General features: G+C 43.3%; 1 protein-coding gene across 1 annotated transcript; it reads left to right on the top strand.

Annotated features, from left to right (window-relative positions):
• The first annotated feature begins 70,605 nt into the window (after positions 1 to 70,605).
• Cep120 (centrosomal protein 120) lies at positions 70,606 to 134,219 on the top strand. Its single transcript, XM_028871837.2, has 21 exons — positions 70,606 to 70,785; positions 70,940 to 71,008; positions 75,240 to 75,396; positions 76,762 to 76,876; positions 80,361 to 80,502; positions 83,599 to 83,747; positions 85,230 to 85,427; positions 87,914 to 88,141; positions 89,048 to 89,264; positions 90,458 to 90,635; positions 93,182 to 93,331; positions 93,929 to 94,111; positions 97,537 to 97,633; positions 97,715 to 97,867; positions 98,629 to 98,718; positions 103,393 to 103,485; positions 104,819 to 104,980; positions 107,921 to 108,043; positions 114,275 to 114,373; positions 127,832 to 127,977; positions 132,449 to 134,219. The coding sequence occupies exons 2-21, from the start codon at positions 70,960 to 70,962 to the stop codon at positions 132,681 to 132,683; spliced, it is 2,964 nt and encodes a 987-aa protein (XP_028727670.1). The 5' UTR covers positions 70,606 to 70,785; positions 70,940 to 70,959; the 3' UTR covers positions 132,684 to 134,219.
• Positions 134,220 to 144,179: the final 9,960 nt, after the last annotated feature.

Here is a 144,179-nt window from a genome sequence, read left to right as displayed (position 1 = left end):
GTTCATCTTTTATTGGTATTAAGTACCACTGAATGAGGCAATTCCTGTAGTTGGTTGTTTTTGCTCTTTGGGGGGAGGGCTACCACCCAGCTCCCAAATAAATCACACATGGTGGCTTATTCTTAATTATAAATGCCTGGCCTTAGCTTGGCTTGTTTCTAGCCAGCTTTTCTTAACTTAAATTATCCCATCTACCTTTGGCCTCTGAGCTCTTATCTTTCTCTGTTTTTTGTATACTTTTCTTTTCTTTCCTTTTTTTTTTTTTTTTTTTTTTTGTTTTTCGAGACAGGGTTTCTCTGTGTAGCTTTGCGCCTTTCCTGGAACTCACTTTGGAGACCAGGCTGCCTCGAACTCACAGAGATTCGCTGCTCTGCTCCCAAGTGCTGGATTAAGGCGTGCACCACACTGCTGCTCTTTGTATACCTTTTCTTTCCTTCTTACTCTGTGTCTGGCTGTGTAGCTGGGTGGTTGGCCCCTTGCGCCCTCCTCCTTCTCTCGCTCCTTTATCTCTCTTCTTTTTCTCTTCCCAGATTTCTCCTATTTATTCTCTCTGCCTGCCAGCCCCACCTATCCTTTCTCCTGCCTCACTATTGGCCATTCAGTTCTCTATTAGATCATCGGGTGTTTTAGACAGGCACAGTAACACAGCTTCACAGAGTTAAACAAATGTAACATAAAAGAATGCAACACATCTTTACATCCTTAAACAAATGTTTTAGAGCATAAACAAATGTAACACATCTTAAAGTAATACAATAATAATTCCACCCTAGGTTTTCCTGCCATTCTAGAAAACACCATCCTATCCAGTAAATGCTTACCAATTGGGAACCCAAGTTGCCCAATACATCATCAAGAATGAGCCAACACAAAGACCTATATGACTGCTAATACATCAGCAAGTGAAGAAGGAATGGAACTTTCTGGAAACAGACTTTTAGAGTAATGTCAGAAAAAAATTAAGCTATTGTTAAAGTCAGCTACTTTGACAACATAGCAATTCAAACTGAAGTCAGTTACCATCTCTGGTTACCCACAATGAATACTGACTGAAGAAAGGACTTTGGGCAGCCCATGGTTAATGCCACTAAAGACCAGAGTTTCCTGATGTTTCTTATCCCAGCATAATTTTCACAAGTACCCTCTCAGGTACTCTAGTATTCTGGTGTGGACAATAGATCTCAGGAAGGGAAGAGCAAGAAAACCAAGGTGCAGTATTGCTTCATTTGTGTTAGATATCTTGAACATAGCAAATAAAAACTGACTTGCTTTAAAACAAGAAAACAAATCCAGAACATTTTATCACTTAAGTAACTCAGCCAAAACGACCGAAAACAAAACCAAGAACTTGGTGCAGTGGGGTGATAAATAACATCAGTTGAATCCTTAGCTGTCTGGGGTCTCCCGGGAGAGACGGAGCCATAATTTAGAAAGGATGACTCTGTAATAACTGAGACAGGGGTATTTGTAAGGGTTGGATCTGAAGACATTTCTTTCCCTATCACTAAGGTTGTTTCCCTTCCTTGAAGATCTTGTAGTGACCCAAGAAAGATATCAAACAGGGCAACTGAATCCATATGAAGACCCTACCGGTACTGATTGTCTTCAGGACTCTGGATAGAGTACCCAGAGAACCTACAACAAATATCCTATTTCATTAACAGAACAGCAGCCCTCTGACTCAGAGAGCCTGCCTCGAGTGCAGTCAGAGCTCGTCCTTCGCCTAACTCAGATTGCGTCTATACAGACATTCACAGAACACTGAGATGTGGCTCGATGTACGTGGGTCACTCCTGCAATAACAAGTGTGCCCTGCAGTTTGCTTTAGAAAGCTCCACAGAAGAAGCTTAATTATTCACCAGAGTTACTGTGCCATGGGGAATGTGAAACCCCCAGGCTGTTCAGAGATTACTCAGTTTGGCCTATGGCTACTCTATCTAGGAGGTGAAGATGGATTGTTGGTATGGTTCAATGGTTAGAACACAGACTTAAAGAGATCAGTCAGTGAATAGGCTTGCCCCCAACCGAGGCTCAGGAGCATTCCTAAATCCATATAATGGTATTTTCTTTGTTTTCTAATGTAGTGTTACTGTAGATAGCACCAACAAATGTTCAAATTTCCACACGTTTTTGCTTACCCTTGAAGTAAGTTACCATTTCTCTGCATAATTATTGAGAAGTACAACGACCCTCACTTCATAACAAGAGCACCTTTCTTTCACAATAAAAGCACTAGGGACAGCATCGTGAAATTTAGGCCATTTATCTTGTGAACTTGCAAGTTCCGGTGTCAGCCTAGAATGGTGGAGCACTGATTGGGAACAGTTTATAAATGGGGAACACGCGAGCCTCCCTGCTTTTTCTGAATAATCAGGAAGGTACAGTCTTATAGGTTATCTAGGTAGTCAAGGTCATATCTTTCCCTTTGTAGTTTGCATCTGTCTTTTTCTCAACAAGAACTATGAATGGTCCATGGTTTCATCTATACATTTTACATCCTACTTCTTTTAAAACTTACCAGGCACATGACCTTGCAGACAAGCTTAACTGTTAGTCACTTTCCACTCTGAACTTCTCATTTGGGGGTGGGTGCTTATCCTGGCAGAATTTGGTGGGGATGGGAGAATAACAAGAGTAGCAGTTGTTATGGGGAATCTAGTGTTTTTTGTTCACCTGTGCAGCTGGACCCCAGCTGCACACAGGCACCTTTGAAAATGACCTATCAGGTTTTATTCCTAACAATTCTTACTGGTATTCCTTTTTCCTGTATAAAAAAAAAATTAGCCTGGTGTGATGGTGCATGACTTTAATCTCTATACTCAAAAGGCAGTGGTAGGTGGATCTCCGTGAGAACTGAGGCCAACTTGGTCTTTCCAGAGAGTTTCCAGGACACCATGGACTACAAAGAATGACCGTCTCCAACAAATATAATAATCTTGGTTTTAATGATAAACCATATGCTCATCACACTTATTAAGGTAGAAAGGACAAAGAGAAAAATCTTTGACCGCCTCCTCTGTGTAGATCAGTAAAAGGAGAGCTGTAGCATATGCTACAATTTGAATAGAAAATGCTCCTTATCATGGGCTTATAGACACTTGGTCTCCTGGTAGTGGTTGCTAGAGGAGGTTGTGTATTATTAGGAAAGTGGAGCTTGTGGAAGCAGGTGAATTAGGGTGGGCCTTGAACTTTGTATGAAGGTGCTGCCTGTGGTGTCCAGTTCTTTCTACGCCTGATTCACTGGCATGCCAGCTTCTCTGGCATCTCCTTCCTGCTGCTTTAGGCAGAGCTTCTCCATTGTCGTGCTGTTCCTACAAGGATGGACTGAAATTCCTCCAAGATCATGGGCCCAGATAAACCTTTCTTCGCTGAAGTTGTTTGTGTAGTGGGTGGCCATTCCAGCTTTGACAGTTTGTGTAGGGGGTGGGAAGTGCCACCCCCATTGGGGCTTCAGTAACTGTCACGCCTAAAAGGCGGAGCCAGAGAGAACCCTGAAGACCCGAGATCCAGATGTGCAGGCTCACTTGGTTCCTGGATCCTGGACGCTGGAGGCAGACCGAGCAGAGTTCTCCAGAGAACACCGCTGGACTGTGCCACACCTTTCCCAGACCCTGTTAACTATCCCTTCACTTGTAAGTTACCCCACAAAATAGACCTCCCTTTTAACTACGTGGAGTGGCCTTAATATTTAAACCAATATGTTTGTATCTGGCATTTTGTCACAGCACAGCAGAGAGGAAAGAGTATGTCATGTACTGAGGAGGGACCAAGAAGTAAGGAACCGAGGCAAAGGTGATGCCACCGTGCGAGACTAAAGGGTACAGAAGAAACTTGTTTAACTAGTGTGGATTTCACTAAATGCTTGGAAAATGCTCCATTGACATTCCTGTCGAGTTGGCTATAACAAAGTTCTGTTCCCAAATCATCATGGCCAATCCAGATCAACTTTCTTTATTGGAGCAGGTAGGAACAATTTGGAGTTTATATTTCTCTGACCTGGCAAATGTTGCGCACGCGCGCGCGCACACACACACACACACTCACACACACACACACACACACACACACACACACACACTTCATTTTTTTTTTTTAAATAGGAAGCAGTCCCCTTGCACTTGGCAGGAACATCAATATAGATATTTCTCATGATTACAAAGCTTACATTCTGACCACAACTTAGTCCATAGGGTACTTAATTGTCTCACTATTCTATAGAGATTTCTGCTAGTCAACTACATTATTTGACCAAGCTGGTAATATCCAGAAACAGAAACTAGCAGTGACTTTATATGGGCTTTGTGTCTGTCTGAAGCAGATTAACTTCTTAATATGAAGGGCAGGCCTCTGTACCTTGCATACAAAATCATTAAAGAAAGATTCACAGTGCTTGATATACCTCTTTGGATTTTGAAATCAACAGATGATATGTATACTTCTTTGATTTCTTTCCAAGGTGACATGAATGGTCTCGAGCTTTGAATGGTGCCTAAGATTTAAAAAAACAAAAACGAAAACAAAAATTGGCCATGTTTGCTTGCTTTCTGTTGCTGACCAACACCAACTTAAGGGGAAAGGAGTTTAATTGGCTTATGGCTTATAGTCCATCATCCAGGAAAGCCAGGGCAGGAACTCAAGGCAGAAATCTAGAGATAGGAAGTGAAGCAGAGACCATGGAAGAATGCTGCTTACTAGCTTGCTCCCTCTCACATGAAGCTGCCTTTCTTATATAGGCCAGGCTCACTTACTAAGGGATGGTACCACCAATTGGGTTGAGCTCTCCTACATCAATCAGAAATCAAGAAAATGCTGGTACAGACATGCCCGCAGGCCAATCTGATGAAAGCCACTCTTCAGGTTCCCTCTTCTTAGTGTGTCAAATTATAAATAAGATTAGCTATCACAGTAATATAGCCTTTCCTGCAGGCAGCTTCTGCTACTTGGTGTACAATAGGACCCAACATTTCTGCAGCCTGTTGGAATGTACTCTAAACCCTGTGAAAATTCCAATACAGGAATCACAGCAGAAGCCACCAGGGTATTCGAGCATAAGCATATCCTCTTTGCCAAGTAATAATTTTTCTGACAACTAGATTTTAGTTGCTATTGGCTCCTGGTAAAGAATGAGTGAGAGAGATCTGCACTGAAACAAAATATTCTTGGAAACACTCTTGTGCTTGCTCGATAAGCTCGTGAAAATAATGACCGCACTGAGATAAATATAGCTGTGCAGGGTCTCCAAATGTGGATATTTCCTGACTAAAGCTGGCCCAGTAATGCCATTGATGAGTATCTAATTGAACATCTGCAATAATTAGACCTGAGGTTCCAATGTGGTACCCAATATGAGTGGAAACAAGAGGTACATAGGATTACTGTGATTACCAGCCATTATGCATAGGCAGTTTTTGTCTTTATTGGAACAGACATTTCATTTAAATTTGAATTTACTTGTCTTACTATATAGTGGCAAGCATCACCATCTGTGGACTTAATGAACATTTTATTCACTGGAGATCTCTTTAAAATATCTTTTGATCCATTTTCTTTTTAGTAAAATTAGGCAGCATGTTAATGTTCATGAAACCACAGACATCACACTCTCTCATCACTTGAAAGTTAGCTGCCTTCAAGAAATGGTAGAATACTAACTGAATGTTATGTTACTTTTCCTGGGAAGATATGAACAAACATCTGTGAGGACAGACAGAGCACTGAAAGAGCAAAGAAACAATTCTACCCACATGTAGTTAGGGAACCATTTCCTTTTCTTGCTGGGGTTACTTGCTTACAAGATTATGGATGACTCAAAGGCAGCTATGTCAAAAGCCTGTCCCAGGGTAAGCAATGATCCACAAAACTGCATCCCTGGAACTCCTTACACAGCCTGCAGATAGCCAGGCAGGTTAGAGAGTCTCCTTTCCAAAGCAACTGTTACTGCTTCTTGGAGAAGGGCCTTGTGAATTATGTAAGTTTTAGAAACTTTCTTAGACTTGTGAAGGTTGTTTACACAAGGAGCTTCCCTAACAGAGGAAATGTTTTATTTTGAAAGAAATTGCTATATTCAGTACTATAGCTTAAGAAATATCTGGACCATTTGGGGTGCTATTTTATAAATGTAGTCTTGGCAATCTAGGATGCAATTCTATAGATGCAGTATTTGTTTCTAAATTCTTCTTCTTCTTCTTCTTCTTCTTCTTCTTCTTCTTCTTCTTCTTCTTCTTCTTCTTCTTCTTCTTTTTCTTCTCCTTCTCCTTCTCCTTCTCCTTCTTCTCCTTCTCCTTCTTCTTCTTTTTGGCTTTTCGAGACAGGGTTTCTCCGTGTAGCTTTGCTCCTTTCCTGGGACTCACTTGGTAGCCCAGGCTGGCCTCGAACTCACAGTGATCCACCTGGCTCTGCCTCCCGAGTGCTGGGATTAAAGGCGTGCACCACCATTCGGCTAAATTATTCTTGCCACTGTAGCAAAATGCCTGAGACAAGCTAACCTCGTAAAGAAAAGAAGTTTATTAAGATCAAAATTCTAGACATTTAAGGTGAAAGCAACCAGAATTAGCTTGACTCTGTTGAGGAGAGGATCTCATTACTGACTCATTACAACGGTAGGTCTCAGGTAGGAGAAGAAATCATATTACAAAACATAAAACCATAGCAAGGAGAGAGTCAAGCAATGACTCTACCCCTCTGTGTCCTCCCTCCCCAAAATTTCACAGCAAGGACAAACTTTCACTCAGACCATAGCCAAAAATCATGTCACTGTACCCACAAGTGTAGCTAGAGTTTTCCTGCCTTGCCCACAGTCAGGACAAATCTCTGTCACCCACCAGTCCCACAGCCGCTCAGACCCAACCAAGTAAACACAGAGACTTATATTGCTTACAAACTGTATGGCCGTGGCAGGCTTCTTGCTAACTGTTCTTATAGCTTAAATTAATCCATTTCATAAATCTATACCTTGCCACGTGGCTCGTGGCTTATTGGCATCTTCACATGCTGCTTGTCATGGCAGCAGCTGGCAGTGTTTCCTCCTACCTTCCTGTTCTCTCAATTCTCCTCTCTGTTAGTCCCGCCTATACTTCCTGCCTGGCTACTGACCAATCAGTGTTTTATTTATTGACCAATCAGAGCATTTGACATACAGACTATCCCACAGCACACAAGTTCCAAAGTTCATGCATACCTCACAATGAAAAAAAAAAACTTATCTCTGGTAGTTCTGATTTGTTTCAATGTCTCTCAAAAGTTCAAGTTGAAGGTCTCCTCTGATCTGAATAAGAACTCTTTCAGCTACTAGTCCCTGTAAAATAAAAACATAACAAGTTACATGATATCAAGACAGAATGGGGTACGCGTAGGATAAAATTCTGTTTCAAAAGGGAGAAATCAGGAAGTAGATTGGAGAGGGCAGTACAAAGCCAAAACAAAACCCAGGAGAGATAATAAATTCTTATTTCATCAGCTTCCTGTTGCTGTCACAGGATGCCTGGGATAATTAACTTACACAGAGGAAGGATTTATTTTGGCTGACAGCTTCGCAGGTTCTAGTCTATGATCAGTTGGTGCTGTTAGTTTAAGCCTGTGCTGAGGCAGCCCATCATGGCATAAGCATTGTGGCGAAGAAAAACCCCTCACCTCTTGATCAGGGAGAAAATAGAAAGAGTAAGGGGCCAGGGTTCCACATGCCTTCCAGGGCTGTCTTAGTTTCTTTTCCTGTTGGTGTGACCAAAGACCATGGCATGAACAGCTTAAAGGAGAAAGCGGTTATCTGACTGAGTCTCAGGGGGAACATCCATCATCATCCTAGGAACTTGAAGCAGCAGTCACAGGACACCCACAGTTGGAAAATAACGAACTAATTAATGTGTGCTTGCTAGTGCTCGGGTTTGCTCTCTCCACTCTTAGGCAGCCCAGAACTCCCTGGCATGAAATAATGCCACAGGTTGGGAGTGAGGGAATCTTTGCCTCAGTTGACATAATCAAGATAACCCTTCACAGACATTTCCAGAAGCCCCTTTCCAGGTGATGCTAGATGTGCCAAGGTGATAACACGGTCACAGGGCCATGTCCCCAGTGAACCAATGGCTCCCACCGGGCTCTGGTCCTTATTGGTCTTACTAACACAGTGAAGAACCAGATTAAATACCTAATCTCTGGGATACAAACTTAATTATAACCAAAGATCCTGGCAGCTTTGAACCAGAAACAAATATTTTTTGTCCTTCCACCCACCTTCGTTGAGACAACTATGTAACAAAATAACTTAGAATGGTTACTCATAAACAACCCAAATTGTTTTTATTTCTCTCCCAGTTTTGGAAGCTGGAGCAGTCCAAGGTCAAGGTGCCAGCAGATTTAGTGCCCAATGGTGCCATCTTTCTATGTCCTCACAGAGGACAGTGTTTCCTTTCAGTGTCCCTTTGAGGAGTGTCCAGTAAGTCCCCAAGGGCCCCATCTCTTAATACCATTATTCTGGGGGCTAGGTTTGAACACGTGGATTTGGGAGAGACACAACACTGAGACCCTTTAATATGGAGTCTAAGGGCCAAATGTTTAGAATTGAATGTAGCACTTCTTCCTATTAGCCCTAATGACCCAGCTGTGTGATGGTGGATGTCTGCACGTTCACCATGTGGGAGTCAGATGTAAGATCTCTGCAAGTTCAAGGATAACCATGTCTACATAAGTGTGTTCCAAGCCAGTTAAGGCTACACAGTGAGAGCCTGTGTTTAAAGAAAGAAAGAGCAGGGAAGGAGGAAGGGAGGGAGGGAGGGAGGAAGAGAAAATAAGCCTAATAATCTTCTTGTCCCTTTTTCTAAAGATTTTAAAAATTATACTTTGTGTATGTGTATGTGAGAGAGAGAGAGAGAGAGAGAGAGAGAGAGAGAGAGAGAGAGAGAGAGAGAGGAGAGAGAGAGAGAGCATACGTTCCCACACAGAGGTCAGAGGACAAACTAGTTCTCTCCTTCCACCACGGGGATTCCAGAGATTGAACTCAGGACATCAGGCTCGGCAGCCAAATGCCTTTACTCACTGAGCCATCAAAGGCCTCGCTTGTCCATCTTGATGCTCTGCAGCATTAGAATTCCTGATGCTCTAAGATGTTCTCCACCCAACAGAACAACTGTGGCTCCACTGAATTGGAAGCAGCAACCTCGAGGTAGCAGTTCCTTGTCCAGGCCTTTGGAAGGCAGGCTACGAAGAGGACTCTGTTCTTCTCTGGCACAATAAGATAATGCTGCTTACTTTAGGAACTCTTACGTCAAGATACTGTGGTGAATTTCTTATCTTAAGGCAGAGACGCGTCTTGTGATTGGCATATTGCAGCAATTTTTCTGACAGATCCCTGAAAAGATTCTTGAGTAGCATCATCCATTTCTGGTTGACATGAAGACATAGACCAAAAGAATCCGTGGCTGTGCAAGGGCTATGCACAGGCAGGCAGTGACGGATGTAGGTGTAACACTAGGATGCCTCCTTGTCACATGAATCTGTGGAGATGCTGGATGTCTTCTTCCATAGCATGCACCCTTACAGTCTCCCTCACAGCATTCTGGGATACAATTCTCCAGACAGTCTAGAGCAGTGGTTCTCAACCTTCCTAATGCTGTGTGACCCTTTAATACAGTTCCTCATGCTGCGGTGACCCCCAACCAGACAATTATTTTTGTTGCTTTCATAACTAGAATTTTGCTACTGTTAAGAATCATAATGTGAGGCTGGAGAGATGGCTCAGAGGTTAAGAGCACTAACTGTTCTTCCAGAGGTCCTAAGTTCAATTCCCAGCACCCACATGGTGGCTTACAACCATCTGTAATGAGATCTGGTACCTTCTTCTGTGTACATAGCAAATAAATAAATCTTTAAAAAAAAGAATCATAATGTAAATATCTATATTTTCTGATGGTCTTAGACTTCTATGAAAGGATCATTAGACCCCCAAAGGGGTCTTGAACCACAAGTTTGAGAACTGCTGGTCCAACGGATGACACTTGGAAGGAATTTTCTTCCTCTTTGAAGCTAAATTTCTAAATTAAAGTGCCATGAACGATTCTTTAGTGTCTCAGTTTCTTAGAGACAATTCTGATGAATGAAGAGTTGATCACACATCTGAGTGAGAGTGTCTATGAGTGTGAAGGTGGGACATTCAGCCCCCGTGGCTTCTGCTAGAGCATAGATTATACAACTGAGAGTACTACTCCACCCGCTGACTGATGTACTGGAAGTCTTCTTCCACCTACAGCACAGCAATGCAAAGCAAAACAAAATAAAAATAAACAACAACAACAACAACTAAGATATCAATTCTCTAATGTCAGTAAAACTAGCATGTGGTCTGGTTCATAAACTGTACACGTATAAAATGTGAAATGAAAAGACTTTTTTTTTTTGGTTTTTTGAGACAGGGTTTCTCTGTGTAGCTTTGCACCTTTCCTGGAACTCGCTTTGTAGACCAGGCTGGCCTCGAACCCACAGAGATCCGCCTGCCTCTGCCTCCCGAGTGCTGGGATTAAAGGCGTGCGCCACCAATGCCCGGCTGAAAAAGAATAATCTTTTAAAAATATGTATGACCCATGGAAGTTGTGTGTACTTAAAGCAACCTTGTTCCAACACAACAGAATTACAGCATTATGAAGATATTTGACATACTCTCACAGTTTATTAAAATGTGAATTAGCTTGCCTGCCTTCCCCCTTCTCTTTCCTCCCCTCTCCTCTCCTTCCCTCCCCTCCCCTCCCCTTCTCTTCTTTTCTCTTCTCTTTGAGACAGGTTCTCATCTAGCCCAGGCAGGCCTTAAACTCACTTTGCAGTCCAACATGACACTGAACTTCCCGCCTCTGCTTCCTGAGTGTTGGGATTACAGGTGTGCATTACTGTAGTCTTATTTTTCAAAAGCAACTTGGAAAGGGGGTTTATTTTGTCCTTCAGGTCCAGATGCATACAGTCCTTCATGGCAGGGGAGACAGGGCATCAGGCAGAGAAGGCATCGTGGCAGGAAACCAGTGCATGAACAGGAAGTCGGGGTCTGGCTATTAAAGCCTCAGTGTCTGCCCCCAGTGCCCTACTTCCTCCACAAGGCTTTGCTTCCTAGATGGTCCACTACCTTCCTACACAACATCATCTGCTGTGGACCACACGTTAAATACATGAACTCGTGGGGGACATATCACACCAAAGCACAGCATGCCTGGTTTTGGGTGTTGAGGATCAAACTCAGATCCTCATGTTTACAGCAAGGGCTTTGCGGATCATAGCATCCCCAGTATTGCTGATGACTACTAATTCTATAACTTCCTAGGTAGGTTCGTTCTTTTCTAAACAACCCCCTTATTCCCTTGTCTGGATTCCCTCCAAGAATGAGATGCCCTGCAAGATGTTCCTGTGGAATATTGGGAAGTCCCATGACCAAAGGATGAGCATCCGTTATGATGGGAAAGGGACACCAAAAGCTAAGAACAAGCCGTGAATGATGTCGTGTACTCGGGAAGTGGGATTAAATAAGTAAGTGCACGTTCTGGAGAGAAGCTTTTGAGCATGGAATCTAGAAAGGATGCCAACATGCAACAGTCTACAAAAATGATGAGAGCATACAGGGGCAGGAAATAAAAAAGGTCAGAAGTCTTCCGGATTGAAGAGGGAAGGCTGAGTTACAGTCATCAGCTTGGAAGGTTAAAGCCTTTGTGTTGAAGGGTTAAAAGCTTTGCAGTGACAAGTCTAATCATCTGTAAGTCAGTTCTGCTTTGCCTTTGTCTATTTGCATAGTACTGTTCATGGGAAGCAGAGCTCTGGGGCTGGAGGAGGCCTCCCATGCCCCTTTCTGGGTCACTGGGCTACTTTTGCCTGTGAGAAAGAAAGGTGATTCCCTCCGTCTCTTCAGGTTACCTGTGTACTCTCCACACCTCTTCCACTTTCATTTACAGGTAGAACTTGGCTCCTTTGGTTTAAAGTCCCCCGCATCTCAGCGTACACCCCAACCAGTCTGCTCTCTTCTCTGTTTGGGAAATTGGAAGTCATTCAATGACACACGGAGAATTGGTACCACTGGTTTATGTGGTTCAAAGGTCTTTCTCTTGGGGATTCTCAGGGGGAAAGATGGATGGCATTCCTGTGAGGAATGCTGTTTATACCAGTACAAACTTCCAACATACCAAGAGAGAAGAGGAAGGGTCAAAGTAGGTGCTAGGAAGATACACGGTATGGAATACATGAGTACTATTACCTGGATGCTTCAGAACTGTGGTGCCTTGAATGAGAATGCCCCTCCCCCACCGAGGCTCATATTTTTGACGATTGGTTCCCAGTCCAAGGACTGTCTAGGAATGACTAGGAGGTGTGGTCTTGTTGGAGGAAGTATGTCACTAGGGGTGGCCTTTGAGGCTTCCAAAGCCCATGCTGGTCTTTGCCCTCTCTGGCTCTATCTTGCAGATACGATGCAAGCTGTCAGCGACTGCTCCAGCACCAGCCCTGCCTGTCTGCCGCCATGCTTCCTGTCATGTTGATCATGGACTAACCCTCTGAAACTGTAAGCCAGCCCCTAACTAAATGCCTTTTTCTATAAGTTGCCTTGGTCATGATGTCTCAACACAGTAATAGAACAGCAACTAAGACACGAACATAATACTCTAAACAAAAGTCAAGAATCATGTTATGTAAATGCTGTCATAACAATGCCAAAATTATTTCCAATAAGGTGATTTTGAAAAAAAAAATTTATTATTGTGTGTATATGAGTGTGAGTGTGGATGCATCTGTGTTATAGCACATGAGAGAAAGCAAGAGGACAACTTCATGGAGTAAATTCTGTCCTTCAAGCTTTTCATGGGTTCTGGGTAATGAACTTGCATCATTTAGGCTTGAACAACAGGCACTTTTACCCTCCAATCCATCTCACCTACCCAGATCACATTTTTCTACCAATACATAAAGTCATTTAATTCCCAATCAATTATTCCTGGTAGATTCCAAATCATTGGGTTTCACTCAATATTTCTATGATCTGATTTCATCTTCAAAAAAAAAAAAAAAAAAACAACCTCATTTCATTATTGCTTTCAGAGAGTACTCTCATTTGAAAAATCTAACCTTGAACTCCGGAGCCCCTGCCTTCCAGCTGCTAGGAATATGGGCAAGTACCACCATACCAGGTTTTCATTATCATTTTTAAATTTACATATTCATACATTCATTTTCATATAGCTCATGCACATAATTGGGGGCGGAGAGGAAACAGTGGAAAAGGCCTCAGACCCACACCTTTATAACTCCAGAGTGGCTACTCCTACCAGAGTTCTGTGCATCTGGACACATATTCAATGCATGGGTATTTAACTGTGTTTTACACAAATGATAACATGCTATACACCGTATTCTGCACCTTACTCTTCGGAGGATTTTTCTAACTCAGCTTCATTCATGTTAGTAGAAGTACGTTTAATGACTATGTGTCAGCCAGCAGCTTACTTAACTACTTCACTCTTATGCTAGTAAGGATGGGCTAGACTATATCACGGAGATAACTCCACGAACCTTAGCTGTTTACTTCTTGCTTTGCATTTCTTGCAAAATATCAGTCAAAGTTCTGGGCATCTCTCCAGGGCAAATGCCTTCCATGTGTCTGCTTGGTGACCATTTGTTAGCAGTTCAGTCATCCTCCAGATGTGCCATCTGGAGCAAGGGGCCTCCTTAGTTGATGCGCAGAAGAGAGAGCTTTGACAGAGAAATAAAGAACATCACTTCAGCCTCAAAGAGGTGCATATGTGCTTTTTCTTGCAATCCACTCATCAGAACTAGCCCCATAGGCTCTTCTAACTGCAGGGATCATAGAAAAGTAAAGTTCTATTATGTGTGTGAAGGTGGGGGAGAGTTTAAAATTTTTTCAGAATTCATTATCTGAGGGGATGGTGAGATTCATTGGGTAAGGTCTATGCTGTGCAGGCATGAAAACCTGAGTTCAGATCACACATCACAAGATCTATATCTATACTATATCTAAATGTAGATATGGATAAAGAGAGAAAAAGAGATAGAGATAGATAGATAGATAGATAGATAGATAGATAGATAGATAGATAGATAGATAGCCTAGAGCAATTGCACATTTGTATTACTATATTACTAGCTCTGGAGAAACAGAAACAGATAGATCCCTGGAATTCACACCAGGGTTAGTGAGAGAGACTATCTCAAAAATAGGGCAGAGAGTGACTGAGGCAGATGCTTATCCTGGCTAGTTTTATGTCAACAAGCCAAAATCATCTGAGAGGAGGGAACCTCAATTTAAAAAAAAAAAAAAAAATGCCTCCATAAGTTTGAGCTGTAAGCAAGCCAGCAAAGCATTCTCTTAATTAGTGATTGATGGATGAGGGCCCAGCCTGTTATGGTGGTTCTGGGTTCTATAGAAAGCAGGTTGAGCAAGCTAGTAAGCAGCACCCCTCCATGGCCTCTGCATCAGCTCTTGTTTCCAGGTTCCAACCCTGTTTAAGTTTCTGTCCGGACTTTCTTTGATGTGGAAGCGTAAGCCAAGTAAACTCTTTCCTCACTAACTTGCATTTGGTTATTGTGTTTCAACATAGCAATAATAACCCTAACTAAGACAATGCTTAATGCCAACTTCTGGTCTCAACCTGTACACACAAGTACATGTACACGTACACACACACACACACACACACACACACACACAAACACACACACACACACTATATTTGAAAGCCATATTTAGTCTGAATCTTCTTTAGGTACTACATCACACATCTTTGGGAATTCAATGAAATCAGGCTAGCTAGCCAGCTATAATAGAATACTTATACCTATGGGAAGTATACTCAATCAGCGAACATTACTTTATAACTATAACTTAGTTGAAAAGCACCTCTGGGGCTAGGGGTATAGTTCCCTTGCTAGAGTCTATCTATCATGCACAAAAACTTGGGTTCAATTCCCAGAAGTACATTAAACGTGTTTTGGGGTACATGCCTATAATCCAATGTCAAGGAGGTGGACACAGAAAAATCTGAAACTCAAGGTTATCCACTGAGTCCTCAAAGGACTACCTGGCATACATGAGACCCGGGATCAAAAAAATAAAGTAAAATAAAGGTAAATTAGTACATCTAGGTTCATAGCAGCATTGTCCACAGTAACCAAAAGGGAAAACACCCTGTGACAATCTGTGGCAATTTGAATGAGAATGGCTCCCATAGACTCCTATATATGAACACTTGATACCCTGTTGGTGGAACTGTTTGGGAAAGATTAGGAGGCATGGTCTTGTTGGAGGGGGTGTGTCACCGGGTCAGGCTTTAAGGCTTCAAAAGCCTCCCATTATTGCCAACATGATCCCTCCCTCTTATTTGTGGATCAAGATGTGAGCTCTCAGCTGGTCCTGCTGCCACACCTTAGCTCTGCCATCATGGACTCTGACTATCTGAAACTGTCAGATCAATTAAGTGCTTTCTTTTCTTTTTCCTTTTTCTTTTCTTTCTTTCTTCCTTTCTTTTCTTTTCTTTTTTTTCTTTTTTTCTTTTTTTTTTTGATTGTTTTTTGAGACAGGGTTTCTCTGGGTAGCTTTGGTGTCTTTCCTGGATCTCACTCTGTAGCCCAGGCTGGCCTCGAACTCACAGAGATCCGCCTGGCTCTGCCTCCTGAGTGCTGGGATTAAAGGCGTGCACCACCACTGCCAGGCTGCGCTTTCTTTTATAAGTCTCCCCGGCCATGGTGTTTTGTCACAGCAATAGAAAAGTAAGTAAGACACATCCTAAATGTCCATCAAGAGTTCAGAAAATTATATACAAAACAGGACATCTACATGCAGAGGAATATCCTCATTGAGGAATGAAGATCATGGAAATACTAACACACACTACAACATGGATAAACCTTGAGGGCACTGTGCCAAATGAAATAAGTCAGTCGCAAAAGGACAGATATGATGTGGTCCCATCCCACTTACATGAGGTACCAAAAGTATTAAAGTTCACAGAAACAGAAGGGAGAGTGTGGTTGCCATGGGGTGTGGAGAGGGAGGAAACTGAGGTATTGGTTAATGGATATGGCACTTAAGTTTGGGACATGAAGAAAGGTCTGGAGATAGATGATTGCACATTGCAAATACACTCAATGCTACTGAAAAAATGGCACTTTATGTTTTGAAAAGGGGACTGGAGAGATGGTTCGATAAAGAACATTTGTTGTTCTTGCTAAGGACCTGGGTCTAATTCCTAGCACCCACTTACGGTAATTCACATATGCCTGAAACTCCAATTCTGGGGGATCTGATGCCCTCTTCTGGCTTCCAAGGGTATTACATACACATGATAGAGACAACGCGCGCGCACGCACGCACGCGCACACACACACACACACACACACACACACACACAAATAAGATTTTTATTATGATATGAAAATAGTGTTGGGGAAGTCATGGCAGCCGGGATTGAAAGGCAGCTGGGCACACACTTTAGTAGGCAGGAAAATAGTAAATATTGTGTTTGTATATTTTACCACCAAAAAGACAATGAACAAGTGAAAGTCTTCAGTAAAGGACATTTAAAATCACATAAAAGAACTCTGTATTGTTCTGATACCTTAAACTTATGAAGTACTTGACAGGCAAGAAATGAGCTAGCTCTAGAAAGAGACAGGTTGTACTCATAAAAGGTAACCAAGCTAATGATTTGCAGGGCCAAGCAGTTTTTAGATGGTACCAATGTGCAAAATATGATTGCAGGAGCAGATAACTGAGGTGAAGAGAAGAGAAAGCCAATTGAATGTCCACTTGTCAAAGAGCCAAGGGGCTGGAATGCAGGGCGGGACAGACCCCTGCATGTTTAAACCACTGGTGGTCAGAGTTTGCGATGAAGAATACTGAGAAAGGAGTGAAATATTGTGAATGAGTGAAAAAGAAAATTCTACTCTCTTTGGTTAGCATCCCCAGACTAGATTTAGCTTCTGGATATCCAGCATATGCCAGGCAAGCTCAAAAAGAGACAGCTTATATAAATGGAAATGACAGATCGCCAGCTAAGAAAAGAAATGCAGCGATCCCGTGGACTGTCCAAGCTGCAAGTGCAGCACATTCTTTCCCTGTGGGAAATGTGCGTGGGAAAGCACATTACAATCAGAATCTGTTTAGTGAAGAATGTAGAACGGGAGAGAGAGAGAGAGGGAGAGGGTGGTGATGGCTTACAGCGGGAGGGAGAGGGGTAAATACAGTCTTTAAATACCTCATGATACCATCCTATAATAATTGGATGTTTCGACCTCCAAAGTAAGGTCATGCGCTCCAGGGACCCAAAGTGCAGTCTTGGGGTTCAAGCATCTCCCATTCATTTTCCTTTCTCTATCTCTCACATTCTCTCTCTCTCTCTCTCTCTCTCTCTCTCTCTCTCTCTCTCTCTCTCTCTCCCTCTCCCCCTCACTCCCTCCTTCCCGTCCTTCCACTCCCCCCCACTTCCCGGACAGGATGAACTCTCTTAGTAACTCAGGTAGGCCTTGACCTTGAAATGTTCCTGCCTCAGCCTCCCAAGCAGCTGGGATTACAGGTATGTGCTACCGTGCCTGGCTGGTGTCTCTTTCTCAACACTCACGATTCCAATTCCCTTTGAGTTGTCCCATTTATCTCTTTATGAAAAGTGACATGACGTGGCTGTGGGCCTTTATAGCATAACTAAGGGGCTTTGTAAACTATGCTGTCATTTGCTATGGAGTAAATGTGCCTTGATTCCCTCCTCCCAAATTCCCACTGAAGCTCTAGCTTCCAGAACAATGCCATTCTCAGACGAGGTCTTTGGGAAGCTGTTAGATTCAGATTAAGTCCTGAAAATAGAGCCCCTGAGATGGGATGAATGTCCTCATGAAAAGAAGAAATAGAAGATCTCTCTGAAGACACATGTCAAGAAAACTCTCTGAGGACGTAATCAAGAAGATACACACCCCTCTCCAAGAACCTGACTCTCTCGGTATCTTGACTTTCAGACTCAGAAACTTGAAAGAGTTCTCCATCGTTTCAACTCCCCAGTCTGCAGCATGTATTATAGCAGCCCACACTAAGACAGTATTTTTAGCTTGCTTTTGTTAACACAGGGTCTCCGGTAACCCAGGACAGCTTCTGGGTTTCTGGTCTCCACCTCTGAAAATCCAGCTTTTTCTTTTTCCTGATATTATTCCTTATGTCAAATTTAGTAGCTTGTGAAGAGCTATGCCTTTGGTTTACTCTGGGACAACTGTCACTTTCCTTTTCCAACTGTTTTTGCTATTGTTACTTTATCATATCCACCTTATGAACGTGTCTTTAGGAGTTGCTGTAACAAAATGTCTAAAGAAAATAACTTAGAGAGGAAAGGTGGTGTTGGTTATTTTTCTGCTCTTTTGCTCTTGGGTCTTTGGTCTTTTAGGGGGTCCACCACCCAGCTCCCAAGTAAACCACACACGGAGGATTATTCTTAATTATAAATGCTGAGCTTTAGCTTGGCTTGTTTCTAGCTAGCTTTTCTTAACTTTAAATTATCCCAACTACCTTTTGCCTCTGGGCTTTTCTTTTTCTACTTCATTAATCTTACTTTCACTCTTACACCGTGGTTGGCTGTGTGGCTGTGTGGCTGTGTGGCTGTGTGGCTGGCCCCTAGCATCCTCCTCTCTTGTTCTCTTGCTCTTTCTTTCTTCTTCTTAGATTTCTCCTTCTATTTATTCTCTCTGCCTGCCACCCTGCTTATCCTTTCTCCTGCCTTGCTATTGGCCATTCAGCTCTTTATTAGACCATCAGGTGTTTTAGACAGACAGAGTAACACAGCTTTGCAGAGTTAAACAAATGCAACATAAAAGAATGCAATGCATCTTTGCATCATTAAACCAATATTCCACAGCACAAACAAATATAACACATCTTAAAATAATATTCTATAACAGAAAGGTTTGACTTGGATCCCGGTTTCAGTTCAGGGTCAGTTGGCTCTCTTGGGGCTGTGGTGAGGCAGGTCATCATGGTGGGAGCCCTTGGCTGAGCAAACCTTTCGCTTCGTGCTTACTTGGGAGCTGAATGTTGGAGGGGGCGGGTGGAAGAGAAAGAGAGAGATGGTGTGTATGTGTGTGTGTGTGTGTGTGTGTGTGTGTGTGTGTGTGTGGTTTTTTGAGACAGGGTTTCTCTGTGTTGTTTTGGTTCCTGTCCCGGATCTAGCTCTGTAGACCAGGCTGGCCTTGAGCTCACAGAGATCCACCTGGCTCTGCCTCCTGAGTGCTGGGATTAAAGGCGTGCACCACCACACCACCCAGGGGAGAGATGCTTTTAAGGGATGTCTACAGTTACCTATTTCCTCCAAGTAGATCTTAAGTCCTAAAGTTTCTACCACTTCAAATGATGCCATCAAATTATGACTTCATGAATGTTAGAACCTTTGTGATCCAATCAACTTCCTGAAGCCAAACCTCTGAGCCCTGATGTATTGTGGTGAAGCCCTTAACACATGAGCCTTAGTGGTGGGAGGTGGGGGTGAAGGGTGAGGGTTAGGGTGTAGTATTGTATCCAAATCATAGCAATGTCTGCTGTTCAGGCGTTCATCATCCATTATCTTCTAAGCGAAAGGTGCTTTATTATGTACTGACATCCCAGGAGCTGTAAACTAAGCTGAGTCCATTGTAGAGTCCCTGTATCTTCTCCAGCACTGAGTGTTACTACTCTCTTATCTTTCTGCGAACTCAGACAGACACGGGCAACTTTCAGTTTACACTTTCAAGTGCACGTATTTGCTATTCTGAGAAACAAAGTAAGCCACAGAATGGAGGCGGCAGCTTGCTTGAGTATCCAGGCCTTGGTGAGCCTCCCCTTTGCAGCCTTCCATTGCCCTGTGTATCCTCAGCTTTGTTTCCGGCTTTACTGAACAAGACAGAGTTCATCTCTGAGACTGAACCAGAGCCAGGGCACCAGCCCTTCCATTTCCAAATACAGTGGCATCGACTCACACACACCTAGATTTGAAACCCTGAGTTAAGCCCCAGTTTAGTTTGCTATGTTGGCTTAATCACACAGTATAATCATTTTTTTTCCAAGACAAGGTCTTGTTATATAGCCCTGGTCCCTGGTATTGCGTAGCAACTTCCTCTGAGATGAAACTTACCATTTTAGAGGAAAACTCTTGAAGAAACAGGATGTTCTAAAGCAATAGTTCTCAACCAGTGGGTCACGACCCCAACAGGGGTCACACATCATATCCTACATACCAGATATTTACATTACTATTCATTACAATAGTAAGATTGCAGTTATGAAGTAGCAATGAAATGATTTTTGGTTGGGGGTCACAACAACTTGAGGAACTGTATGAAAAGGTCACAGCATTAGGAAGGTGGAGAAGCAGTACAGGGAGGTGAAACATTCCATCCTTCAGGAAAGTGCCTTAGGGTCAGATTGGAAAGAACTCAAAGTCCTGGATACCTAGTAGGTACTCTACACCCCTCTCTCCCTGAGCATCCACATATAGTAAGGACTACTGGGAGACATTTTCAGATAAGCCGAGCTGCCTTGCAACAGTTCAGACTATCTTTGCTCCATGGAAAAGACAGTCTTCAACCACTTGGGCTGCCTGCAGGCTGTGTAGTGAGTTCCAGGTTCCCAGCTTTTTCCGATCCATCACCCATGCTGGAGTGATCTTTGATGATGCACCTGTCTTCGAATCATCTCTGCTCCTGTAAGTTACCCCTCACTCAGATTCCTGTAAGCAGCCCAGGAAAACTCTTTGGTTCACCCAGCTGGGCTTCCCTTGATCTGTCCTTTGTTCTCTAGAGTGAACAGATGCTTGCTCACACATTTCCCCAAGAATAATGTCATAGAACACTGGGTTGGTTTGGAATTCACCATGTAGACCAGGCTAGCCTCAAATTAATGGGCTATTGTTCTGTCTGTATCCTGAATGCTAGGAGTGCAGGGATTCACCATGCCATCACACTTGGCTTAAAATCTTCTTGTGAAGTGACTCTCTCATCTAGGCTTCTATCAACACAGGACATTGTCGTTAACCCAGTTGCCTGGTTTGTATAGACTACATCCTCCGGTCCCCCACTCAGCCTCTTCCTCAAGGGAAACTCTATGACTTTTGGGTCACTCTTGTGACAGGTCTCAGACTGGTCTAGGGAGGGATCTTCCATCAGCTTTATAACATAACAAATGTGTTCTTCATGCTCTCTCTTTTGTAGTTTATTTATTTATTTTTCTCTTAGTACTTCCACATTAAAGCACCTGGGCCTATTGTAATTATGAATCGATTTTAAATTTTCTTAGGATACACCTTCTCTGGATAGACTGGCAATTTGTTTTGTCCTAGTTTCTAAACTCCTTTAAAAATGGAGAAGAGGACAGAGCATGAGAAGGGGGAGGAGGAGGAGTTGGTGGGAGGACAGGGAGGGGGAAGACAGGGAGGAGGAGGTTGAAATGGGGGGAGGAGGAAAGGGAGAGAGGAAGGTGTATTCTCTATTCTTGTAGAAGCATTGCAGTTCTACCGTGTTCCTAGTGAGAAACTATCACACATTAGAAAGATGTTTTACCCCCTAGGGAAACACATTTCTGCCAATTCATTTGATGTGTTTTGGTTTTGTTTTTTTTTTTCCAGATTCTGAATTGACTATTTCCAAACACAAAAATTCCATTTAAATGAGAAAGAAGTAAACGCCTAGGGTAGAATGAGAGCTTTGCACACAGGATAATCCATCCAGGAAAAGATTGATAATAATGAGCAGCTACCATAGAACTCTGAACAGTAACACGGCACAGACATTGCAATTTGAAAGGCTTAGCCATCATGGTTCTAAGTCAGCATGAACTAGAGGGATGGTTCTCAACCTGTGGGTCATGACCCCCTTAGGGGTCAATGACCTTTTCACAGGGGTTGCATATCAGATATTCTGCATGTCAGATATTTACATTATGATTCATACCAGTAGCAAAGTTACAGTTATGAAGTAGCAATGAAGATAACTATGGTTGGGGGTCACCACAACACAAGGAATTGTGTTAAAGGGTGCAGCATTAGGAAGGTTGTGAACCATTGGACTAGAGTAATAGGAATAGTAGTTAGCAATATAGACTAATTATTATTGCAATCTTCAGGATTGTGTGGCCTCCTCGAGTTTATCATCAAGAATATCATTTACCGCAGATACTTGAAGTCATTAGAGGATAAAATACTAGGTACCATGCCTTCGCCGCATATGCACTCTAGACATAAGGTGCAAATTACAGATTATGTGGCCCTTCATTTTCCAAGGGCTAGTCAGTTATGACTAAAGCCTAGAAAATTCTGCACTTTGCAAACTAGTTTATTTTTAAAGCTTTGAAAGGAATGTCTAAAGCTACATGCATGAGAATACACAACGTATTTGGGATTCCTTGAAGCCAGCCACACTTCAGGCTTTTCATATGCTGAGTCAAAGTGACACTGTGAATCGAGCAAAGTGGAGAGCCCTGCAGGTCATTTGCTCTTCAGAAGGCCAGGGATGAATGAAGGGTGGGCCAAATAGCAAGTGTCTAAGTGGAAAGCAGCCTGACGAAGATTATGGCAAGGGTCCAGCACTGGCAATTAGCTAATGTCAATGATACACTTAAGAAACACTGTGCAAGACAGATAATAAATCACAGCCAGCCATCATTAATAATCCATGACAGAAAGGCAAAGAAGGAGAGAGCAGTCAGTAACAAGATCCACAGTGAAGCAGAAGTGTCCTATAATTAGAATTATTTCTAATACTGTAGGACTTGGGAAAGGCTTTGTAGTGAACAGCATGATAAATGGCTAGGGGGTAAACAGGCACATTGTCCAGTTCTAAGTTTCTCGCCTATTCTACTCCACTCTAATCATATACAGGGATGTTCTTAAAAGTGTATGGTGCTGTACTGGGCAAGTATAATGGGGTTATATATTCCTAAGAACAAAGTAGTTCCAAATAAAAAATGTATTGACAGTCTAGCCCCTGTTGGAAGTTTTTAACTAGACAATTTCCCCCACGACAGTAGGTAATGCCAGCCACCATTTCCAGATTTCTCCACATACAGAGAACTGAACACCCTCCCAATATCCAGCTGATGTTTCTGTCCAGTGTTACTAACCTTATCTTATCGACGGTGCCAAAGTTCGTCATAGTAAGTGCACTGTGCTAATTTTTAAGCATGGATTGGGTCATTAAACTGGCAGTATGATATGGAGTAAAATACGTAAAACATTAGAGAAAGGAAGAGGCGGTGTTGCCAAGGTGACAAGACTTGGAAGGCCAAAGAGAGCTTCCTGCAGGAAATGTCACGTAGGAGACCTACAGGATTTGTAAGAGATACCCAGGCAAAGAGACAGGAAGAGTTAGGATGACTTAAAGGGAGACACACATAAACCCTGAAAGCAGGAAGCAGCATGGCAATGTAGAAAACAAGAAGCAATCGACTCTCTGCTGCGCAGGTTCTGAGGTCTGGACTGTGATACGGGTCTAATTAACCAGAGAGATCTAAGCTGGTGTGCCGAGCCTGGAGCAATAACAGCAATCCAGGTGAGACCTGATACAGAGTCCAGGCAAGAGTCACAGTGGTATTAAATGATGATTATCAATGGTTTTTGAAGGAACTTGGAAAGAAATTGGAGGTAGAATAGCAATATTTAGTGTTGATTACTGAATTATAAATTCCTAATTATTCTTTTATTACCACTCCATGGAACACAGATTATTCAATAAATATTTGATGAATGAATAACGATACAAACCAAAATCAGCCAAATTGGCTTTTCTTTGCAACCTAACTAGGGTGGTGAGTTCTTGCCTCCGTTTTACTATATTGGATTTTAACAATGATGTTTCTAGGATTGTTTTTCATTGCGGTCTATAACATGGGGGAAAGAGAGACTATTTTCCCAAATTTTCATTTAGGAATTCCCAAAAATAAAAAAAAAGAGAATAACCAATCTTTTGAATAATCTCTCTCTCTCTATTTCTCTCTCTCTCTCTCTCTCTCTCTCCTCTCTCTCTCTCTGTGTGTGTGTGTGTGTGTGTGTGTGTGTGTGTGTATGTGTGTGTGTGTGTGTGTGTGTGTATCTGTCTGTCTGCCTGCCTGCTGCTGTCTGCCTGCCTGCCTGTCTGTCTGTCTGTGTCTGGGCTGAACATGGTGGCTCACCTATACTCCCAGCACTGAAGAGGTAGAAAGATCATAATTTTTGTGGCCAGCCTGGGACTAAAAATGTGTTGGAGGCCTGAGTGAGCTATGTGGCCAGATTCTGTCTCAAAACAAAACAAAACAAAACAAAAGCCTCTGCATTCATCATACTGTATTCATAGCTTCTGAGAATATTTGCATTTAGGCTGTGTATTATGACACACTCCTGTAACACCAGAACTCAGGAAGCTGGGGCAGGAGGGCTGTCAAGAGATCAAGGCCAGCCTTGGCCACATAGTGACACTCCACAAAATACCAAATAAAAATTCATATATAACTATAATAGCATTATTGTCCCTAAAAGAATAACAGTCTAGTATGGTTTTGAACTCTTCCAATTAACTCCAAAATATCTTCCCAAGGTTCACAGTTACATTTGGTTGCTTACTATGTAGAAGTCGAGCTTTCTGAATAATGGATAAAAGTAATAGAATGATTGAATCTGGGACAAAGGTGCTGAAGATAATTTAATATTCCGCGGACAATGTTGAGAAAGCCTGCTTGTTTTCTGATTGAACATGCCTGCTTTCTCTTTGGCCAATTAGTTCAGTTGGCAGGGATATTGTAATTTATGAGTCTTAGGTCAAGGGCTCGCTCTCCATATGGGTCCCCTCTCAGTCCTAGGAGGATAATCTCATGGCCTGGGTATTTGATGATAGAAGATTGACCTTTGTTACTGGCAGGAACTGAAAGAGCATATATAAATGGCTATGTAAAATAATAACTATTCATCTGGAGCGATGTCTTCATTATCAAAATGTCCCTACATATAAGCCCATGCTTACGTCATGGTGTGCTTTTTTTCTTGTTGAGATAGGGTCTCACTGTGTAGTCCTGGCTGCTGTTGAACTTGCTATGTAGGTCAGGCTGGCCTCAAACTCACAGACACCTGCCTCCTGAGTACTAGGATTAAAGGTATCATCATGAAAGGCATGGTGTGATTTTTGTGTGATGTTTCCACAGGGATCTGGCTGGCAACAAAGAATAAGCTGAAAGAAATACCAAAGGTGGGTGGACACCAATCACTCCCATTGTACCTGTCAAGCCATCATAGCACAGAAAATATTAAGTGCAAATATCAGGGGCTAATATTTTATCTTTTAAAATATATTTATTATTATTTTTAGTCAGGGTCTTACGTACCTTAATCTGGCCTCAAACTCAGTATGTAACAGAGTCTGGCCTCGAACTCCTGACTTGCCTGCCTCAGGCTCTCAAGTGTTGGGCTCCCAGGAGTGCAGCATACTGGCCTGCTGTCTGCTCTTGCCTCTCTCTTTTCTCCCTCTGTCTTTGTGAATACACAAAGGGTGCGTTTGATTAGGTTTTGTTGCTGTAACAAAATATGAAAGGCTAGGTAGGTACTTATAAAGAAGAGGGCACTGGCAAGAGGCTGTAGGGACAATGGTGCTTGCAGCCAAGCTGCAGGTCCTCCATTTGTTCTCTGGGTCCTACATGGTGGAAGCAAAGAACTGGCTCCCGAAAGCTGCTGTCTACCTTCACATGAGCACTCTGGCACATTCATACCCTCACCACACAGACACACACACACAGACACACACACACACACACACACACACACACACACACACATACATTTATACTCCCCCCCACACACACATACTAAATAAATAAATAAAATGTTAAAACAAACCCCAAGAGGTTTGTGTAGATCTCAGTCTCAGAGGCTGCAAATCCCAACAGTATGATATTAACTCTGGTGAGGACCCATTTAGCTACATCACCCTGTGATAGGAACTTGCTGGGGAAGGTGTGATCACAGGGTGAGGCCAGAAGCCGGAGCAAGAAGGAGGTCATCTTGAAACTTTCCTCAAGGCCCTACCTACCCTTAAAAGGTCCCGGCACCTCCTATATTGTCACACTGGGAACCAACACTTAAATATTTGAGTGATAAAATGCACCCAAACCATAACAACAGTTTCTGCTTTTTTCCCCTTCCTTTCAAAATGTATGTATAACCTACCTTCCTCTACCACACAGCCTACTTTTATGTGAACACAAGTGTCCTGTTTTTTTTTCCATGCAATATATATATTTTTTTTACATAAATGCTTGTCTGGACCAGGATGATTGTGTGCTCACAGTGGTTTTGAGGTTCAGGTATGAACCATAGTCCTCTCGGCCTGTATGTGCCCTTTTGGGGTTCAGAGGCTGCTTCTGTTATGCCATGGAGCCTGATTTTGATGAGGAGGCATTTTCTCTCCCAAGGTCTCCACTCAGCGTTCGTCTTAAGCAGCTACCGCGTTTTGAATTGTTGTATACCAGGCTGTGCCATCTCTCTTCTGACAATGCGTGGTCTTGAGGCTGCTGTCGTGCAAATCTAGGGAATCCCTATTTAAAGTCATCTATCCGTGCTCCCTGCTCATGCAGCAGAATAAATGTATGCATTGTTGAAATGCAGAGATCGAGCATTCCAGAACGGAGCTGTTACCGATGCTTTCAAGCATTTTCCTTGTCTATTAATGCCGACTCAGAGGTCAAACTCCCAATGGGACGTAAGTGGAATCAGATTATGCTTTAGGATATGTTAGTGATGCCAAACATGAATAGTATAGCTGTCCCCTCATTGTAGAAAAGATTAGTGAACGAGAGATTCCCAGTCAGGTAAACTAACAGGATATCTGAAGTAAGATTCACAGATGGCCTTCAGATTATCATGTACGGCCATAGCCAACTGCACTTCTGATGAAGCTGTGGTGATGTAGATATGGAGTGATGGAGGCCTGCTGGCCTGCGTGTATGCTCATCAAGAAAGCCCTGCAGAAAAATGCTTTGCCTGGCCCCTCACCCCAGTATTTGAAAGGTTCTCCAAATAGCCTCATACATATTCATTTCCATTTCTACTTGTCATCGTGTATCTCAAAGAAAATATTGCCTCCTAGGTAATATTAAATCAGTCCGTGGCTCAAGCTGGTATAACTTTGAATTAAGCATTTGATTTTTAAAAGTTAATTTAAAATCTTGTTAATAAGGTGCTATCATGGGGAAAAATATGATGGAAACTGACTTCAAGGAAGTATACACACTTGAAGCTATTTAACAACACTGTACACACTTCAGGCTTTTCCTGCGCTCCCTTAGTGGCATGCCAAAAATATCACAAAAGCATATGGAATTCTTACTTTGTTTAGGATATATATACATGGAAAATAGTACAGGAATGTTCCACAGCCCAAAATGGAACACGACACAGACATTCACCCCACTTCGTGCTCAAATGCGGTTTCAGCATTTCCTGGCATCTCGTGCAGCCAAGAAGGAGGGCATCAGAAGCCGGGCCATCCAAGGTCTCCCCATGAACTTCTGTTCAGGATTTTCCTGAGCACGTTTGCAAGGCATTTTCTCACTGAAGAGCAGGAAGGAGACAGAAAAGACAAGGAAATCTCTGCCTCACACACACCATTGTTGGGGAGGTAGTGCCCCGAGCCTGGTGCTTAAAGACGACCAGGCCATAGCCATGATGTTTAACAGAGAACGCTTTTAATGCGCAATAGCCAGAAGAAGGGAGAAGAGTGTTTCTCTCCTGTTCGCCTGGAAAGGTCTGTGGCTTTGGCGCAGTGAGACTCCTGGAGATCCAATTTTGGAAGCATCTGGATATTGTAGGGCCAGCAGCAGGGGAGTTAAAAGTACCTTGAGGTGCCACAGACCCAAAGTGAGAGAACATGGGGGTTGGATTGTGTAACTCACGGAAACCATAGTTGGAATCCCCGAAACAATCCGCTGCACTTTTAAACAGAGCTAGAATCCCTGCAACAGTCATAGGGGGACCAGCCAGTGTCACTCCGTGACTGTTAGCCCACATGCAATAATATTAAACCGTAAATAGCTTGATGGTCTTACTGTCCTGTGTCATCAGCCCATGACATTTATTTTTTATGAGAAAACTGAGGCAGAGGGGAAGCGAATGCTTTGCCTAAAGCCGTGGAATAAATAAACATAGAGCTTCAAATCCCACTCATCTGGGGTGATTTGAGTCCAGACCCTGCTCCCGACTCCTCTACTGCACTGTCCTGCAGTGTGACACCAATCGACCTGGCTGAGACTTTTCTATTTGACTTTAGTAACATCGTCCAGCCCTCGTAAATCTGGGTGAAAGACTATAGTACCATATATTAATTATCATTGAAAGATTTCTAGATATAGTTTGATTCATAAGATACATAACTTTTTATGTGGTTATATATGTATTTATATTATATGTTTGTGTGGTTATGGGTACATATATAAATAAAATGTGATATATATATACTTCTTATTTATTTGGTGTGTGTGTGTGTGTGTGTACATGCTACAGCATGGCTGTAGAGGTCAGAGGACAGCTTGTAGGAGTCAGCTCTTTCCTTCCACCACGTGAGAGCCAGGCAGCACAATCAGGTCATCAGGCTTGGCAGCAAGTCACTTTATGCACTGGGCCATCTCAGTAGCTCAGAAATGTGGTTTTGCATTGATAGCCGTGATTATCATATAAACGGATTCTATACAAGTTGCAATAGAAGTAATTTCATAATGTATGTTCTTAGGTCTCTTCAGGCTTTTGTTCTCTTTGCTTCTATTCCAGGCAAATGACTTTCTGTTTCTATATTTTATTCTTTCCTAGCTTTAGAGTAACTTGATTTCAGGGAGTGTCGAGTTTCTCTTATTCATTTACTTACTTATTTATTTAGGCACTGAGGACTGAGCCCAGGACCCCATGCATACTAGGCAAGCACTCTCTACCATGGATTTACATGTCTTGTTAAGTTGTCCAGGCTGGCCTTGAACTCACTCTGCAGGCCAGGCAGGCCTTGAACTTTCCATTCTCCTTCCTCAGCTTCACTGCTAGCTGGGATTCCAGGCCTCTGACAGCAAGTATTGATGGACTTCTCATTATTCTTTTTTTTCCCCCTTTGGTTGTTTCGAGACAGGGTTTCTCTGTGTAGCTTTGTGCCTTTCCTGGAACCAGGCTGGCCTCGAACTCATGAAGATCCGCCTGCCTCTGCCTCCCCAGTGCTGGGATTAAAGGTGTGTGCCACCACCATGCCTGGCTAGGACTTGTCATTGTTCTTAAGCCCCTGCCAGTGGATAAAATTAAGGGATACAGAAGAATAAATATCCATTAATAGTCATCAAGGTGACTCTATGAAGAAAATATGAATTTTCAACAAGTGAAAAGTGTAGATTCTTAAATGGAAAAAGTTGTGGATTTTTAATTACTATACCATATGTTCTCAGTTCTGGTTTAAATTTACTTATTTATATTTTATTTATTCATTCGTGTGTGTGTGTGTGTGTGTGTGTGTGTGTGTGTGTGTGTGTGGTTTTCAAACTCAGGTTGTCAGGCTTGGTGGCAAGCTTCTTTCCTGATGAGTCATTTCACTGGATCCTCAGTCCTAGCCAACATGCTTAAAGATATATAAATTCCTTTGGGCTAGTAGAAGCCTTTTTAAGTTAAAATAAAAACTCTTGCTAAATGGTACTCTGGTGACCTTTAAACATTAATAAAAATGGTTCGACATATTCCTGAGGCTAGCTCATTTTTCCAGTGAGGTTCCACCCAGAACACAGATATAAATAGAAACAGGGTTTAGGTCATTCCAGGGGAAATGAGGCCTCTCTGCTCAGCCTGCCAGAGGACGATGCTGAAGAGTGCGGCTTAGTGCAGAGGTGTGCCCCAGAGTCCTGTCTACTCCAGTTAGCTCCGTCATTTAGCCAGTCCAGGTTGAAGCTAGCAGCCACCCTCACCAGAAGCACTGGTCTAGCACAGGTGGTGTGCTACAGTCTTCTGAACAAATTCTAAGACATCATTATGGAAGGAAGCGTAAACCTCAGAGAAAATGTTGTGCTTGAGGAGTTTTTTTGGGGTGTGTGTGTGTGTGTTTGTTTTTTCTTTTTTTGGTTTTTCAAGACAAGGTTTCTCTGTGTAGCTTTGCACCTTTCCTGGAACTCACTTGGTAGCTCAGGCTGGCCTCGAACTCACAGAGATCTGCCTGGCTCTGCCTCCCGAGTGCTGGGATTAAAGGCATGCGCCACTACCGCCCAGCATGTTTGAGCTTTTAATGCTGTTATTGTCTACTGTTTTTCCTGATATGGGACCCCAGAAACCTGGGGATCAGGACTACTTAAGAAATTTAAAATCAATGGAATGGCTAGGGATGTGGCTCAGTTGGTGTGTCAGTTTTTGTTACTGTGATAAACTACCGTGAGCAGGTGTCTATTTTTTTTTCCTGTGGTAGAAAGGTTTATTTGGCTTCCAGTTCCAGGAGTGTCCATTGTGGTAGATGTGGCATGGCAGTAGGTGTCGGTCCAAGAAACTGAGAGAAATCACACCTTCAGCTGCAAGCAAGAGGGAGAGAGAGAACCACAAGTGGGACTGAAAAACCCTAACCCTTCAGGCTTACACCCCCAAGCCCCAGGAAATAAGGAACTAAAAAGAAAACTAGTTCCAAGGGCCACCTGACTCAGCCATTATTCAACCTGCAACAATGTAACAATGTAAAAAGATTTCTGTTAAGAGATGTGCTCTGAGTTGGCTGTTTGAAACCTGGAGCTTATGCAGGGATGCTTGGCTCAGTCTGGGAGGAGGGGACTGGACCTGCCTGGACTGAGTCTACCAGGTTGATCGCAGTCCTGGGGGAGGTTTTGCCCTGGAGGAGGTGGGAATGGGGGGTGGGCTGGGGGTAAGGGTAGGGGGTGGGAGGGGGGAGAACAGGGGAACCCGTGGCTGGTATGTAGAACTGAATGGTATTGTAAAATAAAATAAAAGGAAAAAAAAGAGAGATGTGCTCAACTGTGACTGGGATAGTTGCAAGTGTTCCAGGAAGGACCGCTATGACCTTTGTGTAAACTCCACTCCCACCCTGATACTCCCCTTGAGGTTTCAGGAAGAATGTACATGTGGACGTGACTGTACCCACTCTGTGATCAGACCATGATCTTGTGAAACGAAATTGTATGGTAATTGTAATCTTATGGTTTTTGTGTGTTTTTTTTTTAAAAACTCCCATGTGGCTGCAGTAAGTTGCAGCTCTTGCTCTTAGGAGCAGAGTTTGCCAGTCTGTACAGTCGCTTCAATAAAACCCTCGTGCTGTTGCATCAACTGGACTGGAGTCCGAGCTCTTGGGGCACTCACTCGAGACCCTAAACCTTTGGGGTCCAACAGAACAAGGCTATAAGATCTCAGAGCCCACCAGACAGTGGTGGCACACGCCTTTAATCCCAGCACTTGTGGGAGCCCGTTCTGGGGTTCCTCATGGCTTTACCCAGCAGGTCTGAATAGAGGATGATCAGGACCACGGGCCTGAGTGCAGGTGTCTGAGATGCTCTGCACTTGGCTGTGCTGGGGGAGGAGGTCTTTTGCTCCGCTCCTTGGCGTCTCTATAAAAACCCTGGGCCAGAGACAGTTGGGGCCCGTTGGAATAGGTTCCAGGCCCTCTCGAGGCTATCCTTTATTTTCTATCTGTTTATCTCCGCGATATTCTCCACAATAAATCCTTCTATCTAATATTTCCTGCTGATCGCACTCAAGAAAACTCTGGGGAACTGGTGGTGGGTAATCGCCCCACAGAATGGCACCATAAACAAGGACTAAAGAAAAAAAGAAAAAAAAGGGACTAAAGAAAAAAAGGGGGAATAAAAAGGGGGGACTAAAGACAAATGAACAGGGACTAAAGACAAAGTAATAGGGACTAAAGATAAAGGAAAATAATAGTTTTATTACAGAGTTTTTGATGAAAGTGCTGAGTCAACCCTGCCAGTGGAAAGGCATGCCGGTGTTATGAAAAAAATATATTTTATATATTTTTTGGGAGGCAGGGGTTTTATCCTCGAGAGAAAAGGAAAGCAGACTGGAAGGATGTCTGATACTGCAGCGAAATTCTCTTCTGTCAAAATTTTCTATCTTCTATCCCTTTCTCAATTTCTATCTGTGAAAAATAAGTATAAGGTATAGGGTAGTAATAGTGTAGGAAAAACTTAGAAGTGTAAGATTGTGTAGGAATAAGTAAGGCAACTAGACAGAAAAACTCTTCAATTTTCTAACTTTGGGGGCTATGAAAGCAAACTGGGGAAAAAACTTTCTTTGGGCTTTACGGGAAGTAAAAAAAGCTCTTCTTTGAGCTTATGGGGAAGAAAAAGTTTCCTATGGAAGCTTTTGACCTGGGGACAGCTGAAATGCCAAATCCAAGCAGCAGGAGAAAGTAATTTCTCCCTGAGCCAAAAATGGGGGTGTAAGAAGTCAAAGTTTAAAGTTGGGAAGTTTTAGGGAAAGTTGGTCTTTCTCCTGGGGGTAAAAAAATCTTTCTCTTAAACTATAAAACTTTTCTTGGAAAATTTGGGGGAAAAACTCTCTAAAAAGCCTTAATCTTTCTCAAAAGCTCTTTTAAACTTAAAAACTAAAGCCTTTCAGAACTCTTTCAGAAGGACAAAAATTAGAATCACCTGAAGATATTAGTATGGGGACCACCTGTGATTCTAAGAGAAAAACAAACCTCTTAAGACAGCAAAACTTTTAAGTTCTCTTTTAAGCTTTAAAAATCCTCCTGCATGCAGAGCTGAACAAGTTCCTAAAAACCATTCTATGCTCTGTTCTTCAAGCTAGAGTGTCAAAAGAAAGCTATCTGTACTGTGGCTCTGATACCTCTGCGTAGCTGCCTTTGGAGGTAAGAGGGCTTTATTTTTTTTTCCTCCCCTGAATTTGCCTAAAAAAAACTCTAGCAGCTTTGTCAGGTCATACATTTTCTGGGAGGAATCTGTCCCTCTAGTTTCTTCAGAAGACTTTCTCCCTGACAGTATCCAGTTTGGTCTCTGTTTATATCCCGCTACAAAACAAATCTAAAAGCCCTATCAGAAGACCGTTTCTGACATACAGAACTGGTCTGAGTTTTCAATCCCTGCTACTGCACAGGTAGGGGCTTTTTTAGAAGCTCCTGCTCTTGATTTCTTCCGGGGTGATTGTCTGGATAATTGCGTACAGACAAGCAAAAACAACCACTGGGACGGCCAGGTGAAGGTCTGATTGCAAAGCACTGTCTAATGGATTAGAATGCAAAAACTCCCTTGTTAGATTTTCACTCTGTAGCCCACACAGACCCGAAAACAACAGACAAAAAGCCCCCTTCAGTGCAGGAAAAACTGCCACTGTGTTAGAACTGTTTCTGGTGAGGGATAAACGAGACCTGTACTGTCAGGAGAAAGCTCTAGCAGAGGCAGATTCCTCCCAGAAGTATACCTGACAAAGCTGCTAGAGTCAATTCAGAAAAAAAAAGCTACTCCGCTGCAAGTAAGAGCACAGAGACTGCTCTGCATCTGGAAGAAAACAGAAAAGAAAAAAGACAGTGGAGACTCTCTGAGAGTGAAGTTTCTTTTGCACTGACTGGCTAAAACAAACCAGCCCAAGAAAGTTCTGACTCGGAATGCACAACTGCTAACGACAGGTGCAGTTCTGATTTGGGGCAGTTTCCCAAATGAAGTGAATCCTGTTAAGCACTGAGAGAATAGAAACTTTTCCCAATTTCTTTTTGCAGCTGAAATGGAAATGCTTGTTCAAATCTCCCACTTGCTAGAAAGCAAAAACTGTGTTCAAACCTCCGGAAAGAATTTGTAGCAGTTGGTACAATAGAACCAGTTGACTCTCACCTGATAAGAATATGGGAATAATATAAGGAACTGATATAAGGACTGATATGGACTGATATTATTATGACTGATATCAGGAAATGCATCTGGCAAGGTAGTTTTTCTGCTAAAGATGGTGACATTGCCCTGAAACACTTTTGTCAGCTTGAAAATACGTTCATGGTAAACTTAAAATACAGCTTTAAGAAGGAAAGTCGTCTAAGTTTAGTATCAGTTCCAATGAAAGATTGAAAGAATACGGAACGTTTCTCTGTTGTAAATGCCTATTTACCCTAATAGCGTGCAAATTATACACTGACTGTCTTAGATATGAAAAACTTGTTGAAATTAAAAGTTTTTTGCTTTTCATCAGCTCAAAGTTTGCTGCCAATTTTGGGCTCTCTGTAGCTCTTCACCCACACTCTCCAAGCGTTTCCTCAGGTACTCTGACTCACTGTCTTTTACTAGCTTGAAGAGACAGGAGCTTAGAAGAGGTTTTTAGGAAACTACTAAATCCTGAAACTCAAGTGAAATAGAAAGATCCCTGCTCGGGATTATGGAAGGGTCCCGATCCTGTGTTAATATGGGGTTGAGGACATGTTTGTGTTTTTTCACAAGAGAGAATGAAGCTCGGTGGTTACTGGAGCATTTGGTAAGGAGCGTGGGACTAAGGAAGGTCAGCTCCAATGAGGTTCCTATAAAGGAACAAGAATGAAAGTGGTTCGATTAGTATTTGAGGTTTTGTCACTGGTTTTAATGCAAACAGTGAGGAAATAAGTTCGGAGCTGTGCCGCTTTTGGCTTTACTAGCTCCTTTAGAAAAATACTTTTATCACCTAATAGCTGTGCAGTATTGGCGAAGAGCTTTACAGCAGCTAAATACGGTAAATTCACCCTCAGTGTGAAGTGAAGTTTTTCAGTAGAGCAAACCAAAAGTACTGCTGTGATAGAAACGTTTGTTTGAATTGAAGTTCTTAGGGGAGCTATAATGAATTTGGGTGAAGGGACAGCCTCTAGTTAAAAACCATTTACCGCTGACAGTACATCTCTGCCTGTTCAGAAAGGCCAAGAGAACTCGCAACTTTGGGGTGTGGCTTTGTCCAGAGAATGTTACAACCCCCTAGCAACAAGTATCACAACTCTATAATGACAACATTCACTAAATCCCAGTGCTTTATAACAAAGCTGACTATAAACTCTAAACTTTAGAAATGATGTACGTACTTCCTGTCTAGTTAAGAGAATCTTTCTAATAGAGATGGTGATAATAATTAAGAGTAAGAAGTAGACGAAAATAAGATATGTGAGTTTGTAAAATTGTTTTGTAGAGCCTGTGCAGAATCTCTAGTGTAGCTCGAGGTTAATCAGCCTAGAGTTCTAAATAGTAAGAGTTCCAGAAATAAGCTTGTAAGAAGTATCTAAGGTAGTCTTAAGACATGTAGTAATAAGCTTGTTAGATGCTAGTTGTAAATGTAAGTTTAAATAAGAAATAAGGTGGAATGAATATAAGTATATAAGAATTAATAAGAAATATATTTGCTAAAGTAGTTCTATAGTTTCCTTAAAGTATAAATAAGTAGATGTTAATATGTTATATGTGAGTTTGTAAAAATGTGTAAACGTTGAGTGAATTTATGCTTAAGCACATGTTATGTGGGTTTATAAAGTGTAAATGTTAAGTGTGAGTCTATTCTTAATGTATATGGTGAAAACACCTGAGACACAGGAGATAGTGTCCTAGTAGACTGCAAAGTAGGCAGTCTGAATGGTTTCAAAAGCTCCAGAAGCTGCTAAGAAGCTAAGAATGGCAGACGCCAGAACCAGCACAAGGCATCCGCAGCTGAGATCCGTGGAATATCAACGCAGCACAGAAAAACCTGAGCTAACAGCAAAAACGGTGTGGTTTAGAATATTACTATAACTAAAAAGGTCTGTCTGTGAGAACAAAAGTTGCAGAGATGCTTGTTTGAACAAAAATTATTAACTGCGCCGGGCGTGGTGGCGCACGCCTTTAATCCAGCACTTGGAGGCAGAGACAGGCGGATCTCTGTGAGTTCGAGGCCAGCCTGGCTACCAAGTGAGCTCCAGGAAAGGCGCAAAGCTACACAGAGAAACCCTGTCTCGAAAAAACAAAAAAACAAAAAAACAAAAAAAAAAAAAAAATTATTAACTGCAAAAAGTTTTGGTTGAAAAACGTCTCTTCATATTTGGAAGTGAAAGCCTGATACCAGAATTTATTTCTTGTTTGAACTTTTTGAACTTAAAATGAGATAAAATTACAAAAACATTTTGATTATGGATTTCTTCAAATTTGGAAGGCTAGTACCAATATTTATCATTTGAATTTTGATAGTTAAATGAAATAAACAATAGAGATTTCATTGCAATGGGACAATTTTGAGCTTACTTATAGTAATGACCTAGAAACGGTTTTCTGGAATTGGGTTAAAAATGGAACTGTTTAAATGAAGAAATGTATTTCTACTTAGAATCAAGATGCAATTTTGTGTATGCATATATGCTTTATTAACTGGTGATTTATGAATTGTTTTGTGGAACTGTTTATGTAAAAATGGAATTACTTATGGAACTGGTTTTGTGTTACAAATGGAACTGTTTAAACAGAAAAGTTTGGGTTTTCTAACTAGGCTTGAGATTTTGCTTAAAATTATAAAGAAAAGGGAGAGTTAATATTCCTTAGTCTATTTAATTTAAATTGTTGTTTGAGTGGATTAATGTCATGTTTTGTTAGTAAGAAATGCAAATGGGGTATACTAAGAGACTACTTTTAAAGTGTGTAAGGAGTTTTATTAAGAAACTGCTTTTGGATGTTTTGCTAAAAGTTTTCAAAATGTTAATGGTAAGACTGAAAATATTGCTTTTCAATATGGGTTTGTAGGAATTGTATAAGTTTGGGTTCCTCTAACTAGGTTTGAGACTTTGTTTAAAAAATTATAAAGAAAAGGAGGAGTTATGAAATTGAATTATGTTCACAGAAACCTATTGATATTAATGCACCCTGGTTTTGTGGAGTTAAGGAAATGTTTAAGTTTGATGTGAATACATTGAAGTGTTTCCTATGTTCTGTTAACAAGAAAATTCAAGTGATTGAGTTAAAGTTGTAAGACGGAGAAAATTGTTAACTATATATAGTACCATATATGACAGAACCATATGGTTCTGTTAATAGTTTGCTTTGAGTTGTAAGATTGAGGGAATTGTGACTATGTATAGCAATATTTATGTTAACCTGTTAATGGTAATGATGAAGCTAAGGGATTCTTTAAGTTTGTAGTCGCCTTAAGAGTTTTTGGTTTAGAAAGGGCTTGAGGCAGCTAAGACTGCTGTAGTCACCTTGGACCTAATTCAAAAGAGAAATGCCATCTATATCATCCTCTACTCCCATACTGGGAGGTGTAACAGCTATGGAGATTGTTGTAAGCCATTAATAGTTATTTATTTTTATATATTATAAGAAGGGGGGACCTGTGGGAGCCCGTTCTGGGGTTCCTCGTGGCTTTACCCAGCAGGTCTGAATAGAGGATGATCAGGACCACGGGCCTGAATGCAGGTGTCTGAGATGCTCTGCACTTGGCTGTGCTGGGGGAGGAGGTCTTTTGCTCCACCCCTTGGCGTCTCTATAAAAACCCTGGGCCAGAGACAGTCGGGCCTGTTGGAATAGGTTCCAGGCCCTCTCGAGGTTATCCTTTATTTTCTATCTGTTTATCTCCGTGATATTCTCCACAATAAATCCTTCTATCTAATATTTCCTGCTGATTGCACTCAAGAAAACTCTGGGGAACTGTGGGGGTGGTGGGTAAATGCCCCACAAGCACTCAGAGGCAGGTGGATCTCTGAGTTTGAGGCTAGCCTGGTCTACAGAGCGAGGTCCAGGACAGACTACAAAGCTACAGAGAAACCCTGTCTTGGGAAACACACACACACACACAACCCTCAGAGCCCACCCCTAGTGATGGAATTCCTCCAGCAAGGATCTACCTCCTAAAGGTTCCACACACAGCGTCACCAACTGGGGGACCAAGTGATCAGATATATTCACCTATGGGAGACACGGGCTCATTCGAAGCATCATAGCAGTAGTTGTCAAGTGTTTGCCCAGTGTCCGTGATGGTCTGCGTCTGACTCCCAGTACCACATACAATGGGTGTTGTGATTCACACCTAGAATACTAGCATTCTGGAGGTAGAGGCAGGAGGATCGAGAGTTCAAGGTCGTCATCCAATACACAGTGAGTTTGCTGCCAGGTTGGGCTACAACCTTGAAGAGGGGGCAGGGAAGGAGAGAGAGAGAGAGAGAGAGAGAGAGAGAGAGAGAGAGAGAGAGAGAGAGAGAGAGAGAGAGAAATGGAGAGACAGAGACACAGAGAGAGTGACAGCCAATGAAAAGGGGTGATTCCTAACACATCTTTCTTTTTTTCTTTCTCTCTTTCTCTCTCTCTCTCTTTCTTCCTCCCCCCCCCTCTTTCTTTTTTTTTGGGGGGGGGTTTCAAGACAGGGTTTCTCTGTGTAGCCCTGGCTGTACTGGAACTCACATCATAGACCAGGCTGGCATCGAATTCAGAGATCCGCCTGCCTCTGCCTCCTGAGTGCTGGGATTAAAGGCGTGAGCCACCACCACCGCCACCACCCACCGCCACCACCACCACCACCAGGCTTCACATCTGTCATACTGAAGCTTTGGGCCTCCTCTGTCACCAAATATTTGTGTGGAAGGAGACAAAGCTGTCCATGAGCCAGAATTTCTTCTAGCTATCGAGCCAACACCAACCCCTCAAAATAATGAGCTTCTAAAGAGGCTAAGCAGTTTTTAGATCTACAGTGAGCAGTCTGCCTGGAATAAAATGATAGCTGACTCCAAGAAGCATGTTTCCAGTCTCTACAAATCTAATCTTCACATCAAATCAATCTGCCATAAACAATCACAGTTGCAAAAAAAAGAAATGAAGTTTATACTTTTTCCTTATAGTCTAACCAGATGAGACATGGATTTTTTTTCAATATTTTTAAAATTATAACAATTTTTCTTATTCTGTATAAAATGCCAAGTCTTTTTAAAAAATTAAACACAATAATTATCGTGTCTGCTTCTCATCGACAAAGGGGAACAACACAGTATGTTCCAATTAGCATAAGCAGACAATAGAGATTCCCTTCTCCCACTGCTGTCTTAGATCGCATAGGAGACATTGTGTCTGGTACACTTGATCAAGATAGGATCGGAAGTCTTTTGTAGCACGACATAAACAAAGTTACAGAAAACAGAAGGACAGCAGAAATTGTAACCATTGGAGAGCAAATGAAACATGAAACTCTTTCGCAAGTTCCGAGAGTGAGTCGAGATTGGGAACCGGCTGTGTTGTGGAAATAAAACCAGACTCTAACAGTCCCGAAGAAGAGAAAACAGAAAGCATTATGATCAAAAGATCATTATGAAATTTGACAATGGAAAAAAAAAATAGAACCGTGGGGACGAGCAAGAGTCAGTATTGGTAAGGGTGGAGTCCCAGTGCTAAGCCAGAAGTGAGGAGAAATGGGGGGGGGGGGGGGGGGCTGCACCTGGAGCTCCCAGGGCCGCTGGCTGGTCACGGAGGTGACAGACACTGGAGAGGCCTCAGCCCATAGTCACACAGCGTGGGCAGGGTGGGTACCAATACGATGAACAAGCACATGGCAGAGAGAGATGAGAAACATAAGCAGAACGGTTTGTGCACTATGAACAGAGGTGGAACTGGGGATGCAAAGGCAGAGAGGAACAGCTCAAGGTGAGGTAGCCTACACCGCCACCCGAGGCCGTGGAAATGTCCCTGCCTTGCTGCTGAGGGCCCTGTCTGGGTCTGTGGCCCCACAACAGCAGGGGGCAGAGTCGAAGGTATCGATGGCCCATGTCACCACCAAAGGCCATGCAATATCCCTAGTCTGGGCTGCCACCTAGGGCTATGCTGATGTCTGAGGGATGTGCAGAACTGGACCTCCCCATCACTGGGCTCCTCACTTTGCCTGGGCAAAGCTCAAGAGCTGGCCCCAAAGGAGTGAGTGAGGGTGAGCTGCCCCCCCCCACACCGCCCACCTCCATCCACCTGCAGGACTTGAGAGAGTGGGCTCCACACCTTGCTTGGAGAGCTGGCCCTGGTGACACCGGCATATTAGATTGGGGTTGCCTGACCAACTCAGCCACCACCCAGGCCCGGATCCCAGATCGAGGGCTTTGAGTTGGACCACCCCAACACTTATCTCATCTAAAAACTGCTGGAGAGCATGAAGGCACCAACCCTGCGGAACCAAAGCTGCAGGATCTCCGTGACACAGGACAACAACAGGATATCCCAGGGGAGTCCCAGTGAGGACCCAGTATTGATAGTGTAACAGAAGCCAGAGGCCTCGAACCAGACCAAAGACTCATTGCAAGGGACAGTTACATGCAAAGCTATGTGGGCCAAAAGGTAGACTGGGTGACACACCATGACACACCACAACTTCCACTTGGGAGATTTTTTTCTTTGCTTTTCATTTTAATTTTTATTTGTTATTGTTTTAATTTTTTTGGTTTTCTTTTGGCGGGAGGTTGCAAGGGTGGGAGACAGATGAGGAGAGATGGGACGGTGAGGGGGATTTGGGGTACATGATATGAAATTCACAAAGGTTCATTTGCAAAGGCATGAATTAAAACACATGTGCATATGTACATCCATGATGTATATGTATATACACATTCTTTTTTATGGACTGGATAGGGTCTCATATAGAACAAGCTGGCTTTGAACTCCATATGTAGCTGAGAGTGTCCTTGAACTTCTGATCCTCCTGACTCCAATTTGGGAGTGCTGGGATTACTGGGCTGTACCCTGTGCTTTTTGTAGCAGTAGGAGTGGAACCCAGGATTTAGGATTGGGGCTGTAGCTCAGTGGTAGAGACTTGCCTGGCATGCATGAGGCTCTAGGCTCACTCCCCAGAACTGTCAGGAATGCACAAAACAATAAACCACAGGCCCGGGGCTTCCCGCATGCGAGGCAAGCTCTATACCAACTGAGCTACATCTTCAACTCCTAATTCACACACATGAACAAACCTGACTCTCCCTCAAAGTGCACAAGTCTGGGCAACGGGCTTTTCTGTAGCTCTAATTTATATGCACGAGACCATAAAGGAACGTAATTTCTAGATGCAAGCTTCTAACCCAGTGCTGATTTTATGGCTGAGAGCTGTTGCAACATGCATGAAGCAGAGGCAATACGTCCTCCTTGATCTTTCACGTTTCCACACTTGGTGCTGCTGCTCTTTGGCCTGCACCTTTTGAAGGACATTTGGGGAAACATATGTGGGAAAGGAGAGAAAGGGTCCTCCGGAACAAAGGACAGTTTGGCTTATTGCTTTCGAAGCTACAGTATTAGCCTCTGGAGCGAATAGACAGGCATGCACACGGTACAACCAAGATAGAACCGTTCTCCAGTGCAAAGGGCAGCCATGCTCCCGCTGTCCATTATAAAATACTCTGGCTTGCCCAGTGGTGATGGTGTACCCAAACCAGAGGCCTTGACCCAGACCAATGACTCATTTTGTGGGTGGGGCTGATTGGACAAAAGGGATGTTCTGCTCCTGATGCTGATACCGCTGGGATGAATGAAGAACTAGTGGGAAAATGGAAGAGCAAGGTGCGGGTTTTTTTTTTTTTTTTGCTTGTTTTGTTTTGTTTTTAATTAATTTGGGGGTGCATACTGCAGGGATGAGGGCTGCATATGGAGGGACTGGGATGTGAGCAGGATTAGGGTGCATGATGTAAAATTTCCAAAGAATCCATAAAGAATTACGTTTAAAATTTAAAAAAAAAACAAACACATTCTGGCTTGTCAAGTTCCCGTTCTTCTCCAGTAACAGATCATCAGCCTAATACAGCTGTCTTCTGATGGCGCTTGGGTTGTCCTGGGATAGCCAACGCTGGGAAAGCCAAAGGCAGTACTCCACGCTCTGGCTACGGCCATTGGTGGCGTCCACTCCAAGCCCCGGGGCTGCCTTTCCTTCCAGCATCCGCTGTCATTGTGAAGCACAGTTTGTGAATGAGAAAAGTCTCAGAAGCTCAGAGTTCTTGAGACTAGGGGGAACAACAGTGTGGTCTCTTCTCTGAAGTTCTGGGAAATGATGAAAGACTCCGTACCTCATCTGGAGAGGAGACAGGGTTGCTCTCTTTGACCATGATGATAAACCTGAAGACACACAGGCACTACATCTCCTGGGCCTCAGTGTGGACGCAGCTCGGGGGACTAACCAAACTCATGTGAAACGGGTACAGAGGCCATATGTTCATTGTGTTCATTTACATAAAAAATAACTTCCAAGTCAATGAGAAGAAGTTTGCCTAGAAAGACAGGTAGGCACCATGTCATTTATGCAAAGCCACTAGAACAACTGGAGAGGTGATTATGTGATTAATATCATCAAGTCTGATGCCTGTGCAATGGTTTGAATGTAAAATGGCCCCCTTAGGTGTTTGAACACTTGGTCCCCAGCTGGTGGCACTGTTTGGGAGGGTTGTAGGATTTTTGGGAAGTTGAGCCTCACCGCAGGAAGTGAGTCATTGGGTGTGGGCCTTGAGGTTTATAGTCTGTCCCCATTCCTGCTCACGTGACGCTTCCTCAAAGCAGATCCAAGGTCCGTCTAGTGCCTCCCTCTCCCGCCACCAGGCTTTCTGCCTCCGGTTGCTTTTTGTGTTTCATCACAGCAATAAGAAGGGTGAGTCATCTGAGGTGCATGGCAGACCACGTTCTGGTATATTCCAGGTTCACATCTATTGGTAAAGAAGTTCTTCTGGATAGTGAAGACTAACCACACACTTCACACGGGAGGGATTCTTTTCCAGAATCTCTACAGACGTACACAGAATGCCTTTATTTTCAGACAGGGTGCTGTTTGTCTGATTATGTTTTGCCTGTCTTAGTCATGACTGCTTTCCAGTGATTTAACTTCATTCTAGACATAATCTGGTTTTACCTTGGATAGATTTGGCTCCACCCAGGTCTTTCCTGTTACACATTCAAAGATAATAAAATGATTAGTTTCACCAGCTGCGTTTCTGACTTCAAATGAGTTCAGAGTTATTTTTCCCTTGCATGCTAAATACATGAAAAGAGCCACAGGCCATGTGATTTTCATCTTTTGGTTCTTAAGGCACGTCTCCAGGCCCCATCATTAACATCACTCAGTCACTCCTAAGACTCCAGCTAAGTCCATTAAGTCTAAAATTCAAGGCGTGAAATCTAGTAAGTGTTTTGGACGTGCTCTGCATCCTAAAGATGTTGCATTAGGTGAATCTCATTAGATGAATAAAACAAATTTCAAAGGACCATTAAATTATTAGAAAATTAGACTTGCTTAACTGGGAATAAATCCAGCACCGGCTAATGCCTAAAGCTTGAATACTTTGCTTTATATAAAAATCTATGTTAGTCTTCGTTGATATTGCTAGAAAGCAGAATGGAGCATACAAGGTGTAACTCTGTACTGTCTTTACAACTTCTTGTGAAGCTATAAATATTTCAAGATAAATGTTTTCTTTAAAAACAAACACAAAAACAAAAAACCTTTGGGCATGCCAGTCAACACCTCTGATGAGCATGGAAGTGTGGGACAGCAGCATGAGGATTATAATTTGGGGCCAGACTAAGAACACACAGAATTCCAGGCCAGCCAGGGCTCCACAATGAGACCCTGTCTGCACACACACACACACACACACACACACACACACACCAACCCCCTTACCCAAATCCTACCTTTTTTTTTTTTTTTTTTTTTTTTTTGGTTTTTCGAGACAGGGTTTCTCTGTGTAGCTTTGCGCCTTTCCTGGAACTCACTTGGTAGCCCAGGCTGGCCTCGAACTCAAAGAGATCCACCTGGCTCTGCCTCCCGAGTGCTGGGATTAAAGGCGTGCGCCACCACCGCCCGGCAATCCTACCTTTTTAAATGAGTTTGATTTTTTATAATTAAATGCATTGACTTTTGTATGGAAGACTAATATGTTCTCACGGTACTTAAAGAGAAACCAGAGAGGTTTACTGGGAGCTGGTGTTACACTGAGACGTCTGTAGGGTGTCTGTTCTTCATACCGTGGAGAGGGAAACTGAGCCATCTCTCTTATAAAGAGCCAATGTCCATTTGGGAACGATAATGACAAGACACAAACAATTAAGCCATTATTTCCAAAATGAAAATTTGCACAGGGTATGTGACTACTGCCACAGAAGAGTGTTGCGACTCATGAATATCAGGGTCTCATTCACAAAAGCACAGGTGTAACTCTGTAGATATTCATTGACACAATCACACCCTCAAGGATAAAAATGACTATTCAATAGAAGGTGGGGGGTTGGAGATGAAAATTTTCTACTGCGTCCCGAGGTAAAAGTGGGACTACAACTTTCATGCATCTAATAATTCATGAGCCTGCCACTCATGTTCTGATTATTTCAAGACAGGAAAGGAAAGGAAGGCCATGGGTCTTTCAGTGCTTTAAAAAAATTTTTATTAGCATGTATTAGTTATACATAACAGTGGGTTTCCTTATGGTATTTTCATACTTGTACATAATGCATTTTGATGCTACTCCCTGATCCTGGCTACCCTCTCATGTTCCATAACACTTCTCGTCCTCCTGACAGCTAGCTGAGCTGCCCACTCTCATGTCATCAGCATCGTTGTTGTCTCCTCCTCCTCCTCCTCCTCCTCTCCTCCTCCTCCTCTTCCTCCTCTTCCTCCTTCTCCTCCTCCTCCCTCCTCCTCCCCCTTCTTCTCCTCCTTTCCCTCCTTCTCCTCCCCTTCTCCTCCTCTTCTTCCTCCTCCTCCTCCTCCTCTTCCCCTCCTTTTCCTCCTCCTCTTCCTCCCCCTTCTCCTTTTCCTCCCACTTCACCTCCTCCTCTCCCTTCTCCACCTCCTCTTCCCCCTCCTCCCCCTCCTCCTCTTCCCTCCTTTTCCTCCCCTTTCTCTCCTCTTCCCTCTTCTCCTCCTCCCCCTTCTCCTCCTCCTCTTCCCTCCTTCCCTCCTCTTCTTCTCCTCTTCCCCTTCCCCTCCCCTCTTCCTCCTCCTTTTTCTTCTTCTTTTAACATGGCCCAATGAGTAGGGTTGTTTACAGGCGCATGGGTACCTTTGCCAGTGGCTACACCACTGAAGAAAATGTCTCTTCCTCCTCCATCAACCCTGAACTATCTATAAGTCCTCGAGGAGGTGGGGCCCCATGAGCCGCACTCTTTCCTTTAGCAGGATGCTGACAGGCCCAGTCCTTTGCTGGTCTTGTCTTGGATAGGAAATCACAGCTGCTGCATATAGCAGCTGTTAATAATTGTGTTTGGTTTTAACTGCTGGACTTGGGACTGGAGATACAGCTCAAAGGGTGAGGCCAGAGGACCTGGGTTAGATTCCCAGCACCCACATGATGGCCCATAACTGTTATAGAGGATCCAGCACCCACTTCTGACCTCCCTGTACACCAGGCATGCATTACTGCACAGACATATGTGTAGGCAGAATACCCACATACATATAAAAATAATTTATCAGCTCAAAAGTATAGGATAGCATGGGGGTTTATAGAGAATATGAGCAAAAAATACCAAATTTCCATACATCCCTTGCTTCTGCTCTCTCCTTTCACCTCCTGGAGTTTCTCCTGTTTTAAATGTCTGGCTTAGCCTGGTGTGTTTGATGAGTCAGTTCTAACACATTGTTAGCTAAAAATCAGAGTTTCTGTTCAGAAGTATGATTTGTGTGGCACAGTCTATAGGTTTGACTGCTTCCTAATAACATGTGCCCACCATTGCAGTCTCACATAGTACAGTGAGATTCAATGCCTGAAATATTTGGTGTGCCATTGTGCCCTTCCTCCCTTATCTACCTGTGTTGTGCTTTCTCTTGTTGCCATGACAACATACCCAACCAAAAACAGCTCACAGAGGGATGCTGTCCATCATGACAGGGAAGGCATGACGGCACAAGTGGGAAGCAGATGGTCACATTGGGTCCCCAATCAGGACACAGAGGTCAAGTCTACTGCTCAGCTAGCTTTCTACTTTTTTGGCATCGGGAGTCCCAGCCCTGGTAACATGCAGAGTAAGTCTTTTCATCCTCTTAATCAATCCTTTCTAAAAATATAGGCATACCCAGAGATGTAGTTCCACAGGGATTCTCGATCCAGTGAAGCTGACAACGGAGATCGAACCCTGGTAGCCATTGGTTTTTTTTTTTTACTGTAGTTGTGGTTTGCAGAATCTCATGCAATTGATGTCATCCAGTCTGGAGCCTTCTCAAATGTGCAGTGAAGATACAAATTTAAGTGATAAGATTTAAAGTTCCCTCAAGTGTTTTCAAGCTTGAGATCTCATTTCTTGATCTCACTGGATGGCTATAACATAGTCGGTTTATGTATACACCTGTTGAGTGACCCTTTAGTGCCTCCAAGTTTTAGCAATTCTGAATGAAGCTTCTATCACCATCATATGAAAGGTTTTGTCTGCATGTAAGTTTTCAATGCATCTTTTAAGACCAAGCAGTATGGTAGATTCCAGCACCATGAACTAACTGTATTCAGCTTTGTAAGACAGTGCCAAGGTACCTTCAAAGTGGATACACCACACAAATGACCTTACTTCCTTTATCTCCTTCCTCCCTTCCTTTTTTCCTTCCTTCCTTCCTTCCTTCCTTCCTTCCTTCCTTCCTTCCTTCCTTCTCCCTTCCCTCCCTTCCTTCCTTTCTTTTGAGCTATTCTGACTTTAAAGAGCAAAAATAATAGTTTTGGAAAATCTTATCAACTTGGAGACTCAAATATAATTTTCTCTTCATGCAGAAGAGAATAATAAAATACATAGTGCTGGGTGTGGTGGCACAGACCAATAATCCTAGCACTCAGAAGGTAAAAGCAGGAACTCAAGGTCAGCCTGGGCTACAGGAGACCGGTAGCAAAAAGATAAAATAGGAAGAAACAAGACTGGTTTTTTTGACTCCAGACTCAAAAGAGCCCTAAAATTTTCTTCCACAAAACAAAGCTAAAATCAAAGTCAGAATTTCTGAACAGAATGCTTACAGCTGTTTCCACCTTAACCTCAGATACTAATTAACTTCCTTTGCAAAAGGACACTTTACACTTTGAAACTAGTCTGAGTCATGGCCTGGAATCCCAATGCTTCAGGCACAGTTGTCGGCAGTTTCTAAGGAGGCCACCGAAAATAACAACAGAAGGCGGAGCTAGAGTGTAGGACAGGTATTAATTTTCTTCTCCTGCTTTTCAGCCAGTGAAGATAGGATTTTTAAATCCCTTTCCAGTCCCTTAGAAAACATCTCCAGAAAGAGAAACAGATGGTCCACCCCACCCAGCACACCTGTTCATCTGGTGACTCTCCAGCCAAGCTTCAAACACAAACACTCATGCCAATTTGCTAAAAATACTTCGTAATTATAATACATATGTTTTCTTTAGACTGTCAAGGAGCTCAGGTGTTCCCCAGTCTTTAAAGAGTTCTATTGTCAAGAAGAAAAAGGAGATTTACTTTAACACTGAGGGCTGATCAACAGCCTTCCATCCTTGCTGGAAGACATGCTCATTATCACTCTAAATAAGGAAAAAGAATACTACAAATATTATCTTTAAACTACCCTCCAATTTTACCACAAAGAGACAGTTTTATAAATAACTTGGTAACATACTTCCAGGCATCTCTTAATTCATAGTTTGGAGAATTATAATATTATGTGTGTTTTAGCATAAGCTGTGTTTTAAAACCAGTGTTATATTCTATACACACTTCTACGTCAAATACTAACTTTGAATATAACTTTCAATGGCAGCATAGGATTCTATTGCATGGTTCCATCCTACGCTATTTGTAAATCTTATAATGAGCAGCAATTAGATTATTCTAATTTCTTGGTTTGATGTACAAAGTCTATATATCTATAAAATATTATGGAGAATTTATTCTGCCAATTGTCCTCCAAATGTTTATACGAATCTACACTTCCCTTGGTGTTACGAAACAGTTTGTACTTTGTAGATAAACACAATACCAAACATACTTAGCTTGTGGGGCAGGTAAGTGTCATGCCTAAACTCCAGCATGTGGGTAGCTGAGGAAGGAGGATCACCCTGAGTTCAAGGCCAGTCTAAGCCACATAGTCAGGACCCCCCCACACACACACTCCCACCCCACCCCCCATTTCAAACAAATAAATGTTGGGTGAAAAATAGTAGATGAGCTGTGTGTCTTTATAATTCTATAAGTATGAAACATATTTTCATTGGCTTATTAACCGTTTTGTTCACCTTTCTATTAGACAACACTTTTCTTTCTGTTTTTGTTTGTTTTTGTTTTAATTTTTTTTTTTGTTTTTTTTTTTTTTTGTTTTTTGTTTTTGTTTTTTTCGAGACAGGGTTTCTCTGTGTAGCTTTGTGCCTTTCTTGGAACTCACTTGGTAGACCAGGCTGGCCTCGAACTCACAGAGATCCGCCTGCCTCTGCCTCCCAAGTGCTGGGATTAAAGGCGTGCGCCGCCGCCGCCGCCGCCGCCGCCGCCGCCGCCGCCGCCGCGCCGCGCCGCGCCGCGCGCGCCGCGCCGCCGCCGCGCGCGCCACCACCTGCTCTGTTTTTTGTTTTAATTTTTTTTTTAAGACAGGGTCTCCCTATGCAGCCCTAGGTGATCTGAAATTACCTATGTAGACCTTGATTCCTAAATGTTCTAGAAAGTTACAAAAGTTCTGCTGAGGAAAAAGATGCATATTTCTAGGACAGGATGACCCAAGAGGCTTTGCTTTCTAGTCTCAAAACAAATTCGGGATGAATGTTATAAAAACAGTTCATTTAGTTCTTATTTTATATTTTTTAGATAGGCTCTCACTCTGCAGCCCCGACTGGCCTTGAACTCATCATGTTGACCAGGCTGAGCATGAACTCACAGAGACACCCCACTCCCAATGCCCGGCCGGCCTCTGTCACCTGATGGCACCAGGCCCTGTTTAGTGACAATTTCTAATGGTCACTCTCTGATAGACGTCGTTATTCCTGGTGGTGAGAATGAAAGTCGAGCACCACAGAACTGACTCATATGTGCACACATGTCATGATGGTCCTTGTGAGCTTTTTTCTTCCCACAGTCTTTTCTACTCTAGGATGGTAGAATACAGCTTCTTGTCGTTCGTTCCCCTTACAGAAAAGACCTGAAACTCAGAAGTAAATCAGCACAGCTTTACAGGTCTCCGTGGAGACCACGGAGTCACCTGTATCCCACTTACACCTTAACTGGGTTCTCCCGGTTGTGCTGGGAGAGCCAGCCTCCCTAAAGGAACACTTTTCCATTGTTTCCTGCAGAACTGAATGGATCTAGATGCAGACTCACCTGGGTTTTGCTTTGTCACCCCAGCTCGAAAGTATTTGGCAGACACGCAGAGGAAACTCTACCAATTGTCTCAGAACCTGGAAAACAAGTGGGTTCCTTTCTCCATATTTGGCTGAGAAGAATAAAAACATAGAAGATGAGACTCTGTGACAGATGTAGATTTATCATATATATGTATATATTTTTAGCTAGCTTTTACGTTATTTATTTCCAATACATAGAATTTTTTTAATCCTCCAAAGATGGACTAAATAAATGCTCATGACTTCCTTAAGGCGGGATTTGGGACTGAACCCTTTGGCCTCAGTTGTAAGAAGCAAGTAAGTACTCTACCATCAAGCCACAGCCTCAGCCATAGATGCACAATTCTTGTTAGGAGAAACCATCACTAGAAACCCAGGCTTCCATTCTGAATCACCAAAAGCAGGCCTGAAGCAGACACTCTTGGCCTTTATGAACTCTAAGAAAGAAACAGGCACCATGTTATTTCGTCTGGCTCTCCTCCAACTTCCTTTTTGACTTGGTGTGTTTATTGGTGAGCTAGCATTGTGTTCCTTTGTTTATTTTGCAATACTGGGAACTGAACCCAGGGCCTTGCACATGCTAGGCAAGCGCTCAGCTGCTGAGCTAGAGTCCAAGTAAGTCCTGAAAGGTATGGGATCATTAACCCAGATCAAGCTATCAGAAATGCATAATGAAAAAGAAAATTAAGAATTTCTTATTCTTTTAGCTCTTACAGAAAGATAGGAAGGTGCAAAACCTTTGCATAAGAACAGAATTATAGAAACCAAGGTTGGATAAAGCACAGGGACAAATAGCCAAACGAATGGAAACACATGAACTATGAACCAAAGGCTGAGGGCCCCCAACTGGATCAGGCCCTCTGAATAGGTGAGACAGTTGATTGGCTTGATCTGTTTGGGAGGCATCTAGGCAGTGGTACCGGTTCTGTGCTCATTGCATGAGTTGGCTGTTTGAAACCTGGGGCTTATGCAGGGACACTTGGCTCAGTCTGGGAGGAGGGGACTGGACCTGCCTAAACTGAGTCTACCAGGTCGATCTCAGTCCTCGGGGGAGGCTTTGCCCTGGAGGAGGTGGGAATGGGGGGTGGGCTGGGGGAAGGGAAGGGGGGCAGGAGCGGGGAGAACAAGGGAATCCGTGGCTGATATGTAGAACTGAATGGTATTGTAAAATAAAATAAATAAATAAAAATAAAAAATATAAATAAATAAATAAAATAAAAAAGAACAGAATTATAATGTCATTTTTTTTAGTATATAAAACACTATTCTGCTCATACATTTACTACTTGTTTGTGAAGATGTTTTATTTTCTAATTATAGTCAACTCCTTTGGTCATTTTCTTGTATTCCATCAATGAAGACCTATTGCAAGGCTTCAGATAAATGAGCTAACAATATCTACATGCACGTGACACATTTTGTTAATAAAGCAGATAGTACCTTGAGGAAATTTTACAAACTCTTTTAAATTCTGAAAGACATCACTTAATTGAAAAGAAAGATCCATTTGCTCATTTTCCCAGAACATGGGGGATCCGCAGTCATAGAGTCCCGTTTATATGTACTGGGTGCACATACATGTATATGTGTATCCCCCTCTATGACTGAATAAAACTTTTTACCCTAAACCTGATAAGGAACCGAAACTAGGAGCCACTCATGGGGACATATACCTATAATTCTAGCAACCAGGAGGCTGAGGCAGTAGGATGACAAGTTTGAGGTTAGTTGGGTCACCGAGTTAGAGTTTGCCTCAAAAATGAAAATAAAATAAAAAAATTAAGAAAATGACTCAATTCCTAGGTAATAGCGCATTACTAAGAAAATCTTTATTTCTATAAAATAGCACTTATCATAGAAACACGGTTATTATTACAGATGTACAGAGCTGAACTCATACCTCAGGTTCCATCAGTCCTGCTTTTTAATCACAACCTTGGACGGTGATTAAAAGGCACCTAGGTTTCTCTGCACTTACACGGACACTTGCTTCCAGGTGACAGGTGTCTAAAAGATTTACAACACGGCAGGTATTGTGGCCCACGCCTTTAATCCCAGCACCTGGAAGGCAAAGGCAGATGGAATGCTGTGAGTCTGAGGCCAGCCTGCTCTAGACAGGGAGTTCCAGGTCAGCTAGCGCTATCTAGTGAGAGATCCTGTCTAGAACAACAACAAACTAGATTTACAGCATACACTTTCTTAATATTTTATTTTTATTACTTTAATTTGTGGATATGTGTATATGAATAAAAGTACCACAGCAACCCCAAGGTGTTGAATCTCTGGGTCAGAAGAGGGCATTGGATTCCCTGGATCTGGACTTCCAGGAAGTTGTGAGCCACCATATGGGTGCTGGAACCAAACCCCAGAGCCTCTTTAAAATTAAAAAAAAAAAAAAGAAACTATTTTGTATTTTATATGTATCAGTCTTTTGCCTGCATGCATGTCTTATGCACCAAGTGCATGCCTGGTGTCCATGAAATCCAAAAGAGCACGTTGGATCCCCTGGAATTGGAGTTTCAGGTGGTTGTGAGCTGCCCTGTGAATGCTGGGAATTGAACGCAGCTCCTCTGGAAGAGCAGCCAGTGCTCTTAACCACTGGGCCATCTCTCCAGCCCTTCATCGCTTTTGAGTAAGTTTCCATTGTCTCTTGTGACAAGGGCTCCCACTCCGAGAACACTGTCTATGAGATCTATGGTTTCTTTTCTTTTCTTTTTCTTTCTTTCTTTTTTTTTTCTTTTTGGTTTTTCAAGACAGGGTTTCTCTGTGTAGCTTTGTGCCTTTCCTGCAACTCACTCTGTAGACCAGGCTGGCCTAGAACTCACAGAGATCCGCCTGGCCAAGTGCTGGGATTAAAGGAGTGCACCAACACCGCCCGGCCCTCTATGGTTCCATTTTTAACCTAGAGCTCTTTCTCACTGAGGGGCACACATCACTACATCATTGATACAGAGGACAGACAGCTTGAATCACTGAACCTGAGCACCTGCCTTTAATGTATCCAGTACATGTCTGTTCATACATAATCTCCACTAGGAACCCGACAAATGTCCATCACCATGGAACCACACATGAATTATGTCTGCATGGGCTCTGGATTCCAGTTTCTCTGTAATATTTCAAGAAGCAAGCTAAAGCGATGGGGTGGGGGTGGGGGACGACGACGACAAAAACACAAGTCTTCCGATTTTGTTCCATTCAGGAAATATCTTGGTTTGCCAGAGAGGCTCTAACTGAGCAGTTTAAACAGAAATGTATTTTCTCACAGTTCTCGTGGCTGGAGACCAAGGTGAAACTGTGAACTGGGCTGGCCTGGTTTCTTCTTAGTCTATAGATTGTTTTTGCCTTCCCACAGCTTCGCAGGGACTTCCTTTTCTCTGTGTGTCTGTAGCCTAATTTCAGACACAATCGCACTGAGTTCGGGCTCCTCTTCAAAGTGTCCCTTTCAATAGTTACCATCTCGGCTACGGGAGATCAGGACTGCAGGAGAAGCGATTTGTCTGGGCGTGGTGACTCATGTTTGAAATCACACGGGAAGTGGAGACAGGAAGATCAGGAATTCAAGTTCATCCTCCGCCATGAAAAGACTACGCAAGGCTGTCTCGATGCCCTTTCACCCCTCTGAGAACACAAAACAAAATGAAACAAAGTTTTGAGCTACATGATCCAACCCATAGCAGGGGAGTTCATAAAGCATGCCCTGTCCTACATGGCGCTCAGGTACAGAATGTAAAGCGATGCCTCTGCTCCCCGATACTCTTAAGGCGGGCTTAGGGCCGCACTAGAGGCGACTCTCTTACCAGGACAGCTTCCTCTAGTATACAGTGTTTGCTGGGGAGGGAGGTGGGCCCCTGGGCAGGACATTAGGTGATATAAATAACTTTGACTCACATAGAGAAAGTGATTGAATTTCCTTGCAGTTCTGGGGAAGTCCGTGGACTGATAGTCTGGGTTTGTCAGTAATGGTTTTTACTCCTGTTAATTCCTCCCTACCCAGCTCAAGACCATTCTTTGTCTTTCTTAAAGAAACAGAAATCTGTCTTCAGGCTCAGGAGTCACACAGCATCTAGCTCTGGCTAAAACCTTTTAAAATTTATTTTCATTACTTTATAACTGTTTCACCGGTGTTTATGACCGGGCACCACGTACATGCAGTACTCACAGAGGCCAGAAGAGGGCGTTGGGTCCCTAGAAACTGGAGTTACAGTGGCCTGGTGAGCTGCCTTGTGGGTGCTGGGAGTTGAACCCAGTTCCTCAAAAGAACAGCTGGTGCTCATAACTGCTCAGCCCCAAGTGTGTTTTCTGTTGTGTTCTTACGGTCACTGAAGTCACAGAGTCCCCTTGCATCTCCATTTGTGGCACGCGATACTGCTTTCCGAATGAGACAGTGTAACAAAGGATGATCTTTAAAAATAAAATCCGTAGGGCAATAGGGCAAAACCATGAAGGTGACCTGTGAGGATCTGCAGTCTTGCGAAGCTGCCCTCCTGCGTGGTATTAACAGGCAAACCCATCTCACTTAGCTGAGCTTCTCTCTAAGGGACGCTCCTTAAAGTGATGACACTTGTCCTCGTCGTCGGGGTGGGTGTGGGTGTGGCCCCCGCCTCGCCACCCGGTATTAAGTTCCTCACTCACCTCCAGGGGCCTAGGTCTCCATTAGGGCTATGAGGAGCAGAGTCGGGAGGGGCTGCCTTGTGCTTGAATGCTTCTAAATACTGCCACATGCACTACCTAAGCAAGTAGCAGTTCCTGTGTACCTCCATTTCTGATTTCAGTGTCAACCCTAACATTAGGAAGGCCCTTGTCTAGTAAAGGAGCATTGATCGCAGTCTGATACAACCTCTACGCACAAGCAACATTTTTGTACTTGTACACCCCGCCCCCACCCCGCAAAAACAAAAACAAAAAATCCCCTATCTTGTTCATAATTTTTTTTTTTTACCATGCTTGTTTTCTTTTATTTTACAAGTGGGTGTTTCATTCCTTTCTTCTCTGGATTTCCGATTGGAGGCTGTGTGAAGAGCCCAGGCAGCACCATTAGGATGCTAGGATTTATTTGTGCTGGAGAGTTTGGCTCATCCTTAAAATTGATGAAATGACCTATTTGTGGATCTGTGAAGGTTCTAGCAGGATTATTAGTGCATGGAAAACTGCTCATGGTGATTTTTAAAAAGAAAACATCATTTCTGGAAAGAGCATTAAACTTTAAAAAACATATACCCAGAGTGGATTCCTACATGGTTTGAAAGCCATGCTGCATATATTAAATATTAGTTAACAGAAGCTGTTCAGTGGAAGAATGAGGGATTTAATTTTATATTCTTTTAAAAAGAGTTTTTAAGTGTAAAGCAGTATTAGCACATTTAGTGTATGATTGCATTCTGTTAGATATTTAAATGAACATCACAGTAAACAAAAAAAAAATGTTATGTCCGTGGATGACCTTGAACTCCTGATCATCCTGCCTCCACCTCTCAAGTGCTTGGATTACAGAACTGCACCATCACTCGTAGTTTATGGGGTCTGGAGATTGAACCCATAGCCTCAATGATGCTAGGCAAGCACTCTACTAACAGAGCAGTGTTCCCAGTCACAAATGCATAGTACTACCCAAAATGCACAGTGCTACTCAGTCTGTATTCCTGCTTCTCCCTTCCTGATTATCCCCTCATTCTCCATTCTCAAAGTTTCCATTAAATACAGCACACTATGGTTGGGTCAAGAATGAGGCTTTTAACCATCACAAAATGCCTATGACCTTTAAGCAAATCTCAGTGAGAAGATTTGTGCTTAGCATCTGTTTTACCTGTAATGTCCTTGGCACTAATATCAGTGCTGATAAGAAGTGATTAAAATACATCTCTCGGTGAATAATTCATGTATTGCATCATCAGGTTGAAGAATTACATTGAAGATAAACTGCAGGAGCTCCTCAGAGGGGACCAGAAAAAAAATCCTTCTGCTTCTGAAGGCAGTCTGGTGTCAAACCATTTGTTCTCTTAAATGGACTGAGATAGTTAAACTGACATTAATGCTATTAAAAAACACACACACACATTCAAGCATGGGGATAAAGCTTTGAAATTAAAGATGACACATTGGGCCGCACCCAGTTCTGACTCTCCCCCTACCAAAGAAAGGAAGAAAAACAAAAATGAGTTCCTGTCCTAGTTAGGGTTTCTATTGCTGTGAGGAGACACCATGATCATGACCATTCTTATAAAGGAAAACATTTAATTGGGGAGGCTCACTTGCAGTTTCAGAGGCTCAGTCCATTATTATCACGGCAGGGAGCATGGCAGCGTGCAGGCAGACATGGTGCTGGAGAAGCAGCTGAGAGTCTCACATCTTGCAGGCAACAGGAAGCTGACTAAAACACTAAGAGGGATCCTGAGCACAGGAAACGTCAAAGCCTGCCCCCACGGATGACGCATTTCCTTCAACAAGACCATGTTAATGCCACTCCTATGAGCTTATGGGAGCCAGATACATTCCAACTACCACAGTTCCTTTTAAAGAAGGTGTGAAACTATCCCTCTCTGAGGTGAAATTATTACATTATCTGTTTTGTGTCTAGGAGATCAGTACTTTAAAGGAGGGGAAAGGATTTTTTTTTTTAAGTTACATCTAAACAGCTTAGTATCAAAGTAACCATGGAAAAGCTTAGTGTCAAAATAACCGTGGAACACCTGAGCTATGGTTGTTAGAAAAATCTTGTGACTTTCACACACTCTTATGTGGAGTTCATACTTTTTGTTTTGTTTTGTTTTTGTTTTTGTTTTTGTTTTCAAGACAGGGTTTCTCTGTGTAGCTGTCTACAGAACTGCCTCCATCTGCTTCTGCCTCCCAAGTGCTGGGATTAAAGGCATGCACCACCACCACCTGGTGTACTTGCTTTCCAAAAACAGGGCAGTGTTTATTTTGTACCCTACAAAGCCTTACCACTTGGCCCCCCATCTTCCATCGCTTGTATTTAATTTTCCAGGCTTATCCATCTTTATACAATATGATAGTGTGTAAAAGTATAGGAAAGAGCACATTTAAGCTAGCTGAGTGACAATTGGCAGATTTAAATTGATTTCTATGTTGTTGACACAGAACACAGGAAAAAGAAACAGCTGCACCAAAAAAGAAAGCTCTTGAGTTAAGGAAAATGTCATTAAGTTAACTCCCTTCTTTTAAAGTAGACGTTCACTGAGGTGGGAAGGTAGCCATCTCATCAGGTCTACCCAAACCATATGAGCCGATCCATTGAGAATGAAAATGTGCATTAAAATATCTCCATGAGTGAAATTTTGACTGAGATAAATAATGTATCTGGATGCCATTTTCTTTGAAAATAGCCACGGTTGACTTATTTAGGAATGGGTGGGGAGAGAAACACTGTGCTGAACGTCGTCACCTCATTACCAGGTATCAAATTAAACTGTGCTTGCCTCACATGGCTTTGAAGTTAATGAAAGAACAGACTCCTCGGCAGCTCTACCCTCTCATATCAAAACGATAGCATTAGGGGCCATCCTCCTGAGAAAAGGCTGGGCAGGGCTAGAGTTAATTGATCTGCACAGAAACGCTTCAAGAGAAAGGGCAAGGAAAGAAACCACGTGTGTAAAATGAGCGTCCCCGAAGCTCGACTCCCAGAAGTGGTAAATTATCGGGTGAGGCGATAACAGGGTCTGCTGAGAGGCATTTGTTAAAGCATTTAATACTCTTAAATGGGAGCAGACTGGAGCCCTGAAAAATCTGCTCAGCTTTCCTAAAACTTAGAAGCTTATTTTAATTAAAAACAGAAATTACCAGGGAACACTCCTGGAAATAGATATATGGCAAGTTGATTCAATTCCCTTGTGTTGGCTCAGAGGTTGATTTATCAAGATAGACAACTATGTAGATCTTAGTATCTGAAATTCAAGAAACTATTGGGAACGTTACAGTGCCTGGTGCTTTAGTGAAGATGGAGAAAGTTCGGGAAAAATATCTCCTTTCTAAATTGAAAACATTGAAATGAAAAAGCTAATAATAATAATAATAACGATAACAATAAACCTGCTACTCACCTATAGCAGACTGTTACCATGATCTTCTAGCTTGAAGAAATGAATAGGCTAAGATGTAGTTTATGATTTTGATAACTGTACACTAGAGGATAGCATTCAATATATTGTGTCAGGTTAGATTGGAATCCATTTGTAGTCTCAAGTATATTATTTTTATTTGTTAAATCAATATACTAAACATCTACTGCATTCCAAGAACTTTTCTAGGTCTTGGGTAGAGAGGAAAGCAAACAAGATCACCATATCACAGAACCTATTAATGTTACATTTCATTTTTCACCTGTGCTAGCAGTACAATGACTTGTTAGTTTTCAATAAAAATGCATACGCAAACAGTGTTAAAATGTCTACAGCAAAATAGCAAGCCATAAAATAGCCTCTTGACTTTGGTCCATTGATAAGACCTCATTCTGTTGTGTTCACATTTCTTCATCAAGTTACTAGAAAGCAGCTTGTTACCAAGCACTGCCTATGGTATGGAGAAACGTCTCACACCCAAGATCTTTATTCAAAGCTACTGTTACATAGATATCAGATAAGAGTTCTTAAGGATGGCCGGCAGACATGTGCTTAAAAATGAATTTATAAAATTCTTCTTGTTGTAGCTACAGGTATTAGTTGAAGTTTTATAGATACCTAGATCCGTTTTTTTTTTTTTCTGTCTCTCCTAATGCTTTTTCCTTTTTCTTTTTTTTTTTTTTAATGTAAAACACAGTGCTGAGGATTGAATCTAGGACTTAATATATTCTAGGCAAATGCTGTCCCACTGAGATCTGTATCTCCACTCCTCTTTCCTGATACAAAATACTATTGATGTCTGCAGTTGTTTTTTGAGAATTTCATACAACATATTTTGATCATATTCTTTCCTCTCCCCCAACTCCTCCCGGATCGTCCCCTCTCCCTTCACTCAACTTCATTATTTCTCTTTAAAAAAAAAAAAGAAAAGAAAAGAAAAGAAAAGGACGGACACACACACACACACACACACACACACACACACACACCAACATAAAAGAAAAACTCATGCAGTCCGATTTGTATTGGCCGACTGCTTCTGAGCATCTGGGACCTGTTCTGGAGTGTGGTTGACATGCCCGGTATTATTTCATTGAAAAACAAAACCAAACCAACTGATTTCCCCTTTCGCAGCAGGTATCATTTCCAAATAGCGTCTTGGTTAGAGGTGGGAGTTCCCATCAACTTAATTTGGTCCTGTTTGAACCCATGCACGTCTTGTGCATGCTGTCACGGTCTCTGTTCATGTGTGCATCAGTCCTCTTGTGTCTGGAAGATGCTGTTTCCTTGGAGTCTTCCATCCCCTCTGGCTTTTACGGCCTTCCCCCGCCCCCTCCACACAGATCCCTGAGTCTTGACGGAGGGGTTTGATGGTGACCTCCCATTTAGGACTGAGTGCTCCAAAGCCTCTCACTCTCTGCACACTGTCCCTAATTTAATTACCAATCTAGTCCCTTCCTTTGACTTTTGATTTGAGGTCAGGCTCTTACTATGGTGCCTAGTCTGGCCTTGAATGTGCTCTGTAGCCCAGGCAGGCTTTGAACTCCTGACCCTCCCGCTCTCACCCCCCCAATTGTTAGAATCACTCTGTGTCCCCACTATGTGTTGTTTCAATTCAGGCCTGGGTTTGTTGCTTCTATTCTCGCAGCCTCTCAATGAAGTCATCCTCTTGGTGGTCAGGGTCACGTGACACTAGCATTGATATTAACGTAACTGAAGCTTAGCAGTATCTCTCCTCTTCAGTTTTTCCTTTCTCATCATAAAACAGACATACCATACGGTCCAAAGTCAATCCGTTTGCTCTCATTCTGACATCCCTGCAAAATCATCTCTCTTTTTTTTTTTATTTTGATGTTTTATGAGACAGGGTTTCTCTGTGTAGCCCTGGCTGTCCTGGAACTCACTCTGTAGACCAGGCTGTCCTTGAACTCACAGAGATCCCCCTGCCTCTGTCTCCTGATTTTTGGGATTAAAGGCATTCGTCGTCACCACCCGGCTCCAAATCATCTCTTTATAGTCAGCTTTTGTGGGTTTTTATTTATTGCAACTTCATACACATATATAATGTACTTTGATCATATTCTCCTCATTCTTCTTCCCCTCCCTCCAAGTTTCCTCTTCCCAAAAAGTGCCCCTCTACCTCTCATGTCCCCTTTGTGCATATGTTCTCCTGCATTTAACTAGACTTGCCGCTTGGTGGCCGGTGTTTACTTGAGCAAGGGCAGCTGACTCCTACCTATACCACCGAGACTCCCTTTATCCCAGGGAACGGTAGGTCTCTATCTGTGATGGAATACTGCTTGGCCAGGCCGTGCGCAGGTCTACTGCAGGTGCCCATCACTGCTGTGAGTTCATGGGCGCCATAGCTATGCGCAGAAGACAGCATTTTACAGTGCTCCTCCATCCGCTGGCTCTTCCATTCTTTCTTTCCCCTCTTCTATGTTCTGAGTCCTGAAGGAGTCAGAGTCTGAGTACTCAACCATTATTTAGTCTCAGCATTTGACCGGTTACAAGTCTCCCGGTTAAGGAGGGGAACATCCTCACTGTAAACAGAAGCTTCTCTGACCAAGGCTGTGGGTACCACCAATCAGGAGGTATAAGCATCAGTACTTAGGAGGTAGTGGGACACCATGTCCATGCAGCAAAACAGCAGTGGTAGGCTCCCCCCATGGCCTATGTCTCCACTAGCAATAGGCTTTTCACCAGGTTTTCAGCTGACTCAACTTAACTATTAAGTGTTTTCAGAGCATCATCGCAGGCCATTCTCATCTAGTCCAGTAAATGACTTCTTTTCACGTGATTTAAAAACAATTCTGAAATCAAATAAATTATAGCGTTTTTTTCCTCAATGTATCAGAGATTGGATCGTGATTTTCTCACATGTAGACAATTTTACCTACAATGTTTCTTAGTCCTGTATTCCTTTATATATGTACGGATTATGTAGCTAGCTGCATATGGCAGTGCATATTTGTGATCCTAATACTTGGGAGGCTGAGGCAGGAGGAATGCCTGGAGTCCCCAGCCTGAGCTACATAACAAAAATCCCTGTCTCATTAAAAACCAAGAAAAAAATATGTTTACTTCTGTCCATCACTGGTATAGATATAATTCTAGCATTGTAAGTTTAGCTTTTGAAGACCTTCTGAACAAGACTTTATTGGGTATTCCTTTTCTTCTTTATTCTTTTGGGGTGGGGCTGGGGCAAGGACTTGCTGTGTGCCCAAGCTGGTCTCAAACAGTGACCCTCCTGGATCAACTTCCCGAATGTCCTAATTATAGGTGTGCACCATTATAGTCCGCTTTACTGAGTCTTTAACTACAAATATCCTCAAGGTACTTTTATGCACTAGGTCGACAGTAGTAAGGAAAATGGGCAAATTTATAACCTACTGCAAATCATGGGCATCACTTTTTAGAGTATTATACATTTGCCTAATATTAGAACCAGCAAGTCAGGGTTGACATTAAAGATTCTCAGCCAAAATATTTTTTAAAAACCACTTATTTTTGCCTTATATTTCATTCTTATCTGGAATATTATTTTATGATTGAAAAAGCAATTCTTTTTTCTTTTTTTTTCTTTTCTTTTTTTTTGTTTTTGTTTTTGTTTTTCGAGACAGGGTTTCTCTGTGTAATTTTGGTGCCTGTCCTGGATCTCGCTCTGCAGACCAGGCTGGCCTCAAACTCACAGAGATCTATCCACCTGCCTTTGCCTCCCAAGTGCTGGGATTAAAGGCATGCACCACCACTGCCTGGCTACAAAAGCAATTCTTAACTATAACAATTTAAGACATATACTAACATTTTATTACCACACTCAACAATTATAAGGGGAACTTTCATGTTAATACAATTTGCTAAAATCCCTTCCCTTGGGGCTGGAGTAGCCCACTGGCTAAGAACACTGGCTGCTCTTGAAGAAGACCTGGGTTCAAGTCCCAGTGCTCCCATAGCAGCATACATCAACACCATGTCCTTCCTGGGGAAGATGTAGATAATGTCTACCCCTCTTCCTTCAGACAAGTCAAGGTATTCCTCCAAAGTTCACTCTGAGGAACCAATTAATTTATTGGACTAACTTACAAAGCCATGGGTGAGGCTTATAGTCAGGACTCTGAATGACCTTAAAGTAGCCACCTTGGAAGTCTTCACCCAGCATAAATAATGACTCCCTCGTGGCTGTGTAAGTGGGGCCTCCTACCTTGATTCTTTCTGACCTAGATCCCAGAGACCCTGGGGCCATGTGCAATTAGGGCAAGAACTGCATACTACTGGTTGGGCTGGATGCTCAGGGGAGGGTCCCATGAGCCTTCTTGTCCCTCCTTCCAAGAGGAAGGCAGTCAACAAGCTTGTCTGTGATGATCCTTGGTGAGCAGGCCCGGCTAACTCCTGAAGATGGTGGCAGGTTCGCTTAAATGATAATTTTATGCAACAACATCCAACTTCCACACACCTGAAAAACCTATGATATCCAAGTGAACTCTCCTAAGAACTTCATTTACATCATGCATAAAACAATGACTTCTTTATATAATTAGAACAATAACTTTAATCTTAACCAACCTCATGAGCTTTATGCAGAAGTAGGATATTACTTCCCCTTAGGTATAATCTTTTTCCCTTTTCCTATTGCAAACAGCTTTTAGTGAGATCTTGGCTCTAGGGTGTAGGTGCTGAGCTTTCCAAAGGTCCGTCTACCACGTGGTTAATGTGGACAGGGCTGGAGTAGAATAAAGGCTGAAGATGAGGTCCAAACAAATTATCTTAGCATAGTTTATGTTGCCTTTAAAACCATGTAAATGCTTATTGTATTCACATAGCTTTGCGTTTCTTTGAAGACAGCATTTTGACTTCCTAGCTTTCATGAACTTTCTCTATAGTATGCTGTGCTGGATTTCTACTTCAGCATCTTGACCCAGCTCCATGCTCCTGGGGGCGTGTGTTGACTCCAGACTGAGACTCACTAGGTTAGTTCACAGCAGTGTTCAGAATCCCTGCACTCTGATTGTTACCAGGTGACCCAAGCCACCCACTTTCAGGCTTTCTCATGGGTGCCTCTTCACTGCCTAGGGTGTGGCTGCAAAGACCGGAAGAGGATCAATGTGAGCACTGGGTTTATTCATCTGAACTTGGGTCGGGCACAGACAGGAAATGGCTCCCTTCTTCTTTCCACTCCTGCTTTCAAGTGTGCACTTCTGTTTCTCACTCTCTCATCCCTGAAGGACAGCTGACTAATGCCTGAGCTTTCTGCTCACTGTCTGCTATTCACATGTCAGTTCAGCCCAATACAGGGCAACGCCAAATTCTAACTCATAATTTGGAATATCATCTCCTCCCATCCCCCAGTGCTGGCAAAGCTTCCATCTAAGGGCTCAGATTGGGGGAAGGAATGGAACCCACTTTCTCTTCTCTTCTTTTTCGTAGCCTTTTCTTCCAGATAACTGGATCAGATATGGAGAAAGACTAAGCATCCTTGACTTAGCAGCCTCCGTTGTTTGTTAATATTTCCCTGTTCAAGATCCATTAGTCCCTCGTGCCTTCTGAGAGGCTAAATGCTGTATCCCCCCCCCCCAGGACTCCTGAGTCAGTTACTCAAGGGATGACGTTAGAGAAGGGGCTTCCAAAACTATATATTCTGTCCTGGGAGACCCACCTCACTCACAGCAGACTCCTCCCACTAAACTGCTTCTGAAACTCTACCGGTTCCCATCTTGGGGTTCAGTCCTCAGCATCTTGCTTCTGCTGTCTCCCCGCCCTTGGCCCATCCCCTTGGACACCAAGATGGCTCAGTCGAGGTGGCCAGCCACTGTATTCTCTTGCAGGACTCTCACATGTTTTTTGCCAAAATAAAATGTAGATACAAGCTGTGAATCAATCCACCAGTTTTCTTTCTCCTTTCCCTCCCTCCCTCCCTCCTCCCTCCCTCCTCCCTCCCTCCCTCCCTCCTCCCTCTTCCTTCTCTCCCTCTACACACACACACACACACACACACACACACACACACACATACACACACGCACGCACGCACGCACGCTTATTTTTCTCTCTCCTTTCTACTCAAGTATGCAAGGTGATGGTCACCAAGTCACTGATCTCAATGAGGCAGTCCCTTAAATCTACTCCTTTTGTTTGGTTAAGAGTAAGAAGGGGGAAATTCTTTCATCTTATTGATTTCTTTTCTTTAGAAGGTGGGCCATGGCATTCTTGACATCTTTTGGGTCATAGGTGGCAATACCAGCAAGGCTAGTGATGACGTTTCTACTCAACATGCTGCAGACTCTTAGCACCTGCTAAAATCTGTTTTGGAACTGTACACACTTTTAACAACATTGTGGGAGTCCAGCTCCTACCTGTCAACGGTTCTTGGGTGGGTGGGTAGGGGAATGAGGAAGTATTAGACAGAAAAACAGAAGGAGATGATAGGAAAGACAGAGCCACAGGATAGCTTCAGGAGGGCCCTGGGTTGATACCAAAGGGCTTTCTATACAATGGCAAGGGGCGAGGCAAAAGACCTCCCCCTTTCAAGATCAAAGCACACTGTACAGCCAAGTGTAGACCCTTCCAGACACCTGGTAAATACGCCCACGGCCAAATCATCCATTATGCAGCCCTGCTGGGTAAAGCAAGCTCAGATTCTCTGATCCTAAGTAATTGGGGCCTCCACAATTGTGTGTGTCAAAAGTGTAAGAGACACTGTATGTAGGAGGTGGCTCATTAGCTGTGGCATGCGTCTGGAGGTCAGAGGTCAACTTCCTGTGTTGATTCTCTGCATCCACCTTTATGTGGGTCCTGAGGATGGGGCTCAGGTCATCAGGCTTGTATGACAACTGCCTTTGTGTAATGAGACATCCTAAAGCAGAGGTTCTCAACCTGTGGGTCTTGACCCCCCACAGAGGGTCGTATATCAGATCTTCTGCATATCAGATATTTGTATTATGATTCATAATAGTAGCAAAATTACAGTTATGAAGTAGCAATGAAAATAATTTTATCGTTGGGGGTCACCACAGCATGAAGAACCGTGTTAAAGGGTTGGAGCATTAGGAAGATTGAGAACCACTGGTCTAAAGCAAAACTAAGCAGTATTTTTTTTCTCCATCTTCTCTCTTTCTTTCTTTCTTTCTTTCTTTCTTTCTTTCTTTCTTTCTTTCTTTTTCTTTCTTTCTTTCTTTCTTTCTTTCTTTCTTTCTCTCTTTCTTTTTCTTTCCTTTTTGTTTTCTCTCTCTCCTTTCTCTTTTTCTTTCTTTCTATAAGAGTCTCATACATCTCAGGCTGGCTCAAACTCACTCCATAACCAGATTAGTCTTGAAACTTCCAGTCTTCCTGCCTCTGCCTCCTGAGTGTTGTGATTACAGGTGTTAACCACAGTGCCCATTTTTTTGCATGGCTAAGGATAGAACCTAGAGCTTCTTGTATGCTAGGCAAGTGTCTTAATTAGGGTTTCTATTGCACAGCAACTCATATATAGGAAAACATTTAATTGTGGTGGCTTTCTTACAATTCAGAGGTTGACTCCTTTATCATCATGGTGGGACATGGTGACGTGGAAGCTGACATGGTGTTGGAGAAGTAAGCCCTACATCTTGCAAGCAACAGGAAGTGGTCTGTCTCACTGGGAGTGGCTTGAGCATATGAGACCTCAAAGCCTGCCTCCACAGTGACACACTTCCTCCAACAAGGCCACACCTTCCAATAGTGCCACCCTCTTTGGAGGGCCATTTTCTTTCAAACCACTACAGCAAGGATTCTACCAACCGAGCTGCATCCCTAACCCTGGAGGCTGCACTTTCTACCCCTTTGCCACAATTCCAGAAATTTCCCTAGATCTGCCTTCCTCTGCAGAGTAAGAGACCTTCTCTCACCCTCCACTCTATACCTGCCCTTGAAAGAACCACTCTGACAAACAGGAGTTTTCAGATCCCATTCATGCCTAACATCACCCATAAAGCTGACACCACAAGAACAACATACAAAAAAACCGTTGCTTTTATTTATGCCCCGAGGCTCAATCTAAGCTCCACATAAGCCAAAAGTTGGTCCCTGTCATCACTGGCTCCCTGCCCTGGAAACAGCATATACCACTGATGTGCTGTGTTCTCATCGAGAGCCAAGCACTGGGGAAAACTCGAGCCAGGTTTTGCCTTCATGATCACTAATGAGATGCGAAACGTCGGAACCCACTTGGTTCCTAGAAGTCTAGGGAGTTGGTTGATTCTGTCTCACAGAGGTTTGGGAAACTGAGGCAAAGACAATAAATCTGTGTCTGTCTCCTTTTCTGTTCTGCCCTCGGGGGATCCACCAGGAAGTCGAATGTTAATCTCCACCACGTCCACTCAGCCCTTTTCTTCCCAGTTTTAGGCAAGGATGACACTTTTCTTTGTCCACTGGAGACACTAGTTATAATAAGCCCTTCGGCAAAGTTGGGCTAGCGGTAACGAGCCTGTGTGTAGCACATGTTGTTGTTGTTGTTGCTGCTGCTGTTTTACACTGAAGCTCATCCCTAGCATTTAAAAATTGGATGATTTCACAGCAGAATCTATAATTCTGGCTCCTCGTGAAAACTGGAAGATCTCGGTAAACAACTATGTGCCAACACTCAGCTGGAGGAGAGCCACCTCCCACACAGCTGTGGGTGTCCTGCCTGAGCTCAGGCTCTGCCTGGCCGCCACTCATTTCCAGCTTTGACCTCCCGAGATGTTCTGGCTTTGTAAAAGCCAGAGAGAAAGATTGTTTGGGGGGACATTACCCCGAGAACATAGGGTTAAGCCATCGTGAGAAAATATAAAGAATTGGGTTATCTCTGCAGTAATAGAAAAAAGGATCAATCTGACAATAACACTGTAACAAGTGATCTTTTAATAGTAAAACAAAAGCCTGCCACATTCAGAGATTTTGATTATGTCTGGGCCCCTCCCAGAAGGGATGCTGTCATGTGAGGCTTAGGGAGATGGTGCTGTGTGTGGATAAAGCACTTGCTTCAAGATAAGACTGATGTCAGATCCCCAGAGCACACATAAAAGCCAGGCAAGCTAGACTAGCCAGAATTGGTAAGCTCAGGTTCAGTGAGAGACCCTAACTCAACAAATAAAGTGGCCAGCAATTGAGCAAGATGCCTTTTCCCGGAGCCTGATCACAGTCTAACATAAACCATGCACTTATGCATTGGCACCTGCATACATGTGACTATGCACACACCGGCACACACCACCCACTCATACATAAGCCAAACAGTTAAGAACAGTAAACTTTGCTTTACTGGTAGAAGAGCTGAGCCTCAGAGCAACATTCCTTGGTAGAGTCGCAAAGATAATGTCATGGAACTCGGAGCTCAGTGTGCCTGATTCTTCAATGTTTAGCTGTACAGTCTCAGATGGGTATTAGTGACCCTTTCTCAAGGGACTAAAGACCTTCTAATCAATTATGGCATTTAGTTATAGAGGCTCCTGCTTTAAAGGACCATTTGCCTTGTGCACTAAATGAGATGTGTTTTCGTCCTTCCTCTCCTCCTCTCCCTACTCTTCATCTTCTTGCCTGTCTCCTTTTTTTCTTTTTTCTTTTGGTTTTTCGAGAAAGGGTTTCTCTGTGTAGTTTTGGTGCCCGTCCTGGATCTCGCTCTGTAGACCAGGCTGGCCTCGAACTCACAGAGATCTGCCTGGCTCTGCCTCCCGAGTGCTGGGATTAAAGGCGTGCGCCACCATCTTTTTTTTTTTTATATTTTTTTACTTTATAAATATGTTTGTTGCTGCTACTTTTCTCTACCCTCCCAACATCCTCCAGTATGTTTGCCTCCCTCCCTTCATGCCAGTTGTCTGTCTGTCTATCTGCCGTCTTTTACCTGTAACCACTGAGTTCAGTTAGTGTTGCCTGCCAGAATGCTGGCTAACCTTGTCTCCTTGACCCTGTGCTGGTCTCCTGCAGGTAGCTAGAACTGGGTAGGTTCACAGGTACAATGGCCACACCAGCATGTCACAGCACTGTCCACCTGATTCTCCAGCTCTCTTCTCTTCAGTGACATTCCCTGAGCCTTGGAGAGGCTGTCTTTCTGTTTCCAAGTCAGGGTCTCACTCTGTGGCCCAGGCTGGCCTAGAATTTATAGAAATCCTCCCGCCTCAGCCTCTTGAGTACTAGGATTAAAAAGGTATAGGCCTCCATTCCCCCATCATTCCTTTTAAACGAGGGCTGCTTTTCTAAGCAGTTCTTGAAGGTCAGGTTTTGGTACCATGTTTTTACAAATAGCAGCTATTCAATAAGCATGCTAATTTTAATAGTCCTAGGAGCTTGTTTTAATTTTATTAAATATATATCTGGGCGTGTCGATATACAGGGGAATAGGCTGACAAAGGGAAATAGTAATAAAATTTACAATCTCTTCTTAGGTGGGCCATTGAAATTGTTGAAAATGAAACATAAAAATACTACAAAGTACGGTTTCTCCAAAATGTGAAACAGATATAGAAAAAGAAAGGTTTGATGTGAGCCAAGATGCCCTTTTGCTTGCAGGAATTTATAGAAATCGAAAGCTACATAATATGATTAGCAAACTAATGACTCCAGTACCTGTCAGTTTGAATTTGCATACTTACATGCTCATAGTGTGATGAATCTTCCATTGTCTAATAGATATGATTTACATATGCTATAAACATTTTCTTATATATTTGGAGACAGTAATTGGTGCTTCATAAACATATAATAAAATTTCCTCCCATGAGTTTAAACTAACACGTGACGCTTTATGCTGGAACCGAAGCTGCTGCGGTCTAATAGAGCACAAGAAGGGAATTTGATTATGGAATCATGGGTTTAGATGATGATTAAATTACAGTCCATTTCTAGATGGCAACTTTCATATCATCAATTTTATACAGACTGTGAAAATAAAGGCACCATGCAAATGATACTGATGACTTTTCAGCAACTCCAGTGCGGTGATTTTTACAAATGATAGTGTTGTTCAGGGAAGAAATCCAGATGCAGAGAGCCAAAACCCGGGCAGGGATGTCTCAGTGAGTAAAAGCACCTGCTTGCTTCATGACCCGGGTTTGGTCCCCAGGACCCACATAGTGGAAGAAGAGAACTGACTTTTGTCCTCTGACCTCTAAATATGACCCCACAATACACACACACACACACACACACACACACACACACACACAAAATGTAATAAAATAGCTTTTGAAAACAGAGCTGTATCAAAATTTTTACTGTAAGAAATAAGTTTTAAGTGTGTGTGTGTGTGTGTGTGTGTGTGTGTGTGTGTGTGTGTATTCCACACGTGTTCAGGTGGCTGAGAAGGCACTGGATCCCCATGCTGCTGGAATTACAGATACTGCGAGGTGCCTGCTTGGGTACCAAGAACTGAACTCAGGTCCTCTGAAGAGCAGCAAATACTATTAACTGCTGAGCCATCTGCAGTTGGTTGTTGCTATTCTTTTACTCTTTTGGGTCTTTGCTCTTTTTTTTTGTGTGTGTGTGTGGGTCACCACCCAGCTCCCAAATAAATAGACACAGAGATTTATTATTACTTATAAGTGCCTGGCCTTAGCTTGGCTTGTTTCTAGCCAGCTTTTCTTAACAAATCATCTCATTTATCTTTTCCCTCTGGACTTTTACCTTTTTCTATTTCTGTACATCTTTCTTTCTCTCTTACTCCATTGCTGGCCAGCTGGGTAGCTGGTCCCTGGCGTCCTCCTCTCCTTGTTCTTGTTCCTTCATCCTCCAAGATTTCTCCTATTTATTCTCTCTGCCTGCCAGCCCTGCCTATCCTTTCTCCTGCCTTGCTATTGACTATTCAGCTCTTTATTAGACCAATCAGGTGTTTTAGACAGGCAAAGTAACACAGCTTCACAGTTAAACAAATACAACATAAAAGAATGCAACACATCTTTGCCTCATTAAACAAATGTTCCACAGCTTAAACAAATGTAATACATCTTAGAATAATATTCTACAACAGCCATCTCTCCATCCCCTCATCTTAGTTCATTTGATTAATTTTACAGATTTTTTTTTTTTAGATGAGACTATTCTGGCATGTAGTGATAACCTAATCTGGGTTTTCAGTTTTGTTGGCTGGCCTAAAGGAACATAAGTGTATTTTTAAATAAAAACATATAAATTATAAAAACAGTTTTTATAGCTATTAAGTTATGAGATTATTCATGTAAAAAGATAACAATATAGTGTTTAACATCACACCTTTAATAGAGAAAAACTATCACATGGCCACTATATGATTCTGCCTATTTTTAATACTACGTTTTGAAATCCTCCTCAAAAGAATACAGTGCTCAACAACGCACACGAAATTTAGTTTTATATGAAGACCACATTTCAGCAAAACCTCTCAAGAGTCCTAAAGGGGCTCTAGAGATAATCTAGTCGAGCCTCCCCGTCCTTTTCTTTTGGGGACAAAGTGGAGAAAGACCACAGTGTAGAGGAGAGCAACAGGGCTTTAGAGGTTCTAGCATACTTGTTCTCAGAACGTCTTCTAGGTTTACAGCAAGGAAGCAGCAGGAGCCAGCACACCGAGACCCGCTGCTTCGTGACATCTCCCTCCCTTCAGCTGTTTTCCTCTTTACCCTATCATCTGTTTCGTGTTTTACTTCTGATTTTCCAAGAGAAAGTCTTACAGGTTTTAATGCTGAAAGTGTCCACGAAGGCTCCAACCGATTCAGTTTTCTAGGTTTTAAGTTAGATAATCTTCAAAATACATCTAATCTTTCCTTAAATTTTCTTTTTTAATTGGAAGGGAAAACGTGGGTTCACGACATTTCCACACCTTAACTTTCAGCCTTGATTTTGCTATTTACGAATTTACCGACACCTTTAAATATTCTCGCCCCACGTGACTTTTTTTTTTTTTAAGAGGTATTTCTAAGGTACAGCTATTCTGGGAGAGATTACGTCAGCGCCAGCAGTTACAGTAACTACCGTATGGACACTGCTTGTTTTCACAGGACAAATATTGGAAGCGATGCGCAAGCACTGTTCACACCCAGGTCATTAGTCTTCTGTGACTTAATACATCCCGTTCGGCCGATGCCAGGTGCCTGAGAACTAGCATTAAAAAAAAAACAAAAACAAAAACAACTATCGTTTTATTTCTCAGATGAAAACAGAGCCTAACGCTTAAAATACGCGACCCTCCCACTCCTTAAAGAGCCTACGACGCAGGACCAGGAAGCGTCTAGGGTAGTAGTGCGGCTGCGCAGCCTGCCGGGGAGGGGGGGGGGTTCACATCGCCTGCCTTTCCGCAGGCGACCAGCAGGCGGCGCTGCGGGCTAATGCAGCCGCGTCTCCCTAGGGCTCTGGGAAAGAGCGTCCAAGGGCGGGAGGTGAAGCGGGCTGGTGGACGTTCTATCCCCGACTGCCCTGGTCTCTATCGCCCTCTGTCCTCCAGCCTCCCCCGGGCTCTGGGCCTGCGGGCCTGGTTGCTAGGCGGAAGCGGGGCGCGGCGGCGTCCGCTGCGGCTGCCCGGGCGTTTGAAAAGCAGCTTAGACGGCGGCAAAAGGTGCCGGGGGCTGCGGGTTTGTGGGTCGCGTTCGTCGAGCCGGGGTCGGGTTAGGGCCTGGTCGGCGGCCCCGGGGAGCGGGGCCGGGCGCTGGGGAGCCTTCTAGGCCTGCGGGGGTCCGGCCTGCGAGCTTCTCGGGGTCTCTTCCCTGCAGACCCCGCCGCCGCCGCGACCATGGTCTCCAAGTCCGACCAGCTGCTCATCGTCGTATCCATCCTAGAAGGTGAGCGGCCTCCGTCGTTTCTTTCTTTTCTTTTCTTCTTTTTTTTTTGCAACCGCTGTTTCCCGATCCTCAGCCGAGTAATGTGTGACCGCGGCTTTGTTAACCTTACGAACCCTGTCATCTCTGCTTTTGTGGTCCCCGAAGACTTGTTCAGTTGCGTGGAGCGAGGGCTGTTAGGCAATTGATTTAAACATCTCTCCGGGGAACGTGAGTGCTATTAGGGATAAGTGATATTTAGCGTGACTAGCCGTAGCCCCAGAGAAGGTAGAAAAAAAAACCGATTTCCATCAGAAGCAGCCTGTCGATGGCTTTTATATATGAGCTGAAAGTGCCTGCAGAGCACGTTCTGTGCGGCAATTCCCGCTAATGCCATTTGTAAGAACTTTGCCATTGACTTTGATACACGCTTCGTACCATTTCAGATGTCTTGCCGAGGCTGTTCCCTGTACGTGCCTTGATGGCGTGCGTACCTAGGGGAGTACGGTCGTTAAGGTGTGTTAAATGATCCTTACATGAGCGTTGAGTGAGTGACATTTGTTTATCGGGGACTTCCTGAATGTCAGGTGCTGTGTTGGTAATGCAGGTGGCTCTAGGTCTAGAAGCTGAGAGAGTAAAGTGAGGAGTGTGTCGGAGCTGGCATGACCTCCTCTGGGGAACGTTTCCCTGAGATGACATTTATTTGGTTCCGAAAGCGAGTGAGGAATGGGTCACGTGACAAAAAGCTGGGCAGCTAGCTGGTCTGGTCAAGAGCCTTGAGGTGTGGGGAAAGGCAGCATGCTCTGCTCTCAAACTCTTTCCACAAACGTTTCTTCTAGTCAGTGTAGTTAGCAAAGTGGAGGACCCAGGAGTTGTTTGGTAAATGGGAGCAGGTTATCAGTCTTTCGGAGTCATCTTGAGAGCTTATCCATGGTGGTATTGGTTAGACCCCCGTCCCCCCAGGAGAGAGGTCTGGTATTTGAGAAGAGGGAAGAAAAGCAGGGTAGAAATAGGTTCTGAGTTCTGGAATAAGAAATTGAACAGAAGCTATTAAATAGGAGGGACAGTATTAACTGTTGGTCCCTTTACTGCTTAAAATCACAAGATTGAGCAGGGAGTGGTGGCGCACGCCTATAATCACAGCACTCAGTAGCTGAGGCAGGTGGATCTCTGTGAGGTTGAGGCCAACCTGGCCTACTTGTGAGTTCCTGTCACAAAACTAACCAACCAACCAACAACAACAAACAAAAAAACAAAACCCAAAAAACCTCTCACAAATAAACCCCTCACAAGACTGAAATACTTGTCTAATTGGTTGAAAGAGGCTTTTAAATTTAGAACTGGGCCTTCCTTCCCTATGGAAAAAAAAATGTAGTGATTTCCTGCCTTCCGTGATATAGGGGTCTGTTTATTCGGAATGGACAAATTAGCGTTCGAGACACCATATGTTGGACTGCACTATAATAAAAACCTGATACAGACCGTAAGTATGGTTTTGGCAGTAGAATAAGAGTAGTGATTGATGTGCCTTCCATCCCAAGCTTCAGACAGACAGACATAGAAGAAAGTCATTTCTGGTGACTGGATAAGCCAGGGTAACACGAATGAACATGGTGGGTGGAACAAGGCTGAAAGATGACCGTGGTAGAGAAAGGTGGATATTTAGGAATATTGTACTAGGCCAGAAATAACTAGAAAGAATCGGCGTTCGTTGGAGGACCTTGAAAGCCAAGTTGTTGAGAGTTATTCTAAGAAAAGGGTTAGTGGCTGTAGTCCTAACTAGAAGATGAACTTAACTCATGTTCAGCTTAGGAGTTGTATTCAGGAGAGCGAACCTGGAGTCAGGGATGTCGGTTAGGTTGCTACCACAAACATCCCTAAAACTGGCGTGTGGTCCTCTCCCCAGCTCTGGTGGTGTTTACATTCAAGCCGGGAACCTGGGATTCATCACCCTCCTTGATTCCCTTTCCATCACCATCTTCCAAAGGATCACCAAGAGTTGGTGATTTTATTATAGGTGCTGCATACGCTCAGATGAGTCTCCACTCACCTCACCTGCAATGATGATCTCAGTCTGTTTTCCAAACATTCGATTCCCTTCCAGAATCAACTGCTGTCCTGAGCTGCAGTAATCTTTCTGATCTGTAGATCTTTCAGAGTTCCCATAATGTCTGCACTCTTAGAGCAGCAAACATGGCCCCTTATGGTAAGACTTCTGCCCACCCTTTAGGTTTCATAGGTCCCCAGAACTCCAGTTATATCGAGCTACTTATAATTTGTTAGCTGCGTTTCTAGAAATGCCTCTTATTACAAGGAACTGAATTTCTCCATCAGGCCATATCCTGGTGTGCTCGGTTTCAGGATAAAAAAAACAATACTTCTGTTGTCTGCCTCTTACTGTGAGAAAGACTGGCCAAGGGCATCTGGGAGGTAGGAAAGGCTTATCTCATCTTACTGTTCTAGTCCCAGTTCCCCACTGAGGGAATCAGAGCAGGAACTGAAGCAGAGTCCCTGGAGAAAGATGTTTACTCCCCATGGCTTCTTCAGCCTGCTTTTATACCATCCAGGACCATCTGCCCAGGGGCGGCACAGTCCATGTCACAACTGTCCATTAGTCAAGAAAATGTCCCATGGATTTAGCTATAGGCCAATCTGACAGAGGCATTTTCTCAATTGAGGGTCCCTCTTCCCAGATGACTCCAGTTTCTGTCAGGTTGGCAAAAAACTAGCCAGCACAGAGTTTAAAATAAGTGCCTCTGACTGACTTTTTTTGTTGTTGTTGTTGTTTTGGTTTTGGTTTTGGTTTTTCAGACAGGGTTTCTCTGTGTAGCTTTGCGCCTTTCCTGGAACTCACTTGGTAGACCAGGCTGGGCTCGAACTCACAGAGATCTGCCTGGCTCTGCCTCCCAAGTGCTGGGATTAAAGGCATGAGCCACCACCGCCCGGCTGGCTGACCTTTTTTTAAAGGTCAGTTTCAGATTCTTTATTTACGTTTGTTTCTGTGTGAGTGTGTGTGTGTGCACATGTGCACACCTGTTCGTGCCTCTAGAGACTAGAAGCCAGCTTTGGGTCACCTCCTCAACTACTCTACCTGTTCTCTATGAAGCTGGGAGCCAGCAAGCCTCAATGATCCTGTTGTCTTGGAGCTGATGTTATAGGAGCTGCGATTACAGGATGCTTAGCTTTCCACCCCCAACTCCAGGCCCCATGACTGAGCAGCAAATATATTATCTCTCTGTCCTTCAGCTGACGTTCTTAAGACTGCAGTCAGGTCTTTTTCTTTTTCTTTTTCTAAGCCAGAGCTCTTACTTTGTAACTGACTGTTGAGATTCTCAAGATGACCCGGGTGCTGCAGCAGTTTCCCCTCTTGGTTTGGGTGGTGGTCTTCCAGGAATCCGTCCTTGGGCAATCTTTGAGGCGCCTCGTTGGTGCAGTCAGCCTGGGCACTCCAGTTTTACTTTCTCTCCCGTGGGCAGCCCATGTTGGTCACAGGTTGACTTCTGAAGGCCTTTGGATCACAGAGTGGCACAGTGTGTGTCTTGCTGAAGTGCTGTCCAAACAGTGCAGTTCCTTTTCAGCAGCTGCTGCTGGGGCCAGAGAGCCCCTGGTTTGGGTTTTGGGGTCTCAGGTCATCCAGGCTCTTTGCCTCCACTTCCCAAGTGGTGGGGTTATCTATGTGTGCCACCATCTCATCAAATCCAGGTCTTTCCTGCCCATTTAACTCCTAACCCAGTAGCTTTAATTGGGTGAATAGCTTGGGGAGGGGATTATTTCTTTAGTAGTGGTAGAAATTCCCCTCCCTATGATCCCACTCACCAGACTGAAAAACCAAAATAATTGCCTCAGTGCAAGATTGTTAGGAACACTTATTTGCTGTTTACTTTCTTCCAGTTTTGAAATTTTTCTTTCCACTAGACCCTTGGTTTTCTTTTTAGGCAAGTACCTATTTTATTCTTTTTGAAGGCATTTACTTTACCATTTCTTTTTCTTTTTTAAATGCACTTACTTGTGAGGCTTTCAGGCCCACCTAGACCTACCGAGCCTGATTCTACATTTGCGTAGGGTCCCCAGGTGACTCACGCACATTGCTGTTGGAAAAGCAATAATGCGGAAGTCACAGCTTTCAGGTTCTGAAAGCAGGTGCAGGTGCGTTTGTGAGGCAGTTTATGCAGTGTGCAAACCAGCTTCTCGGACATACACCAGTATTTAAAGTGATCCTGTTGGATTTCCGTATGTACATGTACTCTTTCTTCAGGTCGCCATTTCCCCAAACGTCCAAAGCATATGCTTGTGGTAGAAGCCAAGTTCGATGGAGAGCAGCTGGCTACTGATCCTGTCGACCACACTGACCAGCCTGAGTTTGCTACCGAGTTAGCCTGGGAAATCGACAGGAAAGTGCTTCATCAGCACAGGTGAGGCCGCTCTCCGTTTGTGTCAGCATCTTTGTCCTTTCCTCACGAACTGAGTGTGGTGACGATCACATCTGTGGAGCGTTTAGTGTGGGGGTTTGTGGTTTTGCTTTTGAGACAGGGTCTCTTCGTTTCATTTCTGGTTGCTGTGATAAAGCACCCTGATGAGAGCAACTGAGGGAGAAAGGGTAATTTAGCCCACAGTCCCATGTTACAGATGTCACTGTAGGGCGGTCAGGTGGCAGGAACTCGAAGCAGCTAGTCACGCTACATCAGCAGTTAAGAGCAGCAGTGATCAGTGATGCAGAACAGTGTCAGTGATTGCAGACAGCAGTGCATCAGTGATTGCAGACAGCAGTGCATCAGTGATTGCAGACAGCAGTGCATCAGTGATTGCAGACAGCAGTGCATCAGTGATTGCAGACAGCAGTGCATCAGTGATTACAGACAGCAGTGCATCAATGATCAATGCTGCAGAAGATGATCATGATTACAGACAGAGTGCATCAGTGATTGCAGAACATGCATCAGTGAAAAGCAAGCATCAGTGATTACAGACAGAGGAATGAAAGACAGCAGTGCATCAATGCATCAATGCTTGCAGACAGCAGTGCATCAGTGATTATAGACAGCAGTGCATCAGTGATTGCAGACAGCAGTGCATCAATGCATCAATGCTTGCAGACAGCAGTGCATCAGTGATTACAGACAGCAGTGCATCAGTGATTGCAGACAGCAGTGCATCAGTGATTGCAGACAGCATGCATAGTGAACGTGCATCAGTGATTCAGACACAGTGCATCAGTGATTGCAGACAGCAGTGCTCAGTGATTACAGACAGCAGTGCATCAGTGATTACAGACAGCAGTGCATCAGTGATTGCAGACAGCAGTGCATCAGTGATTGCAGACAGCAGTGCATCAGTGATTGCAGACATCAGTGCATCAGTGATTGCAGCATGCTAGTGATGCAGACAGCATGCACATGCTTGCTGTTGCTCAGCACCTTCACTTAAACAGTTCAGGATAGATGCCCTGTCTGAGGAATGGTGCTACCCGCAGTGGACGAGTCATCCCACCTCAAGTGGACTTCAAGTATAACACTGGGTTTTCTTGTATGAATTTTATGACTAGAAATAGTCAAGAACAGCAGTACTTTTATTTATTAAATGACTGAAATGTATTTCTTTTTTTTAATGAGTTTTTGTTAGTTTTCGTTTGGTTTGGTTTGGTGTGGTCTAGTTTTTCAAGACAGGGTTTCTTTATGCAGCTCTAGCTGTCCTGGAACTAGCTCTGTAGACCAGGCTGGCCTTGACCTTAGCACAGTATAAGAAAGACTCACTTGTTGCTCACGCACATTCCTGTGCAGGTTACAGCGCACACCTATCAAACTCCAGTGCTTCGCCTTGGATCCTCTGTCTTCTGCCAAGGAAACCATAGGCTACATCGTGTTGGACTTAAGAACCGCTCAGGAAACAAAGCAGGTATTGTCCTTTTGTTTTTTTTTTTCATTATTATGATAGATAGTTGATTAAATAAATACCAGCTGAAAGGGAAAAACGGAATACTGGGCCAATTGCAGATCGTGGCCTCAGGATGATACAGAGATGCGAATGCTTTAGTTTTTGAGTTGGATTTGAGAATTCCAGCCTTTCACCTGTTCCTGGGAATTCTTTCTCAAAGAAGCTTGTCCGAAAGTGCAAACCCGTGTGGGAGTGACTGCCCCTGTGGCGGCGGCGTGCTGAGCCTCCTCCGAGGTGTCCTCATCAGGTGCTCAGTTCAGCCAACATTTGTCTCTCTCTGTTCTTTCAAGTTCTGAATCCGGAAGTCTTCTGGACACTTCCTGCTCCCTCCTTCATAGCCATCCAGTCCGGAGGATTTGGTCCCCTTGGGATCTAGTCTGCATTTTCACAGCTGCTGCCCTAATTTAAGCTTCCATTGTTTTGTACCGTGGCCATCAGAACTTCCCACTAGGCCTCCTTGCTCCCTGGTTCTCTACTCTTCGAGTCACATTACTCAGTGTGTCTAGTAAATCCCAGCTCAGGACACTGCTCTCCCTAACCTTCCTCAGGAAACTGGATACTTTCCAGAACTTTCGAGACTCAGGCAGGAGAATTACAAGTTTGAGGTCAGCTGGACTATATACTAAGACCTCACCTTCTCCAAAATAGTCCTAAACTCTGAAGACTAAAAGTTTGGGGCAAGCCAAAGTCAGTGGTTTTTAGAGACCGTTTGAAGTAGCACTACCGTAGGACCACAGTGCTCTCACCGAGGGCACTGAGATGTGCGTGGACTCACACTTAGGACTGCATCCTAACTCCTCCAAACGGCAACAGCAGCCACCTGTAATCCCAGTTCTGGGAGGCAGAGGCAGGCAGATGTCTGAATTTGAGGACAGCCTGGTCTACAGAGTGAGTTACAGGACAGCCAGGGCTACACAGAGAAACCCTGTCTTGAAAAACCAAAAAAAACCCCCAGCAACAACAAAAATTGTACCAAAATAGACATTTTTTGTTGTTGTTCTAATAGAAACATTTACTTATGTCTCACTTGACATTGCTTCCAGCTCTGCCCTAGGTCTCGGGATTGAACCCAGGGTCTCTCTCACGCTAGACATGCATCCTCCCACTGGGCTGTATGATTAGCTCCTCATTTTGAGCCAATCACACCGTTAACTCTGCTGGCCTCAGACTCCTCCTGTAGCTGCAGATCTTGCCTCCCGAGTAGCTGAGACTGCAGGTTATGCCGCTAGGCTTATCTTGTTCTCCTTTTTCCTGACTATCTCTTTCAGGCTTGTGTGCGTCTCCTGTTTCTTCTATTATTATAATAATCATCACAGTACTTTTCAACAATAACTCATTTGAAGACAGGCAAGTGGGTCAAGGCTGGCCTTGGACTCCTAGTCATCCTCTCTCTGCTTCCTGGAGTCCTGCAGTCATACGCATGCTCCACAATGCCCAGCTGCATTAAAAACATTTTTTTAACTTTAAAACTACTACTTTTTTTTTTTAGTTTCCTTCATCATTTTTGTTTTTCCTTTTCCATTGTTTTTTTGAATTATTTGTTTGTGTCTGAGTGTGTGCTCACACGTGTACACGTGTGTGAATGGCCCCTGCTGACCACAGTGCCTGCACCTGGGTTCACATTGTGGTGGCCTGAGCCACGTCTTCTGGCTGGTCTGGTCACTGGGTAGTTTTAACCTACCGCATCCTCTGAGAAGGTCTTTGTTGTCAGTATCTGCCAAGTAAATGGCTCATGATGCAGACCTCACTGGGCCTGCCTTTTCCTTAACATTTTATGCTGTTTCTTAGTAGTGTCTTAGCCACTGATCTGTTGCTGTAAAGAGACGCTGTGACAACTCTTATGAAGGAAGGTGTTTAATTTGAGGGCATGCTGTCGGTTTCAGAGGCTTAGTCCATTGTTGCCGTGGTGAGGAGCATGGCACCAGCATGGCACCAGCATGGCACCAGCATGGCACCAGCATGGCAAGCATGATGCTGGAGAAGTAATTGAGAGCTACTTCCTGATCCGCAGGCTGAGAGAAAGACTGGGTCTGGTGTGAGCTTTTCAAACCTCAAAGGCCACTCCCAGTGACACGCTTCTGTAGTGGGTAGCCCTTCCAGCTTTGACCTGGAAGTTCCAATCCCCACTGAGGTCACGCCTACAAGGCAGGGCCAAGAGATTGATCAGTTACTAATAGGTAATGTGCTAGAAGCCTCAGTCTAGGGTGGGGGCCAGTGCTCGGGGAGGAGGGGGAACGCCTCACTCACAGTGGTTTCTCTGGTCTGGGGGCTAAACTTGCTGTGGAACTGAGACCGGATTAGCTCCTTTTCAGGAGTGCAACCGTGTAGGTTTTTCCTGGTTTTATGGAGCTTTGCAGGCCATACCCTGCAGCTTCAAGTGCCCGCCAGCTGGGGAGGAAGCTGAGGGTAGGAGCCACCAGGCCTTTGGAATTTGCCCTACGTTGGGCACCAGATATTGGTGAAATTATTAAAGCCACTCCATGTAGTTAAAAGGGAGGTTTATTTTGTAGGGTAACTTACAACTGAAGGGATAGTTTACAGGGTCTGGGAAAAGGTGTGGCGCAGTCTGGCAGTGTTCTCTGGAGAACTCTGCTCAGTCTACCTCCAGCGTCCAGGGTCCAGGAACCAAGAGAGCCTGCGCATCCGGATCTCGGGTCTTCAGCGTCCTCTCTTGGCCCTGCCTTGTAGGCGTGATGGTTAGCCAAGCCTCAGTGGGGGTTGGAACTTCCAGATCAAAGCTGGAATGGCCACCCACTACACGCTTCCTCCAACAAGGCCACACCTCCTCCGATAGTGTCACCTCCTAATCCTTCTAATCCTCTCAAACAGCTCACCTCCCTGGTGACGAAGCATTCAAATAGATGAGCCTATGGGGGTCATTCTTGTTCACCCACAAGTAGTAATATTTTCTTTTTTTAATTGATATGAACAAGAAGAAGATATCTAATAGCAGCGCTGAGCAGTGGAGTTAAGGGAACAGATGATTAGTTAGGCTTTTGCTACTGAAGGATGTCATGAGATTGGAGACAGAAGGCTGAAGATAGACGTGTGTTGTGAAAGCGTTGAGATGGAGGCCAAGAAGACAGTCTGAGTGCTTCGGTGTATTTCTCAGGGGGAAGTTTAGTTGCTGGCTTCCTAATTAGGATTACTTTCTTTTGAAGACAATGTGGAAAGAAATTTTGTTGTGTTCTGAGACAGGATGTCACTGTGCAGCCTTGGCTGGCCTGGGATTCACTGTGTAGTCCAGGTTGACATGAAACTCAGAGATGGCCTTGCCTCGGTCCCCTGAGTGCTGCGATTAAAGGCTGCACATCCCTATGCCTGGCCTGTATTTTTTAAGAGGTGAAAGCTACTGAAAAGGCTGTAGGGAAAGAGTGGAAACCGTAATGAACGTTTTGACCCTTGTCCCTGTGAGTTTCACCCTGCTTTCTGTTTTGTTATCTAGGCACCTAAGTGGTACCAGTTGCTGAGTAACAAATACACCAAGTTCAAGTCTGAGATACAGATCAGTATCACTTTGGAAACAGATGCAAAGGCACAGGTGGATAGTTTTAAAGCCAAAGGAGCCCCTCCTCGGGATGGAAAAGGTTTGTCATCCTCTGTGTCTCGTGGGCTTTGGTTGGTTGGTTTTTGTTTTGTTTTGAGACAGGGTCTCAGTTAGACCAGGCAGGTCTGGACCTCACATGTAGCCGAGGCTGGCCTTATACTCCTTCTGCCTCTGTCTCTCGGTTGTTTGGGTTATGGGTGTGTGTGCACTGGCATGTGTTGTTTTGTGCATCTTCCCTTAAAGACCTTGCACAAGGCCTCTGCACTGGCACTTTAGGAAGGAAGGGTGATGTCTCGGAGCTGTGCACAGGAATAGAAGCTGATTGACCCCGTGCATCAGCAAACATGATCTTGTGAACACATGTAATGTGTGCAGACTTGTTTACAGAGCTCTTGTTTACAAATCTTAGAATCTGGAAAGGCTTTTTTTTTTTTGTTTCTTAAGTTGATAAATACTCCAACAGAGAATTTTGTATTTTAAAAAATATTACTAAGAAAATTTTCTTTCCAGGATGAGCATAGAAAAGCTCTCAAATGTAGTACGTTTATTATTTGACCGTAGTTTAACAAAGTATATTTTCTAAATTAAATTTTATTTGTCTGTCTATCTATGTATCTATCTATCTGTTTATTTATTTATTTATAATCAGAATCTCACTGTGTAGCCCTGGCTGGATGGAACTTGCTGTGTAGACCAGGCTGGCCTCAAACCCACTGAGATCACCTATCTTTGCCTCTGCCCTTGCCTCCTGAGGGCTGAGATTAGAGACATGCACCAGCACACCGAGCACACTTACAGAGCACTTTTAACATCTTAGTGAAATTGGAGAGTGCAGAATGTTCCCTCTACCCTCTGTGTGTACTGACAGGGTAACTCATCCACTGCAGCTCAGCACCCCAGTGTGGGTGCAACTGATGAAACGTTGATGTGTTCTCACCAGAAGTCCAGTTTGATTAGATTCTGTGTGTGTGTGTGTGTGTGTGTGTGTGTGTGTGTGTGTGTGTGTGTGTGTGTGTATGTGTGTGTGTTTGCATATTCTGTGTGTGCCTGGTGCTAGTGGGGGTTAGAAGGTGTTGGATCCCCTGGAACTGGAGTTAGAAACAGTCATGAGCTGCCATGTGGGTGCTGGGAACTGAACCCTGTCCTATTCAGGAGCAGCCAGTGCTCTTCACTGCTGAGCCATCTCTCTGGTCCGGATTTCACTTTTGGTGCTGTCTATTCTTTAGGTTTTATTACTGCATGCTAGCTAAGTCAGTGGGTTTGAGTCGGGGGATGCCACATACTTACCCCATGTCCACTGCACTTGGAAGAGATCCACTGTTATTGGTATCCTTTGTGATCTGCCTGGTCAACACTCCCTGCCCTTGGGTCCCTGGTTGTAGTTGAGGTATGTCCAGAGAACTCATGTGATGGACACTTCATCTCCAAAGTCCTGATGGAATTTGGAGTTGGGACCTCTGTGTAGTTTTGGTGCCTGTCCTGTAACTCACTCTGTAGACCAGGCTGGCCTCGAACTCACAGAGATCCATCTGGCTCTGCCTCCCGAGTGTTGGGATTAAAGGCGTGCACCACCACCGCCCGGCTCAGCCAGTGTTGGGATTATAGCATCAGCCACAGTGCCCAGCTGGAGGAGCCTGTGATAGATACTATTTTTAACTCCTGAGCTCCGTTGGCCTTACCTCACAGTGGCTACCTGGTTAAAGTGCGTAATGTGTCCAGTACCGTGCTCAGTGCTCTGCTTTCCGAGTTTCATCTGGTCTTCAACAACCACATAGAAGCTCTGTGGAAGGGAAACACAGACCGAGGAACATACAGTTTTCTGATACAGCTATGTGACCCTGGGATTGGGGCTTCAGCCTTTGGTTACTTGCCCATGCTCTTCACTGTAGACTGTTCTCAGCCAGTGCGACAGTAAACACTCCTTTGGGGTGGACCCCCAGAGGAGAGGGCCTGCTTGCTGATGGCCTGCGTCCTTGGATTTTCATAGCCCTGAGACATCCCCACCTGGAGTTTATGCTAGAGAGCCACGAAGAGTGTCCACTTCCTGCATTCCCAAGCACTGCTATCTAGTTTTCGTCGTGTACGTCCTGTTCTTTTCCTTCCTTAACCAGTTTGAAAACTCTCAGCCCTATCTGGTCTTTTCACACTGACGCTCATTTGACTGTGTGGTCTCTTCTCATAAGTTTTTGATGGTTTTCCCATACTCTTAGAAAACAAAACCATAAAAATCATCGGAGGAGACTCAGCGTGCTGAGGCCTGGCCTGTGTCTCCAGCCACAGCTCTCCCTGTAGTCCTCACTCATGTCTGTCACCCTCTCTCAGTTCTCTGTCCCCGTATTTACTAGTGGGCACTGAACACGGGTCTCAGACATGCTAGGCAGGTGTCCCGGTGAGCTGGGTCGCCAGCCCTCGTTTTGTGGTCTTGTTTTTGAGACAGTGTCTAGGTTGTCCAGGCTGGCTTTAAACTAGCCCTGGCTCAGGCAGGAGGACCTTCTGCTCACTCCATATCTGGGATTATAAGACTGCTTCACGAGGCTTCCTGGCCTTCATTTCTCTGGCTCTGTTAACTGGCCCTTGCTCCTGGCTCTGTTACGTACTGCCCTCTGTCTGGAACATGCCTTACAGTCCCCTGGTCTCTGTTTGTCTACCTCTCTCTCAGCCAAGTCTAGCATATTCCAGAGCATATTCTTCACTCCAGAGTACATAGGTTCATAAAGAAATGTGTGTTACATTCCTTTTCTGTGTGGCCCGTTAAGTGATTTAAAAATACTTTACTCCAGAATATTGTTTTTATGTATGGAAAAATAAAGTTAAAGCTCCCTAGAAGAAATTAAAAGAAGCCTTTTGAGATACTGTGTCCATGAAAATGGCTAATTTCTTAATTAAATAAATGTAACAAGCTTTTAAATGTTTATGATGGGCCAAGCATTGTGAGATGAACCTGTAATCCTAGCACACAAGAGGTTGAGACAGAATGATTGTGAATTCAAGGCCACCATGATAAGTTCCAGGCCAGATTGGGTAACACAGTAAATTTTCAACCTAACTGGGCTATATAACAAGATCCTATCTAAAAATAATAAAACCATTTATGGGAAATTACAGTCTAATGCAGTTTTGGTTTTCGTCTGTGAAGTTCCTGCTAGCCTGTCTGGAGTTGACCCGAAGGACATTGTTGCGGTGTTGAATGAGGAGGGAGGCTACCATCAGATTGGTCCAGCAGAGCATTGTACTGACCCCTTTATTCTGTCAGTCACCATAGCATTTGCCACCCAGTTGGAACAGGTAAGGTATTCCCTCGGATAAATGACTTTATCCAGAGTTCAAAATCATGTGAGCAATTGTGAAATCTGAGTAATTGTATTCAGGTGCACATACCCACACAGACTCACACTTCCCATACACGTTTAAAAATAAGTACAAAACCTTTTAAAATGTTTTCATGCTAGTAAACATTTTTTACTGTAATTTCAATATCTTGGCAACAAGAGAATAAGTTAATTTCAGGATTACAGAGATGGATTAATTTCAGGATTACAGTAAACAGTGTTTGTGTTTGTGCATGTGGTATTGTAAGGATGAATGAAAGCGACTACGTTTGCTTTTTTGAACAGTAACTTTTTGAAGAAGTTAGCAATGTCAAGAACATTTGGGGCGAGGACTATGTTTGACTTTGTTTATATGTTTACAGACATTAGCCTATTGTTGAGGGTGCTAGCAGAAGATAGAATGTTCTGTATCAGTCAGAGGACTTTGTTTCAGTCAGAGGACTTTGTTACACTCAGCATAGTGAACAACATAAAAATTGGTCTATTTTCTTCAGTTTCAGGCTTGCATCACAACTTCTTTGTGCATTTTAAAAATTTAATCAAGTTAGGTAACTGGGTGTGGTGGCACATGTCTTTAATCCTAACACTAGGGAGGCAGGGCCAGGCACATCTCTAGAGTCTAAGGCCAGCCTGGTCTACATAGCAAGTTTCAGACCAGCCAGCACTGCATAGTGAGACTCTGCCTGCCCATCCTCCCAAAATCTTAGGGGCTGGAGAAGTGGGCCAGTTGTTGAGGAGGCTCACAACTGCCCATAATTCCAGTCCAGGGACTCCATTGCCTCCCTGGGCACAGACTACAAATGGTGCCTTTACATACATGCAGGTGAAACACTCACAAAAAGTGAAAATAAAGAAATCATTTTAAAATTAACAAAATTAGTTATTTGGGGCAAGTAGAGAAGTAAGCCGTATGGACATGCTTAAATCCCACCACTGAGGAAGCTAAGACAGGAGGATTGTGAGTTTCAGATCAGCACTACATAATGAGACCGTATCTCACAAAGTACCAAACCTGGGGGTGTAGCTCAACTGTAAAGCGTTTGCCTAGCATTTGTAAGACTTTCAGTTTGGCTCCTAGCAGCACCACTAAAAGAAACCGCTAACCAGATAGAAAGAAGGAAAAAAGGTAACTTGGCAGAGATTTAAAAATCCTGTGTGGGGCCGGGCAGTGGTGGCGCATGCCTTTAATCCCAGCACTTGGGAGGCAGAGGCAGGTGGATCTCTGTGAGTTCGAGGCCAGCCTGGTCTACAGAGTGAGTTCCAGGAAAGGTGCAAAGCAACACAGAGAAACCTTGTCTCGAAAAACAACAAAAAAAAAATTCTCTATGGTTAATTTTAAGACTTGAAAGTAATGAATGTTCTAGGAGGTTTTAGCTTGCAACCGACACATGTGGAGTGCCTTAGATTCTAATATTCTTTTTTTTCCTTACATGTTTAGTTAATTCCCTGTACCATGAAGCTTCCAGAAAGGCAGCCCGAGTTTTTCTTTTACTATTCTCTACTGGGAAATGATGTTACAAATGAGCCTTTCAATGATTTGATCAACCCAAACTTTGAGCCCGAGAGAGCATCTGTTCGCATACGGAGCAGTGTGGAGGTTCTGCGTGTGTACCTGGCTTTCCATTCTAAACTGCAGGTAAGTACCTAGCAAATTGTTCTCTACTGGAGACGTAAAGTTGAGCTTAGCTGCAACCTGTACTGTGTTTCAGTGCTAGAGATGGTCTTGCCTTTTTAATTTTTTAGAGTATTTAAGTCGTGAAGTCATTGGAATCACAGTTGCTTCAGAATTTTTGGAGTTAACACATTACCACCCAGTTACTAAGAAAAGAGATAGATCGGTTATTGGCGTTACATAGTAAGAGGTAGTCCTTAAAGCTAGTTGAGCCCGTGTCTGCAGGCAGGGTGTTGTATTACTAGTACAGGTGGTAGCTGCCAGTACACGGATTGATTCTTGATGGCAGAATTTAGATTTTATAAAACCTGCCCACAAGTATTTTTTTGTAAATACATTTCAATTGGATTCTGTTTAAATACAGATCTTAAGACCAGTAGAAGTCACTCTGCTATATTTTATGATCTAACAGGTAAGTAGGGTAATGAGACATGATAGTTAGATAGCATTCATAAAGCAATCTCAGTTGTTAGACTGCATTTTGGGTGGCTCATGAGAAGAGGCATTAAATAACCCTTAAAGATGGTTCTGCTAAACCCAAGATTTTAGAAAACTAGAGATTATCAAATATTAAAGTTTGAGAAAAAGCACTTTCAGTTTTATTCTGAATCATATTCTTACCAAGAGTATTATTGACTTACCAGCTTCTAATGCACATGAAAGTTAGGGAGATACTTTGGGAGCCGGAGACATAGCTCAGTGGTTAAGAGTGTAGACTGCCCTCACCAAGGACTAGAGTTCTCTAGTCCTTGTCAGGCGGCTCACAGCTAACTCCAACTCCAGGAGATCCCATGTCTTCTTCTACACGCTGGGCTCACATGTGTGCATACCCACACGCAGACACACTCATATATCCATAATTTAGAATATAAAATTAAATTTAAAAGTGAATATTTTATTCTAGCATGAAAAACATTGTGCATAAGAGCTGGTGAGATTGTTCGGTGGGAAAGGCATCGCCTCTAAAGCCTGGCAACCAGTTAAATCTCCAGAACCTACATAAAGGAAGAAGGAGAGAAGTGATCCACAGAACTGCCCTCTGACTGCAACACTCAGGCCCACATGTGTATTGCACACGTGTGTGCGGACACAAACACAATAAATAAAAGTTTAAAAAATACTCCACTCAGCAACATTAAGGCTCCATAATAGATCAGTAGTGGCTTTATTTCTAGTCTTCTGAAGACGCTAGCCTGGGGCTGGAGACGTGGCTTGTGGGGAGAAGCATTTGCTTTGCCACACAACCATGAGGACCCACATTTGGGTCTCAGCTCCCATAGAATACTCGGTTAGTGGTTTCACACCCTGTAATCTTGCACCGTGGGGGCGGAGACAGGATGATCGCCAGAGCCTGCTGGCTGCTAGCCTCACCAAAAACATGAACTCCAGGTTCAAGGAGAGACCTTGTTTCAAAAGAATGTGGGAAGTGATGAAGGTGCATACTTGGTGCTCTTCTCTGGCTGTTGCACTGTGTACCCACACAAAGGTGTTCTTCTACCCCCTTGTATACACACACACACACACACACACACACACACACACACACGCACACACACACACGCACACACGCAAAAGAAGTTATGCCCACTAACATTAAGCCTGAGCTATAGGCCAGTTCTGGTTGCGTACATCTGTAGTACCAGCACTCAAAAGCCGGAAGCAAGAGGATCATATATAGTTCAAGGCCAGCTTTGTATGTATAATGAGACACTGTTTCAAAGAGTTATCATGCGTTTCTATTCTGTCACTATTAATGTAAGTATATATTAAGGTAGCATTTGTTCTCTAGTGTGCAGTCTCCAAGGCTTGAACATCGTAAAGGAAACAACAGTTACAGGTGTGGGTGTGGAGTCTGTAAGGGGTGGGGACGTTGGACTCTCGTGGTTGTCGTTGGCTAACGTAGCCTTCCGTCCCAGTCGTTTTCTGTCACCTTTTACTGTTTAACATTCTGTTTTATAAACAAATGCGAAAGCAAGATGAAAAGAAAAAGGAACACTCAATATGTTTGATGAGTAAATAATACAAAATTTATTTGTGGTTTTAAAATGCCCAAACTTGTTGAACCACTGACACTTTTTTAAGAACTCTGCTTAATTAAGGTGACGATGGAAGAAAATGCTTGAGGTATTTGATTCCTATTAAATTTATACTCACTTATTAGATAATTTGTATATTCAAAGTATATGGTAAAATTGGAGTAAGCACAGCTCACTAACGAGCGTGAACATGGCTGATAACATCTGAGTATTCCTCGGTGATTGAAGAAGTGAAAAGGCTCCTGAGTGACTGAGTCACCAGTACCCGGTGTTAACAGTCACTTGAGAAGGCATCTGGTGAAGGTCAGTGAGTTAGCCCACTGTGTCCTTGCATCCTGTGGCCTGTTTTCAAGTTGATGGTATTCAGGGAAGAGGGGGATGTAAAGCCCTGTTTTGATTTTTCCTTCACATTAGATTCATCTCTGCTGTGGAGACCAGTCGCTTGGCAGCACAGAAATCCCTTTAAATGGATTGCTGAAGAAGGGCAGTACAGAAATTAACCAGCATCCGGTCACAGTCGAGGGTGCGTTCACCCTTGACCCTCCCAACCGAGCCAAGCAGAAGCTGGCCCCTGTCCCCCTGGAGCTGGCCCCCACCGTGGGAGTGTCTGTGGCTCTGCAGAGAGAAGGCATCGATTCCCAGGCAGGTGGTGACTCTGCGTTCAGTTATCATTTTCCCCAATGTCACTCAGGGTTACAGAAGTTGAACCTTGGTAGAATTCCTTGGCATACATATATTTTATTCTTCTTCACTGGGGCCCTGCATTTTACGTACCTTATTTCTGAATAAACTTTTCAGTTAGTGACTGTACCTAGGGCCTTGGCCTTAGGGACGGACTTCTGTAGTGGAAACCATGTCTTCCTGTTCCCAGCTTGTAGCCGTCTACTGTGCCACAGGCAGCGGTGAGGGAGGAGGTGTGGGTTGGAGTCTGCAGTTGTGCTTTTCGCTGGACAGCCTCTGCTAAAGCACGACCCTTGATGCATTAGTTCTGTTCTCTCCTTGGCCATTCCTTCCTTCCTTTCTTTCTTTAATTTACCCGAATGCACTTTACTGTGTCTATCTGTACATACAGCTTAACTGTCTTGTTCTTTCAGATAATTGATATGTAGGTTACAAACTAAAGCTAAGAAAACTGAAATGCGAGTTTAAAAAGTGTGCACCTGTAGAGAGAAGGGCAGAGGGGGAAGGGACAAAGGAGTGGAAGATGTCACACCCCATGTCTGGGTTTCTACCATTGCACTGTCTTGGTGGGAATAACTGTCCTCAGGGTCACGTGGCAGGCCTCTTTTTTCAAGTAACCCTTCTTAGCCATTAGGATGCATTTTGGTACTCAGCTCTGGATATTATGTTTCCTTCCTGTTCATCTTCCTTTTTCTGGTCCTAGATGCTTTAAGGAAATTTGCAAATTATGAAGAAAAATAGACTAGGAATGTCCAGACTGGGAAAGGAAGCATGTACTTGCTAAAAAGCAACGCCAAGTTTTTTTTTGCTTAATTATGAAGGAAAGTATTTTGCAAATTACACTTTATTTTTAAAAATTGTTTTTAGTCTTTAATTGAATTAAAGACCCAGAATGGACATGAGCCTGAGCATTCAAAGAAGAGAGTTTTAACCCCCATAAAGGAGAAGACACTCACTGGAGCAAAGTCACCAAGTGTGTCCCCCGTCCAACCTCAAAACCAGACACCTCCAACCAAAGATGATGCAACAGAAAGTGAAGTGGAGAGTCTGCAGTATGACAAGGATCCAAAACAAAATGTGAAGGGTGAGATGCTCTGTTCACACATACTGATACTGTTGGGATGCAGTGATTCCATAGACATCTGAGGACATTCAGGGACAGCTTGATGAAAACTGCAGAACTTTATTTGGGAGTCAAAAATGTGTGGGGTTATAAAATTTCCAATTTAATGTCACTTCAGCCTAGTAAACTTTTAAATTAGGGTTTGCTAAATCTCTACTTTTATATTGTTAATAGTCTGTTCAAAAGAAATGAAAGAATATATATCTTTCAAACAGACTTTTTATACTGAAATTTTAGCGAATAGAGCCATTAATGGCTTCTTATAGTAGATTTTCTAGTAAGAGTTTGAGAATGTATCTAGTTTTCTTTGTTTAGATTTATTTTATTTCTAATTATGTGTAGTTGTTTTGTGTATGTGTCTGTACATGAGTGCAGGTGCCCATAGAGGTCAGAGGTATCACATCCTACAAGAGTTACAGGCGCTTGTCAGTGGGTACTGGGAATCGAACTGTGATCTGCAAAAGCACTATGTGCTCTTGATCGCTGAGCTGTCTCTCCAGCCCCATCGCAAAGATGTGCCGTCCACTGCCGAGGCTCTACAGCTATTTCCAGTGGTGTACGTAGGGCTGCAGAGCAAGTTCACCTCCGTCACTGAGTGAGTGCATGACCTGGTCACTCATTAAGCATCTCTGGTCCACAATAGGATTGGCCTACATACCTCTTGTCGTCTAAGATGTAACTTTTGTTGACCTATTTTATATATGCAAATATCCAATTAGTTTATAAAAAGTGTTAAATTATATCGACAGTAATCTTAAGTCTAGCTCTTCAAGTGATCATCCGTGCATGGGTACCTCTTAGAATCAAGTCACTGCCTGACAGGTTTTGGTCAGACATTGTTGCCTCAGGTCTATTGGTTTTGAGGTTTTGCAGTGTATGGTGAGAGTAACTTTGCTCCCACTGTGTAGCCCAAGTGAACCATAAACTTGTGATCCTTCTGCCTCAGCCCTTAAGGCTGGAATTCCAGGAGTGTCCCACCATGCCTCACCAAATTTTTCATGTAGTTCTAGAATAGGAATTAGGCATGCAGAACAAACCACTTTTTAAAATGCTCATGATAGACTCATTTCATATGTTCACTAAGCAGACCTGTCAACTTTTTGATTGAAGGTATGTAAGATGACAGCTTTAACTTTTTTCAATGTTTACTTTAGGTATTAGTTCCATCCCTGCTTCACTGGCCCAGCCAGTGGTCCCCTCCAATGCGTCAGAAGTGGTGACCTCAGGACAGAAGATCGCTGTTCCAGCAACATCACATCACTTTTGCTTTTCAATAGACTTAAGAAGCATCCATGGCTTGGAAATTAGTTTTCCAGTCAATTGCATATTGAGGTGTGGTTTGATTTTGTTCTGGGAAAAGGCCTTTTGTCTGTAGGGTGGTGCTGAGAAATGTTACCAAAGAAAATGTAGCTGTTGTGAAACCATTGGCCTAAAAGGCAGTAAAGTATCCTAATGACTAGATTTGAACCAGAGTGACTCTGGGATTGAGGGAGTAACAGGCTTACCTGTTCTGGTGTAATAGTTATAGGCATTTATAATCATTTATTGATGCTGCCATTTAAGATGTAATTTTGGTTGCTTGTTTTCTGGAAAGAGAGGCACGACAGGTCAAAATCATGGTTTTGTATCTGATTTTTTGTAAGACTGTATTACAATGGATGCTGTATTCTCACACCTACATCTTACAGCTGTGAGTATAAAAGCCATACTTAATGAACTTGAAATGAAATGTGCCCCATTCAGTAGAAAGAATTACTGCGTATAATCAGTCAATGGCTTCATACAGCAGTCTGTTTTAAGGCTGCGTGTTTGTAGACATTGCAGACTGTGATAGGGGTTAAATGCATACAGGAGGCATACCTGAGTTCAGCTGCAGAAATCAAGTTCTACTTGAGTGTGAGTTTTCATTTGACTCTTCAGAATTATTTCTGCGTCTCCCATCCTTGGGTATGAATGATGCACAGAAGCAGACCTAGGACAGGGTATGGTCATGAGCTCATTGAATGAAAGTCTTCCCACCTCTGCTCAGTTCTACAGTTGACAGACAGAATGCTTGGGATTATTACTAAGATCCACCTGTTGAGACACAGAAGACTGGCAAAAGGTTGTCTCACGAATGCAGCTTTTCTCAAAGGGTTTGTTTCCTCTGTTTGAGAAATAGAAACACTACTTGCAGGTTTTCTTTACTGTTTGTTTTTTGTCTTTTTATCCCCTTTACTGCCTTAGGATCTTTGCTGCTGCAGCAGAGTATGCCTTAGTACACCCAGAGAAAGTGCTGGCCAGGAGTGTGGAGATAGGTACAGCCTCAGGTTAGATGCTGTGAGAGGGAGCCTTAAACAGTCCCATTTAGAAAGCACTAATAGTAATTTTTCTGTTTTGCATTTTGCTATCAGGACCATTTGTTTAATGGTTAACTGCCCACATTATATCCATGATGTATCTGGTATTAGGGTACATAACAGAAATTAATCAATTTAGAAGGATGACAGATTTAGAAATGAGCCAATACATGAAGGAGAATAGTAATTCATCTGGCAAAGTAAAGAGAGAAATAATATTCTAAACAGGAAACACTTGGTCATGACCTATATGGTACTCGACATGGAGTTACCGGTGCTAGATTGGTGGTTGATTCATTGAAAGCACTTTTTAGAATTGTGACCATTTAACTTGTTCAGTTTGACAAGTTTATATCATGCTACACATATGCAGCTGTGTAATAGAATTTGTGAGGTAAGGCTCGCATTTGAAAATAAGTGGAACCTGCAGGTCTGTTTGGATATTTTTCTTGTAATTGCTAAATACTGTAGTGGGATGGTAAGAGTTGAAATCATAGGCCATGAACTTTGAGATAACTTGCTTCAGTGGATCAGTAGTTATATAGGATTGGGGTGATAATATAGGATATGGCTTTTGTAGGAAAAGCAGTTTTTACTAGTTGAGTTTAAATTTGATTATAATTTCATATATGAATAACAAGATGAAATAAAGAATAACAGGATGAAATTTAAGCAAATATTACAATATCTGTAAATTTTTTTGGAGGGGGAGTTTCAAGACAGGGTTTCTCTGTGTAGTTTTGGTGCCTGTCCTGGATCTCACTCTGTAGACCAGGCTGGCCTCCTGCGTGCTGGGATTAAAAGTGTGCACCGCCGCCACCTGGCTGATAACTGTAAATTTGTGTTTGAGTTCAGAGTCAGTTCTGAAGCAGTTGGGCTTCTTATATTTAATCTCATGAGGTTTCTATGATGAAAAGAAGAGATTGTGTGTTTTATTCAATTGGTGTCTACATTGTAGATTAGATCTCTTGTCTTGATTCTCTGTTCAAAGACAGAGTACTATGAATGTGTCTTTTTGGCATTGCCTAAGGGCAGCAGTTTTCAACCTGTGGGTCACAATCCCGCTGTGGGTTGAAGGCCCCTTTCATGAGAGTCGCATATCAGATCTCCTGCATATCATATATTTGCATTACAGTTCATAACAGTGGCGAAATTACAGTTATGAAGTACAATGGAAATAATTTTATGGTTGAGGGGTCACCACAACATGACGAACTATATTAAAAGGGTCACATCATTAGGAAGGTTGAGAACCAATGGCCTAAGGGCTTTTTAGCCCATAAATAACAGGACATTATTATATAAAGAAAAGTAGGCCTGTAATTCAATATATCAGGCATTTCTTGGGTGCCTACTGTATGGCAGGACTTGCTTGTTCCTGTGAATGCCAAGATAAAAAGGATATGCTTGAAACAAGTCACAGTCCAGTATTCCTGTTTTATCTTAAAACTTGTATTTGCTCATAATACTTTTAAGAACACCTGGCCTTCTGTGTCATCTGTAGCCTGTACCGTAAGACCTGTGTTCCCTCCATTTTAGGTACTCCTACCCATTCTTTGGCAGTGCGGCTCCTATTATGACTAACCCTCCTGTAGAAGTTCGGAAAAACATGGAAGTTTTTCTTCCCCAGTCTTACTGTGCATTTGATTTTGCAACCATGCCTCACCAGCTGCAAGACACCTTCCTAAGGTAACGTACAGACCCTTGCAAATGAGATGCCTTCAGGGTGTGAATTTATACAGACCGAAACCTACAGTTGCGCCTTCACTTGAGAATCATGGAATTAGTTTACTGATGTTGATCTGTCCTGTGGCAAGGCTTAACCTGGGTTATTGTAAGTCCCAGCCTAGGTGTTGGAAGTGGTAAGGTAATTGAGGAACGAGAGCGCCTCCAAAGGAGGAAGAATATTTAGGTTTGCTCATGAGCCACCAAACATAGTACATTTTCTTGATTTTTCACTTTTGTTATGGGAAATCGATTTTTCAAGGAAAATTGGGCCTATTGAAATCTGCTTTCCTCAGAGTATCATAGCCCAGATTTACATGTTCCTATAGAATGAAGGTTCCCTCCAGATTCTATAATGACTTATGAGAATTAACAGTGTTCGAAGAGTTTTCTTTAGAGGTACAAAGACAAATATTTGTTCTCTGGGGAGCTGAGCTTTTAACCATTATGCTAAATAACTTCCCAGGTAGCAAACATCTAACTGTATGAAGGCATTCAAAGACTGTTGTTTGGAAAGCAGTGCTTCAGAGTAATAATCGTGGACGCGGGTTCTCTCCTTAGGATCCCACTGCTGGTTGAATTATGGCACAAGGATAAAATGAGTAAAGACTTACTCCTTGGGATTGCGAGAATCCAGCTTTCTAACATCTTGTCTGCAGAAAAGACCCGGTTTCTGGGCGCTGGTGGTGAACAGTGTTGGCGGCAGACTTACAGTGAGAGCGTGCCCGTCATGGCAGCACAGGGGTGAGTCTCCCACGGCAGAGCTTCTCATATCCCTCCTTCCTGTGAGGAGTCTGCCGAGAACCACAGCCCTCAGGCCCTCGTGTCCTCTTTCTGGCTGTTCTTCTTTGACCTGCGGGTGACCTTATTGTGGTTTGTGTGTTAGCTTTTGATGCCCGTTTACTTAGAAGAGTATAAGAGTTTTTGTGGCTATGATACCATGATTCGTATTCAGACTGCTAAGTGTTTATCCTTTCCGCCTTAGCCTGATCATTGCAAGTTTTATGTATTTATTTATGTTTTGTGAGAGAAAGGGAGTACGAGTGTGTGTGTGTGTGTGTGTGTGTGTGTGTGTGTGTGTGTGTGTGTGTGTGGCGGGGGATGGGGGGACGTGCCTGTTCTCTCCTGCCACCTGAGAGATACAGAGATTGAACTCAGGTTGTCAGGCCTATGTATAGAGCCTCTCTGAACCATCTCATTGCCCCTAACCTGACAGTTTTTTCTGTGTATGTGTGTGGGCCTAATTATACATGTATGTGTACCACATGTGGAGACCAGAAAGGGCATCAGATTCCTTGGCTCTGGAGTTACAGGCCCTTGTGGGCTACCTGATCTGGGTGCTGGGAACCAAACTTGGGTCTTGCAAGAGTAGCAAGTTCTCCTGACAGTTGGGCCGTCAATCCAGCCCCTTAATTTGATAATTTCAAAGAAGCTGTTCTTTGCTGTTGGTTGTCCTTGTATTTGTGATGCTGGGGTCTTGTCCAGGACTTTGTGCACACTGAGCAGGTGCTGTCTGTCTGCTGGTCTCAGTTAGGAAGCTCTGCTGTTTGATCTCATTATCTGAAGTTTATATTTTGTGTTCTGTTCATTAGGAATGCTGTCATCTTTTTGTTGTTGTTGTTATATAACCAGGTTTGTTGCACTTTGAGGAAATTAACTGTAAAACAACGACAACAAAAAAAAAGGTCCAAATTCACCCAAGTTTTTTAATATCCTCTAGATAAAAACAATGCATCAAGTCTACTCCTCAGCTGTGATTTTTTTCCACTTGAAAATATTTTGAAATTTGCCTGAAATTTAAAGACTGAGAATGATATAAATGCTAGCGTTCAGTGACGGTTTTTAAATTATATAACACCAAGGGCTTGGCATATAGCAGTGATAAAACACTTGTCTGGCGTGTGCAAATCCCTGGGTTCAGTCACCAGCACCTACAAAAGAGTAACAATAATGGTCTGGTTAGTTTTTGTCAACATAACGAAAGTCATCTTGGAAGAAGGACTCTGAAATGAAGAATTGTCTTGACCAGATAGGTCTGGGGGCATATCTGTGTGGCGTTGTCATAATTGCTAACTAATATGAGAGCCCAGCCCACTGTGGGTGGTACCATCTCTAAGATGATGGGCCTAGAGTGTGTAAGAAAGCTAGCTGAGCATGAGACAGAAAGGTCCAGGAAGCAGTATTCCACCATGGTATTTTCTTCAGTTCCTGCCCTGACTTCCATGATGGACTGTGATCTGTCAGCCAGTAAACCTTTCTCTCCTCAAGTATCTCCGGGTTATTGTTTTATCATAGAAGCAGAAAGCAAACGAGAATAATGTTTCTTTTACTTGAACTTTATTGCTGCAGTGAAAACATGTTTTCATATTTTTATCATTGGAATTTGTTAAATTACCTTTTTTGAATTAACAATAAAAATTGAGGTTCAAATTAATATTATCTACCATATTTCCTTTAAGTAAAAACCTAGTGAGAATGTAGAGAGAAAAAGTAAGATTCAGCAAAAATTTGAAATCTAAAAGTAACACTAAAAATTTCCCCTTTACTCTTTTCTCTCCCGGAGTCACATCCAGAGCCTGGAAGGTTTGTGAGATGCCTTCTCCCTCTGTGGGTATGGACCAGTGCCTGGAGAATCAGTTATCTGGTTAACAGAGTTCATTTTACTTTTGTTCTTGTTACAGAAAAACTCTCTCTCAAAGCTCAGCATTCTCCTCTGTTGTCACAAGAAGAATGTTAGCAAGTCATTAGTAGTTGGAGCTGTTTTAATGCTGCTGTAGCTATTTTTTATTGCTCTGCCTTGGACACAGAGCGTTTTAGATTCACCTGAGAACTTCAGGTGTTCAGGCTTTTTTCTCCAACATAGTAGGGCTTCACTTGAACATTTTTCTTTTACTTTGTGTATACTGTGGCATACACGTGGAAGTCAGAAGACCACTTTGTAGAGTTGGTTTTCTTCTGGATTCCAGGGATTCAGGTCAAGTCATCAGGCTGGGTAGCAAGTGCCTGTACCTGCTGGGCCATTTTGCTGGTCCAAGTACTTCATTTTACTTCATTCATTTAAAAAAAAAATTGTGAAACTGGAAAAAAAATGTGGATTTGGTTAACTAAAGAGCCATTCATTATATGAGATCTGTTTATTAAAGTTTTGATTTTAGACAATATTATATTTTTTAGTTGCTTAAATCTTCCTTTCCTTGAATTTTTTTTGTTGTTGTTATTTAATAAGTAATACAGTTCTGTGATACAGAAGATGCTAATTATGACTAAAATAGTATATAATTGTCTTACTTTCATGGATTATCTCAAAGCACTGCTTATATTCAGGAAAAGAGTAACGTGTGTGTATTCATTCCAGAAAGGAGGCAAATTTTGAATAACTTCCATAACCAAGAGTAGGGGGCTGCTGAGTGTATTTCACTGTGTAAATTCATTAAGTGTGTTTTAGAGGCAGTAAAAAGCACATTATTGTGCCGGGTGTAGTTCAGTGGAAGAAGTGTTGTTTAGCATGCATTAAGGTCCTAGCTCCCCAACAAATCAAAAGAAAAACATTTAAGCGGGGTGGGCACGCTTAATCAACTGGAGCAGACAGCGATCTCTGTAAGTTCAAGCACTGGGTACCAATGAGTTCAGAAAGCGCAAAGCAAAGAAAAGTCGAAAAAAAAAAAAAAAAAAAAAAAAAAGAAAAACATTTAAATTAATGTGGGACATGAGAACTCCAATCCTAATTCAAACAAGAAGAGGTGGAACCGTCACTGTGCATCCTTGTACATCTGCAGAGGGACAGAATAGGAAAGAGTGCCTCATGGCTGCTCACTCCTTTAATCCCGGGACTCAGCAGGCAGAGGCGGGCAGATCTCTGGGAGTTCGAGGCCAGCCTGGGCTAGTAAATATCCAGTAATTAACTATGTGTGGGCTGTTCCACTTGTTGCTGAGCCTTTTCATGTTTCAGAACAAGTACACAGCTGTTAGGTAGATTTTAGTAAATGCAGGTATTAAGATGTCCTGTTGGTCAAGTAAAAGTGCACACTTGGGAGGTCAAAGGCCATGGAGGCTGCCCAGTTTGAATAGCGAAAGTGGGTGCAGGAAATGTTACTCCTGTGTAGTGCAGACTAGGGGAGTGGAAAGAAAAATGTTTCTGTGAACTTGCATTTAATTCTGTTACATTGTAGGTCGAATAACCGGATAGTAGATCTTTCTTACACGATGACTCTGGAAGACTATGGACTAGTGAAAATGCGTGAGATCTTCGTGTCTGACTCATCTCAGGTAAACACAGTGCTTCAGCTTCCCTCACCAGGATCTGAGGTGTAGATGGACATGTCACTGTGCTTCTCTTTCCCACTGTAGGGTCTGTCTGCTGTGCAGCAGAAACCATCTTCTCCTCCTCCGGCTCCTTGTCCTTCTGAGGTCCAGATGGAGCCTCGTGAGACCTTGGAGTACAAGGCTGCGCTTGAGCTGGAGATGTGGAAAGAGATGCAGGAAGACATATTTGAAAATCAGGTGGATTGAAATCATAAAGAATCTCTATTTCATCTACCTTCTTACTTTTTCCTTCTCTACAACTGGGTTTTCTCTCCATGTTCTTGTCTAGCTTTCTTTGATTATCAACAAAATCTCTTTAAGGTTTATTTTTGTTTTTTAGCCCCATGTATGCATGTGTGTTGGTGTGAGTATATGCACACAAGTACAGTTGCTGACAGATGAGAAGAGGGCATTGGAGCCCCTGGATCTGCAGTTGTGGGCAATTGTGAGCTGCCTGGTGTGGCTGCTCAGAACCAAAGCTGGGTCCATTGTAAGAGCAGTCTGAGCTCTTCATGGCAGGCCCCTCCAGCCCCACAGAGAGATGCTGCTTACTGGCTTGCTCCACATGGCTTCCTCAGCTTTTTTTTATAGAACCCGAGACCACCAGCCCAGGGATGACATCTTCCACATCATTCACTAATTAAGAAAATGTTCTACAGGTTTGTGTACAGCCCAGTTTTCTGGAGACATTTTCTTAACTGAGGTTCCCTCCCCTCAGATGACTTCAGCTTATGTCAAGCTGACATCACACTATCCAGCCCAGAGGCCCTGGTGCCCTCTTCTGGCCTCGTTGGGCACCAGACGTGCATGTGGTGCTCAGACAGACATGCAAACACATAAAATAATAAAACAGCAGGTTTAAGTGGCATTGGTGATCAGTGTTAGTTCTGAAACTGAAAACTTCTTTTGCTTATTTGAATATTTGTCGTTTTCAAGTGACTGTTGTCTTCCTTTTGCAGCTGAAGCAGAAAGAATTGGCTCACATGCAAGCTCTTGCAGAAGAGTGGAAAAAGAGGGACCGGGAAAGAGAGTCACTAGTGAAGAAAAAGGTAAAGAAAGCGTGGGCGAAAACAGAGAGGAAAGGGAGAGTGTGTGTAATAGTCGCTTTAGCTGCTTCGCAGTCTTTGGAATGGAATAAACATTAATTCCCAGCACGAGACAGACAAACTGTAACTAACGAGCCCTGAGCAAAGCCAAAGGATACTTTAAAGTCTCCATTCCTAAGAAATGCTCTTTAACTGGGCCTGCGCATGTCTTAAATATTGTCCTTGTTTACTTTTGAGCTTTATATAACAAAAATGGTGGATAGGGCTCATATATTACATATTCTTGAATTCAAGAGAGCTGGACGGTAGATTAATGTTTTGAAGTTTTAAGACAAGCTAAGTTACTCCTTGGACCATTTCCTTTTATGCTAATGAATTTTTAAATATTAAAGTTTTAGAATTCAAAAGATGAACTAATTTGAGAGGTTAATTAATACTATAGTACTTTTGTGTACAGAATGTCTGAGCCCTTTCTGTCCATTTGTTGTTTTTTTATGTGAAACTTTTTTTAACAATATATAACTTCTTTAATACTTTTATAGTTTACCTGAATGAATGATGTACACATAGTTGTTGTTCTGCATTCCAGAATAGCTGATAAAATTTTAATCTGCCTTACACATGATTGTCCATCATGTAGCCATCTTGTCTTCCCAAAGCAGGCTGCATCAGCCACACACAGGGAGTTTGAGGAAGTTCTTCACAGGTCAGGTCATGTCTGCATTTTTGGAATTTAGTAGACACTGTCTGGTGTGTCTCGAAGGCATTCTAAACAAAGAAAGCTTGGAGACCCTCGAAAGGCTCCACAATAAGATACTGATGGTATGGAGGAGGAGACATCTCAGCACATTCTAGTTTACCACATCCTTTCAACCACAGGGCACATGAAGACAAAATACTTAGTTAACAAATGTCCTTGGGATGAGAGGAAAGGTGCCTCAGAGCTGAAGTGACAGGTGGATGGGGATGGCCTAAAGGAGCTGGTAGATTTAGGAGATCACAGTGGAGTGGGTGCTCTTCTGTCTGTGTAACTTAGAGCGTGGCATCCTCATGGCCAGAGCCGCCACTGTTAGCTTCCGTCTGCACATCCAGACGGTAACACACCATTTTAAGAGAAGACAGTAGCTGCTTGTTTTCTGTGTTCTGACATTTGGGTAATGACTTCGATTGAGAAAAGGGGGTTTAAAGGACCTTTTTTGTTTTGTTTTGTTTTCAAGACAGGGTTTCCTGTGTTGTTTTGGTGCCTGTCCTGGAACTCACTCTAGCCTAAGCTGGCCTTGAACTCACAGAGATCTGCCTGCCTCTGCCTCCCGAGTGCTGGGATTAAAGGTGTGCGCCTGTGCCACCACCACCCAGCAGGTTTTAGAAGACCTTTAAGTGAATTTTTTTTTTAATATGTATAAGGATATAGGTGATCCAATTTTTTATTTAAGGGAATAGTCATCCTGATAGATGCCCAGTAGAGGGAATAAAGGAATGTAAAAGTCAGGGAGACCAGGAAAGCTGTATTTACACATGAAGATGAATGTGGTATACCACATCCTACATGGCTGGGTCCTGAAAACCTGACTGGGACAACGTGAGAAAGAGGAAATGACAGAGACAGACGTCTAATCAAAAGCTGGGATTGGGTGGGCTGTGCTTGTTCTGATGAAGGACACCGCCTACTTGGTGCTTCTGTGTGCAGGGCAGGAGGAAAGGTGAGCTCGTCTGGGTGAGGGGTCTCTGTAGGGGAGCAGCCTTAGGCTGTAGTCTCCAGCAGGAGGAGGCTGGGGTTGCTAGTTTCTGTATACACTGGCCAACCATTAGTAAACGGGGCATTGGAGTCCTTGACATGGCTGTGCCCATGTCAACGATACACAGCCCAGGGCTTCCTCCACTCCTTACACATTCACCCAGGGCGTCCTCTGCCCCCAGAGCAGTAAACGAAGAGGGTTATGGAGAGGGGAAGAGGGAATGGGCTTTTTAAGAGCTGCTGGGGTCCTCAGTGCTGCCCTCCCAGCCCAGTGCCTCCTCCATTCAGCCCGCTCTCAGACTCCCACAATAGCTGCGGTCACAGCTCTTCTCTTCCTGGACGATGCCTGTCCGTCCTTCCCTTCTGTGGAGTCACCCGGCCTCCTTCTCTGTATGCCTCTCACGTCCTACTCTTCTCTTGTCTTGTTCCCGGTTTTCGTGCTAGATCCAGCGTCCCAGTACTGAGTTGACGGGCTTGTCTCGGGGCCTGTCCTTGTGTGTGTCCTTTGTTCTGTCCACCCTCACCTGTTGGGTGAGCTCATCCACTTTCTTGGCATTAGATGTATCAGAATGCATACATTATACACACATGTGTGAGCTCCACCTGACCTCTGACCCCTGCGCTGGACCCGGCTTGGCCCCTCAGCTGCCTTGCTGCACTGCAGGCTGAGTGTCTAAGGGGCACCTCAGGTCCAGCCTGCCGAAAGCCGCAGTCCCATCAGCCTTCTCTGTGGAGCTGTCCACTTGCTCCCATGTAAGTAAAGACATTACCTTTTCCTTAGTTGTTGAGACTGCAAGCAAGTCATCCTTAGTGCTCTTGTGAGCCTAGTCCCTTAGCACGGCCTTAGGCTTCCCATTCAGAAAATGTTTAGAAAGCAACCACTTTGCATCACATCCAACACTCATCACTGTATCCTTGGGTAAAGCTTTTTTTGGTGTTTGTTTGTTTGTTTGTTTGTTTGTTTGAGACAGGGTTTCTCTGTGTAGTCCTGGCTGTCCTGAAACTCAATCTATAGACCAGGCTGGCCTCGAACTGACAGAGATCCGCCTGGCTCTGCCTCCGGAGTGCTGGGATTAAAGACTTGCAGCACAACCTCCCGGCTGCAGTTACCATTTACTTAGTGTCTGTCTTTCCTCCCTAACCTCTTTACCTTGTCCTATCCTTGTTGACCCAAGACCACACCTTTAAAATGGAGGACAGAAGTAAGTACTCTCCCCTGGTGAAAACTCAGCATAGGATAAAATGGAGTTCTTAGCGGAACATAGAGGGCGTTAGGTGATCTGTGCCCTGGCTTCCTCTTCTACCTCATGCCCTTTCTGTCTGTTCCCACCACACTGTTTCCTTAGCTCCACACGTGCTGAGCCTCCCCCTTTCCTAGGGATGTGTGGGACACTTTTCCCTGGAGATGCTCAGAATCACGTCAGGGAGGCTTCTCTGACTGCCATATCCCTAGTAGTGCCCCTTCCTGCCCCTGGCACCAAGTCTCCTGACACTGACTGACATTAGAGCTGCACTGGTTTATTATATTGTCTCCCCCAGAATACAGGTTCCACTTGCCCAGAATATGCTAGGTATATAATAAATATTCATTAAAATAAAAGATTGTGATTTAAAATTTTTATACATTTTAAGTTTGATATGTATAAGGTAGGTCTGTCTGTCTGAAACTACAGGGAAGTTTAACCTCATGATATAGTTGGGGAGTCCTTGGTGTATGGGTCAGTAGAGGCTAAGTTCCCTTGAGGGGTTATCGCCTGAGAGGGACAAGCATCCCGGGATGCTGCTGGTGCGAACAGATGTTTGGGTACTTTTACACTATGATTTGGTTAAGTTGTGCTTACCATAGATCAAGGTAAACGTTGAGTTGGGAGATTGGTTGGTGTGCTGAGCCTGAGAAATCAAAATGGGGGTGTCAGATTTTGCAACCAAATTAACATGGATGGTTGGCATAGTCATCCATCCTTTACAGACAGACCTGTGGGAATTGTTTTTGCCACCAGTGTGGTGACTATCGTTTTGAAGTAGCAAAGGGGATCATAGACGCTTGCCTGCCCTAGGCTTTGGCAGTGCGGTTATTGGTGTCTGGGCTAGTGAGGCTGCATCTGGATATCATAGTTTTGAACTTAGATGTCTGTCTCCACTAAATTCAGAGAATGAAGAAATCACAGTATGTGAAGTAGATGCAGTGTGTGTTGACCTTGGAGAAGAGCAGCCTAGAAGAGATGGGAAGGCTGTCTCGGCAGCAGATAGGTGGAGACCCAGTGTTCTTTTCTCTGTCCAAGTGTGGAGTCCTTCTAACTTCTAGAACCCCACAGCAGGCGCTCACCACCTCAGGGAAGAGAAGGTCTGGGGTAGGGGCTGGGTCCTAGAAGCTGGGTGATGACGAAAGCTTTGGGAAGTCCCAGGGACAGAGGGTCACCTGAGGGACTGGTGAGTCCTCCACCCTGAGCAAGCTCTGCTGGTGGCTTTTTATCCTGAACAGAATTCCATTTCTAAAAACAGACCTTGGGATGGGTGTGGTGGTGTTTGCCTTTAATCCCAGCACTTGGGGGACTGGAACTCAGAGTTTATGGCCAGCCTGGTGTACATAGTGAGTTCCAAGACAGAGAGATCTGTCTCAACAAAACAAACAAACAAACAAACAAACAAACAAACCAGTTATCGCCTGAGAGAGACAAACATCCAGGGATGCTGCTGGTGCAAAGGGGACTAAAGGACTAAAGGACTCGGGCCGTAGTGTCGCCGGTGACTTCTCAGTAGGAGAATGCCCGGTGCAGATGTCCATGCAGAAGATTGCTTCTTCAGAAGATGGAAGAATTTCCGCTTTGAATTGGTCCATATCGTATGTCTCTTTCTCATTCTCAGATACTATTTTACCGGAAGGACCTGTTGTCTTGAACATGAGGAAGATCATTTTTCTTTTTTTTGTGTGTGTGTTTTAGGTAGCTGAATACAGTATTCTAGAAGGCAAACTTCAGAAAGCTCTAACTGAGCTAGAGACCCGAGAGCAGCAGCTTGCCAGTGCGGAAGTGGAGGTATCGCATCTCTCTGACCTTGATTCCTGGGCTGTGGAGTCCATATCCTTCTCCCACTTGTTCTCTGTATAATGTGACAGGCACTGCATGGATATTGTGTTTCAGAAATGGGACAACCGCTGTTGAGCTGGGTAAAGCGTGTTAGGGTGCCAGGATTCAGCAGAATAGCCACCGTCACTGACTCCCTTTTGCTCATCTCTGCAGTAATGGTTCTGAGTTAACGTTCCCATTCAGTGTAGGAATTAGTATTTCACTCCTTGGAGAAGAGAAGTTGGGCATGCTCAGGGGTGTATAAACCTGAATGGGTCTCAGAGAGAAAAAACTATCCCTCTTACTCATTAAAGGTTTGATCCCATGTTCTCAAGAAGTAGAGGCAGAATACAGCCTGGGCTGCACATTAAAAAAAATTGGATCACAAGACACATGGAAATTTGTTGTAGCATGATACATAGCCAACAGTACATTAGGTCTTAACTAAATTATACCCTAGGACTTTTCTATAAAATATAAATGTGTAGTACACATAAATTATATTAAATTTATAAGCATATAAAACATAAGTAGCTACAATTTTCCCATATTGTATATATGTCCCTTCTCTAACTAATGTTTAAGGTTTCATCAGTAAATACTCTGACTTTATTGTTTACATTTCTGGAGTTTTTAAATGTGTTTTTAGGTGTATTGGCCTAACTAAATTCATCTTCTAAATGGTTAGGCAGAAATTAGAAACTTCTAGTTGAAGAAAGAAACTCAGTCACATTTTTATATAATAAAAATGAGTTTTAAGTGGTTAGGACCTTTTCAACTGGATTTATATAAGTTGTGTGTGGCTTGTATATTATTAGCATTAAGTGATTGAAAATCAGTATATATAAACATTTAAGTCCAATAACTATAACTAAAGAGGACATGAAGTTAGTATTCTTGTTATGTATGCATCTGCGCATGCATTTTGGCATGCACATGCTCTTGTGTGTGCATGCACATTTGTGTCTGCATGCTGGAGGACAGCCTTGAGTTGTTCTTAGGGATGACTTCCACAGACTATTTGAGACCGGAGCTCACTAGGCAGGCTGGGCTTGCTGGAGAGCTCCAGGATCCGCCAGTCTCCTCCCCAGCTGGGACACAGTGTTCACCACTGTGCTTTCATATGTGGGTTCTGGGGGTCATGCTCAGGTCATTGTGCTCATGAGGCAACTACTTGTGGACTGAGCCATTTCCCCAGCTTAGTTTATAAGTGTTTTGAACATTGACTAACCTAAGGCCAGGAGCCGAAGAGCATCATGCAGGTAGTGGTGAGCTAGCCTCCTAACGGTGCTTTTCTTTTCAGCTTCAAAGAGAGAGAAAGGAACTGCAGTCAGAACGGGAGCGGAACCTGCAGGAACTTCAGGACTCTGTCCGCAGGGCCCGAGACGACTGTATTCACCAGGTGGAGCTGGAGAGGTTGAAGTTGAAGCAGCTGGAAGAGGACAAGCACCGGCTCCAGCAGCAGGTGCTGAGTTGGCTGGTCCTCGAGACGCTGCACCACGGGTCACCCCCGCTGTGGGGTGGACTGTTGTGCTCACTGTGGAGATTCCGCTTGAAGGGGGGTTTTCTCTCTAAGTTAAAGCTAAGGACTGTATTAGTATAATTTTCGTGCTCTTAGAACCATTTGTGTGAAACTGGAGGATTCCAGGTAACTTACAGTGTAAAAGCTTTCTGTAAATCTCCTTTTTAGCAACATAGATATTCATTAGGACCTTAATGTTAGAAGTATACTAAAATAATCCAGTGCTTTCTAGAACCTACATTCTGGAAGACAAGTGTCTCCCTTCTTGCAGCCTCAGTTTAAGTCCCTCCATGTGCCCATCCCTGCAGGCCATTGCTGGACACCCCCTCCCCAGCCAGGTTACTTAGGTGGAATGAGTATCCTCATGTCCACATCATTTGCTGAACTGTACCCACGTCTACACTGTCATTCTTAGTTTTGAATATCTTTTTCACACACACACACACACACACACACACACACACACACACACACACACACCTTCCTCCACCCCCGGCCTCCTCCTGTGCTGCCTGCAGCCTCTCTTTTCCCTTGTCTAGCCATTAAGCTTCCAACTTGCTCCAAGCTCAGGACTTACTTCTACTCTTCCACGTTTACAGTCAAGACCTTGTCTCTGCACTCTAGACCGCTTCAGACTGCTTCTTTGATATCCTTACGTGGACATTTTAAAGACATTTAAACCAACATCTTCCCATTACACTCCCCTTGCTCCTCGAGTGTCGTGTGTGTGACGATGGTCGTCTGAGCTTATGTTGCAGCTGGGTGGTTCTGAACATTGGGAAGCATGGCACTCTGGAACCTTCCACTGCCTCCTCACCGTTCATAGGGTGGTGATCAGTACCACTAGCCCACAGCCTGCACAGTTTCTCCCCATCCCTCTGTCTGCCATCACCCCCAACCCTTCACCTCTGCTATGGACTTTGTAGCCACACTGGTCTCCTGTGAGCACCCTGCTTGCTTCCCCCACAAGATCTCATAGGGTTCTGTTTTCCATCGGCCCTTCCTTTACTTTCAGCAAAATGTCTCTTACCCCAACTATTTCCAAATCCATGTCAAGCTTATGTTAAATGTACTTCTGTAATATTGCTTTCTTTTTCTTTACAATGTACCAGTTTTTATTTTCATTTAATGATCATTTAATCAGTTTCAGATTGTTGCTCCATAAAAACTGTTTGGTTTATAGCTCTGTCCTGGAGTCCAGCCCGGTGTCGGCAGTGATAGGGACTCAATAAATATTTGTAGAAAAGGGAGGGAAAGATCAGGCTGTTAAAAATCCAGCTTATCTTTCTTGAAAAATGTCAGTGTAGATTAGATGTATATGATGAATGCTTCGGGGCCTTCTGTCAGGAATAGTTTCCATAGTGGCTCAGGGTTCTCTCAGCCACATTGTTTACATGGTTGTAAATGGGAATTTGGTTGTTACTGTGGGTCTCACTTAATTCAAAAGTAGGTATTTGTCATGGGTTCACCGGTAGTAGTGCTTTCCTTCTAGCTCAAGAAGGTTTAGCAAAGGCATCACAGAGTCAGGGGAGTGCTTGGAACACACATCTCCATCCCCTGTCACATCCACACCATCCCAACTCACAGTTCTGTAGCAAGAGCCTTGGTGAGAATTGGTATTTTGGAAACATTATCCAAGGCACATCTTTATTCTTGATGCACAATTTTCATCAGGAGAGAGACAGGTGAATTTTCCAATTTGCTCAAGGAGCAAAGTCTTTGACCTGTGCATGGCACATTTTATGCATAAGAGAAATTTGAGGCCATTATACTGACATGGTTGTGTATATTAAATAGGCCACTCTAATTAGACTGGTAGAAGAGACAGTTAAACACAAAGAGAGCTGATGAAGACAAAAGTATCTGTATTCAAATAGGTAAAAGCGATAGATGATTCCCCAAGGACAGAGTCCACCATGCCCTAACAGCTTTGACCTTCCCAACTGGAGTGTAACAGCAGTAACTGCGTATGACAATGTCCCTGAACGGTGAAGAACCAAATATACTATTAGTGTATTTCTCGCTTAAAATATGACAGTGGGGGCTAGGAGGACGGCTTGGAGAGAAGGTGCTTGCCGAGCAAATGTCTGGACCTGAGTTGGGGTCCCAAGCACCGTGGTCGAAGCTGGGAATGGTGGTGTGTGCCTAGAATCCCAGCACTGGGCGGAGGCTAAGACAGGCAGCTTTTTGGGGCTTGTTGCCTCACCATCTAGTCAGTCTGAGTGAGAGCTCCTTTCAGAGTCTAAGGTGGAGAGTGACTGTGAGAGATACTGATGTTGACTTCTGCATCCACACACATGTGTGTATGGACACTACATCCAGAACACAAAACACAAGCATTTTTAAAAGTGTGATACTTCAGAATGGTTTCTGCTGATTTTGGAAAACTGAATTATGTGGAAACTTGTCGAGAGCAGCAGCTTCTTCTAAAGATGACAAGTGTCCAAAGCTTACAGAGCCATGCTCAGCCAAACGAGTATCTGTCCACCCTTAGTTAAGTACTTAATTAAGCTGCCTACTCCTGCCCCCTCCCCTAACTTACCAAGTGTTGGGAGTGTGCGAAGGCGTCAGTTCTGCAGATGAGGAGTCTCTGCTGGAGCCCGTGGGTCTCTGCATTGCTTCAGGTGTTTAGCCCTTTGGTCCTTAATTTTTTTTTTACCTAGTTGAAAATAGAAAAAGCTTTTCTGTTAGTTAATTTGTTGAATTCTTACATACTGACCATTTTCTTTTTTTTCTTTTATGTGTTTTCCAAATGTTCTACCGTAACATGTTTTAGAATATTAATGACACTGTTAATCAGGTTGTACAGTGTCAAGACTTGCTTATGATTGCTTTCAAACAGCTACGTAGAACAGCTCTAATATACTTTCTGTTTACATACAGCTTAATGATGCTGAAAACAAGTATAAGGTTTTAGAAAAAGAGTTCCACCAGTTCAAGGATCAACAAAGCAACAAACCAGAAATACGGCTGCAGTCGGAAATAAATCTCCTCACCTTGGAAAAGGTACCTGTGTCAATGCCTGTCTCCCGTGTAACTCGCTCCCGTGACCAACTTAAAAAGTCACTAATTATACGCGTGTATGCATTGCTGTGCTGCACTGGTCAGTGAGTGCAAGGTGTGTGACGTCGGCTGACTTGCTTGCACGAATAGAATGTTGAGTTGTGAACAGAACTGACTACTATAGGAATAAAGGAAGTAAAAAAACTGTCAGGGCTGGGCAGTGGTGGTGCACGCCTCTAATCCCAGCCCTTGGGAGGCAGAGACAGGTGATCTCTCAGAGTTCGAGGCCAGCCTGGTCTACAGAGTGAGTTGCAGGACAGCCAGAGCGACACAGAGAAACTCTCAAAAAAACCAAACAAACAAAAGGTTAAAGAGCCAGCTTTACAATGGGAGTAGGTGTGTTTAGAAAAAATGTACAGCCAGTGTCCTGTCCCAGTTCACTCAAGTGCCCCTGCAGCTGCCATACTTGTTACTTTTTATGTTATATCTTATGTTTATGAGTAAAATTGACAAGTTCAAATTTGATGAGGGATGGAATGCAAGCAGCAGGATGCACGGGCCATGAAATGGGGAGAACGCTAATTTTTTCTTCTAGTTTGCATGTTATCATAGTTTGTTTTTTCCCTTTTTCTTTCTTTGTGGTTGATACGTGAATAAAACTCTAATTGATGGTGAAAGAGTAAACCCCCCAGTGAAGCTCCATTACTTTAGAATAGCCATTGAACTGCAGAGCAGCTCACTGAGAATTTGTGACTAGGCAGGTGTTTGTTTGAGTGGCTTCCGGAAACTAGCTTTGTGTTTTTGTGAGTTAAGTAGAATAAATGATTTTACTTAAAATGAAAAAATTTAAATAATTTTTCTAAAAACAACCAACATAAAAGTTAATGATAGGATACTATTCAAGGGTTTTAAATAGAAGAGTAACGGATCTTCACATTTTGAAAAGAAATCCAACTGGTGTTTAAGAGGATATGAACAGGCGTGACGTGGTGGTGCACGCCTTTAATCCTAGTCTCCAGAGGCAGAGGCAGGGGGATCTCTTGAGAGTTCAAGGCCAGCCTGGTCTGCAGAGTGAGGTCCAGGACAGCCAGAGTTACGTAGTTGAGCCAGAGTTACATTTTCTTTATTTTTAAAAAAGGAAAGATATGACCTGCCTCTTTAGAGAAAGACCCAAGTATAGTGACCAACTAAAAGTTTTGGGCTGATTGCCTTTGAGTCGTGGTTCTAAACTGTTCACTCTCATAGCCCTTCATACATCCCAGGAAAAAGATATATTTCTTATCTATAGATAAATTGTTATTAATTAGATAACTGTAGGCTTAAAAAATAAACTGGAAGTGTTTAAAATATAAACCTGAGGGAGGCAAGATGGTTCAGTAGGTAAGAGTGCATGCTACCAAGCTCCACAGCCGGAGCTGGGTCCTTGGACGTGTGCAAGGAGAGAACCAAGTCCCAAACGTTGCCTTCTGACCTTCACATGTACATCCCTCCCCTCCCCTCCCCCCTCCCCTCCATCCCATCCCCCTCCCCTCCTCTCCTCCTCCCATCCCTCCCCCCCTCCCCCTCTCCTCCCTCCCCCTCCCCTCCCCAAAACACACTCATCAAGGAGTGAAGCAAAGACAGCAATGGATTAGCAGAATTGTGAAAGTAATTTTGACCTCCTGAAACCTGAGTCCAAACTCTCATTTTGAAGATTCTCATACCTCAGTTATCTCAAAAACAAAACTCAGTTACATCCACCGACAGCTACTTTCATGCAGTGTTTCTCTTTTTCTCTTTAAAAATAATTTTGTACTTATTTTTATGTGTATGGATGTTACAAGAGCCACCATAGAAATAAAACTCAAGTCACTTTTAAACTTCATTTTGCCGGTTTTGCTTAATGGAAAGAATGAGACTCATTAACCACTAAGTACTAGGTATTAGGAATACCAGGAATGAACGTGTTGAGAGAAATGGTTCCGTGAACTGTCTCTATTAGAACAAAGCATGCTTCCTGCATGTTGTCAATGTACAGGAGAACAACTTTTTAGCTTTTCTGGAAATTCCTTGTAAGTCTTTCGGGAACCAGAAGAGGGCACAGTCTTATTCTGAAATAGTCGCGGATAAAAGCATAGAAGTGCCAGCCCGTGAGCCAGGGTCTGAACTGACTCAACAGCCCTCACCAGTGTCGGAGGAAGAGCTTCACTTCTTTTCTTTCTTTTTTCTTTTAAAGACAGAGTCACTGTTGTAGCTGTGGCTGGCCTTGAACTCAGAGTTCTTCCTGCCTTTGCCCTGTTAGTGCTGGGTTTAAAGGTGTGTGGCAACATGCCTGCCTACCTGTTCTTAATAAACATACCCATTTTCATCGAAAGAGTCCAAAGTGAACACAAAGATAGAGTCTTACCAAATAACTCATGGTTTCTTTTATTATTACACATGTAAATAGTTTGTGGGTTTTTTTTTTTCAATTGAATTTTACCGTTGTATGTGTGCCTGTCGATGCAGGCCTCTTGCATGCCACGGGGCATGTTGTGGACGTCAGAGGACAACTTTGGGGGTCGGCTCTCTCCTCCACTGTGGGTTCCAAGGGGTTGGTCTCAACTTTATCAGGTTTGTGCTGCAAGCACTTCCCCCTCTGAGTCCTCTTCTTGTACCCCACCCCACCCCCTTTTCATTGTTTTCAAACTGGTTCTTACACTTACTATCTCAAGATGGTCTAGCACCCACTTCGTAGCCTCAGCTGGCCCAAACGTGGTGTGATCATCCTGGTTGCTGAAATTACAGTTGCGAACCATTGTACCCAAGTTTGTGAGTTTTCCTTCACCAGGAAAGAAAATATTCTTTACATAGTTTGTAAATTATTGGGACTTTAAAAACTAAAATATAGAAAGCAAAGACAGCAATAGATTAGCAGAATTGTGAAAGTAATTTTGACCTCCTGAAACCTGAGTCCAAACTCTCATTTTGAAGATTCTCATACCTCAGTTATCTCAAAAAACAAAGCTCAGTTACATCCACCGACAGCTACTTTCATACAGTGTTTCTCTTTTTCTCTTTAAAAGTAATTTTGTTTTTTATACAGAGTTTGAAAAATGAACATATTTAGAGAACGTCAGCATTTTTAATCATTCTAAAATTTGGGTAGTATTTAAGAACATTGTGGTATCTAGTGTGTCACCATTCTTAGACCAAATAGGAAAGCTGCGCAAGAGAGTGAAAGCATATTATCCGTTGAGTACTGTACTTTTAAACCCTGTTGAGTGCTTGCAGAGGTGACCCAGAGTAGTAACTGACCCTGACTGACCTACTCCAAAGGAAACCGTTTGGTGTTTCCTACGTCACAGATTGGAGACAGCCTCAGACAGACGTAAAATCTGAGGTGAACTCTAAGATGTAGGCAAGCGGAAGAGACAAAAGAGAAGAAGAATTGGTAGGCCAGACAGAGAGGGGAGGAGGGCTGCAGGGCACAGGGACACAAACATGGCTGGACAGTGAGGTTTCCTGTTGAAGAATCCTGAAGAAGTAGGTTGAGCAAAAAGTACAGAAATTATATTTTGGATCTAGGCGAATAGCTGTAGTAAATTTTTCAGCAGAGAGTGAATTGATGATCGCAGTTTGCAGGACTTGCAGACATTTAAAACTGGGATGAGACAAGACACTTTCATAGTCCAAGTGAGACTAGAAAAGCTTGGGCCGCTCAGGCGGCATTAGAAATGGAAAGGAAGTCTGGAAGTGTCTCAAGGGACAAATGTAGCTCCTTGTGGAGGTTAGACCTGGGAATGGACTAAAGACAAAAAAGAATGCTGTGCCGTTGATAGGGGATTCGGGACATTTGTCTTCTGCAGTCTGGGTTGACTTAGGTCCTGAGCTCTCTCGTTTTAGGGGTATTTAACTTAACTCATGGTGTGTCTGTCACTTGAGTCATGGAACCATGAAACCCCAAATAAAATTTCCACCAGTACAAACCAGGGATGGTGGTGCACTCCTGTAGTGCCAGTGCTGTTAGTGCAAGAGGTCAAGAAGTCAAGGTCAGTTGATGCCACATGGCAAAATCCTACCTCAAAAAAAAAAAAAGGATTCCAGAAATCACTAACACTAAGGACTTTTAAGTTGGCTTTTGAATACCCTGAAATTATTAACAATTTGGAAATCTTCTAAGAATGTATTCTAGAAATGAGATAGATGCTCCCCCAACCACACACACACACACACACACACACACACACACACACACCCTCAACACTATGGCTGCCTAGCAAAGACCTGAACAAAGGCAGCATAAATAGACATGTTAACTTGGAAGGGGGGCGCTCACTGGGTCCCACCCCTAAACAAAGAACTAGCAGCACAAAGACTGATGAGAAATGGAGAGGTAGCTTTTCCCATGGATGATCCCCCAAATTGATATCCAAGTAGTCAGCCATAGAACATATACATACAAGCAACATTAAATGGATTCAGTTGATTGTTTTATATATTTATGTATATATACCTACATATATACATATAATAAAAATAATAGAAAAAGAGGTTATGAATTTGAGAGTGAGTAAAGGGGACATGGGAACAGTTAGAGGGAGGAAAGGGAAGAGAGAAGTGTTGTGATTATATTTTAGTTTTAGTAAATAATAAAATAAAAACCACAATTTTTTGGCTATATGTACTATTCTAGGAATCAGGCCCATATAATTCTTTAGAATCACAAGCACCATATCCTTAAAAAAAAAAAAAAAGTTAGGGATTTTTGATAGTAATGAATTTGTGCCTCAGATTTGCCAGTAAGTTTTTAGGAATAAAAATATTATGTGCAGAATGACACATGTGTTTTAAATTAGTGTATATAACTATAAAAGTATGAATTATTTTTGTATTTATGCAAAACTGATAGAACTGCCTAGTTTTTACTGTTGGAGCAGGTCCATTAGGCCTCATCCTTGGTCTGGTCCAGGATGCAGACCTTGTCCAGGACCCATATGCATGCTCTCAAAGACTGTCTCTACTCCTCTGAGGTACGGCATGTTGTTAAATTACCAAGTGAAGTAAATGAATCACTGGGCATAAGTGGAGGGATTATCTTCAGTAATCTCAGCAATATCATTCAGCTCAAGATGCTTGAGTCTAGTTGGGAAATGTCAACACATCTGAATCCAAGCACTAGGGATTTGTAAAGCAGAGAGACCTCCACTCCAAGGAGTCATATATAACTGCAGAGAATGTTCTGGTCTTTTGTGACAGGGACTTGGCAGTCTGCTTTTCCTGTCATTTTACTTTGCTCTGAATTTTCTAACATTAGAATTTTTATAGTGTCTTCATTTTTGTTTTTCTCCTAAAACATTAGGAGTTATATGTATGGGAAAAACTAAACTTGAGTTTAAAAAAAAATGAGCTAGTTCAGAGTAACAGTGTTTTCCTGTAATTCAAGCAGATTATTACATTATCACTTAATAGTAAAACTGTCTGCTGGCTGCATGAATTTGTTTGGTACATGGTTTTAAGCACTGAGTGAGTACATTCCAGAGCATAGCCAAGTTGGCTTTAGTTCATGCACAACAGATTGCCTGCTGCAAGCATAAATAACCAGATTTTTAATTGAATCACTTTAGTGTTTTTCTTTATATATTTCAGGAAAGATAGAAAATAAAAGTGAGATGTGTGTTATTAAGGAACATTATTTTTCTTCCTCTTGGGTTTATTTTAACATTCTTAAAATATTTTTACATTTTTGACTTTGCATCTCTTAGTAATTTGCTTTCTGATAAAACACTGTACTGTTTCCAGTGTTCTGTGGTTTTGCCAAAAGTTAAGAAAGTATCTCCCCAGCTCTCCTTATTACAAGACAGAATCCCACCTAATCATAGGCCTTCATACGGAAAAGCAGCCTACTGAGATTAGAGTGCCAGCTGAAGCGGAATGTTAACAGTTAGAGCTGTCTTTTGTTAAAAAAAATGAATGTATTTTTCACTCTGTTTAATATACACATTTAAATACATTTATAGTAACTGTCTGGAGGTTAAGACTAATTCAGTTCTTTTTAGTCTAGCCTTCAAGGCAATAAAAATAATACTATATTTTAAACAAGAAAATGTTCATGTGCCATAATATTTATAGTAAATTATATAACAGCTTTAGACTGTGTCATATGTCACGCTGTATAAACTCTTTTCTTAAGCCCGACTCTTTGTATATATTATCTTTCAGTGATTGCACACAGTGGTATAGTGTTTCACTTGATATGATTTTAATCACTGTTAGGTTGAACTTGAAAGAAAGTTGGAATCTGCAACCAAGTCTAAACTGCATTACAAGCAGCAGTGGGGACGAGCTTTGAAAGAACTTGCCAGACTCAAGCAGGTATGTGGTTGGGAGCGGACTCTGTCTTCGTGAGTCTCCTGTGTGACATGGCCTGTGTTGGAAGTCTGCGTGGGATGGCTGGGGCTGTGGTCTAAGCAGGACTGTTGGGGTTTGCTTGTTAATGTGTTGTATGCAGAATCCTCTTCATAACTAAAAGCTGAAACTTGGATATTTTTTATTTTTAGTTGTCAGCTACCTTGTTAGAAATAATCAACTTAATTTCACTTTTAAACAACCGCTTCTTCCCTTAGAACTCATTTTTTATTAGGACTTCACTGAAGGGGACAATTTTGGGAGAAACTAAATTTACCATTTAACATTTCAGAGCATATTTTAAAATGATTTTCGTAGGAAGACACAATAACTCAACCATGAAAGTTGTCACAGGGAGTTTTACATCATTTTAGGTATAAAAGACTTGATACTTTCCTGAAAATCCTTGTTGATATTTTCCCTTCCTGGACAAGAAAGTTATTTTCATGAGAAATTTATCTTAAAGTAGGCCATAGTTTTTTCAAATTCTTAAGATCCAAGAGAATATGAATGAGACTTACTTGAATATAATTTATTGGGCCTATTAAAAGATCATGAATGGTTAATTTACTCTTAAAAAATCAGCTTCATTTCTGAATGAAATTGTTATATAATGTCTTTCAGATTTATATATTTTTTAGTACGTTTCCATAACATTATATCAAATACTATTCAATATTTTTGTGGTATTATGCTAATGCTTAGGATCTTTTTAGAGTACTACCAGACTGTATGGAAATTAAAAGTAATAGACCATGTATGCCAGTGTAGCTCATAGCTGTGTTCAGATTGTATGCATTACAGGTAGATATCAAAGTACTAGATAGTACACAGAGTGGATATACTCAAGTTGTGTATCCTTTATTTGAAATTGTTTGGACGAGAAATATTTTGGATTTCAGTATTTTTTATATTTTATAATATTTGTATATGTATAATGAGATATCTTGAATGTTATACTCAAACATAAACACAAAATCTACTTGTGTTTCAGTTGTACATTAATTGTATAGCCAGAGGTAATTTTTTTCTTCTTTACAGTGTTTTTAAGTATGCCTGTCTCCTGACCATGGTAGTCCCATCATTCATGCTTTAGTGTAAAAAGTTTTGGATTTTAGAGCCTTTTACATTTTTCATTTTCAAATTAGCAGTGTATTATTTTAATGCTGGTGGGACTAGCATGGGCATGTTGCACAGTAATAAGATCCTCCTAAACTCAAGACACTATGTTCAGTGTATATACATAGGTAAGACATGAGCCTCACCGCCAGGGAGCTGAGAATTTGGTAATCAGGAAGAAACAGTTGTAACAGTTGCCTGAGCACATACAGAAGAGAAAATTACCTGTTATGACTTAGGGATGGGGTCTGGCGTCAGAAGGGCAGGGTTTCCGATGGACCTCTGGAGAAGAGTCATTAGGATATTAGTAGTAAAACTGGTTGTGACATAGCAAAGTAGTAGTTGCTATAGTGACTACAGCGGTTATTGCAAAGTGAGAGAGCCTTTTAAAAGGAGAGGAGGGCCCATTTTAAAGGGCATTTCCAGTAACAAAGCTTGGAACTTCAGTTGTAGTGCTGGAGATGTAACAGGAAGATTCTGTGGAAGATGTTGCTCAGATTCTGGAAAGGTTTTCCAATTTGGGAAATACAGTTCAAGAAGCTAATTGGAGCCAACTATGCAGTGCATACCTGTAATCCCAGCATTCTGGGGGTTGAGGCTGGAGGACTGCTGAACGTAAGGCTGGTCTGGATTACACAGTGAGTTCCAGGCCAGCCAGGGTTTCACAACATGACTCTTTCTTAATTGGAGCAGAGGAAGGACATAAGATTTGCAAACATGAGTGGGCATTTTAGTTTTTTGATTTAGAAATATGCAAGCAGCCAGAAATACACATCTTTTTGGAATCTGACTGAACTCAAGCGAGGGGGTCCTTGGCAAGGGAGCGATCTGATGATGATATGGTGGGGTTTTCTGAGGGCTGAGTACTGCCCTGTGCTAACTAAATCTCAGATTGTTCTCATTTTCAATTCTAAACTCCCTGGACAGCAGGTCATATTCCCATTTTACAGATGAAGAAATGAGAGTTGGTGTTGTCATGGATGCTCACAGAGACACTCCGTGGTAAAACTAAGACTGAAGTCCAGGCTCTTTCCTGTTACAGTTCAGTGTGTAGATGACAAGCGTTTCCCACAAAAGCGCTGGAGCAGAAGTGCTGAGTTGGCACATCTGGTGGAGGAAGAAGCAGTTAGGCTTCAGAAAGTCATGATGTCGGTACTCACCCAGAAGTGTGGGGAGGAGATTGTGGGACAGGGGACAAGGAGGGTGATGAGAGAAGTGGTTAAAATAACCACTACTTCTGAAAGGGCCTCTCCCCACATTGCCCCAGGCTGGCCTTGACTTGACAATGCTCCTGCCTCAGCCTCCCAAGGAGTTTTTAAAAATATAAGTGATGCTTTAACATCTAAATTCCTGGTTCTTGGTTCCTTTTACACTGGGATGTTGAGGTAGCTCCATTGAAAAAGAATATTGAGTATGGGAGCTGTGTGACGGTCCTGCATTCCTAGCACTAGAGAGGTAAGGGAAGAATTCAGGGTTTTTCCTTGACTCTGTAGCGAGTCCAAGGTCGGCCCAGACTGAGAAACCCTGTCTCAAAAGGAAAAGGTGGGGAGGGGGGCCTGAGGAGCTGAGCCTGAACACCAACCAGCACCCATCTGAAAAGGGCCAGGTGCTGCGAGCGCCCACTACCCCGGCCCTGGAGAAGCTCATGTGGGCCGCAGTGCTCTGGCCAGCTAGTCTAGCCAAACTGGCAAGCTCCAGGTTCCTGCTGAGAGACTGTCCCAAAGAAGTAAGATAGAGAATGATTGAGGAAGACACTGGTGTCCACCTCTGGCCTCCACAGAATGCATGCATGGAAACACACTCCAAAACAGAACAAGAACAAAGCCAGGGATTATGAAATCTTCCCACTCCCCAAATTCCTCATTGCTGACCCTACATCCTCACATTGGTATCTTCTAGATCTTCCCATTTACTCTGTTTCCTAGTTATTATTTCTCCCTGAGCATTTTCACTCTCTGGCTTAAAAAAAAAATTGGCAAAATAATTTTTATTATTTGTTCCTAATAAGAGAGGATATCACATGCAGTTTCTTTTTTTTTTTTTTTTTCTCGGAGCTGAGGACCGAACCCAAGGCCTTGTACTTGCTAGGCAAGCACTCTACCACTGAGCTAGATCCCCAACCCCACATTCAGTTTCTTTCTCTTGCGTTGTTGTAAATTTATTAAGGAAAGAAAACTGTTGAGTTGATATTTCTCCAAAACTTAGTCCGGTACACTGAAAGCAACCGTCTCAGGGCTGGGGAGAGGACACACTGGGTAAGCACACTCGCTCTGCATGTGAGGACCTGAGTTTACATCCTCAGCACCATATAAAAAGCTGGGCATGGCCGTGTGCACCAGGAACCCCAGCTTTGGTGGGAGCAGACAAGCCCATCCTGGGAGCTTGCTGGCCAGCAAGTCTTAACCAAAACAGTGAATTCTGCTGGTTGAGTGAGATACCCTGTCTCATCTCATAAGGCAGAGAGCACCAGAGGAAGACAGCCAGTGCTCTGCTCTGCCTTCCCCATGTGAGTGCATAGGCGTGGGTGTCTATGCCATGTATGCGTCTCTCACACACAGCAAATACATACATAATAAATACTAATTTAAAAATAGCAGTCTCTGAGTGAGTGCAATGTGATCAGTACTTTCTCATTTTAGACTAATTTTATCCCTTATCCTGTAAACTTTCTGCTTTAGAAACAACATTATAAACAACTTTTGAGGTCACTAGGAACCTTTGATGTTTTGCAGACCATACTGAGATGCAATAATTTAAGAAAAGCAATAGCCCTTGGGGTCTTCATAGTGAATTATGCTGTGCCGCTGTTTTTGGAAGATTAAAATTAATAACTTCATTAAATTGGCACATTTCACATGTGTGAAAATTCTAATTTTTTTCCCTAAAACTCTTTATTAGAAACATATTTATTTTGTGTTTGAATATAAAATTGGAAGTGTCTCTCTGCTTTTGTTCAGAGAATTGTTTGTGCAACTTTTTTGTTTAAATTGGATTAGTACCATGTTAATTTTACATTGCCTCTGGTGAATAGCCACGAGGCTATAATCTCTGCCAGTAATTTGTCATATCAAATCCCTCTGGAGGGCCATAGAAAACATTCGTGTAGTGCGGATTAGACGGTGAAAGCCATATCTTAGATTGTTAATAAATGTTAATGACAAAACCCAGCTGGTAAGTCTTGGAAATAAGATCTAATGCTTGGTGCCCATTGCCAGAACAATGTTTAAAGAGAGATTTCCATTACTCAGAGGTGACCTAGTATAGTCAATTTGTGAATTAAAAAATTGTAACCTTCTAATTGTTTAGAAGAAAACTTTCCTTCTCATTCTCAGTCTCAATCCAAGTTGGAAGTTTTCTAATTTTTTTTCGTAATTTATGGCAACAGCTGTAATAAGTAAATAAATTTGACGTGAAGTGAGTCCCCATTTAAAAATAAGGAGACAATACTCTTTTATTCTGGGTTTGGTATCTTGGGACATTAGGAGTACTTGTTTGACATGCAGGGGCGATTTAGTTTCTTTTTTTCTCTTTGTGAAAATGTGCTGCAGAACTATTTTTAAACTGGTATCTAAGTAAATGCTTGAATACCTAAGATTGTCTGCCACTGCCACAATGTCGATCTGTAAGCAGACTAAAAAACTACCATTGTTTAAAAATTAGTGAATCATTGTTATGAAATAGGAATTAGTCATAAAAATTTAACATTTTCACTCTGTTACATATTTAAAACTCCTGTATGTTTGTTCCCAGGACAGGAAACAGAGCTAAGACTTTATTTAGTAGCACGTGGGTCCCTGACCATATTTGTGCACAGTAGATGTGTTTAAACTAAGCCAATATATTTAGTTAAAGCAATGCAGACTTCATCGGCTGACATCAGCACTATCTTGTCCAGCCTCCTGCGTATCCACTCGGAGTAATTAATTTGATTAATTTATAAGTAATTTAGCCAAGGATGGGGATGTAAATCTTTGTTTAAGAAAACAGTTGGAGGTCCAAGTCTTGGTTAAAAACTGTGTCTTGAAACCATCCAGGCCCTCCTACTGGCTTGTCAGCTCTGGGTTATTTTCAGAAAACTTGACTTGAGCTCCTTAGCTTAGTTCTGCGTTTTTCCCACAGACTTGGATGGTATGTGTGAGTGGGAGAGTAAGTAGTGGCCACTTTGTAGCCGCTGTTTAGTCTAGTGTATGCATGTTTACATCTCCTTTCTGGATTTATAGGCAGCCAGGGCAAAATAAAGATTATACTCACTTGATTGAGGAGCCTTTAGCCCAGAGCACCTGGCAGTGGAAAGCATTGGCCAAAGCCCTGGTTTCTGCAAATTTTGCATGCATATGTAATTATTAACAATATGGTATGCTTGCTTTAAAAGGCAGGGTGTTTGAAAGATTTTTTTGGTGTGTTGGGGGTTGTTGTTAAGTTCATTTTCCGAACCACTTCAGTAGCCTGAAGTTAAATAGTCAACTTCTGTTCTTTTTTTCTCCCTGTAGTCATATTTTTTCTCAGTATTTAAAAACAGTGCAAATTTTGCCAGTTGAGATGGTACATATTTGTCATCCCAGCATTCAGGCGGCAGAGGCAAGAGGTTCAGTCACCACAAGTGCCAGGCTGGACAGGACTACAAAGTGAGAACACACAGTGAGAGCACACCACAGTGAGAACACACACACAGTGAGAACACACACACAGTGGGAACACACCACAGTGAGAACACACACACAGTGAGAGCACACACACAGTGGGAACACACCACAGTGAGAGCACACATACAGTGAGAGCACACCACAGTGAGAACACACACACAGTGGGAACACACACACACAGTGGGAACACACCACAGTGGGAACACACACACACAGTGGGAACACACCACAGTGAGAGCACACACACAGTGAGAGCACACACACAGTGAGAACACACCACAGTGGGAGCACACACACAGTGAGAGCACACACACAGTGGGAACACACCACAGTGAGAACACACAATGAGAACACCGGCTCGAACAACTTGAGGTTTAGCACCCTATAACAGAAGTGAAATCAACGATAATCTTATCTCCTCCCCATCTAGAGATTATCATTTACTGTATTTTTGCCCATGCATTTTTCCTTTATTAAAATCATTTCTCTAAGGAATGTATTTATGGGTAGGCATGTACACCCATGCTTGCACCTATGAAAGCCCATACAAAGGTCACACATCGTCTTCGATTGTTCTCCATTTCTATTGAGACAGGGTCTCTCAGTGAACTTGGAGCTCACCACCTGGCTGGCCGGCAGTCAGTGAACCCCTGGGATCCTCCTTTCTCCGACTTCCCAGCACTGGGGCACACTGCCGTGCTTAGCTTTTAATGTGGAGAACGGAAGGGCCAAGCACATCCTCAGGCTTGTGCATTGAGTACTGTGCACCCCAGCTTCTCTACTGTGCACCCCAGCTTCTCTACTGTGCACCCCAGCTTCTCTACTGTACACCCCAGCTTCTCTACTGTACACCCCAGCTTCTCTACTGCACACCCCAGCTTCTCTCCTGTGCACCCCAGCTTCTCTCCTGTGCACCCCAGCTTCTCTACTGTGCACCCCAGCTCTCTACTGTACACCCCAGCTTCTCTACTGTGCACCCCAGCTTCTCTACTGTGCACCCCGCTTCTCTACTGTGCACCCCAGCTTCTCTACTGTGCACCCCAGCTTCTCTACTGTGCACACCGAGCCTCTCTGTACACCCCAGCTTCTCTACTGTACACCCCAGCTTCTCTCCTGTGCACACCAGCTTCTCTCCTGTGCACCCCAGCTTCTCTACTGTGCACCCCAGCTTCTCTACTGTACACCCCAGCTTCTCTACTGTGTACACCCCAGCTTCTCTACTGCACACCGAGCTTCTCTACTGTGCACCCCAGCTTCTCTACTGTGCACCCCAGCTTCTCTACTGTGCACACCGAGCCTCTCCGTACACACCCAGCTTCTCTACTGTGCACACCGAGCCTCTCTGTACACACCCAGCTTCTCTACTGTGCACACCGAGCCTCTCCATACACACCCAGCTTCTCTCCTGTGCACACCGAGCCTCGCCCCCTCTTATTTTTTCAACTGTGTCTTTCTCAGCTCTGCCTTCCTGCTTCCTTGTCAGTACTGTTTTCCTGAATTTTAACAGTTATGACTGATCGGCTTTTCTTTTTAATTTCAGCACATAAAACATTTTTAAAATATATCCAGGTAAGCCTGGTGGCATAGAGCTGTAACCTCAGCTCCTCGTGAGGATGAGGCAGGCAGAGGAATGCAAGGCCAGCCTGGGCGGGCGAGTTAGTGCGACCGTGCCTCAGTGAGCGGCCCTGTCTCCAGGCTGTGAGGAGGAGGAGGAGGAGAGTGATGGAGCGGCGTGGCCAGCCTCTTCTGTCATCTCTGCATGGGCAGTCACACACAAAATGAGTAAAAAGAACCGGGAATCAACTGGTCAAGTGATTGCCTAGCATGGTCGGGTGTCCATGTTTAATGCCTAACACTGGGCAGTTTTGAAATTCCAAAATCCGTTGTAAACAGCATTATTTATCTTCATGAAATAGTTCCATGGAGTAGCCTTGCAGGAAGGCACCGCAGTTGTGCAGGTTTTATATGTAATCTTCGGTGAAACTCCTTCTACAGGTTTCCTAATGGTAAGGCAGTCCTCAGCAGTTCTCACACAAGTAACAGTTTTCAGATAGAATTTCAGATACCAGGAGAATGTGTTCCCTTTTTCTTTCGGCTTTACTAAACGTTGCTCGGTTTCCTCCTGACGTGGCTGTGCTAATTGTAAATTTCAAGCAGTTGTACTGGGCTGCAGATGTGGCTTGGGGAGAGCGCTGGCCTAGTGTGTATGTGTACGGCAAGCTCCAGCCCAGTCCACAGACACCAGCAACAGCAGCACACGGTCACTTCTCTTCACACTGTTGCCGGTACACGTCTACTGTTAGACGGCTGCGAACGTTCAGTTTGATCACGTTGAAATAGTGTTATTTTGTGTCTTCAGTTTTACTCTCCTCCTCACTAGTGACTTATTAGCGTCCTTTTGATATGTTTGTTGGCCACAGTCCTCATCAGTGGAAACCTGACTGTCGTTTGCTTGATAGAAATGTATCAGGTGATGTAGATTTTGGAGTCACTGGACAAGAAGTCTGAACTGCTGCCGTTGCTGTGCTCTAGAACAGGTGACAGAGGGGAGGGGTCAGAGGAATGGAGAGCAGAGTGTAAACGTGACAGAAACGGGGTACGGTCACTAGAAGATAGGGCGGTAAGCACTATCCCGACGGAAATAGGGAGAATAAATAGTGAATACAGCAAGAAAGAGCATCAAGTATAGGTTAAGGGCTGGGGAGATGTTTTCACAGGTAAGCATAGCTATCTGTATGTTCGTGCATGTGTGTGTATGTCTGTGTGTGTGTCTGTGTGTGTGTGTGTGTGTGTATTATATATATATCTATATATAAAATCTCAAAACCCAAGGAGATCTTTAAATGCCAGACAGATGAATGCATAGGAGCCGTACCTGTAAACATCATAAGAAAACTGCCCCAAAGCAAAGCAGCTTATTGAAGGCTGTCCTAGGGGGTGGGTAGGTAGGAGCGCACTTCCACTGAGCAAGGATAAGTGCAGCAGGTGACCTTTTTGTGTGTTTTTTGTTTTTAGAAACAGGGTTTCGCTGTGTAATGGCCCTGGAAGTCCTAGAACGTGCTCTATAGACCAGGCTGGCCTCGAACTCACAGAGATTGTAGTTTAGAATGTGCCCTGCTCACAGGGATACTGAGCTGGAAACAATAAAATTCAGTAACATGGGACATTTCTTAAGTAGTTTACTTCTAATAACCCATTGTAAATTCAAGACCATGGTAAGAAAAAAAAAGTATTTGAACCCCAAATAATTAAAATGCAATATAATAAAGTGCAGTCTATCAGAGCAGGAAATTTGAGGAGGAAGATGTGCTTAGAGAGAAATTTAACCATAGCTACATTACAGAATAAGAGTCTGTCTTCTGGACAAGCTGAGGAGATAGCTCATTCAGTAAAGTCCCCTCCTGCATGAGGCCCTGCATTTGAACACCATCACCCATATAGAAAACCTGGCGTGGTAGCCTGTGCTTCTAATCCCAGCACTGGGGAGGGAGGCAGAGACCAACCAGACAGACCTGCCTATCAGTGAGCCCAGGTTTACTCTCACACACAAAGTCAAATGTTGTTTCTTTGAGAGGAAGTCTTTAGAAAAGACATGCTCCCTGTCGACAGCAGAGTTAGAAGGGAGGGAGGACTCCAGGTCCGAGCAGCATATGAAGAGGTTAGGATGCTGTGAATAAGTGCAAGTGAGTATGACGAGCAACCTACAAAAGTGACTCAAGAATTAAAGTAATCGTACGGCCGGGCGGCGGTGACGCACGCCTTTAATCCCAGCGCGTAGGAGGGAGAGGCAGGCGGATCTCTGTGAGTTAAAGGCCAGCTTGGTCTACAGAGTGAGATCCAGGACAGGCACCAAACAACGTGGAGAAACCCTGTCTTGAAAGAAAATGGGGAAAAAAAAAAACTTGCCTCAAACATTTGAATTTAAGTGAACAGTGTAAAAATAACCATAACTCCACAGACTATTTTAAAAAAAATCTTTTATAAGAGACCACACCATAATAACCATGATCCTAAATCTTAAAGTTAATGTATATGGGTTTGAAAATTACAAATGAAAAACTAGCCAGTTAGTCTGAAATAGGTACAAGACCTGGAAGGGTCACACCCTGGGTTGCTCAGCAAACAAAGAGGTTATTTACTACTTAAAAATAATACAGAGGGGGCTGGAGAGATGGCTCAGAGGTTAAGAGCACTGACTGCTCTTCCAGAGGTCCTGAGTTCTATTCCCAGCAACCACATGGTGGCTCACAACCATCTGTAATGAGATCTGGTGCCCTCTTCTAGCCTGCAGACATACATGCTGTATACATAATAAATAAAATAAATCTTAAAAAAAAAAAAAAAACCAATACAGAAGGGCAGAGCATGGTGGCACACGCCTTTAATCCTGGCACTCTGAAGGCAGAGGCAGGCCGATCTCTCTCTGTCTGTTCAAGACCAGCCAGGTCTACATGGGGAGTTCCAGGACAGCCAGGACTATGTCGAGAGACCCTGTCTTTAAAAATAAAAAAACAATGCAGGAGGTAAAGTCATAAGATCATGAGTAGATGTAGAAAGAATCCACAGGCATTCACAATGATATGAAGTAAAACTAGAACAAAGGGACATTTCTTCATTTAATAATAAATGTTCACATTGAACCTACAAAAAGCTTTCATAAAAATTTGAATTCCCCCCCCCCCAGAACTCCATTTTCTACTGACAGTATGTTAGAAGTGTTCCAGTGTCATAAGAGAGCTGGAGGTGTGGGAGGGGGGGAGTATGCTGGAGAGATGTCTCAGTGGTTAAGAGTACTTGGCTGCTCTTCCAGAGGTTCCGAGTTCAATTCCCAGCACCCACATGCCGGCTCCCAGCCATCTATAATGAGCTCAGATTCCTCCTTCTGGTGTGCATGGAGACAGAGCACTCATACATATAAAATACATGAATAAAAGAAAGAGAGTTGGGGTATAGAGGGATGGTGCATGCCTTCCCTAGTGTGTACTGAGGAGAGAGGAAGGAGAGATGTACTAACTGGAAAGGGAAAATAAGATGGCTGGTATTCATGGGGGACATTGATGTACAGATGCCCTCGATGGACAGGCTCATCCCGGGGAAACACTGTAGGTCGGTGGGTTGTGCACCTCACCTGCTAGCCTGGCAGCTCTGCCACAGTGGAGTGTTGATCACTTACCCTCTGATCCCGAGACTGAGGCGAGCAGCCGTCCCCAAGTCCCGACTGTGTCTCCTGTAGCCTTGTAAAGTCAAGGACTACTTCAGAAGTCACCCATGCTTAGGGTCTCTGAACATACTTTTTGGTTTTCTAACAGAAGTAGCCAAGTTTACCAAGGGTTCTGGGGCTGTCTATGAAAGAACAGTTTTTCTACCAGAGAACATTAGTCAGTGGAAGAAGTATAAAACCTCTGGCTTCAGAAGCATTTATAGTCAAATAGGAGTGCAGTTTAAAAGTTATTATCGTTAGCATACAGAGAACTAGAGAGAACCAGAATCACCAAACAGAAGTAAAAACACCCAGGCTTAGCTGTAAACCACCGTCACGGCTGTCAGTGATCTGAAGACACACAGGGAGAGGAAAGTTGATCTTAGCTTCCCGGTAACCATAAATCCAGCAGGCTTTTGTTCTTGATTTTTCTTTCTAGAAATAGATATTTGTGTGAAAATTTGGAAGCAGGAAGAGCTAAATTTTGAAGACCACCAAAGGTAGATTCCTTAGCCTGGTGGATGCTAAGATGAATTTTTGTCAGACCCTGTAGTCAAGCAGTGTAGTGTTAGTTAGTGTACAGAGAGGAAGCAGGTCAGTTCAGCACATCCACCAACACTGTCCTTAGAAGGAAGTCTCGATCTTACACTGTCGCCAACACCAGTTGTATACATTCTGATCTAAATGACACTTCCAGAAGGTACAAGAATAGCTCCAGGATGGGGAGATGGCTCAGTGGGTAGGAGCACTTACTGCTGTTCCAGAAGACGACCAAGTTTGGTTCCTAGCACCCATATCAGGTGCCGCACAATAGCCTGTAATTCTAGCTTCAGGAGATCCAACTCCTTGGCCTGGCCTCCTTGGACACCTGTATTCATGTGTATGTTTCCCTCTCTCTCTCCCTCTCCCTCCCCCCCCCCCCTCTCAACACACACACACACACACACACACACACACACACTCTCTCTCTCACTTAGTCATTCACACACATGCATGCATAAATAAATAAATGTAAAAATATCTTCAAGACTGATACAAGTAAAAAAGACAGGGCCTGCTAGAAAGGAGTTGATGGAACCATGTGGGCTATGTTGAGATGAAGGACTTCAGTTCATCCCAAAACCCTGTTGAAGGTTAAAAGGCAAAGTAGAGTCATGGGAAATCTTTGAAATGTAACACCAATAAGATAAACAGCTATAGAGAGAAAAACCCCAGAGGTTTTAGTAAGAACTTTATAGATAAGTACAGCCAAATGCCATTAAAATGTGTTGAAACTTTTGCAAAATAAAATCAGGACAAACCACTATGTGATCTCTCAGAACTGTTAAAAAGAAGAGGAAAAAAAAATCACTAAATGTTGGCCAAAAATCCAGGACCCGGGACTCTCACAGTGGCTCTTCAATAATGGACTACCTTGCCCACAGTCAGGCGATATTTCCTAATTCTGCAATTGTTGTGCTTTCTGACCCAGGTATAGGGCCAGGTGAAATGCATCGTCATCTTAACATTGGCATTATTTATAGTATAAGATTGGAAGTGGCCCAAATGTCCCTCAGCAGTGCATGAACTGAGTGATGAACTGCACAGGGCAATACAAGTGACTCTCGAGTCGGTGTTAAGTGCAAGAAGCCCAAGACGGAGCAATCTGGACTTGACAGTTCTATGTAGAACACAGAACAGTCATCACGTGCTTGTGCTGTGAGAGTCAGGGTAGTGATTACCTTTGGAAAGTGTTAGTGTGATCTGCAGTGTAACAACATAGCAAAATATCCTTTGCATTTAGCCAATTTTCCATTTGCTGTAATCAGAAGATAATTTAGTTTGAAAAAAAAAATGAATTGGGTGTGGCAGCACACACCTTTAATCCCAGGGCTGGAAGGCAGAGGCAGGCAGATCTCTGAGTTCCAGGCCAGCCAGGGGTACATAGTGGTATCCTAACACACACAGTGAGGACACCACCTGTTGACCCTGCTGTCTCCTTGAACTTCTGCCCTAAGGAAAGAATAGACAAGTCTATAGAGAATACATCTCATTTTTGTTTTAAAAAAGAATATATGCTTAGATTTTCATATGAGCTTGGAGAGAAAACTGTTAACTAAACTGGTTGGGCTAGAGACAGTTGCTAAAGTTTTGTAGACACACCAGTTCATAGACACGGCTCCTAGATGCTCACAGATGCGGGTCCTTCTGCAATCCATTACGCTGACAAGCAGCTGTTCTTGCCTCACGGTCTTACACTTACACTGTTTGGCAAACCCCATCCTCGTTGGCCATGAGTTATGACGTCAAAAAGAGAGAGGGATGAAAAGATCCTCAGGAGGAAAGTGGGGCATTCTAAATAGCATGTGGCCCAGAATTGGCAGCCTGTCATTCTGTCCCAAGTAGGGTCCTAGAGTCATAAGTCCAAGTCATAGAAATGGGTGCATTCTGGTGATAAACATGTCAACTTTTGTTTCTTTGAAGAGGGAGCAAGAAAGTCAAATGGCCCGCCTTAAAAAGCAGCAAGAGGAGTTGGAGCAGATGCGGCTGCGTTACCTGGCTGCCGAGGAGAAGGAGACAGTGAAAACTGAACAACAGGAACTGCTGGACATACGGAACGAACTGAACAGGTACCGTCATCACAAGATGAGTCTTTTCCCGCTAATACGGTCTGATGCGACAGCCTTTCATTTTGTTCTTCCCTGAACTAAGGAGGGTACTGTGTCAGATCGATCTAAGAGAAGGTAAATCAAATACATGCACATGTTTGTGTGGATATGATATAAGGCATGTTCAAAGAGTAAGATTCATTTTTGTATTATCTACAAATTTGATAGACAAAAAAAAAAATTCTCAGTTACCAAAACAGTGTTTAACACATAGCATAGCACTTTTTAAATTGTTTTAAAGGTTTGTATTTATTACATTTATTTATTGTATGTGTATGTGTGTGTGTGTGTGCTGTGTGTGTGTGTGTGGGTGGATGTTGGTCCTGAGCTGGAGCTGGGTGCAATGTTTCTGGCCAGCAAGTGCACTTAAATGGCGTCTTAGCTCTTAGATGTGTATGACAGCACAGAATATGGATCATGTTTGGTTTCCCATGTGAGGTCTTGTTTTTTATGAGGAAGTCTGCTGGTGATCAGAGAGACAGAACCCACAGCTCCACCTGCCAATCCTCAGCTGGTCTTTTTCTCGACTGGAAGCTTCTGTGTTCATAATGGCTCTCAGCTAAGTGCTGCCAAGCTTAACCAAATGCAGCCTGCCGTTTCTCTCCCACGCTACTCTCTTTAAATCTCTGGATTGTTTTTTTGTGTCCATGGTGAATCCGATCACATTTCTGTTTGGAAGAGATTAGTGTGTATCATGTTATCTTTCTGTTCTCTGACATAAGTTATTGGTACAGCGAACACAATACCACCAGCACAAGTTGCCAAATTATGTTTGTTGAAGAAAATAATAGTGCATATTTAGCCCTTAAGCATGGCCTAGAGATGACTTTTACAGTTGACATTATTCAGTAAACTTCTAAGTTCTCTTAACTTAGTCTGATTTCTCTTAACTTAGTCTGATTGAGCTCTGGGCCCACGTTATGTTGTTAACTGTGTATTTTCATACATGGAGCTACCATAGACTATTAGGTAGATACAGATGTGCATACCTTGCTCTCCTGGAAGCCACCTGTTGAATCCCAAACCTTCAATATGATAGTATTTGGAGATGGAGCCTTTAGCAGACACTTAGGTGTAGATAAGGTGATGAACGCGGAGCCCTCCCAGGGGATTAGTGCTCAGCTGAGAGACACCAGGGAACAGGCTCACTTTCTTCCCCTTCTTGTGTGAGGATAGACAGAGCAAAAAGGTGGCCTGTGCTGGAACCCTGATCTTGGACATGCTAGAAGCATGAATAAGTCAGTTTTTGAGCCACTCAGTCTGTCCTATTTTGTTCTGGCAGCCCAAGTATACTAAGTGTGCTATGCACTTAACAGAGATGTGCTTGTCCTTTGAATACATGAAAGACGTGCAAAACCGTTCACACAGAGAAGCCATGGCCACTCTTACAGTGTGACTCTGCTGCCAAAGAGTCGGTGCAGCTCAGGACAGTCACAGGCACCGTGTTCTCATTCACTGCAGAAAATGTCACTGGGGTTCTTACCAGGGTGTTTCTTCCTTTAAGAGAAATCAGAAGCCAGGCAGTGGTGGCACACACCTTTAATCCCAGCTCTCGGGAGGCAGAGGCAGGCGGATCTCTGTGAGTTTGAGGCCAGCCTGGGCTACAGAGCAAGATCCAGGACAGGCACCAAAACGTAGAAACCCTGCCTCGGAAAAAAAAAAAAAAAAAAAAAAAAAGAGAGAGAGAGGGGGGAGGGAGGGAGGGAGGAGGGAGGGAGGGAGGGGAGAAGAGAGATCAGATACCTAGATATCATCAGTGCAGTGGGACCATGCCAGCAAGATGCACTATATCATGGCATTAAATGGGTAGGGGAGAGCTGGGGATATTGAACCTGGAGGAGAGAGCCCTTGGGAGAAGGGATAACTAGCTGTCTGAAAATATCTGGAGGACTGCCATATTAGAAGGAAATACGCTTCTCCTCTTGGACAAACGAAAAGCATTAAGAGGATTAAGAGGTATACTGAGCTCACATGATGAGGAACTTTTTAACAGCAGCCCTGTAGGTTCCAAGGCAGGAAGCAAGTGAGTGGGACAGAGATAGCATTTGTCAGGCATGTTATCAAAGTTTACTGTTGGAATTCTAAGGGCTTCCTTAGCTAGCAAGTTTAAATATTCTGTTGTGATCGTGACAATTTCAGTAAGTACTTGATAGTGGTAATTGCTTATATAAAAATTACATTTTCCCTTATATAACCAGGTAATTTTAAAGGGGACATGATTAGACCTGTTGGTCTATAGCTTAGCACCATGGATCGTGAGTTTGCCTAGAAGGCCCCTTCCTCCTACGTGGCTATAATAATTAGCACAGAGGAGAGGATGGCTCAGGACATAAACAGTGTTTGCCATGCAAGCATGAGGCCCTGAGTTTGAATCCCAAGAACACAAGAAAAGGATACACAGCAGTGCACATCACTAATCCCAGTGCTCCTGCAGGGAAATGAGAGGAGGAGACAAGATTTCCCAGAAGCCTCCTAGGTTAGCTACCAACAAAGAGGTTCTGTCTCAAAGTGATAGGGAGGACCAATACCTGAGGTTGGCCTCTGTCCTCTGCCCATGTACTGTGACATGCATGAATGTCGCCCCCCCCCCCCCCCCCCGTGTGTGTGTGTGTGTGTGTGTGTGTGTGTGTGTGTGTGTGTTACATATACATACATGAATTAGGGTAAAGGAAACAACTAATCAGGTTCTTTCTCGTCTGCATGCATTGTTCAAATTCAGTGGGAAATTAGAAATGTTGCTACAGTTCATTGGCACAGCATCCTCAGTATTGACATTTTTCTGAGAACAGATGGAGGCACTTGGCACCCTCCTTAAGCTGTGTATTAGTGTCCATTTCTTGTAGAAGGAATTACAGTTTTGTGTTTCAGAACCATCTGAACAGATGAAACTCTTTACTGCCGGTCACATGCACTGTCGGGGCCAGGCCTCCTGATTCTGCTGCTTCCTCTCTCCCTGATCTGTGCAAAATTAGACGCAGAATGATAACCAGCTCTTAAGGAACTGAAGTTAATCCTAAAATGGTCCATCACAAGGGTTCCTATTCTTACTGCTGGGAACACCATTATCACTCCCTGTCCATCTTCAAGGCAGTATTCCATCTGAAACGAATACCCAAACAGCATCTGCTCCTACCTCCCTCTCCAGATGAGGACATCAGAACTGTGACCAGGAAATACACAGACCAGATCTTTGCACACCATGCCCTCTGGCCCAGGCTTCCGTGTTCACAGAGTTGTACTTGTATATGTAATCAGAGGCACCGGCTCTTTCACAGGCTGCTCTTTCCTTCTTGACTCACTACAAGTGCCCCAAGATGCTCTGGTACAAGTAGCTATTTAATGAGTAAATTTAAAGAAAATTCTGTGTTGAAATAGCAAGGATTGATTTACAACTAAAGATAGACAATAAAGGATGATTAGAAATGCTTTAGAAGACGAGACTCGCAAAAATAGTTGTGATAAAAGTGAAAAAATAAAGCCCTGCGTATAGAGTATCACTACAAAAGCTTAGGGCTGGAGAGATGGCTGGGGGGGGGGGGGGGGGTTGTCGTGTGTACCGCTCTTTCAGAGGACCTGCGTTTGGTTCCCACGACTACCTGTAATTCCAGCTCCAGGCTGTCTGACACCTGATGGCAACTGAATTCATGTGTACTTAAACACAAATGTTACATATAATTAAAAATAATATTTTTTTAATTAAGTAGATAGATCCATCTTAATTGAAAACAAAATATTTGTTTTTATGTTCTGGATAAAATTGAAGATTATTATCATTTTCTTCTTTATACAGGTGTATAATTTCTGTGGTGCCTACATTTGGGTTTTGTTTTAAGTGGCAGGTACTGGGGGCTGTGGTGGCACACACCTTTAATCCCAGCACTAGGGAAGCAGAAGCAGGATCTCTGTGAGTTCGAGGCCAGCCTGGTCTACAGAGAGAGTCCCGGGACAGTCATGGTTGCATGAGAAACCCTGTTTGTTTGTTTGTTTGTTTGTTTTTTGGAGTGGGGGGATTAAGTGTCAGGACCTGAACCAAGGCACTCGAAGAGGCAGACGAGTGCTGTCTCGATGACAGTGAGCTCTGTCCCAGCCCCTTGCTTTTGTGTTGGAAACCGTCTCGCTGTACTGCCCAGGCTGGCCTGGAATTGGTGGTCTTCCTGCCTCTCCCTCCGGTGCTGGACTTAGGGCATGTTGCACTGTACCTTGCTGTTTTCATGCATTCTGTAAGTACAAACACAACTTGTGTTTTTATAAATATCTATATACAAATGTCTTTATAAATGTACTTCTGACTAGTCAGGTGGGAATTATTAGTTCCTGTTTTCTTCCTAAAACACTAGTCAAACTTGTGACTTACCTTGTCTTTAAATAGTGCTGTCAGGAAAACTAAAGTCGTTTTTGTCTGCTACAGTGGCGTTTGTTCTCGACTTCTCAGGTTAAGGCAGCAAGAACAGAAGCAGTACCAGGACTGCAGAGAGATAGCAGCGGGGCCGCTGGGCAGCCCGCGGGCCTCTGCGCTGGAGGAAGGCCTGGATGACTATCTGACCCGACTGATAGAGGAGAGGGACACTCTGATGAGAACCGGCGTCTACAACCACGAAGACCGAATAATAAGTGAGCTGGACCGGCAGATCAGAGAGGTTTTGGCAAAAAACATTGCCAGTAATTAATAACATTTGGGAGATCTCTGCAGGTACTCTAGATCTGGATTTTAACTTTTTTGTAAAATCCTCAAAAGCAAGAGAAATGACTATTTTGGAATGCTCTTTTTAATTTTTTATAAGCTGAATTTTGTATGTTACTGTATATAGTATTTATTTGATTTTACCTATGCCACCTACCTATGCTGGTTTCATTTGTAATTGTATTTTATATGCTCATTTAAAATGACTTTTCAGTGTTCTTCGGCTTAAAATCTGCCATCTGACTATAAAAACAGCTTTTCACACCGTGTTCCGGGGGCACCGGCTGCGGTCATTTCCAGCTACATAATTCCTCCTGTTGAGCCGCAGAGTATGTGTGCACTTTAAAGATGCTGCCTGACCTTTGACCGTGGATGTCTTCCGTTGAAGCCAGTTCTAAATGCAGCCATTTTTAAAAATCACTTCATAGCACCAGTCTTTTTCCCTTAACCTGTGGTATTTGCAGTCTCAGGCAGAGAAGCTGTGTGGTATATTTGGTGACAAGTTAATCATTTGTTTAAGTACAGTTCACGCAGATGTAGAACAATTGAATACCAAACTTCATCCTGCTCCACTCTAAGAATATAGGATAAGAACTTGATCCGGTCTTCTCCAAGGGCCTCCTGCTCAAGACCGTATGAGGTCTGGTGGTGGTGGTAAAATTATCAGTTGCCTTTATTTCTCGGTGATGGCAGTAGTAAGCTCTTACTGCTTCAGAAATAGAATATGGAAACACACCTAAGGCATTAGCTGAACAAAACAAACAAAACTGAACTATTTTTTCACTCGCTCTACATTCAGTCTTTTTTCAAAGGCACCTGAGGGTAAGTGTGTGCAGGGCCATGTCCTGTGAACATCCAGAGTTCCTCTAGATCGTGTTCTCCAGAGCCAGCTCTCTCCCCATGGCGGCACTTACCACTGTCTCCAATGACACTGAGCAGGTTAATCAGCAAACTCCAGGTTCAGGTCGGGTCTTAAAATACATAAAGTTTAAAAATTCTGATTCCCAAATATAACGAATGTAAGTGTATACTTTAGGGCGTATGTACTAATTACCAGTAACTTCAACAAAGGCAGAGTAGGTTACATGGTAATTAATTGTTCATTAAGTATATTTCTTGTTTGTGAAATTGAACCCCTATAGGCATCATATGCTTCTTTTCTTTAATTAACGAAGTCTTAGTCTTCTAAGAGTAACTCAGTAAATAACAGAGGGTTACTGGATGCGAGGGTGATGAGAAAGATAATCATAGCAGGGATTTGAAATATGAATTATGGTTACATGTTCCTGATTTTTTTGGTGACACATGAATGGAGCAAAAGTATTTTTGTTTTGGAAGGTCCCGGCCCAACGCTGGTTCCTCCACCAGCATCCTGTGAAGCCTGGAGCTTTCCAAACACTAGAGGGGGCCTTAGGGTAAACAGAAAGGACTTTGTGAAGTGTATGTGTTCTTTGCCTTCCAGAAAGCCATCTCCGAGCTACTGTAATTTGACAAATAAAATCCTAACTGTGTGCATCCTTGAGGTCTGCGGTCTCTCTCTGTTTCTGAGCAGAGTGTAGGTACTGGCCTCTTCCTGTGTTTTTGTTTGTTCCAGGTGCTTCCGCTGCACATTTGACGTGTCTTAAAGTGGGGAGAAGCTGAAATGTTAGCTTGTCAGTCCGTCAGCAACAGCCAACACATTTGTAAGTGGGGTCTCACATTCACACCCATCATTTGCTCAAGTCGTGGTCAGGGCGTGGTGGGTGCCCCCGCAGCAGCTAGTGAGCATGTCTCTGTGACGTCTGTAGTTTTCTAAAGATGCTACCTGAGAGTGGCGCATTGGGTTTGCAAGACAGAGCTAGCACTGTATCTGTGTACACTTTGGGAAGTCCTCTACTGGGCTATCCCAGTGAAGCAGATATGGGTGTGTACGGGTGGTCCGAAGATGTCCTGGGGCTCGGTACAAACGGAGGAGGTGACAGTCATCTGACCATATGATCTTCTGTACTGACTGGCCAGAGGAGTTCACAGGTTGTTCCGGTATTTAGTGTGTGTGTGAAGACACCCCAGATGTTGAACTGAGACTAGACTGACCTGGTTATTACAGCTTTTAAAGTAGTGGCCTCACTACTATTGCATCTGGCTTACCTCACATGAGTTTTCAAAAACTTTTAAAATTTAATAGTATGTATGTGTGCATGATGTGTGTGGGGTGTAGTACTCTGTGTGTGCTGTGAAATATGTGTGCGGACAACTATGTATGGTCGGTTCTTTCCCTATGCCTTTACGTGGGTACCAGGGGTTGAACTCAGGTGGCCAGACTTGTACAGAAAGCACCTTTGTCCTCTGAGCCACCTTGCCAGTCCCCCTAACATGATATTTACTTGATAAAATTCGTATTCCACATAAAATAAAATTTAATAAAGTGTATAATTTCTTGGCTTTGTGTGTTTACAGGGTTATGCTGGCATCATCACTATTTAAAATACTTTTGTTACCCCCAAAGAAAACCCCTACACAATGTAATTGTTCATTTTCCTCAGTGCTGAACCCCAGGTAACCACTAATCTGCTTTCTGCCTCCTGTAGACATTTCACTTACAGGAACCCCAAACTTTATCTCTAAAATTCGAAGATATTAACAAGCCTAAAGTGTAAATTTTCTATAAGAGGTCCTTCAGGATAAAACATTATCAGGTGTTGAACTGATAGCCACATCCAGAAGACTGGCATATGAGTAGACTCAACTATTCTTCTATCCATCATCTAAATATTGGTCATAACTAGTACAAAGTAAATAGCGTAGTTGAGCATCCTGCCACTGGAACAAGGCATGTGTCAGCCATTGCTATGGACCAGAACTGCATACGTGCCATGTTACGTAGAGTCTGTGGGTTATGTGATGCACAGTCAGCCAGAACGTAAGTCATTGTCCATGGGAGATTGGTTCCAGGAGCCACGGGTAAGTAGCAGCGTCTGTGAGGACTCACGTTCCATGGATTACGTGGCATAGTGTTCACATGCAGCTGTCACACAGCCTTCCCTGTCCTTAACTCACCTGTAGAAGATACAGCCCCTAGTACAGTTAAGCACTGTGTAATCAGTTGGTATGCTATACCATGAAGTGAACATTGAAAGAAAAATCCACACATGTTCAGTCCCGATGCAGTGTTTCTCTGCTTTTGATGTAAGTGGGATCCATGGAGGCAGCCCTTAGAGATAGAAGTTGACTGCGTTTGCCAAGCCCGTGTGGGGGTGAATAAAGATCAATGGTACGTGTTTTGCCTGTTAAGATTCAGGCTCCCCTGGCCTGACTGATGGGCTTATGAATTTGTGACATGACTGGCTGCCATTTTGTTGACGTTAAGGAGTTCTGTTTACCAGATGGGTAAAAACCAGAGTCTCAAACTGAAAGACATAGAAGAAGAAGGGTTTCCAGAGGGGTGGGAGTCGCTGCGGATCAGTGGCAGAGCTGTTGTTCTTGGTACGGAAATAGGTGTTCTGTCAGCAGGTACACTTTAGCTGCAGGACAACACAATGAAGTGCTGGAAATGCCAAGCTCGTGTTGGATGGTCTATACCAGTTGAAAAATACCTGCTTCGAGTTTTGCCTATGCTGGCATATCCTGCTCCCGGGCTGGATGGTCTCTACCCAAGATTCACCTGTCCAGCCAGCCCTTCACAGGTGTTTATAGTACCTCGGGGAACAAAATCCTCGACACTGAGAATTCTATCCTTTCTATTGTATAGCATTAAAGAGACTGCTGCTTTTTAAAGTTAGCAGGCAGTCCTGACCTTAGGTATAAATTTGAGAGAGAATTTTCCTATACATTACTAGTAGTCAGCCTCAGATGTAGTATTTTAGATATATATCTTAGATGTAGACCTCTTGTTGGTTGGTGGTCTTAACAGACAGGGTGATTGGGGTGGGAATGTCGAATAAAATCTGCAATGACTTTTATTTAGGATTTAAAAACTTAAACTCTGGTGTCTGCCCCTTGGTAACTGTAGCCTTGACGCCTACACTCGACAGTGTTTACTCTGTCTGCCACTCTGTCCAGAACAGTTGTGTCTTGACTGATGGGCCATCTGCATCCACCACTAGGGAGACAAAGATGGAACTCATCCATCTGGAGGTAAGTGGGAAAGAGACATGCTTGAGGACCAGTTTCTACTGGAACCCAAAGAGCGAGCAGGCTTCACACTCTTTACAGAGCAGTTCTCAACCTGTGGGCCAAGACCCCTTTGGGGGTCACACATCAGATACATATCCTGCACGCCAGATATTTATACTAAGATTCAGAACAGTAGCAAAATTACAGTTATGGAGTAGCAACCACATAATTTTATACATGAGGGGGGCAGCATTGGGAAGGTTGAGAAAGCCACTCTTACGCAACCCTTGGCGTGGAGGTGGAACCCACGAGTGTCAGGAATGTAGCGGTGAGAAGGCCACCCTAGACTTGACACCTTTCTGTTTGCTTCTCGGGGGGTTGCCTTGGTGTTTTCATTAGAAATGTTTGTACAGATGTAGGCCCTTCAGATACAATGTTGCTGAAGTGGAGACTTGGAAGTGGAGCTTTCAGACGCAGAGGGCTGGAGATCTGTTTAGAGAGATTAATGTATAGATAAATAACTTAGGGACTCATTCCTAAATGTACAATCGTCCCCAGAGGCTTTTAAAGATGTGGTCATTATATTCTCAAGACTGTAAGAATGTTGTTGAACCTGTCGTTCGTAATAGGGACCTAAAACGAGACCCATTTGTCATCTCTTGGAAGCCCTTCACCCACAAATTCAAATAACTTATAAAAATTGGGCAGCATGGCTCTTTTCCCGAGAAACTTGTTAGCTAGTCCGAAGCAGATTAAAAGTTGGCTGGAACAAAGAAAATACTCGGGCAAAGTCGTGCTTTGCCGAGGTTATGGCAGTGTGGTAGTGAGTGCTGACGCAGTAGAAGCCAGCTGTGTGGCCCACTCGCCATCCAGCGCTTCCCCATCCTCATCCCAGCAGATAAGTAGGATTGAAAGCGTTTCCAAAGCAATCTAAGAGATGAGAAAGGGTTGCTTTCTAAAATTTCCATTTATTTTCTTGAAAGAAATTCTCACCCTCTCACATAATAGTTCTCAACCTGTGGGTTGCAGCCCCCTTGGGCAGGGATGGTGGTGGTGGTGTTGAACAACCCTTTTATAGGGTTCACCTAAGACCATCAGAAAACACAGGTATTTACGTTATGATTCAAAGCAGTAGCAACGTTATGTGAAAATACCTGCTTATGAAGTAACAATGAAAATAATTTTATGGTTGGGAGTCATCACCACATGAGGAACTGTATTAAAGGGCCTCAGTATTAGGAGGGTTGAGAACCACTGCTCTAACAAGATTATTCTTACATGATTTTAGGTCAGGTTGTACAAGATGCAGTGCCCCGGATGTGGCATGTCAAACCAAGACCTTGAGGCATTAGTATTCAGCGCCTAGCTGGCCTCTCCCTGTTTAGATTGGAGGAGATAGTTGAGTGGCCTACTTACTACATCCACCTGATTGTTGCTTTGAGGAAGGACATTTCAATTCCTAATTTAGAGTCCTTGTTGGCAGATGAGATTAATGGTCCTTTCTTGGCTTCTGGCAGAAGTTTGTTTAGGTAACTAACTGAAATTTATAAAATTTGCACAAAGAAAGTAAAAGTGCCAGATAAGAAATAGGTGTGTGGAATAGTTTTTAGAAAGAAGCGTTTTAGCCCACGGACGTTTTTTTTTTTTTCTTTTCGCCAATAAAAGTTGCATTTGCTGCCCCAGTCAGATCTAATACCCGGTGTGCCAGCTTTACAAAAAAATTTAAAAATGCACCTGAAGGCAATTGAACTTGCAAGCCTGCATTGAGTTCACCATCGTTCCCTCCGCCGTCAAGTTCCCCTTCCTTCTCTGTGCCCTTGTGACTGTGTGATTATTTAACAAGCCAAAAGTGGCCTTTGAGGGGCCTGAGGAGATGGCTCAGCCGGTAAAGAACCTACTTCATGAGTGTGGGGAGCTCCAGGACCCCCACACGGCCTGGCACAGCAGCACAGATCTGTAACCCCAACGCTGGGAGACAGGGACGGGCAGATCCCAGACACCCATTGGCTGGCCTGGCCATGTAGATGAGTTGCAGGTTCAGGAAGGGATGAGGTCAGAAAAATAAATAAATAAAGGTGACCTGGGACGCGGTGGCATACATCTTTAATCGTAGCACTCCAATGGCAGAGGATCTCTGTGGGTCCTGGGCCAGACAGAGCTACATAGTGAGACCCTTACTCTAAGTAAATCAAGTTGGAGGGCCAGTGTGATGACTCCGCTGGCCGTTTGCTGCTTGCTGTGCAGACGTGGTTCTCTGAATCCTACCCCCGGAACCCATGTAAAGGTCGGAGGAGAGAACTGGCCTCTACACGTGTGCCAGGCCACATGTTTCCCCCTCAACATCATACACAGACACACACATTTTAAAATTTGTTATATTCAAAAAATAAAATTGATAAAATAAATAAGATAATGGAGGTAGGCCTGGTGGAGGCTGAGGCAGGAGGATCACAGGTTCAAGGGCAGCCTGCGTAACTTAGTGAAGTCTTGTCTCAAAAGTTAAAAGAGAGCCGGCAGGGGTATAGTTCTGTGGTAAGGTATGTGTCAAGTATATGTCATCCCCAGGTTTAGTCCCTAGTACCAAAGTCAAACAAAGAGTGAAAAAGAAAGGAATACAATAGCATGTCCACATCTTCCTTCTCACGCTGCACACTTCCCAGGATGTAAGGTAGACAAAAGTTTCTGATTGCAGCATTATTCTTAAAAGCTCTAATTATGTATGTCATCGTGTGAAAAGGGACCTGTGCAAATTTAGTACGAGTATTTGGACACTGACTTTAATAGTTACAGGGTTATCAAAGCTGTTTGAGCCAGGGAAGCAATTTGTGTCATAAACATCAGATGGTCTTCCCAGTCATGGGAAATCTCAGAGGGAAGCTATGAGATTTGTTTATTGGCCTGCTCTTTATGAAGAGGGTTCAGTGGGGGAGGGGAGAGGTACAGGCAAACTTTGCTGTAATCTGAGGTGCCCTTAAAAACTATAGGACCCAGTGTGATTCACAGATGACATTCGCCATTTAGAAATCCAAGTACTGCTGTAGTCTGAACGGATCGTTAGCATTCCTACCTTGAAACCTAATCACCAGACATGAGATCAGAAGACAGCCTTTGGGAGAGGAATGAACGCATCATGGAGGTGAAGCCCTTGGGATTGGGACGCATGGCCTATCGGAATACTTCTCTACCGCCACATGAGGTCCTAGACATAAGGTATCATGTGTGAACAGAGGAACTGAAGCTACTTGGCTTCCAGTATTTTATCATAGCAGTCCAGTTAGATTAAGACAAGTGATACTATTGTTCAGGTGAATAAAAGCTTTTTGGGGAAAAAAATCTAAAATCTGTTCTTTGTAAGAATTCCTCTGCAAAATAGATAGAAGAGAATTTCTTCCTAGCTTAAGCTGTTTATGTGAAAACCTACAGCTACCATGACATTATTGGTGACCCGGAGCTTTCCTCAGAGTTCAGGAAGAAAAGCAAGCGTCTGCTCTGCCTCCATTCAATATTTTATTGAAGTTCAGAACCACTGAAATAAGACACAAAGGGAGACTAATACATTTAGATTGGAAAGGTAAAAGTAAAATGCTTTGTGCAGAGGATATGCTCAAGTGTCTAAATCAGATATCCAATGCAGTCTGCAAAGTTGCCAGAACCAGTAAGGAAATTTGGCAAGGTTGCAGAACAAAGATCAATATGAGAAACAATTGGTCCTATTTCCACATACTGGCATCAACACTCTCAGCACAAAAGTGTACAAGGCTTTAAAATAAGTGAAACATAAAGGTGAAATACACACTTGAAATGCTTTCCTGGGGGGAAGGAAAGGACAGCTGAGTAACTCGAGGCCTGCCACAAATGTGTCTGTCAGAAGAATGGGTGTTTGGCTGGAATTAAAGCCTGTACAGGAAGAGGAAATGACATTCTGTACAGGAATAGGGGAAAAAAATCAAAATCCATATGGAACCATAAAAGATGCCCCCCCCTCCAATAACCAAAGCAATCTTGAGTAAAATGAACAAAGTTTGAAGTCATCAAAATACCTGATTTCAAACTATACCACAAATCTATAGTAAACAAAACAACATGGTACTGGCATAAGAACCAACTTGTAGACCAATGAAATCGAGAATGCACAAATAAACACATAACAGGGTACCATGATGCTTCACCATGATAGGCAAGTTGATGGAATGTAGGATCGTCATGGAAACAAATCCCTGGGTGTGTCTGAGGGAGTTTTCAGACTGGGTTAACTGAGGTGAGAAGACCCACCAAAGTTGTGGGAGCACCATCTGACCGGCTGGAGTCCCAGACTGAATGAAAGAACGCAAGCTGACGTATTCCAGTTCCTCTCCGACCGTCCTGCTCCCTTGTCTTCCTTAACTTTTCCGTCACTCCGAGAAAACACTGACCAAACCAACTTAGAGAAGAAAGGATTTCACGTGGGGGCTCACGGTTCCGGAGAGTTACAACCCATGATTGTCGTGGTGGGTGGCAGCAGGCAGGCAGGCATGGCTCCGGGTCTAGAGCTGAAGCAGAGAGAGAGCTAACAGCACAATGTGGGCTTTTTGAGACCTCCAAGCTCACCCCTGGCAACACACCTCCTCCTACAAAACTGCCCTTCTTAGTCTTTCCAAAGTAGTTCTGCCAACTGGGGACTGTCAGCTTCCGGAGAAACCTGGGACCAGTCTCACTCAGTACCTGTGGCTCCTCTCAGCATTTCTCACCTGGGCCCCTGCCCTAAACCTTTCCCCTGCCCTCCTCTGTCTGATCCCTATATACCACAGCCATTTTGGCTAGGGCTCTCTTGGTTCCCAAAAGCTCTCTTGGCTCCTGGTTCTTCTCTTGGTCTCTTGGTCAACAGCTCCTCTCTTGGTCTGCTTCCTCTCTTGCTTGCCCTGCCCCCTCCTCTCATGGCCCGGTTCAGTCTGGACCCTTCCAGATGACTCCAGCTGGCCTCTCCCTCATATCTACAATAAATCCAGTCTCTTCAACCATACCTAGGGTGATCATTTCATTCAGGGACCAAGTGTTCAAACATGAGCCTAGGGGAGGGGGGGGGTCCTTCTCACTCACACCATCAAAACCCTCACACTGGGAGCCGAAGTGAAAATCTCCCTTCCTGAGTGGCTTTTGTCGGCTTAAGACACGGATACAAGCAGCAAAATGTGCATCGGATAAAAAAACAGGCTCTGCAATAAACGGTGCTGGGAAAACGGGGCATCTGAGCGCGGGGGACCAACACTAGATTGCTGTCCCACCACAGGCAAAAGCCAACTCAAATGACCTGCACTTAAGTCAGGAAGAGACATTCTGAACAGGACTCCATCAGCATAGCCAGACAATGTGAAAGCCAGCAAATGAGGGACCACACCAGACAGAAGCTTCGCCGCGGCAAATACAGCCTATAGAAATTGCTTCCCCATGGCAAATACAGCCTATAGAAATTACTTCTCCATGGCAAATACAGCCTATAGAAATTACTTCTCCATGGCAAATACAGCCTATAGAAATTACTTGATAGTCCTTACAGGTTTAAACTTTTCTTCCTTTTGCAAGGAAATTGAAGCAGTCTGTGAAACCACACTTCATTCAGAAGTTTTTGTTTTTGTTTTTTTAAGGAAAAGGAGAAAATACACCTGGCAAACACTTAAATTCAGGGGAAACACTCATGAGCAGGATTAGTGTCCTAACAGATACTTAGTGGGACAGCTTGAAGTTGCTGGAATGTCACATTAAGCTAGAGGATAGTGCAATGGTAGGTGGTTGGTCTCGAATGTGTGAGGACCTGGGTTCCTTTCACAGCACAGCCAAAAGACAAGCCAAGTCAAACACCTATGGCAAGGATGAAAGACTAGCTGAAGCAGCCTGAGATTACCAAGCTAGCAATAACTGCTGTAACTTTATATAGGCTTTCTATCCCCAGAGACAGATAGCAAACCTTCAAAGTCTACCTAAGAATTCAGAAAACTTGAGCATATATTAGGTCAGGGACAGTGTTAAAATACTCAAAACAAAAAAAGCATAGACTGACAAATAAGAGTCCCAAAAGGCAAAAGATGCTTCAATACAGAATTTACGTAAATGAGCCAGGTTGGCTGGCTTATCTGGTAAAGGTGCTTGCCACTAAGCATGAAAAATCTGAGTTCAATCCCACATGGCGGAAGAAGAGAATTCAGCCTCCATGCTGTCCTCTGACATCCGCAGGTGTTCCACAGCGCACAGGTTTGCACATGAGTACATACACACCTAAATAAGTAATTCAATTAATTAATGCAATCATAGTAACTTTTCAAAATGAACGTTTCCTAAAGGGTTTCATCCCATGCAGAGAGAAAAACAGAAGTGAAGACAAATTATAAATCTCTACGAAATAAAGTATTTTTTCAAACAGCGTTTGTCAAACTTTGTTACAGTGCCATTGGCAAGATAGTGAACCAGGAAGTTCAAGACAGACCCTCAGATTCCCATGAAAACATCGAGTAAACAGACAACTGATGTGATTCTCGTGGTTGCCCTGGCAACCAGTCAAGAGTCTGCAGCAACCAAGTGAACAGGCAATCAGGAAAGTTGCACCCCGAAATGTTCAGAAATTCCGTGACAGTTTGTCCATGTGTGCCTCACCCGACCCGGGTACAGAGCGGTGTGGGCAGGAAGGGACGATTCAATCTCTTTTGTCTCGGGATGGAAGGCAGAGAGTAGAGTTTGTTTGAGAAATCCAGCAGGACTGACAGCTGTCTGACTTGGCTCAGATCTGGTCATCTGATAGCAGGGTGGAGGCTGCTGAGGTCACGTGACAAGCATGTGTCATCGGGTGACTGGGAGATGAGATTATGGGCATGAGAATACCCGGGAACATCGAGGTTCTCAAAAGGAAGCAGGGCAAGGACTCTGTGAAATGTTCACCCACTTGAATACAGCCATATGTACAAGGTAACTAGGAAGGGGACTGGCATTCACATGCCAAGGAAGAAAATGCAGTATAATAATAATAATAATAATAATAAATAATAAAAATAAAATAATAAAAAAATTTGTAAATGTCATTGAAGGGCCCTTATAAGTCTTTATGCCAGGTTAATTATCAAAGGTTTTCAACTTCTGTGATGGAGCCACATTGCAAATTAAGAGTTATGGTTCTTAAGCTAGTGGGAACTCATGAACTTTAGACAAACAGTTGTGGAGCTGGACTAGACCCTCTGTATAAGCGAGACAGTTGTGTGCTTAAGGGGCCCCCTGCCAGTAGGGACAGGATAAATCCCTGGTGCATGAGCTGGCTTTTTAGAGCCCAGTGCCTATGCTGGGATGCTTTGCACAGCCTTGATGCAGGGGGAGGGCCTTGGAACTGCTTCAGCTGAATGTACCAGGCTCTGGTACATCCCCTATGGGA

This window comes from Peromyscus leucopus, chromosome 19, assembly GCF_004664715.2.
Source record: "Peromyscus leucopus breed LL Stock chromosome 19, UCI_PerLeu_2.1, whole genome shotgun sequence".
NCBI classification, from domain to species: Eukaryota; Metazoa; Chordata; class Mammalia; order Rodentia; family Cricetidae; genus Peromyscus; species Peromyscus leucopus.
Note: the sequence above shows the minus strand (reverse complement) of the source record. Positions and strands in the feature narration are given on the sequence as shown.

What these genes read in the sequence shown, in the direction of transcription:
- Cep120 (XM_028871837.2), top strand. Translation starts at nt 70,960, where the DNA reads ATGGTCTCCAAGTCCGACCAGCTGCTCATCGTCGTATCCATCCTAGAA. An exon ending in CCCTCCTCGGGATGGAAAAG is followed by an intron (nt 80,503 to 83,598) that starts GTTTGTCATCCT and finishes TCGTCTGTGAAG; the next exon opens with TTCCTGCTAGCCTGTCTGGA. An exon ending in TTGCCACCCAGTTGGAACAG is followed by an intron (nt 83,748 to 85,229) that starts GTAAGGTATTCC and finishes TTACATGTTTAG; the next exon opens with TTAATTCCCTGTACCATGAA.